Consider the following 104,218-nt stretch of genomic DNA (forward strand, 5'->3'; position numbering starts at 1 on the left):
GTATGGTCAAACATATTTTGATCACTTTAGCATCCTTGGGGGCGTCGATGTCGTCCCGCATCAGGAAAAGTGCTTGCCTCTGGTGGGATTTCCGGTCCCACCTGTGCTCCAATCAAACGCGGGACGAAGTGGGATCGTCCCGTCCCGTCCCACTTTGTCCTTTCAACCAAACGCACCCTAAGTCACAGACAGTAAGGACAAAGCCAGAGAATCCAAGGCACCAGAGATCAAGGATGGGTGGCCCCTGGCTCCACAAATTCTGAAGTGGCAATCAACGATCCAGACATGAGGTTTCAGTAGAAGCTACTAGAGGCTGCAACACGCAATCTTCCTAAATATAAAACATAAGGCGTAAACCGACAACCTAGCCCCAAATTAAAGTATCCTCCTGAATTCACTGGCTCCTCCTTGAATTGCACAGGTTGCACTCAAAAGTCAAAATGGCACAAAATTGCACTAAATTTGGGCAAGGACTCAAGGTGGCGTCTGATCATCCACTGGTAGAGCAGCAGTAAGTGGAAGTAGCGGAAGTAACTGGAGTAACCATTTATAGCAACTGCTTTTCACTTTCGAGTGGTAGCACGCAATTCGAATTGATTGCTTCCCATAACGAATAATTGAAATTCGAAGCAGGATCGCGAGGAATTAGATTGCGCGGGGTGAGGTCAGGTGTCCGGCACATCACCTGGATCTTGGCGACGTACTCCTTCTGGAACCGGATCCTCATCCCGAGCTCCGGGTCGACGAAGAGGAACTTGCGGAGTCCGTACATGGCCATCTTCCTGGACACGCAGCCGAGCGCGACGGCCGCGGCGGCGGCCTGCGACAGCAGCACGCAGACCTCGAACGCCTCGACCTCGAACTCGTCGCAGGCGAGGCGGCGCCCGCCGCGGCACGGGGAGAGCGCGACGGCCGCGGCGGGCAGCGCGAGGCCCAGGACCGCGAGCGCGGAGGCCGCGGCGGCCACGCCGAGGCGGGTCGACGCCGCCAGCCCCGCCGCGGTCAGGAACGCCTCGAGGCGCCGCAGCCACCGGGACAGCGGCGCGTCCGCGTCGGCCGCGGACTGCAGCAGCGGCGACGAGATCGCCGCGTGGTTGTGGCTCTGGTGGTTGTGGTTTGGGTTCCCCGCCGGGGGAGGCGGCGGCGGGCGAGGCGGGGGGAGCGGGGGAGGCGAAGACGACGGCGCTCCGGCGAGGCCGTCGCCGGCGGAGGCCATGGGAGCGGCCGGGGCCTCGCCGGAGGGTCAGAGTTGTAAATTACCGGCGGTTGAAGGGTCGACTGGTGGGCACCAGGAAGTGTGGGCCTTTTAACACTTGTTTTGTGTGGGCCCACGGTGCTCGGTCCCACATGCCAGTTGTGGGTCCGCGGTGGAGTGCCAGGTGGGTCGAGGGATCTGTGCTTGCCGCGATGGCGGGGAAGCCAGGAAGGGAACCTTTTCAAAAAAAAAAGGCCAGGAAGGGGAGGGGAGGACACGTGGCGGGATCGCAGGCGTGTGATGAGGCGGGCTCGGCGCCACTGCACTGGAGAGCGCGCGTGATGCAGCGAGAAGAGAAGCCGAGAAGGATTCCACGTGGTTGGCTGAGGTGTGAGTAGCTGCCGCCTGCCGGAGGGCAGGCGCAAAGCCAGTGAAAGCAAAAGTAACTTTATTGATGGAGGAATGGATATCCGTGAAGAAAGAAGAAAACCCATGTGTTATATAATTTTATTTTATTTTTAAGGAGAAAAGAATTGTCATGAACGAAGAGTGCTCATGGTTTCTGTTGCATTGCAGTACCGGGTGACAAGGCAACAAAGTTGATACTCTCAGTCCTACCGGTTAGTGTACATGCGAGTGATGGATACATGTACTCGTATCGTATACGGAGAGCTCGGTCAGACAAGTACGTGTACTTGTCTTTTCATGGGCTTCTGAGAAACGGCATAGCTGCGTTTACAAATACTCCTACTTAACAACTTTAACTATATTTTTTAATACTAACTGTTAAATGTTTTATTTAGCACATCCATAAGTAAGAAAACACTACATGACATGACATTTTTGTAAATAAGATTTTAAATGGTGCCAGTGTTAGTCAACGTGAAAAAAGGTTAGACCAAATTTATCAGGTAGTAGGTATCATTCTCTCCCGTGGCTTTGGTCGTTATACCCTAATTAGAATAATGCAATCTGCTTAGTCAAAGTCACACAAGCAACCTCCGGGAGTCCGGAATTCCAGATAGGATAAAAACTAGAGCACCAAAGCCTAGGTTTAGCTGGCATCCGGAGTGCTGCAAATATCGTGTCATGCCTCGTTCTTGCGTGTCTGGAGAGCCACCTGCAGTCAAAGTCGATGACGACGATGTCGATCACACACAGAAAATGCAAGAGAATTATTAGCAAAACGTCAAACATCCAGCAGGTTTACAGACGCCCTCATCAAGCTGGGAGGGCCTCAAGCAGTGGATGCACTGCCAGAGAACAACAGCATGGTTTAGAATGTTACAGTCTCTGCAATCCGAGCGCGACATGTTCGCCATGTATCTTCTTTTAGCGTTGCATTTCATCAGCACTCCACATCAGTGCGGCCCTCTGCGCAGGGCGTTCAATAGCACTAGACAGTACCCCCAGTTGCGTTTCGTTCGTCTTTCAGGCTTAAGCTTCGAACTATTGGTTGCTTCACTTGCATGTTAATTGTTACTCCTGCCTTCTGCGCAAGGACAGGACGTCTGAGACTCACTGCTGTTTTTTCATGACAAGCAACAACCTAGACATCATATGCTGGAACGTCAGGGGACTAAATTCGGAAGCGCGTCGATCGACTGTGCAAGAAACGTTTTCCTCATCTTCCTGCCACATCGTTTGCCTCCAGGAAACGAAGATGTCGACGATCAACTGGTTCTATACCTTGGAGGTTTCAAGCTTCGCAGCTTTGCATTCTTGCCGGCGGGAGGGATTTCAGGAAAACGGGGTGGCATACTTCTACTCTGGAATGACGATGTGGTGGATTTAAACAATATTACACGGCGCAATTTCTCTCTCACCGCCACAGTCACATTAAAAGCGACCGCAATGTCATTCATCCTAACGACAGTCTACGGCCCAACAAGAGACTCCGAAAAAAACAAAGTTTCTACATGAAATTCGAAACACGGCACCACAACCGGATGTAAAATGGCTCATTCTTGAGACTTTAATCTCATCTATAGAGTCCGAGATAAGAACAACTCCAACTTAAACCTTCGGTGTATGCACAATTTCGGGACACCCTAAATAGTTGCAAACTCAAAGAAATCCACCTGCAGAACATGAAGTTCACTTAGAGCAACGAATGTCGCAATCCAACCCTAGTACGTCTCGATCGAGTTTTTTACAACGAAGCCTGGGACTTAACCTTTTCGAGTCACGTCCTGCCAGCCCTTTCCACTTCTCTATTAGATCACTGCCCTTTGCTCCTCTCCAACCAAGAGAGTCCACCGCGGCCGCGCTATTTCAAATTCGAGAATGTTTGGATTTCAATGCAGGGTTTCAAACAGGTGTTACAGGAGGTATGGTCCACTACAAACACCCATACAAACCCTGTCCATCGCCTAAACTTCAGACTCGCTCGGACTGCCCTCCCTTTAAGAAAATGGAGCAAGAACCTTTTTTCAGAAGCTCGGCCCATATGGTGCAATCGGTCATCCTCCAGCTAGACATTGCGCAAGAGTCACGATCACTATCCGATGATGAGTTATCTTTGCGCTCCAAACTAAAGAAGAAGGTTATTGGTCTTGCGATCCTAGAAAGGCTACGAAAATGACAATGCTCGAGAATAACAAACCTCAGACTAGGCGACACGAACACACGCTACTTCCATCTAAAAGTTAATTTCAGGAGAAGGAAAAATTTCATCACCAAACTCCGAAGAGAAAAACGGCTGGGCAACCACACATTAGGAAAAAGATGACGTCACCCAAGCCCACTTCTCCAACGTCCTAGAAAAACCACAGGAAAGGGATATTGATTTCAATTGGGATCTTTTTTCTCTTGGCCATCGCACAACCTACCCTCTCTTGATGTTGAATTCATAGAAGAAGAAGTAAAACGAGCTCTCAAACTTATGCCCAAAGATAAAGCTCCGAGACCCGATGGCTTTACAATCAATTTCTTTCACAAGTGTTGGGAGACAATTAAAGCGGAACTGATGAGCCTAATCAATGCCTTCCACAGCCAGCGCCATGAATTCTTCGACATTCTAAACTCGGCCAACATAGTCCTCATCCCAAAAAGGGAGGAAGGCGACTCCATCGCAGATTTCCACCCCATAAGCCTCATCCATGCAATCGCAAAAATCATAATAAAGATGATGGCCCTAAGACTGCAGCCCTTCATGAACACGTTGATTTTAGAAAGCCAAAGTGCATTCATTAAAACAAGAGCAATACACGACAACTTCATGTATGTAAGAAGCCTTGCTCGTCGGTTTCACTCGTCCAAACCCCATCTCTCATGCTAAAGCTAGACATATCTAAGGCTTTCGACTCGGTGCGCTAGGATTACCTTTTAGACCTCCTCCATCGCCAGGGTTTCCCTCCGAAATGGAGAAGCTGGGTCACAACTCTACTAAGCATTGCGACTTCCAAGATCCTCATGAACGATGCCCCGGGAGAGGACATTCAACACAGCCGAGGGCTTCGACAGGGAGACCCGTTGTCCCCTCTTATGTTTGTTCTAGCAATTGACCCACTACAGAAACTACTCCACCTTGCGACCGAAAAGAAGGCACTATCAAAACTAAGAGGCAAAGATGCACGGCTCTGCCTCTCTCTATACGCGGATGACGTAGCAATTTTCATCAACCCGACGACCGCAAATGTTTGTAACATCAAAGCTTTACTGGACAAATTTGGTCGCATCACGGGCTTAAGTACAAACATTTAGAAGAGCTCAGTAGCACCGATCCGATGCAACATAATAGACTTGGACTCTATCATAGCACCCTTTCCGGCGGCCAGAACATCATTCCCAATAAAATACCTAGGTTTACCTCTCTCCCTAGGCTGGGTAGACTGAAAAAGGATGACTTCCTACCTCTCTCCAACAAAGCGAATGGTAGGCTAGCTAACTGGGTCGGCAAGCTTCTCACCATAGCAAGCAGAAGAATCCTAGTCAGAGCAGTCCTCTCCTCACAACCGATTTACTACTATCCGCCCTTAATGCTCCAGTTGCGGTTCTCGAAGAAATCGACAGACGACGGAAACGATTCATATGGACGGGCACAGACCAGATCGTGGGAGGGAAATGTAAGGTTGCGTGGCCCAAAGCCTGCAAACCAACTCAACTAGGCGGCCTAGGAATCTTACATTTTAAGAAGTTTGCGCGAGCTCCACAAATCCGTTGGCTGTGGCAGGAATGGAAGGAGCCACACAAACCTTGGGTAGGTATGCCAATACCATGCAATGAGAAAGACCGAAGCTTGTCTGTTTCCGCTACGGCCATCACACTAGGAGATGGGGAAACACCCACAAGGATGCTTTAACAAACAACAGGTGGATTTCAGACATAAACATAGCGATCATATCATCAAGTACACAACTATCAGAATTTACTCAACTATGGGCCAGAACCATATTGATACAGCTCACTCAAGGCACACCCGATTCTATTGCTTGGAATCTGACCAAGCATAGGGAGTACACAATGACTTCTACGTACAAGGGCCAATTCGTAGGATCAGCCCCCTCTGACATGGAGCACCTCATGTGGCGAACTTGGGCACCGCCCAAGTGTAAATTGTTGTCCTAGCTAGCCTATCAAAACTGGCTGTGGACAGCGGATCAACTTATTACCCGAGGATGGCCGAATCAAAAGGTCTGTATGTTATGTCATTCACATGATGAGAACCTTGTCCCCCTGCTAACGCAATGCCCCTGTACCATTCGAGTCTGGGACAAAATCTTTAAGTGGGTGGCTGCACACGTCCCAACTAGAGGAGACTAGACTACCTTCTCATCCATCAGTGAATGGTGGTCAGCGTTAGGATCTACGAATGGAGCTCCCCTAAAAGGGTTGCGGTCTCTAATCATCCTCGTCTGCTGGAAAATATGGAAGGAATGCAACGCAAGAGTATTCCAACGCAAGTTCAAAAGTCTAGACCAACTGCTCTGCAAAATCAAAGAGGAAGCGTGTTGCTGGATCTTGGCGGGAGCTAGACACCTAGGCGCTATCCTCGAAATTGAGGAGTGATCTCATTTCTTTCATGTTTGTACAGCTATAGTTTTTCTTTTATACTTGGCTTAGACCTTGTCACTCTCTCCTCTTTTAATTAATACCAATCCGGCACTCTCTACCGGGTTTTAAGTTTCAACAAAAAAACATCCAGCAGGTTTGATTATTGCTTCTGTCAAATCAGGCCCCGGACCTTGCAAATCATCGCCGGACCTTGAAGAAAATGTCAGCACAAAAATGGAGCGGCGCCGGCCCCATCCATGGCCCACCGATCCCGGGGCAGAGCCATGGCCACAAACGGCTCACCTCACCGCGCACGGCAGCCGGTGTAGGCGTCTAGCTCGACGCCGACTAAAAGTGGCAGCAGCCTGCAGTTCAGGGAAACATTCATTAGGGATGCCGATGCGCATGATGCTATATGATTACGGTGTTGCTTAGAATTTTTCTAGGCTTCATTGCTTCAAGCACCTCAATGGAAAGATTCGTTTTTTGTAAAGGATAAAATGGATAATTGATTCTGCATAGAAGAATTTTCTCTCTTGTTTGTTTTTTTCCTTTTGGAGGAGGAGCTGGCTTGATATGATTTTACCTACATTTGGTCTACCATTTGGGTTGTACTTGGAGACATGTTGAATTATCACATGATACGACAAAGAAAATTAACAATAGACGGGAGATGTTCAACAGAATAGAAGAAATGCAAGATCTAAAAATATGCTTATAAAAGTCTAAAAGGAAAAAGAACCATGGCTGTCATACACAGAACATTTCATGGGACTAGGAGTGCTCTTTTGAATTTTCTGAAGGAAAAAAGAAGCATACCCGTGCATTTTGCGGTGGGAGTTGGTGACCGTGCATCTTGCCTGGAGCCGACAGGGACGCCTCATCGCCGGCCGGTCGTCCATCCGCCACAATAGTCGGCAATTAACGGTGGTGCCGAAAGCTTCAAAACTTACCAGTACTAAGGACGAGGCTAGCCTCACGTGATTAGTCACTGTTAAGCGTGACAGCCCCCTGTAAACGCCGGCAAAGTTTATTTGTGACAGGGGAGAACGTTACCTGAGTCACCATCACCCGGCGTGTCCTCACTCCTCACCCCAACAGCTAATAAATAAAAGTTATCATAACAATTGGCATCCTGAGAAGAAAATGTCATAACAATTATCATCATTTGATCCAGTTATAAATATAGCAGGCAAACTAGTTCTTCATTCTGGGAAAAAAAATTACCAGTTCTATGTTCGTGCGTGCAAGGCGTATTGTTAACACAATTATGTGCCTTACCTGTCATGTCAATTTTTGCCATCAACACATATGATGAGAAGAAGAAAATGCAATAATTGTTAGTGTTTCAATACAATTATATTTCGGATGAACATTTCTATTTCATGACGAATTCAGATAATTGGACAGATATTGTCATGATTACAAAATGATAATACTATACAAACAGATGGCCAACCCAGTTGTAACAGAGGGTATAAATATGATCTGACATTGAATCCTATTTTGTAATGACCCACGAAACTATAAAAGAATGGTGCTTGCTGAATCATCCATTGGTGTACAGGAAAACATCAACAGTTTTGCCAGAGGCATGTTCAGGTCAATTTGTGAGAATACATTCGGAGAAAAATAGAAAAAGGCAAAGGGGAAAAAAACAAGCATCAAATATTTCCATCCTCTCTGCAACAGCTAGAAAAAGAATACATCAGCGTATAGTGTTTCTCCTTTATTCCATTACTTTTCGTTGAATATTTCCAATAAGAATAATCTTTTCCACAAAGTCTGATAGTTGCTTACGTCCATTGGAGGGCAAGATTGCTTTAGAAAGTTCTTCTGGTTGTGTGGAGGCATCTCTGAACTCAGATTCCAGACGTGAGAATCAAAACAAGTAGACAACATCAACAAGAAATCAGGAGACATGTTAGCATTAAAAAAGTGGGATGAACACATCTGTCAGAAAATAGAAAGAGATGTTCTACAGAAAGTGAAACCTCTGTTTTGTTAAGTCAAATCTCTGTTGGAGAAGGCACTTACAAGGTTTTACTATAAGTACTCAGGAGTACTGCAGAAGCAAATATCCTAAACGTTGAAATCTAGTTAAAGCAGCTAATATGAATAGGTAGACAACAAAATACAGGAAAGCACAATTGTCTGAGAGGGTCCTAGCAGTTAGAGTACGAGATACAAATCTACAGTGTACAGAAAACCCCTGTCATAAATTTTAACATCAAAGGTGCAGCTTTGTTCTCCACATACTACCAACAACTTTCTTAGGAGCTGGATTATCAGGCCCTCGATCTCTCTGCCCAGAAGTAAAATAGAGCCACCCCTCCCAATATCCAGCTAAGGCTGTCTTGATTCGGAAAGGCATGCGCCCAATGACAGACCAGGTCTGCAAAAATGGCATAGAATTTTAATTTATTATGATCCTCAAAATACAGAGGAAACTATCATGGACTCAAAAACCTAAAGAAGTCCACAAGCAAAATGGTTTGGAATAACTTACCAATGTTTCCAAATCAAAACGGAAGACTTCACCAACAAGAATCATCTTTTTGGTGATAGGATGCTTCTCTGTAGTTCCACCAACAATTACTATGGAGTTATTAAGGACAACCCATGCAAATTCAATGTGGGAATCTGGCTTTGGCATTGGAGACAGTTGCTTCCACTTGGCTCCATCGTCTAGCATATACACATCGCCATACACAACCTGCCAGAGTGGAATGCTGAATCTGTAAGACTGAAGCTGCAGCAAAAAGTTGGCACAAACAGAACCTGGACACCAGGACTGATATTGAAAGTATAGGTTTGCTTAAGATGTTGAAGCCTTTGCTGTGAAAGTAATATACCAACTCTGGGAATTTGTTTGTGCTAAAGAAGATGGTGAACACAAAAAAAAATAGTGTTAAAGATACCATGTTTTTCATGGTGTAGGTTTGTCTCAAAATGGTCCAATGTAGGTCTTGATGAGAAAACAAACCACAGGTGCATGACTAGGCATTGGGAACCGTATACATACCTCATGCCTCCGTACGCATTTAAAAATAGGTGATCCTGGTTTAGCCATGAAGTCTCCCTCTTGTCCACCAATTACAAATAGTTTATCGTTGGCAACAACACATGCCCTGCAAAAAGTTGAAGTCAGAAATTACAAAGTATTGTTCATTTATGGTACTGACTACTGAGAGAATGACAGTACCACCGCAAAGGATAACCAGTATGAGCGTCTAAGGACTAAATACCAACAACCATTCCTTAAAAGACAAATGACACAAGTACACTCCGACATACCGATGAGGTCCACCACGTGGTATGGGTACTTCAGCTCGCCACTCATTCTCTAGTGCCTTGCCATCCTTGACAGCAAGGCTCCAGTGCTCCAACCCAGGTTCATGACGGTCTTCTTTTCCTCCACCCATAACATGGAGCCGCCCACGCCAAAGCTGAGTAGCCGGTGCATACCTGACGGTTTTACATTTCTTAGTCCTATGTGCCAACAACAGCTAGAGCAATATGGAATGCAAGCAATGCATCATTTCCGCGGAATTTGAAAATACGGATTGATGGTCGATGTAGGGCCTTGAAATATACATGAATTTCATACGTGTCCCCTATCACTCATTTTGTAGGCTTAGGACTATCATGTGATATGCTAAAAGATCAATTTCAGGCACGATACTACAATTTGATTCTTAGGCATCTAAACTGCTCAGATATTAGAACATAAAATTAGAAAAAAAAAACTGAAACAAACAACATAAAGTTAGTAGCATGATTTGCAATGCCAATGGAGTTGGACCAAATTCTAATCTAAGGTGTCTTTAATCATATACTGAATTACAGATAGAAGCAGCAAACAATGACATAGGAAGCACATAAGAATCAATGCTATAACTCTGAACAGGTTATGGTTAGTAAACTGAACCATATATACCTGGGCAATGGTAAAGGGGGCAATTCATGCCACTCTTTTGTCTCCGTGTCTAAAACAAAATTGCGGTTTATTGAGGCACGGCATTGTGGCCCATATTGTCCAGAAACTGCATAAACATGTCTACCATCTGACACCATTCCTAAATGCGAATGTGCCATCTCCTTGGGCATATCAAACCTCTCAGTCCATGTGTTTGAACTGAAATTGTACACATCCACATGAGAATGAACCTGAAAACACAAAGTGCAGGGCAACATATCAGAAAGGGAGGGTAGTGTCACCATAATAATCATGTTTGCTGAGAAAAAAAATGCTTGCTCTTGCTCATGTCAAACACATCGATACAGATCCTACTTGCTGAAATATTGAACACTATGAGCAGCTCCCGGAAAAGTCGAAATCTGGATCAGTGATATATGCAGGATTCATTTCGCAATGACCTATGCTCCAATTCTATGCTACACATGAAAAATTGAAACCAAACAGCTGAAATGAAGCTCATATCACACAAGTTTGTGCAGCTATATAGCGTGATTGATTACTCCTATACTTCGATTATAAGCCTTTATTACCAACACAACCAAATTTAACAGTTCAGCCAGCCCTTTCAGTGAAACATGCATTCAGCTGTGTCGCTGAATGAGTTGATGAAGACATAGCAAAAAGGAAAGGATCCATAATTACGAACAATGCGATTGTTAACTACAGTCAGCTATGGTGAGTTCCTCACATGATCGAGGCTCCCGTACCCAGCGAAGACGTAGAGGAGATCCCCAATCTGCACGGCCGCCCCGTCGAGGCGCGGCACGGGCGCCGCGGGCATCTCCTCCCAGTCCCAGCGCGGCGCCGGAAGGTCTGCGTACGTCGCGTTCAGGTGCCCCATCAAACGCTCGACGTCGTCCTTTGCGCGCTTCCCCTTCTTCACCTGTACTCGCGAAGTCGCGAGAGAAGCAACAATGGTTAGAATGACGAAATTTGCTCAGAAGATGGCGTTCGTGTCAGGGCAATGCGGGCTGCGCGGCGCAGTTACCGTTTTGGTGGAGGATGAGAGGGCGGAGATGCGGCCAGAGAAGGAGGAGGAGGAGGCCCGGAGGAAGTCGGTGACGAGGGCGAGCGCGAGTATGAGGGCGAGGGCGAGCGGCACGGCGAGGCGGAGCGGCAGGGGTCTGGAGGCGGCGGCCATGGCAGGTCCGAATGAGGAGTGGAGGAGGCGTGGGGGGCGAGGAAAAGAGGACGACGCGTCGGCGGCGGCGGCGGCGGCGGCATGGTGGAAGCTTTTCTGGGGGCAGAGAAATGGTGGGCGGCCGCGGGAAACCGCCGCCGCGCCGCGTTTTGGGCTCTCCGGCGTGGACCCACGGGCCGGAGCTCTTTTCATTGTTTCTTTTTCATATATATACCAGTCTATTATATGGTTAATTAATGAAATGTTGTAATGTATTTATGGTTTAATCGCTTTTCGTTTTTTTTATTTTTTCCGAATTTTTTTATCACATATTTTTTCCGACATTGAGTTTTAGATGTTTAGTGGTCTACCTTGGATTGTTCTATTGGTGACAAATCGTTGTTATGCAACATATGCACTTGTTCCTCTAAGTTGGATGAAATGTCCTGTATCCAAGGTGTACGAAATAGCATAGATTAAATTTAGACCGAATTTCTATGGCATGGACACATTTTTATGGTGCGTTCTGATAGATGGAACACGGTGAAGAGAAAGAAAATGGTGATTACAAGAATCCAGAAAAAGCAGTTTTCCAAAGCATATCCAATATTGACGAGCAAAAGATGTGACTTCTGCATCCTCAAGCGGTGGCAGTTGATTTTCAAAACATCATGGTCTGGTCTTTCGCGGTTTTATTGGCCTACCTATTATGACATGCTGTTAGTCTTAGAGCATCTCCAACAGTCTCCTAATAAATATTTTCTAATAATCACTAATAGGGATATCCCAAAATTATTTTCATCGTTATTGGGAGAGTTGCTTTTGCAGTCTCCCAATAATCTCATCCCAATCCAACTATTTTATTGGGGGAGTCACAGCTCCTCTTTTATTTAGGGATTACTGGGTTGTCCTAATAATTATTGAAAAAATGTTAAGTTAAAGGAGACTGGTGGGACACTATTTTCTTATCAAATCTCCCAATATGATAATTGGATTGGGGAAAGGGAGACTGCTGGAGATGCTGTTACTCCGTTAACAATTCATCAACAAAATTGTTTTCGTTGCATGTTTGCTGATGGAATGCACCTATTAATGAATATTCAAAATATGAGATATTTCCCCCTGATGAGCAGAGTATAAGGTGATTGCCGTCAAAGTGTGAACCTACCTATTTTTTTCAAGTAGGAGTACGAGTGAATGCAAACGTGGCTTTTGTGTGAGTTGCATGGGCAACTATTGATTCAACTTCAGAGACTTGGCACACTGTTCTCAATTGTTGCACCCAATGAAAACTGCTCTCGTAAATCGTGTTGACTTTTCTAGACATGATATATATATATATATGTAATTATATGTAGGTACATAATTTTTACTATAAGCTTGGAAAAAAATAAAATAATTTGTAATTTGGTACGGTATGAGTAATTGAGATCTCAATGAAAATCAGATGAGAAGTTTATAACAAAAACGAATATATAATCTTTACAATAAGGAAATAAGGAAGGAGACAGAGACCGGGAAGCAGGAACACATCAATGGGCAAGCGCATAACAAATAGGGTAATATTGTAAGGACAACTAGTTCCCGGTGTTTGCCGCACCTCGACGGCGCTTCAACAGCGGTGGCGCCGTGGCGGCGCCCCCAGGTCAGCAGCCGCCGTTTGAACTCCTTGCTACATTTGCAGGCGACATCGCTCAAATTTGTTAGCACAAGCTCGATCTGAACTTTGGAACGGGATCACGGGAGAGAGGAGCTCTCCTCTGATGCGAGAAGCAAGGGAGGTAGAGGCTCACTTCGCTATCATCTGAAAAGTAGCAGGAGTATAACGCAAATGTACCATGGGGGTGGTGGGAAATGTCCCTAGCAGGCTGTCATCCAGCAGCCCAGATCGCAAGGGAGCCTGTAAAAAAAAAGGTTGGGAGCACAACAATGGACGTGTTTGTTTCGGATTCTGGGGCCGATTCGGTGGAAAAAATCGAACAAGCCCCCCCCCCCGAAACGCTATTATTCTTGGTAGATTCTCGAGCATTCGGATTTTTTTTTCCCGAGCGGGAGTATAACGTGAACCGAGAATCCAGAGAATCAGGCGCCCCCGACGCTTGCGGGAAAATCCCACGGATTCCAGGCGTCGGGCGCCCCGCCGGCCCCTCCATGCCCTACTGCCGGGTCCGCACCCCACCGAAGGCCGCGCCGCCAGCCCCTCCGCCGGAGGATTCTGCGCTAATTAGGATGATAAATTTTGTTCTTGAGCTGCCAGGAGGGAGCGCAAGAGATAAAGCATTAGAACGCCTGCCATACAAGATAATCCGCGCCTGCCATATCTCTTGCACTTCCTCCTGGCAGCTCAAGAATAAAATCTATCATCCTAATTAGCGCGGAACCCTTGTTCCCCATGGGAAGGAAGGCAAATTAAGTATTCAGATGTATCACGAGCCCCATAGTTCTCCAACTGATAGATTAATTCGCCCATAGTTCTCCAACTGATAGATTAATTCAGGATAATCCGCTGGAAGTTCACTTGTTTCCCCATAAGAAGCCGACATTTCCTTGAACACTTAGCTACTATTTGCATGAATGTCACGTACATTCTCAAACGTAAACTCCTGGAGCATGACATCACAAATCCCTCAGACGGAACCGACCATTCCCTGAAATGACAAGTCCTGGAAGCAGCAGTGCTTCTCATGGAAGAAACGAGCCACCAAAGGCAAAGATCTCATAAGACGCAAGATTGTGTCAACAGGAAGAAGCAAACTAGGTTGAACATCACGAATGTCAGGCTCCACACCATGAATGATTTTCCTCCTAACCAGAGACAAAGCTTCCATATACTCTAAAGGGTCATAATTAGCAAGGTATGATGACTCGTCAACACAAACCTCAGGAACGATTGCTGGAAAAGTTTTTAATGTTTTCGCAAAGTCCGGTTCGAGATATCCTGGCGGCCCAGATCTAATCAGAGGGGGCTCATCGTAGAATGGATACTCCCAACCAGGAGGTGGATGAACTTGAGCAGCTGCGCCTCCGGGTCTGCGATCTCTCCAGTGTGCCACCACTGTGAGCCACCCCAGCAGGACCTCCGTCCCTTTTGACGCCACCAACAAAAGGATCGCAATACCACCACAAATCTGCCTACTGAGCTCCACAGCATCATCGTCATGTACTGCTCCAGAGCAAGGTAGCATTTCTACTGCTTCACTTCCACCTCATTAGCAACTGTACAACTCGTTCGTGATCTGTTTACTGGTAGTAGTCTCACTTGCCTCAGTCGCTCCAGTCAGTCACGAAGCTGCACATCTCCATCTTTGATGCTGGCGTCAATGTCGAGGATATCTAGGTGCTACCCGTTTTCCTGTCGCTTGGCAATTTCTGGTACATAATGCTCTTACCGTTTTCCTCGTAGTGTCAAATTGGAATGAAATATAGTTAGTTGTGTTTGTATGTAGATCTCAAGGTCAACCATTCCATAACTTTTCTTTGATGGAATACAGGTCTGACAAGGGCGTAGGTTAGTTCAAACCGTCAAGTCTACTGAGTAATTTGGCAGCAAAAGGACCTCGGGATTTCTGGTAATGCTTTTCCTACTGTTAATTTTCAGTATAATAAACTTTAGCTATGACTTCTAGATTAAGGACTTTTATACTTGTATGCCACTCATGGATGTTTCAGGTCTCATTTGGAACCAGATGCGCATTCTATTCCTTAAACAAGCATTTGCTTGCTCAAGGCTTACAAAGGTCATGCAATATTTTGAGAGACTATGACAAGGTCATGCAGAGTTTATTTTTCTTAAATATAAATAAATTCTTAAGAATATCATGGGAGGACATTGTGTAGAGTTTTTTTTTCTGATGTGAATGGAATGTATTCAAATTGACATGTTTTCATTTCCATCGTAGGAAGAGTCAATAGCAAAAGAAAAATAGTGATGTAAGTCAATAACACGTAAATTTATATGAGCAATGTGATATCTCTAATCATTTTTTGAGCTACATGCTATTGATTTCAGAGGGATTAAAAAAGCAGTAGAGTACAGCAGCATGCTCATCTTTTTGTGTTTAGATAGTTATTCTAATAAAGTTGAACTAATGATGCTACCTTAGTGAGTAAACTGGATTATCAAGAGCTATCACTAGAGACATGTCCTATGTTATTTTATTGTTAGAATTTATCTCACACCATAGCTAAAAGATAAGATTGAATCTATGCACGTCGGCTATTTCTTTGAATTTATCTCGAAACTATAGCAACATTTTAATCATTATCATATCAACATGTAACCTGCGCACGGGCAGGCATTGGATGATGTGTGCTTTCCTCCCTCTCCAATGGTGAGAACCAATGATATGGCATGACCTAGTCCTATATTAAAGGAATAGAAGCCTCTCTAATGGTGAGAACCGGTGATATATATGTGATGATACAGTCCTATATTAAAGGAATAAAAGAAAAAGTATGTGTGCTGAGAGGAGAAAGCAATTAAAATCATAATTAGCATTGTTTTATGTTTACCTAATTTATATGATAAGATAGATTTATTTTAATCAATTGTAGAATTATGCTTCAAGGTTCAGTAGCGAAGAATTCTTTTGAGCTAAGAATATTGCTGTCAGAACTCACATCCGCGATAGCCATTAATATGAGATGATATTATTTTTTCTTGTTGGTATATGAATCTATCAACCTGACACGAGGAGCGGCGGAGGCTGAAATGATATATGAAGTAAATTGAAGCGTTAGTTATTCTGGTTTACCTGCAACTGGAGGAGCAAGAAAAGATAAGGTAACTGGGGAGGGCAGATCTTATTCCTACGGCATAACCATGCCATACTTTGACAGTTCATTTTATCCGAAAAGGTAATCATCATTTTTCTTGATAGAAATAGGCAGCTTTAACCTTGGGATAGTTGACTGAAATTAGTGCTAGATGCTGGATCTGAAATGAGGTTTACAAAGTTGTCAATTCAGAGCCCTTATTGTTAATATCATATTAGGGATATTGCAAGAGGTTAAAATATTTCGCCTATATTTGTGGAAGACATTATTTTGTTATTTTTGGAAGGTGGACTGACATCCACTATATGCATTTCTCTTTTCTGGTTTCCATGTAGAAATGTATAGAGTTGCTGTTTCTGAACATCTAAACCTCCAGCATTATGAACCCTTGACAGTTTAGGCCACTTGTTTCCCGATTTTGCACAACTGAATCCTTGGTCCAAAATTTGTATCCTAACCCTAGCCTTGATTCTCTGTTGTGCAGTTGCAGAAGATGATTAGGAGGTCCTGAAAGCCACAACATCCACAGGATGGATGCTATGGTACAGTATGGAAGCCCACTGACTTCAACTTCACAAAAGCGAAGACATGTCCAGGTGGACATGAGTGATTTTTATCAGTTAACATTAACACTTAGCACTGTGGTTTGGCTTGTAGATTATGGTGTATTTGTGAAGCTGATGTACCTATAATGTTTGATCCTGTATGTATTGCTACTTTGTGTCTAGCATAAAGTGCTTTGTTCCTCTCTGTTCGGGATAATATAATGTACTTGTGACTTCTAAAGTTCTACTTGCCCTCAATTTTGCATCTTCAGAGTTAAGAGTAGCTTCTCTCATTCTTCAGCAGCACACAGTATCTATAATTGGTTCATGTATAGATTCTCTTACATATGAAATGAGAAAAGTTGAACGCATATGATGCGTAGATGCATTGAGTTACTGTCAAATGGTGCGACGAGGTACACAGGCTTCCGCTACAGGCTGTAGCAATGCCTTGTGTTTGTCTTGTTAGAGGATAAAGATAAATGCGCAAAATAATGGGTGTAAGTAACTCGGATATCCTAAACATATGCTAACTACACTTGATTCGGTAGCATTGCCTTTTTTATCAAGAGGAATTTGCTAACTTTTCGAGGAGGATATCCAATGAGCTCCTCAAGCGAGCAAGGTTAGAGCTTTGGGGGTAGGAGTTTCCTAGGGACGCTGGACTTAGAGAGGGATGGTAGCGGCAGGTTGGCTCGGCGGTGGTGGTGGGTGCAGGAGCGGTGAGATAAGGTGGCAGCAGCACCACTGGTCAACGCGGCAGAGGATGTCGATTGGATAGCGTAGGCTCGGGGTAGGCATATCAGGGAAGATTAGCGTGGTGGTGGTAGGGGGGAGCTATGGCGGATTCGATGGTGTCGTCGGAGATGCAGGGAGGAGGGTGGGGCAAGGGCGAACATTAACTTGATGGCGAGTGGAAGACCGAAGGTAGGGTGCGGACGCGAGGGCGAACCGTAGCACCTTCTGGTTACCGTCTAAGTAGTTTATGGCCAGCCCTCGAGCTTGAGGGTCCTGCGAGATGCTACGAGGGTGGTACAGTTCGACAGCCGAGGAATGAGTATGCGTTGAAGGTATGTTATTTGGATCATTATTTTTCTTGTTAATTTATTTTGTAAACTGATTTTCAAAATCACGTGTGGCACTTTACATCTTAAGAACAGCGAAAAAGAATGTGTTAGACTGTGAAAAAGTGAAGAGGATATATCACTGTTACTGTTAAAGTGAAGAGGACCTTGCATGAAGCGAGTGGTGAAATTCTTGCTTGTCACTTGAGCTACAAGAACTTAATTCTCCACTGCTTATCCATTCGCGGACGGCGATGAGGACTTCTTGCTTGGGCTTCCTCTCCTTCGTCGTCTTCTTCTTGTGCTTGATCTTCATGATTTTCACTTGTTGATGATGACGTCCTTCTCTCAAATAAACATTATAGTCGTACATGTTGATTTTCTTCACGTATTTGAAGACCTTTTTGATGTACACATTTACTAAGAATTTGGTTTCTTCATCACTTGAGGAGCTTTCATCATTATCACCATCATCTTATTCTTCACTTGAGCTTCCATGAGTTGCCATCTTCCTCAACTTTTTCTCTGTTGACTTGAAAGAGCAAGGCTTTAAGTTGGAGAAGATGGTTCTTTGGGCTTGTCTTCAAGTTGCACCTTGGACTTGTCCATTAGCCGAAGCTCAAATGCCATGATCTTGTTTAGGATTTGATTTGGAGTACGAGGAAAAAGTTGGATGATTTTACTCCCGGGGGTATTTGAGATGTATATTTCATCTATGGCATTCTAATTTTTTTTCGAATGCCTATATATATGTGGGCGGGCTGTTGGGGCAGCCATCTCTTTGAGCTAGTTGGGAGGTGGGCTACTCATTTGTTTGTGAGAGCCTTTGGTAGAAGTGTGAGGGAAGAGAGGTGAGAGATCTTTATGTTGATCTTTGTTTATGCTTAGGATTAGTTTGTAACTGGACATGGTGATATAATCTAAAGATCAATTTCATGCTCAATTGCTTCTCCTTTTCTAGATCTGCATTTTATCTTTTTTGCTATTTTCGCAGTTATTTTCGAGGATTTTTCGTTCTTCGCATTTGAGTTCAAATCCCGTGAGGTTTGTTGGGGGAAATTATTCCTTGGATCCTTGTGAGTATCTTTGATGTGATCCTCTCAAATCTCTCGTGAATTTGGCTTGAGTTTTGAGTTTTTCCCAAAACTGTGTCCTTGGTAGGTTTCGGTTTTCTCCAAAATCCGCGATGAATACTCGAGCTTTCCGAGATCTTTCTCATGAATCTATTAGCCCTTTAAGGTGGTGCAACTATAGCTCAAGTTTCGTTTTGATCCATGGTGCGTTGAGGGAGGAATTTTTGTTTGAAGTGGGGAGCTTGTTCGAGTGTTCTTGTTTTTCTTCCCACTGTTTGTTCGTGCGCAGGTGCAGGGAGGAGAGGCCAGTCGCGGCCTCGCGGGCAGCACGCAGCGCGCTCACGCGCTGCGCACGCACAGGCGCGGCAGCAGGCCAACGTGGCACTGTGCGTGCACCAGGCGAGCTTGGCTCCGCACGCAAGCCTCAGGCGGAGGCGCTCGCGCAGGAGGCTCGCGGCGTCGGCAGGAGCGTGCGTCACACGCGCAGGCCGGCGGCAGCTGGTCCACCAGTGGACCAGGCCTGCGAGGAGGCAGGCGGGCCAGCGCTCTCGCTCGCTTGCAGCCCAGCTGCCACGCGCGGCCCAAGCGAGGAGCTCGGCTCAGGCAGCAGCTCCAGCTCGCGAAGCCCAGCGCGCAGCAGGCTCTGCAGGCCGGCAGCCCAGCTGCCCGCCCGTGTGGCCACCAGCAGCCCAGGCGGGGCAGCAGGCCGCACGCCCAGCCAGGCCAGCTGAGGCCCAGCGCGCAGGCCACAGGCGAAGGTGGACCTAGCGCACCGTAGCCCAGCAAGGTAAGAAAGCCACAGTTCTACTGTTCAATTATTTGTCTGTTCGTGAATTAATCTCTACAATCACTTGCTAATCAGTGCCACCTTGTAATCTTGCTTAACCTCTTATTAACTCAAGTATGCTTATTCAAGTAATAGTTGAACGGTGGTTTGACTTGTTTCCATCGTGCAAGCTTTTCGGTGCTTTGCTTTGTCTCAATTCGGCTACGCTTTGAGCGGTCCCATTCGTTCCTAGTGTGAGCTTGTCACGAGTTGACTTGTGTCATCTTAACGATTAGATGTGAGGTGCGTTTGGAGTGGCAATCGAGATATAGACCTTATTCTTGGAGAGAATTTTTAAAGATTCCCATTCACCCCCTGCTCACCTGTCCCGAATCCTTCACAAGCCTGTAACTCAATTATAAAGTGCAAGAACCTTACTTATTCTGGGAGAAATAAAATTTCCGAGGGTGGCTGGTATTTGATATTCTTTTCTTGGACACACAAGTGGTGCTTCTTCCCACAGCAGGTCGGTGCTCGGCTGCTTAGCTTAGCTGTGCTCTGTTTCTTTGAGTAAGCTCTAGCTAAATGGCCCGGCTTTTGGTACGTTGTCCACTGGACAAGAGGCATCTGATCTAGCTAGCACAGCTGTACACAGGATATCATGGAGCTAATAGCCTTGCTAGCTAGGGCATATGGGAGTAGTGATCCAAAGATCGAACTCCAAAGATAACACCGGTTTGTGTGTGGTTGTGGTCTGTTATTGCTATGGATGCAATGGTCATTAGGTGATTAGGTCAATCCAAGAAGTTGATAAAAAATCAACTAGAACGACATTCCATATAAATAATTTAGGATGATAAATAAACTAGAGTGGCATGTCATCGTAATTAATCAGGTGATCGAGAAATATTATTGGGTTCATTTTTGCATCCCAGTCATTCCGTCTCGGCGGGAGGGAGGGGGGCAAGAAAGGAGAAGACTGGGAGCAAAGAGGAGTGACACAAATGAATTAAAAGAAGATAGCTTGACCAGATAACACAGGAGAATGAGAATGGGTACGAGCAATATGGATTTGTTGCGAATCCCATCTCGCCTATATCTGTACACACAGAGTTTATGATCGAACACGATCGCAAACTTTAATATCAAGTCCAATTGTTCAACAGCCAACTTAGTTATCTCTTAGCATGTATTCGTGTGCCCTATCCGAAGAAAAGAGAAACAAGGGAAAACAACACATCTATCTTATATTACCATTTGTGAATCTCTTTGTTGCCTATGGGTGTGTTTGGATGGGACGGGACGAGTCATCCACTTTTTACAAGTGTTTGGTTAGGATACGGTGGGACGGGAACAACATCAAATGAGAATATTTTATGAAAAAGAGGGATGGCTCGATTCTACCGAAATTGGCGAACGAGCTCGTCCCTCTTGGACAACGTCTAGGTGCATCTCCTCCCGCACGCCCATGACTCATTCCCCCTCTCCATCTCCTTTCGATCCTGCAGCGTGGACCTGCCCCCAACCGACCTCGGACCTTCCCTCGCCGGAGTGCTGGGCTCGAGGCTAGGACGGTGCAGGGCTAGCGCAGCGGCAACGCCTGGCGCTGAAGATGGGCGAGCTCCCAGCAAGGCAAGGGGCAGCGGCGGTGCTTGGCACTGGAGCTGCGAGCTCCTAGCGCCCCGGGGCAGGGGCAGTAGCCAGTGGTCGGTGCGGGGGCAGGGCGGCGACGGCTCGAGGCCAAGGCAGGGTAGGGGCAATGGCTTGCAAGTTCAACGATGACCATCGTCATGTTTTTTTTTCTAAGAAGCTAATGAATGGACCCCTGTTCTGTGCGGCACACATGATGTTAACAACGTCAAATCATTTATCCCTCATCGCTCCATCCAAACATGGACATTCCCATCCTTTCAACCAAATGTTATGTGGAATCATCCCATAGAATGGTCCCATTCCGTCCCACTACGATTCCCAACTAAACGGGACGACTTTCAAAAACTCCAAAATAATTCAGCTTCAGGTCCAGCTGATCCTTGAGAGTGCAGGAACGCGTCCCCTACGCGGCCGGCCGGGAAACCGGGATCCCCGGTCGGGTTGCGGCTCCTCACACGGGAAACAAACCCCAACCCAGCTCACACTGCTGCCTTGTTTTGTTTCACAGCCTCGTCGCCATCAGCCAAGAAAAGAAAAGGAGCAGCTGGCCAGCTGCAAGACACGCAAGCAAAGGTAAAGGGGAGATGCGGGTGGCACCCGAATCCAACCGCCAACGAGAAAGCTTGGCAGTCAACCAGGTAGCGTGAGTCCTACCCGGCCCAACCGGCGACCGCCGAAAGGCGCCTCACTCTCCTTCACTCACGCGCCAACGGACTTCCCACGCCAACTCGCTCGCCGACGACGGCGACACCGCACTATAAACAGCTAGCTTCGTCTCCCAGCTCTCCCTCGAGCCAAGCTCACAACGACACGCACGCACGCACGCACAGTCTCCTGATCTCCTCTCGCAGGCAACACTTCATCGTCTGACATCTGTTCCGGCCCATGTCCTGCTTCGGCGCCGTGGCGGGGACGATACCTGCCGCCTACTACTACTCGTCGTCGTCGGGGATCAACGGCGGCGGCGCCCGCGGCAGCAGGAGGCCGTGGCGGTGGTGGCGCACCAAGTGCGCCGGCATCGCCGCGGCCGTCGGGTCGAGGATCCGCAAGTCCATCAAGCGGATCGACGGCCGCCGTCGGCGCACGGCGTCGTCGTCCTTGGCGTCCGTGCACGCGCGGCGCGGGTGCTGCCGCCAGCACCGCCGGAGCTTCGCGCCGGTCTACGTCGACGAGCTCTACAGCCACCACCAGCAGCCACCCAAGGCCCTCCGCGTCGTGCGGGCGGAGGACGAGCCGAGCGCCAGCGACGACGCCGCCAAGCCGACAACGGCGGCACCACCACCCGCGCACGCCGCCGGTGCCGCGCGCGTGTGCGCCGCCGACGCCAACCCCCGCCGTGCCAAACCGGCACGCGCGGGCGGCGCCGTCGCGACCGCTGCAGCTGCGGGTGTGCGCGCTACCGGCGGCAAGCTGGCGCAAGCGGCGGCTCACGCCGGCGGCGCGATGAGGAACGTGCTGCTGAGGAGCCCCGGCAGGGGCGGCGGCGGCGTGCTCGGGGTGGTGAAGGGGATGGGGGAGGTGGACCTCAGGGCCGAGCTCTTCATCAGGAAGTTCAAGGAGGACATGCGCCTGCAGAGCCAGCGCTCCGCCGAGGAGTTGCAGGCCATGCTCGCCAGAGGCCTATGACATCTAATTTAATTTGGGCGACATCATCAATTATCTAGCAGATTAGCAGAATAGCATATGTAGGGGATTGTTCATTAATGGTGTTAATGGCTACTAGTTTGGATTTGTGGTTTGGAAAGAAGAAAAAATGAGGATTTGGAGGCTAGAGGATCATGGTGTGCTGAACTCTGTTGTGGCTTTGGTTGGGAGGTTGAATATTTTTTTTTCCATGTTGTAGATAGATCCTGGATGAGGTGTGTGTTGCATATTCATTGGTTGAGTTGCATGTAACTACATAACTCTGTTGGATGTTCACCGCAATTCGAGAAAAAACACAGAAGAATGAAAACGGAAGATGTAAATACATTATATGTATCCATGTCCACAGGTTGATTTGATGGCCAGTTTTGTGAACGGCGCTGCTAACCCCCAGACGTGTTGATGGCCAGTTTTGTGAATGGCGCTGCTAACCCCGACGTCCGATGGGAAATTTTCCATCGGACGTTCCAACGAAACATTAAAAATTATCTAATGCAATATCAGCAATTGTTGTTTTCAACATGACAAATAATGTGTAAAAATGGCTACGTTGTTCGATTCTAGGATAGAAAATTCCCGCCGCAACATGAACACTATGTTTCATGCAACATTCACTGTGAAACATATAGAAATAATAATTACAACATCGATACTTAACTATTGCAACATATGTCAGAGCGTCTGATTTTTTTAAGAGTCTGGACGTCTGCTCTGTAGCATTACCATTTTGCGAATTGTGATGACAGGGAGGCTGTTTAACCTCCCCTCCTGCGCTTCTGATTGTTTGGATGCCAAGAATCCTTGGTAACTTGCCACTTTTTCTTATCAAAGATTCAAACATCAACCAATCTCCAGATGTTTAATCATAACATCAAAGTACAGAACTTAATGCTTCAGTCTCCACAAGGAGCGTTGGTTCATCACTAAAAGAAGAATGCAGAGGCAAAATTTTCTATAAAAGTATTGCATCTGAAACTTTGGTCAGTGCACAAATTATCGGAAAGTAAAACTATAATGACAAAGAAAAGCATCGTTTCATATCAGAAAAACAAGTAAACTCACCATCTCTGGTTTGACATCATCCAAGCCTCGACGATTCAGGAACATTTTTAGTCCTTGACTCATGGGGAGGCGGTCCTCCCTAGTCAGCTCTGATTTTTTCTTTACGCACTAAACTATGCATGATATTCTTCACGCCAAGAATCCTTGGTATCTCGCCAGGTTTAATCCAAGATTCAAACATCAAGCAATCTCCAGATGTTTGATAATAACATCAAATCAAAGTACACAACCTACACGCTTACAATCTCCAGATGAATGATTTCAGCTAGTCTTGTTCTTATCAGCTTGTTCATATGCTTCTTTAGCTTCCTTAACTAAGGAGGCCAATAGTACCCGGTGCTCTGCTCTAGCTTCATGGGCACACACTAATTCACGGTGTATTCTCATGACCGTGCACTTCAAGAACTTGTCAATGTATTCCTGTGCATCATTCCAGAACTTTGATAGCTCGTCAACTCTACTAAACATCTGAAAGAAACACACTCCGGCATTTCTTAACATGAATGACAAGCTTCCATCGAATATGGAAGCATCGGACAGCCAATACCACCCCACAGCCGGCTACCCGCGGCATAACAGAAGGCCCAACCAAAGAAGTTGTCCGACAACATTGTATCTGACAAAACAAAAGATACTAAACAGAAGTTGCCCGAGAAAGCACACAAACTCAACCAATTTTACAAGGACTCGTGGTCAAACAGCTGCAGAGAAGGCAACATTGTACACGTACTCGTGCTATGCACATCTTTTCAGCTGGAGCTCGTATATTCCTTATTCCAAACTTTCAGTAGCTCACAAACAGGCACGCCATGACTTCACATCACTCATCACAGATACCGGGCATTACTGAAACAATGATTCTGATATCCGAAAATTATAACATTATACATTTTCAACACGCAGCATATAAAAAGGCATAGCCAGGTTACATTCTAACTTACAGCGACACCCTGGTTAGGAAAGGCATAGCCAACTTACATTACACAACATCATCGCTGCAAGGCAGGGTGCTACTGGTACATGAGACAGCAGGGTGTACGTTTCACAAGCTTAGCTGAGAAAATCTCTCATAGGATCGTCATGGTGAATCCTCTTCATGCGGTAGGCCTCCATGTCTTCCGCAGTAACCTCATCATTCCACTTCACGTTATACTTCCTCTTCCTTTCATCCTTCTCCTCTTTCCTCCTTGCATTCTCCTGCAAAATTAAAAAAACAAGCTTCAGCGCCTACACTAGGGGGGGGGGGGGGGGGGGGGGCAACGAACAAAGACAAAACACAAAAAGGTCATATGGAAGATGCTAACCTTCTTTAGAGACTCCTCAAGCAGCTTCTTATCAAGAACAAGATCCTGAGGCACATCAGTTCCCCAAGTGGCTAGTCGCTTCTCTTCTTGTTGTACAGGTTCATCTGCATTGAACAATTTTTTAGTTAATGCAATGCATCACCACGTGGGTAATAAAATAGCGTGGCATGCAATCTCATTTAAACAGGTCTATTTGTAAGCAAAAAGATATGGCACCTAGTTATGTTTGCATCTCATTGTCTGTTACAGCTTATACCTTGAAATAAGCCAGCATGAAACTAACATGACCTGAGACCAAAAACTTTAACAGTACAGTCTTCACACGAATAGGTAAATACTTAACTGATGGCACATTGATAGCTTTACAATTGGCATTTAGGTGTGAGCTCATACTTCAGACAACTCGGGCAATATTTTTTTGGGGCATTCTTACATGACATTGGAAACTTTTGCAATAACTTACATGCCATCGATGTGTCAATGACACATGAGGGCCTACACTTAACAGTGGCATTGAAGGGATTTTGATTTTAATATTTTAGCAATGATAGGTGAGAATTTCCTCTTTTTTTTCAACAAGCAATAGTTTTACCCTATGGCACCAGTTATCCTACATACACTTAACAGTGGCATTAAAGGGATTTTGATTTAATATTTTATCAATGATAGGTGAGAATTTCCTTTTTTTTTTCAACAAGCAATAGTTTTACCCTATGGCACCAGTTATCCTACATCCAGTGTAAGTTGTCCAGAATAAATAAGTAGTAAGTATTTTCTCAACAAAGTACCTTCTGCAGCCTCCTTACGGGCCATATTGGCCTTCATCAGGTCTGCTGATGCCTCCGCAGCCTCAATTCCAGCCAACCCTGTGCAGTAACTATTTTTGATAGTCTGCTTGCAGCACTTGTAGCCCCATTGATGGTCTTTCCACCATGAACCCCACACAGTCGTGTGATTATTAATGAAGATATCCTCTTCATATTTGCTCTTGGGAAGAGATACATCCTGTAGATAAGAATTTTTGTTACTCATTAGCACTCAAGTCACGACCATACCAAAACATGGAAATTCATGCAAAAAGTTAAGTGGAATGGTAGCATCCAACATAACAATAACCACTCACTTAAAGTGAAAGAGGACAGTTCTTAGTGTTACAAAAAAACCTCTACAAGCAAACACAAAGCAAACTCCATGTGTCCGAACAATGATCTAGCATATTGTATCCTTTTTAAAATTATTATACTAGTGGCTCGTGTTGGGTTCATTCTCTAGCATCCTAACTTGCTCGAGACAAGGCAGCAAGAATATCAGCCAAGCCCTATAGCACAATCCTAGTTTCAAGTTCAATTGTAAGAACTCCACAAAGTCCATATGCATTTGTGGAGTCCTACTTTCATTGGTTCACATTATTAAGATTGGATACAGGATTTTAGATGTTCACATAGTTTCTTTATATTATATCCAACAAGCTTCATGCCTCTATGAATATGACTCGTTGGAAAGCGCCTTAAGCTTGTCATCATCTCTAATGTTGTAACATGCAGACACAATTAGCTAATAGCTACAAAGGCCCTCCCAGGCCAAAATTATATACAGAACGCAACAAGCAAAAATGAGCAGAAGTGTAGTAAGAAAGCTGCAGTTAACAACGATCATTATTGTGTACCAACCTGTCCTTTGATTATTCGACCAGTACGATCATACTCGATTTCTTTCTCACTTTGTCCAAGAAGCAACTCCCGAGGCATTGTATCTTCTGATGCAGCATTCCCATACTTCTCCATAATTTTATCCTTGTGTTCAGACTTCAACATTTCTTTTTTGATCTTGAAACTCTTGTACAGTAGTTCTGCTTGAGATGGAGCTGCTTGCATATGGATATCCTGCCCCTTATCAAAAGCTTCCCAGGAATGGATGTTTAATTGCTTGAACTCCAGAGCTTGTCCACTAAGTCGATTTTGGTTGTCACCCTGCACCATAATATTACATCAGAATACTGAATCCAAGCGCCAAGAGAACAGAAGGTTTTCACATTTTAACACTGTGTAAAGCTTTTAAGTCATCTGTCACCCGTCACTTACCACATAGAACTTATCATTAGGATCTGCATCCGGCAAGGGATCTTCTCTCATGGAGCGCGTTTTTGGATCATAATATGCAGAGTTTACATCGAGATTCAGAAGATATTTTGCTGTGTCTTCTCTGATACGCAAGTTCCTGGAGAGATTAAAATTTACCATCAGCATTTGAACTGGTTACTGATAAATCTCTTAACACAGGAACCCAGCAGTAGAAGGAACAGAATATGTTTTCTAATTAGTACATACCTAACAGTACCGGTGCTTCCACCACCAGTTGTGCGCACACGCTTCTCTACCTTAGCAAAATCCATTTGGGCACTCTCATCAACTTTGGCCTCATCTATCCTGAGGCCATCTTCTTCATCATCTTCACTTCCCGCATTCTCACCATCCTTCTCACTATCCTTCTCCTCAAGTTTCTTGAGCTGCTGCTCTTTCAGATACTTTTTCCTAGCCTCCTCTCTAGCTTCATAGTCAGCAATAACACGAGTGTAGGTTGATGGGTCGTAACCATTCCAGCGATCGCGCTTTCCATCATAGTCTAGCTCAAACGATTCAACTTTCTCGTCAGGAGCTATGTTGATATTTGTCCATTTAGCACCCACATTTCGAGGCCGCTCCATGCATGACTTCTTGTCATGAGTCATGGCTCCACAGCTGAAACATCAAGAAAAAATGTTTGTTAGAAAATCTACACTGGCAGGCTAAATATTTATGCATACTGACTCTGCAATTTCTAAAACTTGGTTCCCAACTACAAACTAGAACCAATAAGATGACCACGTATCAATAATCAATAACCAATAAATACATGTCGAAATGTGCCGCAAAAGAAATATCGTCAAATAAATACCACACTTACTTTTCGCAGGCACCTTTCCTGTATTTGTTGGCCTGGAAAAGCTTGGCACCCCTATCATACCATGACTTGGTGTAGTTCGGATCTGACTTCCATTTCCGCTGATGCTTCAAACTCTGTGCCGATCAAATCAACAGAGAGTCATACCTCCAACGACCTCCACAACCAGCCAGATCCCAATTCATAACATCGACAAACAGTGCGGAAAATAGAGCTAAGCAATCACTTACTGGCTTCTCGGCATTAAGATACCAAGGGGCCGAGGACATGTATTGGGGGATGTGGGGATTGATCTCGTTCCCATCCTCGTCGACCTCAGCAGGCGCGAGCCCCGCCTTACGCGCCTCCTCGAGCTCGAGCTGCTTCCGGTGATCCTCCCGGGACTTGAAAGTCACTGCCGCGAACGATACAAGACATCATAAGTCGCTAATTCACGACAGGACGATAAAATACTAAAAAAATTGCGGGTCACGAAAAACCACAGAAGCTCCGATCCCCCAAATTAGGCAGCAAAACAGGGTACGGCGCCCCCGAGCAGACCCTAATTCCCGTCGAACCGGAGAGAAATCAACGAGATATGAAGACGCCCTACCGCGGAAACGGATCGAGTTCACGCGGTTTCGTGAGGGTCAATTGGGGCGGACATCGAAGGATCGAACAAGGAGCCCACGCGAGACTAGGGTTAGGGTTACCGGATGGATGCTCAACGCACCTGAAGCGGTCGCCATGGCTTCCGCTCCTCTCCTCCCCGCTTCCCTTCCCTTCGCCTCGCCGGCGCGACTCGACGGCGGCGCGGCGGTTCGACGGCGAGCGGCGGCGAAATAATGAGACGAGGAAGATAAGAGCGAGGCGAATTGCCCTTTTTTGTACCTGGCGGCGAGCCGCCCCACTGGACCCGAGCCCGTGGCGGTTACCGCCTCTTCCATGGGCTCAAAAAGCCCACTTGGGCCCATGAATAACCAGACCCATTCTTTGGCCCATGTATGGCCCAAGAGCACCTTACCCACCCTTTCCACGGCGACCCACCCAGATAGACCTCGCCCTTTGCTCCCATGGCTTCCGGCTTCTCCTCCTCGCCGTCGCGTGAGACTGCTCTAAAACCCTAGGCGTTGAGACCCCAATGGCGACGGCGACCGCCGCGGCGGCCGCGCCCGCATTCGCGCTCACACCATCCCTCTCGCGCCGCGGCTTTCTCCCTCTCCCTCGCCGCGCCGGCCGGCCCATACCCCATTCGCTGCGGTAAATCCTGCCTACTTTTTTTTTTTCTTGTGGAGGAATTTCTTAAGGAGTTCGTGGGTGGATAAGTTTCTGTTTTTCTTTTTTTTTGGCGGGAAGTGAAGGCTGGTCGCGTCGGCCGTGAGGCGGCCCCGCGGCGCGGTCGTGGTTGCGGCGAACGCGGCGGCTGCGGCAGGGAGCGGGGAGTTTGGGGACGAGGAGAACCCGTACGAGGTAGAATCTGACTTAAAATGGGATCAAAGATTCTATCTTTTCGATTCGTGTTGTGATTTTGTGCTGTTTTGGGTGTTTAGCTTCTGGGCATCAGGCCGCTCGACAGCTTCGACCAGATGAAGATGGCCTACAAGAAGAAGCGCAAGGACGCCGAGGAGACTGCAGACGACGAATTTCTGGCCAAGGTTGGGAAGAATGTTCTTGTGTCAGAGTTCTCTGGCTAGCATATGGCATTAGATTAGCACTAATTGTTGAGTTGTTGGGGTTATAGTTGGACAGGGCCTTCGACACCGTCATGATGCAGCAGCTGCAGTATCGGAAGAAGGGAGTCACATACGGGTCTGTTCAGGTCAGTTGCAGTTATGAACTTAGATTACAAAATTAGCCATAGAGGGTTATACTACATAGATTCTTGTCATTCAGTGCTGTAGCATGTGAAATTGGGGCCTGCTAACTAAGTACTGTTGTAGATGGCATCATAAGTTACAGGTATTATGCTTCTATGAAGATAAATATGTAAGAAATCAATGTGTAGATCATCTTGAAGGGCAAAACTTCTTGTTGTTTCTACATTTAACTATGACAGTGAGCTTATGTGTGATTTAAGATGTATGGTTGCTTTTTCAAAAATGTACTGGTCGAAACTATCTAATTCCTTCAGTTACCCTCTTATGGTGATTTTATTCATTCATTGTCCAATCTTGTTCCCACTGTTAGGTGTCCAAGGACATCAAGTATGCTGACAATCAACCAGTAGTGCCCTGGGGACCGAGGTACTTTTTACTCGAGTAAACTTTGAATATTCTATTTCATCAATCAATTCAGAATTTTAGTGGGTATGATTGTGAGGCATTTGATGACTTTCTTTGTGAATGTGAGCGCATAATTGAGTTAAGTTAGCCCTTTTGTTTCATGGAAATGTGATGAAATTGGGTTAGTATGGTTGACAGGCCTGTCCTGCCACTATTTTGCATTTTCCTTTCCTATTTTTCTGTTGATGATTTTGATTTACAAATCTGTGTTTTTATTCTATGTGTGCATGATCTTAGCAGAAATATTTGTCTGCACTGCAGCTAAATCTGAATGCTTATTACTAGTAAACAGAAACCCTGTGATGATGGGTGATCAATTTAACCTGCAGATTCTCCAGATCAACAGTGAAGGACATGCGCATAAATATGGCAATATCAGCAGCATTTGTATGTACTCTTTTCTTAATTCATAACAAAATCCCAGCTATTGCTGACATGATCATTGTTTATGGTTGTTCACTTCTGTATCTAGCATATTGGCTATCCTCTAGGGTTTCACATGATTATTCTTGTAAGAAAATCTATCATTGTTAGTTATCAGCTCAAAGCATATTTGGAAGCCAAATAATAATCATATTTTGATTTCAACGCTTTGCAGTAATGTTTCATCTGTGAAGTCTAAAAAACTACTAACTTGAATAAAAAAATGCGTAAAGGATTTGGGCCATGGCAGTAATTTAACCAAGTGCTTAGCATATATGGGTTTTCCCATAGCTCATTTCAAAAGGGGGGACATGTAAAAGTACCAAGGCATTTATCTGTTTGTCAGTGTGTATAGAGTATGCACAGCTAGAATAATATGTATGATGGACTAGATAGATAGTTTCTTTTTCCCATAGTGTTCTATCCCAAATAATGCTTTGTGCATATCTTTACGACTGTAAATATGTTCTATTCATCCAAAAGATATTTATTTATACTTTCTCCAGGTTGTTTGGATAGCTATAATGGGCAATGCAGACTGGAAGCCTTTGCAGTTCCTGTGTTTTGCTTTCTTCTATAGAATACTACAGAAGCTAAGAGCTACTGAACCACCAATCACTCCAATATACAATGTGAGACTGTTTCCGATTCTTCATGTTTGCCATCTAGTGAGCTTACAGTTTGTACATTTTTACGGTAGTGTTATCTAATGCTGTTGCAGTGTTGCTATCAGTCACATTTTGGTTATCCAAGTCTCTCTTCTTGTTACTGTGCTGTATTGAGGTGGAAAAATAGTATATTCACATAGCTTGTGTGCCACTGATTGGGATGTATTCAGTTTTCTTATGTGTTCTCTTTGTGATTAGCTGATTAGCATGCAAGTATATAGTTCATTTCAACTCAACTTATTAATTTCCTTCTGGCAACTGATTCTGTGACAAACAAAAAACTTAGGCAAATTTACAGGATGGTTCTTAATTACAACATGAGCTGAGCTGTTGTTTAGGTTTTTTGAAATGGTTAATATGATAATTTCTTTGCATCTGGTGTTTTTGACAGGAATATGGTGAGGTTGAAGGACGGGGGATACGAATGGCGAAAAGAGTAGTCCGCGCATTGGGTTTGATATTTGGATGTGTTTTCACTGCGTCCCTGGTCCGTGGATTCTTATCTAATGCACTGCTCAAATTTTTTTCAGTCTATGTCCTCCAGTTTTGTGTGCATGTGATCGTTATATGTTTAATTGTATTTTGATTTAACTGTACTCTCTTAATATTTTCAGGGTTATACAGCAGCTATTAACTTGATTGAGCTTTCATGGCAGTACACTCCCCGTATTGTTTATTACTACCAGGTATGATAACTGTTAGCTTGATTCCCATGTTAAAATCAGAGTGTCTGCAGATCCATCGGTTAGGTTAGAAAATGTGAATACTGACAACTCCAGTACAAAATGTATAACGTGTATAGGTCCATTGGAAACAAAGACATAGTACATAGCAGCAAGTCATTGTATGTGTATGTGGTGTCATGTAGGATATGATTTGCATTGAAAGTGTAGATGCTGGGTTGATATTGTTCATGGAGCTCCTTTGGTCCTTCTGTTATGGCAGGCTTAGCATATACTCTTGATGTATCAAATCCTTATTGTATTCCTGATGTGCTTGCGAGGAGGTAAAACTAATTGGCTGGTGCTTTTCCCAGGAGATGATTGTTACCGCAGCTGCAGCCTTTCTTCTGTATATCACAGCTTCATACTATCGATGAACACGACAAGGAATTTTGTTGAGGCTTAGACGGTCCTGAGATGTTTGGACATGCCAAGTTTCAGTCAGAGGCCAACTTGACTGGTAGTGCCTTGTCCATCGAGGGAAAGTCAAGAATCCACAAATTTTGTAGCATACTTTACCAGCATCTGTCAGGTGTGAGGCAGAGAGTTTTTAGTGCAGGCTTTTATGTGAGCAGTTATGGATTCACCGGCACAATGCTGATGGCTGATGAAAACATTTCGCGTGCATATTTCAACAGCAGTGTAATGTATGGAATTTTTATTAGATGTCCCTATACTCAGATACTTGCAATGCACTTGATCAATTAAGGTGATTCTGTTGTTAGGCTACGGAGCTCCCGTTTGTCAGACATCAGTATTCTCATTTAATTCAGGAAATATTATCACTTTAATTCAGGAAATAATATCACTTCCACAGATGCAGCCCCAAAACTTGTGGCAGTAATGGAGCCCATGTAAGCATCATGGTTACATGTGCTTGCTGCTGAAAGACAACGGTTGAGCTGATCAGGTGATCACCACAGAGAACCATCAGCAGCTTGCAAAGAAATTGCTCTTTTTATGACAATCCAATTCGTTCGCATGAAAAAAATAGATATCACATAAACATTACGCATGTTCAACACTTAGATTCGATGCTGCTGAAAGATGCATTCAGGTTTTGTCCAACGAACAGTGGTGCAAAAGGATTTCCAATGTTGTCTGCTAAAAAGCAAATGAATCAAGAAAAGTTTATGTGCCATAATCTCCTGAAAAGGTTCAGGATGGTATTTGACTTCAAATACTGGGCAAAAAAAATATACAACATATAATTAATCTGTCAATTAGCTACAAAAGAATGAGGTAAACTTTTCTCTCAACAAATTGACAATGGTTTGCAGCAATATTAAATACACCTATACACAACGTATTATCTATCACAAGCTGTCTGAAAACATGTATCCAATTTGGATTCCAAAAGTCCAATGCAAATGTGGATCTGCCAGTCAGGAGAATCAACTACCAAGCCCAGCTATCATCGCCGTAAATGTGGCTACTGCAAATCCAAGCACCCCGCCAGCAAACACCTGGTGAGAGAAATTGGAATCAATAATATGTGACAATGTGACAGATACGAATATCAAATATCCACACACATGGCAGATTTTTCAGTCAAATAATCTGGATAATGGATAGTGTGCACTTATGTAAACATGATTGAATACGGAGCAATTGGTTGGTACAAAATTTATTTCAGTAGCTGTTTCATTGTGAGTCCACATGCAGGACAAGGCATTCCTTGTCATCAGAACATGGGAGCGAAAGATCGAACCTGTGGAGGTGTGTGTCCTAGGAGCTCTCGCAGTGGTCTTGTCTCAGCCAGTGGATGTTCTGATGGAAGTTCATACACAATTTGATTCAAGACCTGGCATTTTTAAATAGTTAGATCTGAACTGCAGCAGATGAGTAAATAAATTCAGGATATACCCAAACAACGCAACTGAGAAATGGACAATGTTTTTACTCATAGAACAAATGAGGTTTGTTATAACCATTGAGCAACTCTACAAGCACAACCAATTGTATCTGCTATTACAAATTGTTGCCATTGGCCAGCTAGGTGTTAACTATTCTGTCTGAAGAGAACAAAGTTGTAGTGGTTGGTTACTACTTGCCACTCAGAAAGTAGCTCACATGTATTTCTTTCAAAGAAAACCATTTTCCATCCTTTACCATTTGACTGACAAATTTTGCCCCTAACAAATTATCATGTGCGTCAGTAACACAAATCATGAACGCTGGTCATACCTCTGCTTGCTTCCCTGCATGTAGCCTGACACCAAAAGCATCATACATCACCTGCAAACAATTGCAAGAGGCAAAAAAGTTAGCCTAGTCAATAATATGAAATCAATGCATAGAGTGCATCTGGAGTGCACAGCGATGTATTTCTTAAAGAGGTGACAAGAAAAGCACAGGAACTCATCAGTATTTCGAGGATATCCACAATGCAACACATGGGAGTATGGGACAAGTGGATGGGAATTAAAGCGCATGATGGCACATGCCTAGGTGCTTTGGTTCTGTATGCCATCATTTTTCATGACTAGTTTTCGGCACACACATATATGTATAGATGAGAAATATGGATATTTTTTCACAGGCTAGCTGCCAGCCTGCCATCCTCTGTTCTGTGGGTTTCATTGAATTTGCAAACAAGGTTAGGTACTAGGTGAGCCCTGAAGGTATGAACTAGGCGCATGAAACAAAGCATTAGTACATCATCTCAGACTATTAATCTGATAGTACATCTTAGCTGTCACATGCTGATAACAACTGAAACTTCAGCAACAAATTTCCACCAATGTCCTACAGTCTCTTTCTCATCTTTACTGTACTTTTGTCCAAAATCTACAGAGAAAAATGCACCTCCCAAAAGTCAGCCCAGACTTCCAAGTGAAGTGAACCAGTGAAGCAATCGAGCAAAAGTGCAAAGGACATTCATTTACTCCCTCCGGATCACCACAACGTAAAAATCACCAAATTGCCAATCAGATCCGCAGCTCATCGGAGTTCGTCAACGCCTTTTTCTTTTTTTTTGGGGGGGGGGGGGGGGGGGGGGGGGGACCAACCACGGAGGCGAAGACGGCAGCGGTGGCGAAGAGCGAGCTCGCGAAGCCCTCCTGCAGCCCGACGGCGACGGCGAGCGCGGTGACGGTGGCGGAGTGCGACGACGGCATCCCGCCGGACCCGATCAGCTGCTTCGCGTCCCACCGGTTCTCCTTGTACCTGCACGGGGCGCGCGCGGCAGCAGCAGATCCCGTCAGTGGGATCTCAGATCCGCCCACCGGCCGAGCCCGCGGGGAGGGAAGGGTGGGCGAGCGTACCAGGTGGTGAAGACCTTGATGGACTGCGCGATGGCGAAGGCCAGCACCGCGGCGACGAGCGGGCAGTTGGAGAACACGGCCAGGTAGGAGAACTGGGGCGCGCCAGGCGACGGCGGCGGGGGAACGGCGGCGGCGGCGGCGGTAACGTCCATGGCTCGCGGCCGGCTCTCAAAGGTTCGGCTCGGGCTCGGTCGCCTGCTGGTGCTGGATCACCGACCGCCCGACCGCGTCGGCTCCAGTCCTCCCACCTGCCCCCGTCTTTTCCTTCTGTTTGGTGTGCAGGGGAGGGGGTTTCGTTTCGTGGCTGTGGGCCGCTCGGAAACCGGCGGGGTGCACTTAGAAACCAGAATTGCTACGGGTACACCCCAGATCCGAGCTGAGGTCCCGTCGACATGCACCAAAGTTGATTTAATAAAATAGTACAATGCCCGTGCTAACGCTCAGCGGATTAGAAACACTATATTCCTTAGATTTAAAATACTTGTGCTAACCCAAAATAATTTGTAATTTTGTACGGAAGGAGTATTCTTAGATTAAAAGAGCACCGGTATTACATGACTAAACTTAAGGGGAAAATTCAAAAAAGAAAGCAATCTATTGTAAAAAAAGCACATGACAATATGTGCACTGTATCCAATATATATTTTGTAATATCTGACCAAATAGTATTCCATGAAAGACTTAACTGGCCACTTCAGCCTTGAATTGTTGAATCTAAAAGAGAGGAGGTCAATCAGGAACTAATCAAATCTTCACGGGCATGCCCTCCACCTCCAAGGAAAGCCAACAAAATCATATGGAAGAATCAGCTATGGATGCATCTTGGATCACTTTGAATCGTAAAGGAGAAGATCACAGTCATGGATGCATCTTGGATCACTCTAAAACATAGGGATGGATGCCAATGTCAGGCAGCATGATGAGCACGCTAGTAATCCAAGGCCTTGCATTTCATCAAACATCCAAAGGTAACACGAACGTAATTTTTGCAGCTAGCAACATTTCATCAAACATCCAAAGGTAACACGAACGTAATTTTTGCAGCTAGCTATATTTGTCAGGAATATATATAGCCAACAATAGATGAAATTGACCATGAGAAGGTGAAAAAAATAAGGGAATCATTTTTATCTAGCTACACTATTTTTTATGGTTGTAGCTAAGAGCAAGGAATAAAATCTATAATGGCAAGCATCAAAGCGAACCTGTGAAACCTACCATTGGAACCAAAGTGCTAAGACTGTTGTCCCATAGAAGTCAATAAAATTTGACGAATGGTATGTTACAAAAAAAAACTTTTCAATAAAATCAACAGTTCATAATGTGGCACATCATGATGAATCATGCCTTGGATTATTAAAAATAATGACAGATTCTCTTTGCAAAATTCTTATGTGTTACTCATTATTGCATAAAAGAGACTGTAGAAGCTTATGTTATTTCAAACAATTGATGATTACGATTTGCTTATACTACTGTCATACTGTTCTGGGAGGGGAAAAAGTTATCACAGTTCAGATTTACGCTATAAACTTCTAGCAGATATAGTGAAGAAAATTTCTTCAAACAATAGGATTACTGCTGGAGCATACAGAGGCAGTCAAGTTGTAGAAAGTAGAAGTAGACTAATACCTCATATGTGACAAGATCATTTTGAAAAAAGTAGCGCCGTGCCATGATAATAGGATAACCGGCCTCCATCATAAATATCACTGCACATAAAACCGCAGCCTACGAGCAGGTCATTTACTGATAGTGAAATGATCTGCAAGAAAAAAAAACAATAGCTTATTCAATGGACCAAGAATGCCAGTTTAAAACAATGTGACAAATATTCATGTTGGTTAGATTCAAGCACCATGTTTATATAAATGCTAAAGCAATCCTGGAGGCACTCCACAGCAACAAATGCTCAACCGGAGCCACAATGACCCTGTCATCATCCACCAAAGACAAAAATGATCTTAGAACATCTTGTATCATTCCATAAGATTTTTCTACAACAGTCTATAGAGGCTTCAAGTTTGGCCACATATGTACCAAGTATTTATGAAAGAAAGAGGGATTCGAAGTTGTATTTGGATTCTCTTGCTAGGCCTGACAACGAATACACAAAATAAATCTGTACTTTAATTTTTTTTACTTGTTGACGCCAGATTTTGACACATGTGTAATCGGCGTCAGGGAAGGAAGAAATCAGAAGGAGCGGCCGGACACAGGGGTGGCGGTTGGTAATCAGCCGATTGGTGCTACAGTCATGGATCGGCCGATTGACCTTTGGACTTCCGCCTCGCCGGACCACTGAGGCCTGGGATCGGATGCGCCCGACCCTCCGAGGGAGGATCTCCGCCTCGCCCGACTCCTGAGGTCCCAGGGTCGAAGTAGTCAGAGCCCCCGACATGTGGGTCCTAATCGGTTGTCCCTTGCCGATGAGGTGAATAGAAATCGGCCGATTAGGAGGCTGGAACAATTGGGCCGGTGTGGGCCTAAAGAGGATTATGAGGATGAAGAGGGAATCAACCCATAAAGAGAGCGATAATCGATCTAGTACGAATCGTACTTGTAAATATTCGTTATCTGTTTAAATTTAGGGATAGAGTTCTAATCGGATAAGAAGTCGTTTTGTGACAGGCTATAAATAGCCACCCTTGTAGATCTGTAATCATCATCAACTCAATACAACAAACTACTATTCCCTCGTACTTACTTTCAAGCCGGCGACTTCGCCAATACTTTTCTCCTTTTTCACGAGTTCGTACGGGTTGGCGGGGCTGCATCAACTTGACCCCCGGCCGATCTTGTAAGTTCCGCTTATCGAGTAAATTCTAAGCTTTAACTTCGGGCGCATCGCTGTCGTTTCGTTTAGATTTATTCACCAGTTATCGATATTTACTAGAATTCTAGGTTCTACCTGTCGTTCTGGTTTTATCACCAGTTATCCAGCTAGGAATCGGCAATTTCGGCTTTTCTTGTACTTCGTCATTTAATCTATTTATTTTACGCATAGCCGATTAGATCTGTTTCTAGTGTTGTTACTGTAGCGTTGTTTAGATTACTTCAGTGGTTTTCTTTATCGACGTTGCTTGGTAATCGGTCGCATTGTAGCCGATTCCCTCATTATAGCAAATCGGCCGATTCGCTGATAAGCTTTCTCGAGATCGGAACCTTAGCAGATCGCAACCTCTGGGATTTGACACGTTTCTTTCCTTGCCAATCAACAGGTCAGATTGGCTGGCACGCCGCGCGAACCGCACCAGGGCGATCACCCGAACAGGAGCTAAGCAGATTCTCCCGGGTCGTGTGTCCGACGCTGGAGATTCGATCAGCCGATTTCTAGCGCCAACACACTTTTGGCATGCCTGGTGGGACGAATACAACCGCCACTATGTCGAAAGCTGCCGAAGTCTCGGAAGATAACGTCATCGAAGTGACAGAAGCAGACCATAGGGACGACCAGAGGGAAGAATTGGAGAAGCAGACGGCATACTACCGGAAGACATGTCTGCAATCCTTCAGTCGCACCAGGAGCGGAGAAACTGTCAAAAAGACTCCGTTTCCAACTCCCCGCCAGATCACAATCACCGAGGACTCAGACAAGATGTCTGAGATGGTTCAACAATCTGTCTATCAAGCTTTCATTGATCAATCCCCGGTGATTTCTAATACGGTGTACAATACCGTCATCAGCTCCTTGGCTAGCGGCGTATCTCAAGGGTACCAGGGGCCGGCATATGCTCCACAAATTACGACTCCGAACAGGAGTTATTCAAATGCACCTTATTCGGCTTCTCAGCCGACCCAAATTCCAGTTGGAGGTCCTGGCGCTTCCTCATCATCGATCCCTATGGGGTCTAATGGCGCGCAATATCTCCAGCCGCGTCCCATTCAGTTGTCCTCCGCGCAGTTTCCTCCTTTGAATTCAGCGCCTTAGGGGGCACCATCAGTGACGGCCGCCCAGGATCAACCGGCCAGCCATGGCAGTCCTCAACTCCAAGCATCTTTCCAGACGGCCGTTAGGCCAACCATGCCACAGTATCAGCCTGTCACGCCGGAGATGAGCAGGGCGGCAGAAACAACGGAAGTACTTCGGGGCGTTGCGCCGCTTGTGCTGTATGACGAAGCGGGCGGCTCATTCAGACAGCCGACCCTGACTACGCAGCCGGCTATGACACATCAGACGCCGCACGCTTTCACTCATCACCAAGTCATCCCGCCGCCAGTGTACCAGCACGTACCAGTTCCCCAGCCGATAGTCCACCAGCAATAGCCAGACTGGACGGTGCACATAGCAGAGGTGATTCAAGAGCAATTCGGCTTAAAACCGAAGGTGCAGACCTACACATACAAGATACCATACCCGTCTACATACGACTCACTGCCCGTTTCCCCATCGGTATAAAGTTCCCGATTTCACTAAGTTTTCGGGACTGGACGACACCTCAACTGTGGAACACGTGAACAGATTCATCATCCAATGCGGGGAAGCGGCGGCGCAGGATGCTCTACGGGTGCGCCTTTTCTCGTCATCCCTGTCTGGGTCAGCCTTTCAGTGGTTCACTACATTACCGCCCAACTCGATAATTACGTGGGCTAATCTAGAAAGGCAGTTTCACAAATACTTCTACGCCGGGATACATGAAATGAAGCTGTCCGATTTAACCAGCCTCAGGCAGAGAAGCGATGAGCCGATATCCTCATATGTGCAGAGGTTCAGGGAGATCAGGAATAAGTGCTACTCCCTGGCCCTGACTGATGCACAATTGGCCGATATAGCCTTCCAGGGTCTCCTACCTCATATCAAAGAAAAATACGCCTCGCAGGAGTTTGAGAGCTTAAGCCAAATCGTCCACCGATTGTCTGGTCAAAAAGTACGCCCTTTCGATCCACGGAAGAACTTCCAGAAGAAGGTGGCATACTTAGAAGAGGTTGAAACCGAAGAAGACACAGAGATCGGCCTTGCGGAATGGGTTAAAGGGAAGAAGCCGATATCGTGTCTGTTCGGAAAGAAGGAGCCGGAAACGTTCGGATTCGACACATCAAAGGCCGATAAAATTTTCGACCTCCTCCTCCAGGAAGGACAGATCAAGCTCTCGCCGTACCATACGATTCCGTCTTCCGAACAGCTGAAGAAGATGAAATATTGCAAGTGGCATAACGCCACCTCCATGATACAAATGAATGCAAAATCTTCCGGCAGCAGATACAGTCGGCCATCGAGCAAGGCAGACTCAAATTTGAAGTTCCAACGAAACCGGCCAAGCCGATGAAGATCGACCAGCACCCCTTCCCCACCAACATGGTTGATGCGGGGAGAAATTCGCTCCAAACCAAGGTACTAACGTCCGAATCGGCTAAGCAAAGCGGCGCCATGGACCCCAGAAATCAAGCAACACCCGAAGACGTCAAGGGAAAACGGCGGATGGAGGATGATGACGACGGATTGGGAGAACCACGCAAGCCCATTACTTCCCAATTTCTGCTCAATAAATATCAACGGCAACATGAACGCTCAAGATCCCAGGAAGAGGCGATGTGGCGACATGAAGATCATTAGCGATGTCCGTTCTTCATCCACTGTTGGGAAAGCAACCTCAGGTTGCCATCGGCCGATAATTGCCCTGAGTGCAACGGCCCGTATCGTAACAATCGGCCGTTCAGAAGGTCTCGCTCCAGAGATGGAAAGCCAGAGCCGATCAACAGGAACTAGCGCGACCAAGAAGACCGGCGCCCTCCAGTACGTGATCGGCTGGGGGGCAGAAGTGACCGATATGACCGGTCGGAAGGCAGGCGCGAGCGGAACGATGGGCCGGGGGGCAGATTTGATCAACATGACCAGCCAGAAAACAAGGTTAGCGTTCACGATCGACTTGAGGAGATGGCCGATGCTCGGGTATCAGACGAGAATCCTTTAGGACGCGAACCAAGATGGGAACGCGCTAGGCCACGCACCAAACCAGTGAACCCCATGTGGTGTCCCGATGGGTTGACCAAATCTCAAAAACGAAGAATCCAGCGTCTCCGCCAGTGGGAGCAGCAAGAAGAAGAGCAACAACATACGGCGGACGCGAAAAACGGCAGGTCTCAGGTCTGGCGCCCCAAAAGAGACGACAGGCGAGACAACGAATCGGCAGCCGACATCGGCATGGTTTTCATACTGCCGATGGAGTTCATGACTCCTGCTGACCGACGGAACATGTCGGCAATGGAAGAGCAGATGGCACAATTGGCTTTGGAGCCAATGACAGCCACGTTCGAAAAGCTCGAAGATGACAAACGACAACACCTGAAGGCATTATTCCTTAAAGGGCATGTCAACGGCCGACCCATCACCAGATTACTAGTAGACGGAGGAGCTGCAGTTAACATCATGCCGTACGCCATGTTCCAAAAGCTAGGGAAGAGTGATGACGACCTGACCAGGATGGATATGATGCTCAAGGACTTCGAAGGCAACGTGTCCCCTGCTCGCGGCGCACTCTGCGTTGACCTCACCATCGGTAGTAAGACCCTTCCTACTACTTTCTTTATTATTAATGGCAAAGGGTCCTACAACATGCTACTCGGCCGAGACTGGATAGATGCAAATTGCTGCATCCCGTCTACAATGCACCAATGCCTCGTGCAATGGGTCGGTGACAATATCGAGGTGGTCACCGCCGATTCCGCATACAGCGTCGCGGCGGCCGACACGCAGCAGTGGAGCTGCGAGAACGTCAAGTGCATATCCGGGAGAATATGGGACACTGATTTCTTAAAGGTGTTCGATTTTGGCCTGCAGCCGATCCGAGCAGTCGGCTCCGAAGATTCGGACTAGATGGATCAGTTCGCCCGAGAAGATGGGAAGCTGGGACACGGGTTCACGTCGGCCAATTCATTAGAAATGATAGACTTAGGCGATGGCACCAAACCAAGGCCGACATATATTAGTGCAAATTTGGATCCGGAATATAAATGTAAATTGACAAATTTATTAAGAGAATTTAAGGATTGCTTTGCTTGGGAATACCATGAGATGCCCGGATTAGACCGATCTATTGTCGAGCATCGGTTACCCATAAAGCCGGGGTATCGGCCATATCAACAGCCTGCACGGCGGTGTAATCCTAAAATCCTACCAGACATAAAGGCCGAAATAACATGGCTAATCGAAGCTAAATTTATTCGGCAATACCGTTATGCTGAATGGATCTCCAACATTGTACCAGTATACAAGAAGAATGGAAAGCTACGCGTATGCGTCAATTTCAGGAACCTCAATCAGGCCACACCAATGGACGGATACCCCATGCCGACAGCCGATGTGCTGATAGACGCCGCTGCAGGACACAAGGTTATTAGTTTCATGGATGGAAACGCTGGGTACAATCAGATACTAATGGCCGAAGAGGACATATCCAAAATGGCCTTCAGATGCCCGGGTCACCTTGGTTTATTCAAGTGGGTGGTAATGACTTTCGGTTTGAAGAACGCCGACGCTACATATTAGCGAGCCATGAATTACATATTTCACAAACTTATCGGCATACTGGTAGAAATTTACATCGACGACGTCGTAGTCAAGTCAAAAGGACACCAGGAGCACCTGGCCGATTTGCGACAAGTACTGGAATGCACGAAGAAACATGGGCTGAAGATGAACCCGAATAAGTGTGCCTTCGGTGTATCCGCCGGACAATTCTTAGGATTCATGGTTCATGAGCGGGGGATAGAAATCAACCGGAAGACCATAGCGGCCATCAATAAGGTCGTGGCCCCGCAGAATAAAACTGAGTTGCAATCTCTAATCGGCAAGGTGAATTTCATCAGAAGATTCATATCTAATCTGTCTGGGCGTATCCAAGCCTTCACACCATTATTAAAGTTGAAGCCCGACCAGGAGTTCATATGGGGAGAAGAGAAACGCAAGGCATTAGAAGATATCAAGCAGTACTTGGTCTCACCACCAGTATTGGTCCCACCTCAAACTAGTAAGCCATTTAAACTATATTTATCAGTCGATGAACGAGCTATCGGGTCGGCTCTGGTCCAGGAGTTCGAGGGAAAGGAACGGGTAATTTAGTATATCAGTAGAAGACTTCTGGACGCCGAAACAAGATATCCTCCAGTAGAGCGGCTGTGCCTATGCCTTTACTTCTTATGCACCAAACTCAGGCACTATTTGCTATCGGTAGAGTGTGTGGTCGTATGCAAAGACGACGTGGTAAAATACATGCTGTCATTGCCGATTTTGAAAGAACGAATTGGAAAGTGGATCTTAGCTTTGTCGGAATTTGATCTTCGATATGAATCGGCAAAGGCCGTCAAGGGTCAGGTCATGGCCGATTTCGTTGCCCAGCACTGCGGACCAGAGGCTACCTTCGTGGAACCAATACCTTGGACCTTATACTTTGATGGATCGTCATGTGGGGCCGGATCAGGAATCGGCATCGTCCTCATATCGCCTCGGGGGGCAAGCTATGATTTCTCTCTGCCGATAGAAGCATCCGCCACTAACAATCAAGCAGAGTACCGAGCTGTGTTGAAGGGGTTACAATTATTAAGGGAAGTCAAGGCTAATGCTGTCGAAATTTTTGGGGATTCCATGCTTATCGTGGATCAATTAACAGGGAGGTCCGAATGCAAGGACGATGTGTTAAGGATTTATTACGAGGATTGCCTGCAGCTTCTGAAAGAATTCAAGTCTGCGGTTATTGAGCACATCCCAAGGAATCACAACGAGGATGCCAACAAGCTCGCCAAACATACATCTGGGTATCGGCCGATTCAAGGCGCTATGGCTCTAGAGCTCGCGACCGATGACTGGCGAAAAGAGATCGCCGATTACCTGAAAGATCCATCTAAGAAAGTGGATTGGCGGGTACGATTTCATGCTACCAAATATGTGTTACTAGAAGACGACTTGTTCTACCGAACAATTGATGGCGTCCTACTCAAGTGTCTAGGAACGGAGGAGGCGAAGACTCTAATGGGAGAAATTCACGAAGGAGTGTGTGGAGCCCACCAGTCAGCACATAAGATGAAATGGATGATTAGGAATAATGGGTACTACTGGCCGACGATCCTCGAAGATAGCTTCAAATATTATAAAGGATGCCAGGATTGTCAGAAATACGGGAATGTCCAACGTGCGCCCGCATCAGCCATGAATCCCATTATCAAACCATGGTCGTTCAGAGGTTGGGGAATAGACCTCATCGGCCAAATCTATCCTCCGTCAAGCAAAGGGCACAAGTTCATTCTGGTAGCCACAGATTATTTCACCAAATGGGTGGAGGCGATTCCGCTAAAGGCCGTAACATCGGCCGCTATGGTTGACTTTGTAAGGGACCATATCGTCTACCGTTTCGACATTCCCCAGACTATTACGACCGATCAAGGAACGATGTTTACATCAGGAGAATTCGAAGAGTTCACGGCCGATATGGGAATCAAATTGTTAAACTCCTCTCCGTACTATGCCCAAGCTAATGGCCAGGCCGAATCTTCCAACAAAGGGATAATTAAGTTAATCAAGAGGAAGATAGAAGAACAGCCGAAAAAATGGCATTTATATCTGACCGAAGCCCTATGGGCATACAGGATGGCTTGCCACGGGGCCACCAAGATGTCCCCTTATCAGTTGGTGTACGGTCACGAAGCGGTACTACCATGGGAAGTGAGGATAGGGTCGAGACGCACTTCACTCCAGGATCAGTTGGCGGCCGATGACTACTCCTCACTCATGAAAAGGGAACTTGATGACTTGGCTGGCCAACGATTGAGAGCTTTAATAAGTATTGAAGAAAACAAGAAGAAAGAGGCCAGATGGTATGATAAGAAGGTCAAAGTCAAGCAGTTCTCTCCGGGAGACCTGGTATGGAAGTTAGTGCTGCCGATCGGGTCAAAAGATCCTAAATTCGGTAAGTGGTCCCCTACGTGGAAAGGGCCATATAAAATCAGCAGATGTGCTCCAGGAAACGCTTATATTTTGGAAACGATCGAAGGAGAAGAGTTTACTAGGGCTTTGAACGGAAGGTACTTGAAAAGGTACTACCCTAGTATATGGGTCGGGGCATAAGGATCAACCATGATGAACAAACACACAGCCGATACAAAAAGAATCGCCTAAAGAGAGAACATAATCGTCCAAATCGGCCGATATATTATTCGGTACGGATGATGGGTTACACGGCCGACGCGGTACAAGTCGCCCTTAAAACAAAAAATAATTAACCACGCCTCTTCTTAAGCTCTCTCTCAACCCGACCTAGTTCTATCAGAAGACGGATGTGCCGTTCTTCTATCTCTTTCATCGCGGCTTCCGCTTCAACTTGACGGGGAAGAGGATGACTCCGGTCCATTGCCAAACATGATGTTCCTGCCGCTGCATCTTCAAGAACGACTTGACGAGGAAGCGTGAGACTTTTGTCGGCTTGAGGTCGCCTGTGGTCGTTGCTGTCAAGGAAGTCCCAGATCTGTCGGACATCGGCAGGGACGTGCTCCTTGAGTTCATCACGATGAGCCCTGATTAGATCCTTGTCTTCTTGTGACAATGGTTCGTCGGAGTACACGAGCCCGATGACTCGTTCGAGCTCAGGACTAAGGCGCCGCGGCTGGGAAAAGCAACAATATATACGGCCGCCGAAGATGTGATTCTTTTCAGAGGAATTAAACTGAGAAAGAGGACGAGGGCAAATCTTTTACCTGATTAATAGAGGAAAAGGAAGAGGATGAAGAAGACATGACTGCAAAGCGCGCCGACGAAAACAAGTTAGGGAAGATAAAGTCGAGTTAAACGGGTGCTCTCAAAAGGGGAACCTAGGCCGGTATTTATAAGCGAAGAGGGCGTGGATGTTTGGTAAGACGCGTCCCATCGGAAGTAAAAAGGGTAATAAATAAGGGGGCGCCGCGAAGGACGGTCAAAGGAGGTATTAATGTTCGTACAAGACTACCAGTGCTTTTACAGGTCGCCCAGAAGGGCGTTGATAGCCGTAATCGCTCGACGCCGGATCTGATCGGCCGAATCCAGGACCCGTTGGTCATCCTCCGCCGATCCCGGGACTTCTGACATGTGGCGGTGGAGTTTGAGAGCTTCGTGAGCCAGGTGCTGCCTCTCCCGCTTCAGATCGGCGATGACGGAAGGAAGTTCCTGAAGCCTCTTCTCTTCGGCGGTTATTTCTTTGGTCACTTGCTCCATCTCCTTGGCAAGTTCTGCTCTTCGGCGTTTGAGGCGATCTATCGTGCCGACGATTCCAGGGCGAGAATCTTCCAGAAAGTGAATCCGTTGATGCACCTCTTGAGCTTGACACTTGTACAGATCTTCTTCTTCACGAATCTTGGTCAGCTTGGCGCGATCGGCCATGTGACGCAGGGCCCTAAAGACCGGAATCCGCATTGACTCGATATACGCGGCCGGCGCCAAGGCTTCTTCCGCCTCTTTTGGTACTCGCCCGCTGACGTCACCAAAAAGCTGCCGAATCGGCGAGGCATCTTCTACCAATCGGCCGATGTCCTCTTGAAGAAGGGATCGTATGCCTTCAAGCTTGGCACGGACGTCATCAGGAACGGAGCTCAAAGTGACCTGACGGGAGGCGACTTCCTCGTCGTCGGAGAGGGCGACCGCGAACGAGAAAAGGCTGTTATTGGGGGTGTCCTGTTCCTGGAAAATAGTAAATCAAAAAGAAAACAAGTCAGTCGATGGTAGCAAATCAGCCGATTAAGGGTGGGAAATCTCTTACCTCCTTAAAACGGATTTCTTCAAGCTGCGTTTGTGAGACCGTCACCCTCAACTCAGGGGCTGGTACCATTGGCTCGTCAAAAGAAGAAGACTCCACAATAATTGGCGCTCTGCTCGGGCCAACTTCTCGAAGGATGACCAATGGTTGATTAGGCGGGGCGCTTAGCGTCCCGGTGACCTGTGTCAAATTTAATAAGAGCATCATCCAAATACTAGAAGAACGGGTTGAAGGGTAGTATACCTCGGCGGATGGAAGCGCCGGCGTTTCATCGACCGCTTGGGCTACTGCCGATTGCTGGGGGTCCACGAGGGTGATCTGTGCAGTCTAATATAAGAGGAGTCAGTATAGAGATAGCGATCGGGAAGATCGGACAACAAGTTTACCTGCATGGCCTCCACCAGTAATGACGCAGCAGCTGCTCCGGCTTCCGTGGCAACTTGAATGTCTACTTCCCCAGCAGTTTGAAGGGGCGGCGCGGCCGAAGTTTCTGCTGATGTAATCATAGAAGGATCGGCCGATTCTATAAGAGCACGTACTCGGCGACTGGTCTTTTTGACAACCTTCTTCTGCGCCTGCTTCGCTCGACCGGCAATAACGTCCACGGAAGGGGCATGATAGCCGATAAGGGGGAAGGTGGTATATGGATAACGGTCCTCTATCGGCCGGCCACTCCGGCTGCGTCTTGGGGGAACGCGGTTTTCAGACTGAGTCAACAGCAAGAGTCAGCATATATGTTTAACAACATTGAAGAGGGAACGAAAATCGGCCAGGGGAAGGAAGAATACCTCAGCATTCGGATTGATGTTGGCTGGATCCAGGAGGTTGCAGTATGTCGATGCAGAAGTGCAGAACAGATACTGTTTCCATTCGGACTACCATAGCTTGAATGGCTGAACGACGAAGGGGGCTACTATCCATTCATTCAGGTCTATGGTATTGGAGTCTGAGATCCGATCTCGCAGCCGATTATAGTCAAGGCCCTTGGTGAGTTCATCTCTGAACTTTGCTCGACCGAGGAAGTATGCCTGAATTGGTAATTGACCCATGCCGAACTGTCGTGCTGCAACGGAGGGGTTGTAGAACTCATACGTATGAGCATCCTTTCCCGAGAAGAAGTTGGCCGGTAAGATTCCCGGTTTAATTAATTCGTCTGTGAGGTCTTCGTCGAATCGGCCAGTAGTCGAGTCAAAGCAAGAAGGGAGCTCAAAGATTGGGTCATCCCTCTGATAAGGGAACCAGACGGTTGCGTCTTCACTAAAGCCATTATAAAAGCACCGGAAATATTCGGTCACCTTGGTAGCAGAGTACGAGCAACCGAAGAAGGCCGATGCCGCTTCGCCGAAGGATGTACATCAGCGTCGGACAGTGGGATTCTCTGCCAATTCAATGTTGGGGAACGTCATGTGCTCCACTCGCTGCTGAGAAATCTTGCTCATGTACAGGTTAAGCCATAAGTTGATAAACCACCAGGGCCCACCGGGATTTCCAATCGGCTCCCCTTGGGATAATTTAACGCCGATTTGGTAAAGCATGTGATAGGTTGCTCCCAGTAGGTGCTTTCCAAGAGGAACGGAAGTCCCTGTCGATAATGCCTCAGCCAGAGCTTGAGTGTTGGTGGACGGACCGGCTGCTCTCCCACAGAAGAAATGTTTCTCTAGCCACATCATCAGGAAGGCCGTGTGCTCTCTGTTCTCGACTGATCCGGCCCTTTTGTTGCATCTGATGAACCCCTTCCATCCGCCGATTCCCCTTATGTCCAGCCGATGAGATGTCGTGGCTAAAAGGCGAAAAGGGGTGTCCGGGGAGGAAATGTCCAGGCCGGTCAGCAAGACTACATCGGCCAAGGTGGGGGTCATGGGTCCGTGTCCAAAAAGGAATGCATTGAGAGCATCGGACCAGAAGTAAGAGGCTGCCATCACTAATGGCTCGTTCCTTTCCATTTGGGATAAAGATAGATCGATGCACTGGCCGATTTTGCGCTCATCCCATTGGACCCTCTTAGAGGCGGCTATCCGCTGGTACCATTCCCTCCAGCCGGGGGTTTCATTCGGCCATGACCTGAAGGTACCCGACCAATGATCTAGGTCCATAGTTGATTGCTTGAAAGGGATCCTATGGGTTTCCAAATTGATTAGGTCGGTTGGATTTGGGTTTCCCATGGGACCAAGGCAGATAAGGCCGAAAGTTTCTGTGAGGCGAATGGTAATGTGATGCCTAACCGCCTAAAAAAGGAAAAAGGGGGTGCAGGAGTAAGAATAGATCTAAAGTAAATGCATTACTGTTAAGGAAAGTTTCGGTAATAACCTCCGGGATAAAGCTCATCGTAATCGGCGGGATCGCCGGTGGAGCTGCAGATGATGAAGCCGTCAGTGGGATTTCGGTTGAAGCCCCAACTTCCACTGACGGAGTTCCTTCTCCCGTCGATAGAGCCACCGCCGTTGCTGCTGGAACCTCCGCCGGAGGCGCCATCTCCGGAGCTTCGGGCGTTGGTGAAGTGCCTAAAGGTGCCGCCATTAGAGAAGTAGGGAGGAATGTGGATGGAAGGAGACACCGGAGAAAACTGGAGGACTAAGGAAGGCGCCGGAGGAAGAAGAAGACCCGTGCGCTAAAGAAGGAAGACGTGAGCTCGTACGGGAAGTACAGGATGTGCTAATATTTAAAGGTGGTCTGAGAAGGGGTAAAAGTGGAATTTTTACCACGCCGACGTTTCGATTTTTTCGGGAGGAGTGGTTGTCGTGGGCGCCCGTTTCGAAAAAATTGCAATCATCAGGCTAGAGACCGCGAAACAGAAGGATATTTTCAATGCGTTCGTTTTGGAAGGGAAGTTGAAAAGAATTTCGAAGTAAAAGACTATGTTTTACTCCAAAACTGGGGGGCATGTGTTGACGCCAGATTTTGACACGTGTGTAATCGGCATCAGGGAAGGAAGAAATCAGAAGGAGCGGCGAGACACAGGGGTGGCGGTTGGGAATCGGCAGATTGGTGCTACAGTCATGGATCAGCCGATTGACCTTTGGAGTTCCGCCTCGCCCGACCCCTGAGTCCGGGGGAGGATCTCTGCCTCGCCTGACCCCTAAGGTCCCAGGGTCGAAGTAGTCAGAGCCCCCGACATGTGGGTCCTAATCGGTTGTCCCTTGCCGATGAGGTGAATAGAAATCGGCCGATTAGGAGGCTGGAACAATTGGGCCGGTGTGGGCCTAAAGAGGATTATGAGGATGAAGAGGGAATCAACCCATAAAGAGAGCGATAATCGATCTAGTACGAATCGTACTTGTAAATATTCATTTTCTGTTTAAATTTAGGGATAGAGTTCTAATCGGATAAGAAGTCGTTTTGTGACAGGCTATAAATAGCCACCCTTGTAGATCTGTAATCATCATCAACTCAATACAACAAACTACTATTCCCTCGTACTTACTTTCAAGCCGGCGACTTCGCCAATACTTTTCTCCTTTTTCACGAGTTCGTACGGGTTGGCGGGGCTGCATCAACTTGACCCCCGGCCGATCTTGTAAGTTCCGCTTATCGAGTAAATTCTAAGCTTTAACTTCGGGCGCATCGCTGTCGTTTCGTTTAGATTTATTCACCAGTTATCGATATTTACTAGAATTCTAGGTTCTACCTGTCGTTCTGGTTTTATCACCAGTTATCCAGCTAGGAATCGGCAATTTCGGCTTTTCTTGTACTTCGTCATTTAATCTATTTATTTTACGCATAGCCGATTAGATCTGTTCCTAGTGTTGTTACTGTAGCGTTGTTTAGATTACTTCAGTGGTTTTCTTTATCGACGTTGCTTGGTAATCGGTCGCATTGTAGCCGATTCCCTCATTATAGCAAATCGGCCGATTCGCTGATAAGCTTTCTCGAGATCGGAACCTTAGCCGATCGCAACCTCTGGGATTTGACACGTTTCTCTCCTTGCCAATCAACAGGTCAGATTGGCTGGCACGCCGCGCGAACCGCACCAGGGCGATCACCCGAACAGGAGCTAAGCAGATTCTCCCGGGTCGTGTGTCCGACGCTGGAGATTCGATCAGCCGATTTCTAGCACCAACAGTACTTTAATCCAATTAGGGAATTTTTCTTCTTACCCTAACAAAAATGGTTAGTTATGACAAATGTTTTAACTTTGGGGTGCGGAAATACAAACAATACTTACATCCTTATTGGCCTGGTTATTAAAAGAGGATTGATTTATCAACATTCTTGCGCCAAAAGATGACAATACCTCCTTATCAATTGAAAAGATCCTTATTTTTATTGTACATTTATTAATGTTTGTTCAAGCTATGAAGCTCAATCTCGAGCTTTTGGAAGATTTGATAGCTACTGTACATTTATTTATTAAAACTATGGAGCTCAGCTTTGAACTTTTGGAAGATTTGATAGCAAAGAACAAGCTATTTTGAATTGCAACATACATGAGCTCTTTTTTGAACAGCTACATGCAACACTAACTTTAGCAGGCAATAGTGGACTTTAATAGGCCATATTTTGATTCAGTATTATGTTACTACTCCAAAATAACATATAGAAAAATATGATGCCACATATTGAAATTTAAGATGAGAGACTAACTATTGCTAATAGATAAAAAAAAAGATTTGCCGCCAAGAATGATTTGACAGGAATCAGATAATTATAGAAGAAAAAGGGTATTCGATAGTTTTTCTTACTTGGAGCTCAAATAACCGGAGCTAGGACTGATTCTGAAGGAGCAGATCTACGCTAGGAGGAAGGGAGGTGGTTGAAGTTCCATGCAGGACAACAAGAGGAGGTGGCCAAGAACCTAAGCTGGAGTCGTCCGTCCGCAGATCTACACGACCACAGGACATGCGCCTTCTCCATGCGCGGCACCACAGCTCCACCACGTCAAGGTCCACGGGGCATGCGTTAGCATCGGAGATTCACCACCCCAATGAGCGGATCGGGCAGCAGCAACGAAGACAACTTACTCACAAGACGAACATGGCATCGTGAGCATCCCGGCTGTTGATGGTGAGGATGACGGCAGGCGGTGCAGGCGTCTGGCCATGGGCGGCGGCAGCATCCTCGTAGGCGTTGATGAAGAGGGAGATGATGAGTCGAGGAGTTGGGGGAGAGGAGGGCGCGCGCGAGGAGTGAAGTGGGGAGTGCAGCCCTCGTCTTCCACAATGGCGACATCACCTGCGCGTCGTCAGTGGCGGTGATTAAAGAGGAGATGAGCAGTCAGATGAGAAAGCTGATGGGTGAATAGGAGCAAAGACTGGATCTCGGGTCAATTGTAGTAAACTTTGGAGATCTTTTTGCAAAATCATCAAGACATATTCCAAGGACTGCAGGTTGATTACGAAAAAGTTGAGGAACTTTTTTGCAAAATAACCACGATGGTTGAAAGAAACAACCGCACTTTAGTATTAGGTATAGATATAGATTTGATATGTTTCGGTCAAACTGGTTAAAAGACCAAGAACATCAACGATTTGAACTAACTCTCTTCATTCATGAGTAGGTGATGTTTTTATGTTGTTTTAATAAATCAGTCGTTCTAGACTTAGATGTATATTTTTTTTGTATTTGTGAGTTTGGATATTTGGAAATAATACAAATGTTTTTTCTCGTAAGTTTTAAAGACCATGTAGATGTCCAACTTTGCTGCTTACAATTTGGTTTATCCAATTTTTGCTATCAAACATATAAATCCGTTAAGACATTGGCATAATATCTAATGTGACACTTTGACTAGCAATATCTCTAAAGAAACATATTATATTAAACGGACCGTTACTAGCACATATCATCAAACTGTTATTGTAATAGAATAATACCATAGTAACCTAGATAGTTTTTTTTCTTTTTTTATAGACATCAGACCATCAGTATGCATTGCATATTGGTCCATTTATATACAGTTGTACTGTGCGGTGAACAACGGATCTCAACGAAGAAAATTGGCTCACAACCCCCTTACAACACTTTCTCAAACCTCACCGCTAGGGCACCCAACGCCCCTCGTATGCACCCTAAAGAACCTTACATGTGTTGTCAAACTGTCGGAAGACTCTAGCAGCTGCTCTCCAGCAGCTGTCCTTTGCTTCACCACTATGCATTTATGTTCTATTTGGTAATCTTCTCTCCCATCTTCAGCAGACAAAGGTTAATAACGTGAGCTTTGAGCTCTCCCCTCCTCTCTTTCTTTATTTACTTAAAAATCTCATGCACATCTTCTTTTTGCATTTTATGATATTTGGGCATTGCCTCAGGACACCTGTTGTAATATACATCACATGCTTCATGATCTTAATATCTCCCTCCCTAAGTAATTAGCTAAACATTGTCTCATGGATGGTTTGATTATTGTGTCTATCTACAATTTGTTCTTATTGTGTTAGTGTGACCTATGCTCTTCCACGAATACATATGAACATAATAAACATGAATTAAGCATATACTTCCAATAGGAACTCCATTATCATATATATTTTCAGTCTTGTCTAAGCTAAACTTCTCTAACTTTAGCTCATTTTAGAGAAAAATGCATAAAAGGTCTACATCATCAAATTAGTTCTATTAGGAAATCATCACAAAATATTTCTTTATAATGTATTTATTTAGTGTTATTACTCTCTTCGTTTATGTTTATAAGACGTACACGCATATCGATATTCAAACTTTGCTATTTTTGACCAATAGTTTAACCAATAATTTTTTATTTTTATGATGTAAAATTGAAATGGTTGGATTTGTAATCAAATGTACTCTCTAATGAGATCATAAATTTATAAACATAAACAATATAATAAGATAAATTAATGATCAAAGGATAATTTGGGAGACCGTGCCATGTCATATCACGCTTATAAAAATAAACAGAGGGAGTAATAATTAATTAAAACTAGAGAAATTCAGTTACGACCTAGCATTATGGTGGGAGAACCATTTATAGAAAGCATCTTCATATTTTTAGCATATAAAAGCATAAAGCATATGGATAGGGCATGCCACTGAATCTATCGATCCACCACTGATTCTCTTGAACTAGTGCATCTTTCTTTTTGCCCCCAAACTGGAATGCAACTGTTGTGTTAGAATCCGCACGTGCTTCTAACAGATGAAGCCCTAGCCCCTCTGGACACGCAACCGCCGCTATGGCCGTCCGTTCCAAAAACCCAACGGCCCCGATCTCCCCTCCCGAGTCCCAGCCGGTCACGCCCGCCGCGTCTCGCTCCCTGCTCGGTGGGGCCGGAGCTCAAAGGGTCCCACAGGCCAGTCACGGGCTCAACCCCACTTACAGGCGGGCCCCGCCCAGCGATTCCCCAAAGGCTCGCGAGCGGCACGACAGCGAGGCAGCGAGAGAGAGAAGCCGCGAGGAGAGAGAAAGAGAGAGAGAGAGAGGCGGAGGAGAGAGAAACCCCTAGTCTCCAGCCGCCTCGCCTCCTCCCCCTCGCCGCCTCCGCTCCTGCGCCGCGCGCCGCCGCTCGAGAAGGAGGGAAGCCCCCAGGGGGTTCGCGCCGCGGACGGCGGCGCCGGCGCCGGTGCCTGCGGAAGGCCTCGAGATCTCGCGGCGGCGCCGCCGGCTGGTGTTTTCGGGTGGGGGGCGGCGGCCGGTGGCGGTGGTGGTGGTGCCCGGTGAGTTCGCTTGATCCCCCCTCGCCGCGGAAGCGCCCAATCGAGCTGCTCCCCCCCTCGAATCGAGGGTTCTGGTGGTCGCCCCCTGCTCCCCCAGGCGACCGCGGAATAAGCTAGCCCTCTCGCTTCGAGGGGGTTAGGGTTAGGTTTTCCGGAATTGCGGTGGAATTCCGCGGCCAAGTCGGCGCATTGGTGCTGCGAGGAGGTGGCGCTGCGTGCCCCCGCGCCAGCAATGATGGGGAAGACGCATAGGTTCTCCAAGGGCCACCTGCTCGGCTTCGTGCCGGATTATCGGCACGGGGTGGAGACAGTGGGGGAGTCCAAGGGGCTCGGAAGCCCCTCCAGGATTGACTCGGGGAGCTCCTGCGCTCCGCCCAAGAGGAAATGCGTCAGCGTGAATTCGGAGGAGGGGGAAGGGGCCTCGGGGTTCAATGTGCGCCGGGAGGTGTTCTCGCTGGCGAGGATGACGGCTCTGGATAAGAAGGACCTGGAGATGAAGCTCCGTGATGAGCTTGCGCAGGTGAGGGCCCTCCAGAATAGACTGTTTCCAAGAGGGCCTGCGGTTAACATGAATGGTGGGGTGGTGTTGGCACCTGGAGGTGGTGATGTGCACCCCAAGAAGAAGGTCGAGAAGCTCAAGAGGAGCAATTCGGTGCAGTCGGACAGGGGAGCGCTGCCACCAGTGGTCGCCGCACCACCTGTAGCCAGCACTATTAACTACGCAACGTCGTTCAAACAATGTGGCAACCTTCTGAAGTCCCTTATGAGCCATGCCTGGGCAGGCCCGTTTCTTGTCCCGGTTGACGTTGTAAAGCTGAACATCCCTGATTATTTTGATATAGTCAAGCAGCCCATGGATTTGGGTACCATCCAGAAAAAGATGAATGCAGGCATGTACTCTACACCTCGGGAATTTGCTGCAGATGTGAGGCTTACTTTCAGCAATGCTATGAATTACAACCCGGTCAATAATGACGTTCATCTAATGGCCAAAACTCTGAACAAGACCTTTGAAACACGATGGAGGCTTATTGAGAAGAAGCTTCCTCAACCAGGCGAGAAGCCTCCTCAACCAGACGAGAAGCCTCCTCAACCAGATGAGAAGCCTCCAATGAGGGAGCCCTCGAAAAAGAACAAAACTAAGAGAGATGCCATTGAGAAAGAAGATCCCATCAAGAAAAAACCCTCAAAGAAAAGCACACCTAAGCAAGACATCTTTCAGGAAGAAGATTTGCTGGACAATCCAGTTTTGCAACCAAAGAAGAGGAAAACCTCTCCTTTGGTTTCCTCTCCTTTGCTACAAGATGCTCCATTGGTAGAGGCCGTTGTTCCAACTGGAAAGAGAATAATGTCGAGTGAGGAAAAATATGAATTAAGTGCAAGACTGCAATCATATGGTGCATTGATTCCAGATCATGTAGTTGAGTTCATAAGGAGTCATGCTGATGATTGCGGTGCTGATGAAGAAGAATTAGAGCTTGATATGGATGCTCTTGGTGATGATACACTTTTTGAATTACAGAAGCTACTTGATGACTATGACAGGGTTAATCCCTCAAGAAACCTTACAGAAGAGGACCCTCACGAGGTTGAGGTGGGTGCTGTTGTATTAGAGGTTGCTATTTCATTGGTTATTTTGGTAAATAATTGTTTTATGTTCTGTTCAACAGTCTCGGAGTCAACATGAGCTCATCAATCCATCAGTATGTAACGAAGAAGGTCTGTTATCCTCACCCATTGCTCATTTATGATACTGATTGTTCACGTAAGTTATAAAATTTTATATGCATGTTAACAGGCAATGAGCTCATTGATGAGGATATTGACATTGGGGAGAATGACCCTCCAGTTTCGACACTTCCTCCTGTTGTATTTGAAGTTGAAACAGCAGACAGAAGCAGCAAGCGTAGTACATCTAGCAGCTCAAGTAGTGACTCAGAATCATCCTCTAGTGGTATGTATTATGTAATTTGACAAGCTACACCCTAATTTCCTTTTCTGATTGCTATGATACTGGAACCAACAAAGTATGTCACAAATTATTGCTAGCTTTCTGCCCACTTTTTTTATGCATATTGCACGATGCAGTTGGTGATCTTATTGACCTTGTCATCCTTAAAGCAATAAAGCTAGTTAAATAAGCAATCATAGTTGGGAAAGGGACAGATCGATCTTTGATATATTGAATTGACACTGGCACCATTACTCTTATTTTTTTCTCGGCTGTGGTCACTTTTGTAGTTCTGCAGTAGTATTTGGTAAATGCTATATGTTATTGGTGGTAACTCCATGTTAGCCTTTGGACTTTATTAGCATGCCCACAGAAAGAGCCAATATGTTTGTGTGTTTGTGCTTCTAGCAGTTGAGCTTAGGGAAGGATCTATCGTACTTGTTCCATAAGGAACATCGCGCTCACCAGCTCAATTGAATGTAAAGATATAAGCCAACATGATCATGCCTCACTTTCTTCTATGGTCTGCACCTTTTCTAGTATTGTGCACTTTTCACCTTGCTTAGTGAAGTCAGCATAGAACAACAGGCAACACATATCATGATCACACAACACTATATAGTATAGTGCAAGCGTGCAACATTTAGTTTTGTCTCTTCATGATGTTACTTATATTTTATTTAAAATATGTTGTGAGATTTTGAGCTACTTTGGACCTAGACCCATTTCATAAGTCCAGGGAAATAAGATAACAGAAAACCGGGGGTGAGGGGTGCTTCTTTTTTATGGTCTACGCTAGTATGCATGACAGCAGTAATTTTATAGAGACCTGTTTAGCACCTCTTGTACTATGAATGGACCCAATTATGCTGAATTCCATGAAGAACCATTTTCACCAAGTATTTCACTGAATGATGGGATCTGGCTTCAGCTATTGATAAGTGTTTATGAATCATTTGTGTATTAGAAAGGTCAATTGATTAATTAGCACATGATTATCTTTCTGTATTTCTGGACTGGCTGTTTGTGCATGCTACAGCAGCAATTCTGGGAAATCCTTTGGTTGTAGTTCAGAAAGATGAAACCTTTTTTAAGCTTTCAAGTAAATTATACCATTGAAAAGACCAGTGTGCTTTTAAAAGATTCTCGCGTGAGCTTTACAATAAATTATGGGTCCCTTACTATTCGTCTTTGAAAAGTGTCATTTTATCTGCAAATGGGATGATCTTGATGGGGTATATTATGATTAAATGATGTAGTTCCATTTAAATTACAAATCTAAAAGTTCACATTCTATTTGGCCAACCAACTGCACTTTTCTAAAAGAATGTCTCAGAGCCAAGCCATAAAAATGCAGAACATATATATAACTTGGAGGTATACTTCCTTTTACGGTCTTGCCTACTATTAGTAGTAGAGCAAGAAGGGAGAGAACCTGCTAGCTTCTCCTGCTGCATTACTGTTTCTCTTTATTGTGTCCTTAGCTTGTCTAGGTTGCCATGTCCAACACAATGCTAATATTTCTGTTTTGACCTCTCAAGACTCAGATTCAAGTAGCTCTTCTGGAAGTGATACGGATGCCAAAGCTCTTCCACAAAACAGCGGGTTAAAGGTTCTTATACATATCTCTCTTTATCTGAATGTTTTTTTGGAATTGCATAAGTCCCAGCCAAACTAATTTCTTTCTGTTGATGCAAAGGATGTTTTATGGCACGTTTCAATGGTGGTTGTCTTTTTTTTTTTGACATGCAGGAAAGTGTTCTACCTGTGGATTGCTTGGACCAGGAAAAGGGTAAGAAGGTTCACTTGATTGGCCTATCAGTATTTTGAATCTCAACGAAGCCCTCTTATTTCCTGTCTACTATTATAACCTCATGGAACCTACCCAAAACCAACCAGAGTAATGACGCAATGACAATCAAGTCTATAGTTCATACCTTTTACAAGTATCTTACACATATTCGTCTGGATGAGACTATTGGCACATATTATGTTTCGCAATGGATCAAACCCTATAGTTTTAGATCTAGATAATGATACGAGCTACACTTGATCCAAGATAAACCACGGGGGTTGAGCTGCCCATCCAAATTTTATTTGTTTTAATCTGCTGATGAATTGCTATCTGGTAGCAGTCAGATCCAGGGTTTATTTTCATATGGTCAATTATTGAGTGTTACCTTCAGAATTCAACAATTGGACATGTTTTTCACTTTTTTGTTTTACTAGAATCATTCCCTTATTCCCTTTGAACCATTATACTGGAAATTTTCTATATATATCAGCTTTTTTTTTGGAAAAGAAAGGACAAATGATACTTCACCTCTAAATGCTTGTAGATATCATTAGCTGAACTTTGCAACTCAGAATAGCTGCTTGTATCTTACACTCTCTTTTATTCTATTTGCAGGTTCACTTAACACATCAAATCTACCAGAGCAAAGTACAGAACCTGTATCTGTCACTGCTGATGGTGAGGGTAAGCATGAATTTTCATGATGGCCTGTGAATACCCAAAACTTCTGTGGTAGAAAAAATGGGTTGCCTTACAGGTCTATATATGGAACTTTTAGGGGAAAATGTGTCTGAGAAGCAGGTCTCCCCTGAAAAGCAAATCCGAGCTGCCCTTCTGAGAAGCCGCTTTGCTGATACAATTCTCAAGGCTCACGAAAAGGCACTTGACCAGGTGTGTATGTGCAAAAATGGTTTGTTGAGGGCATTGTTTTCTAGGCTTGGTTGGCGTTATTCTCTGTAAGCTTACCTGACTGTTAATATCAAGGTTACAAAAAAGGATCCTGAGAAGCTTCGGCGTGAGAGGGAGGAGCTTGAGAGGTTACAAAGAGAAGGTGAGATGCAATAGAATCCTTTTAAGCTGGCAGCAGCTGTATGACATCATTTCTATTACAGAGAGAGCCCGGTTGCAAGCTGAGGCTAAAGCTGCAGAGGATGCTCGCAAGAAGGCTGAAGCAGCAGCGGCTGCCGAGGCTGCTGCAGAAGCTAAGCGGCAAAGGGAGCTTGAGAGAGAAGCAGCTCGTAAGGCTTTGCAAGAGGTAATATCTGCTATATGTTTCCCACCTGCAACATCCTGCTCTGCTGTTACCATACGATGGAGTCTAAATACTGTTGGCTTGCAGATGGAGAAAACTGTTGACATCAATGAAGGTAGCCTCTTTCTGAAAGATCTTGAAATGCTCGGAAGTGTCACAGGTGAACAGATGCCCAACTCAGTTGGTGAAATGAGTCCAGCTGATATGCCAGAGGCTCTAGGGTTTCAACTGGGTGGCAACCCCCTAGAAAAGCTCGGATTGTACATGAAAAATGATGAAGAGGATGATGATGGTGATTTCACAGATGAACCTGCGGTTGATGTCGAAGAGGGCGAAATAGATTAACTGCTTCTGGACCATTTTTGACACTTTACAGGTGGCCTGTTGGCATGACTGATCTGCATAGCTGTTCTTTTGATATCTTTGATACACAAAGTGGCCTGACGAAAGATCGAGTCGCATCAAAACCTGATGGTCCTGCATTCACTTTTGTAACTGCCCAAGTTTTGGAGGCAAGTTGGCATATGTAGCAAGCCTCAAATGTGTTGGAAGTCACGTCGTGGTGCATGTGAGGAGTTGCATGGAGCGTACTCATCGTTTCGATTGAGAATATCTCTGTACTTTCCATATCCACGGAATGGTTTGGTGATTTTATTGGACATTTGATGAGGCCACATAAGAAAATGAAAAAGGGGGAAAGGATTGAGGGAAAGCATAAGGAATGATGGTTCTTGGCTCTTGAACACGTTATGTGTGAGCCATTTTTGAGGGGTAGTTTTAGAACCATTTTCCTGTTGTGAATGTAATATCGGAAACTGTACAAAAGTTAGGCTGATAGATGGAAAACATTGTCTTTAATTTATGCAGTGCCCGTTCGTCATTGATGACTCAATCTTTTCCTGAATCCTGTACTAGCTTTCATGAGATCCTGATGTTACATATAGCTTTGGGATCCTGTTGCTTATTCACAAGTTTTGAGATGTAGATTGCCATGCTCATGCAGGCTGTTGGTAACACGATCCTTGGTCCATCTAGAGTCGCTCTTGGTATTTAGAAGCAAGCTATCTGTATGTTTTGATCGTTTGTTCAAACAAAATTGTTTGAAGAACGTCAGATTGTCAGAACACAGAACACCTTGTGTACATTCATAGTATCTCAAGAAAGAAGGGAACACTGAAGGCAATTGCACCGCCTAATGTGAGTTTTGGTCGTGGCGAAGTAAAGGAGTTCCATTTGAAACTTGAGAGACGTCCAGCGTCAGTTGAGTATGGCTTCAACCGCGGATATGGTTTGTGTTGAATTGGTCATATTTACTGGTAGAATTTGTATGTCCTGGCTTTCAGAATGATCTGCCGAAGTCCTCCAATAGGCGACAGTACCATCAGCAGCACCCCAAGAACAATGCAGATCTGAAGAGCACGGAAAATACACGGAGAAAATCACAGGACAGGTTAAGCAGAGGCATTTTATTGAATATAGTCTGGTTCTTGACCATTTGGTAAGCCATGAGAGGCTGAAACCTTCTGTGCTTGTAGATTGTGAGCCACATGATGCAGGGAAGCTGGCAGAAACAAGAGAGAATTGTGGTCATCCCTCAGGTTACAATTCTGGACCTGATTATGTATCTTAATGATTCATGGTACTTGAGATTGCAAGAAACAATTCAACTGAAGCAACATGGTTGAAAGTTGAAACTAATATGAATCAGTGAGCTATTACGAAATAAGTTGTAGGTGTGAAGGCAAATCCACCAAAGAAACTGAGCAATGCACTGAAGAAAGGGAAGGCGATGGCTATGAACATTGTGAAAACTGCACAGATCGCATCTCGTCAGTCTTGTTTGTCCAATGTGATTTGTGAGCTACAGACCTTGAGAGTTTACACTGAAGAGTTCAATCCAGACTTCAGACAAGGCATTACCAACATAGACAGTCCAGGCTATCAGACGGCGCGTCAGGCCTGGACGGAACCGAAACTTCCTGCCATGTGGAACTTGCAGGAACACATGGGAAGAGCCACGCCATGGCAGTCCGCGGTCGCCGCGCTCCCTGGGTCTGGGCACCGCGACCTCTCGACGCGCCGCCGCCGCCGCCGCAAAGGCTGAACCCACCCACCCCGCGCTCACGCACTAGCACCCTTTGAAGCTGGAAGAAATGAGAACGGCGGAGGCGCGCCCAGTTCGACGAATCCGAGACGAACGAGCTCGCATGGCCGGCAATGGCGGCTTACTTGGTTGGTACCCAGCGGCGAGCGCTCCTCCCGGTCAGCCGCCGGCAAGACCGCAACCGCGGCTCTGAGAATACGGCGAAGACTGGCTCCGTCGTGGGAAGGTGAGGTGAGGTAGAGACCCTTTGGCATCACATTTCGTCAGGATTGGCTTGCCGTTGCTCCTGTCCTGCTCTTGCAAGAGGTCACCTGCAATCAGAGTTTGATCTTGTTTTCTTCCACAAATCTTCGTACGAAGGCGTTTGGTTTCTCGAGCTAAAATTAGTCCATGTCACATCGAATATTCGAAGACTAATTAGGAGAACTACATATGAGTTAATTATAAACTAATTGCACGGATGGAGGCTAAACGGCGAGACGAATCTATTAAAGGGGTGTTTGGGAGGAGGGGGCTAAATTTTAGCCCCCGTCACATCGAATGTTTGACACTAATTAGGAGTATTAAACCTAGACTAATTACAAAACTAATTACACAACCCCTAGGCTAAATCGCGAGACGAATCTATTAAGCCTAATTAGTCCATGATTTGACAATGTGGTGCTACAGTAACCATTCACTAATGATGGATTAATTAGGCTTAATAGATTCATCTCGCGATTTAGCCTAGGGGTTCTGCAATTAGTTTTATAATTATCTTATGTTTAGTCCTCCTAATTAGTATCCGAACATCCGATGTGACAGGGCTAAAGGTTAGCCCCCTCTTCCCAAACACCCCCTAAGCCTAATTAATCCATCGTTAGCAAATGGCTACTGTAGCAGCACATTGTTAAATCATGGACTAATTAGGCTTAATAGATTCGTCTCGCCGTTTAGCCTCCATCTGTGTAATGGATTTTATAAATAGTCTATGTTTAATACTCCTAATTAGTATCCTAATTAGTATATAAACGATGTGATAGGTGCTAAAAATAAAATAACAAAAGGGAACCAAACGCCAAGGATGTTTGGTTTGTAAAAATCAATTTTTTTAAAAAAATAGAAACGATTTGTAACAATTGATATTTGACTTGGCTTCGTTCCAAGCTAGGTGTCTTGTTGAAATTGACACTGTCCTATGCCGTTCTTTCGAAAGGGGGAAAAAACATGAACATGCAAGAGTGGACGAAGAAGACGCCGACATGGCTGGGGAAGCAGGATCAAGAAATTGAACCTGGCAACCTGCCTTCGCCGGAGCACAGTTGTCGAGTGGTTGCATCTCCATGGCCAGAACTGAACCTTGTCATGTTTACAGGCACGAATGATCCAGCGGTGGTCAATTTCTAATCCAATTCAGTCTAGGAAATTTGGTGTCGGAGCAGTAGTTTTACTTTGACAATTAAATTCCACAGAGCTTTCATGGGATAAACACGAGTAAAATTTGGAAATAGGAGAAAAATAAATTTTTGGTGCTCAGAGCGCGATGAACCGGTCAAAGTGTCAAACATCACGTTGCACCCCGAAATATCAAACATGTCTTCTTCATGATGTTTCGTACATGCTAATATGTGTGCTCTAGAAAAAAAAGAAATGTGTGCAACTACTCTATCTAAATTTGTCAAACGGAAATTTGTCTCGGAATTTCACCTGGTAGCTCTCCATATGGCCAAGATCCAAATCCAGTCTCTTATGTTAGATTGGGTAGATTCCCTGTAAATCTTGTTCCCAGTCCTTCATTTTCTTTTGGTTTTGGTTCCTGATTTTTTCTATTTTTTGGATCTTTCGGCCATGTTTTGTATTTGAACCTTTTTGTTGTTTAACTCTTTAATAAATTCAGTAGGGGATCCCTTCCTGTTTCTTTTAAAAAAAAAACTACTCTACCTAATTTCCTCGTTTTACTTGTTCATCATCAGGCTCAATTGTAACTTTGGTTTGGTCATGCAGAACGTGCTTATTTGGCACGCGACTTTGCGAGGAGACTTCCGGCCGGCTGCAGACAAGTCAGAAGTCTTGCTCGGTTGCTCCACGGCGACTTGACTTACTGTAGATGACAGATCGAATAGTTCACATGACCGATCGGCCTACTACCGCGAATTTGCAGCACGTGTAAGTTTTCTGGGTAAGTGGTAGTTCCAAAGATTAACAAAAAGTACAATTTTTTTCGAAACACACAACAGGCGTAATATATGTACGCACGCACACTCATCCTTACCTAAATAAAGTTATTCTTAAGGAAGACACAACGATGTCAAACGATCACAATTGTTCGAGAAAGGACTAATACATGAGAAGACACAACAGCCCTCTCTTCATCATATCCACTACTCTCATCATCGACCACCTCGTCATCATCTTTGTCTCACTATTGCTATCAAAATCCATGTTGGAATCCTCCTAGTTCTCGTCCTTCGCCTCTTCCTTGAATATCCACCTAAATGTAGGTGGCTGCCAAGTCAAAATCCAACAACAACAACAGTGCAAATGTCATCGTTATTGTCATATGTTTTTGGAGACATTTTTTCGCTTGGCCCCCGCGTCGCCCCCGGGTGACTTGGGGCGGCGCCACCCCCTCACCTCAAGCGCCACCCCTTCCTCCTCACCGCCGCTGGAGCTTGCTGGCAGAAGTCTGTCCGACTGTGATGAGGGCGGCGGCGGGCGCACTCATTCCCCACGAACCCCCTCTTCCACCTCCACATCTCCCCCACCTTCTCATCTCCTGATGCTACTGTGGTGGCTGCTGGCGGTGGCCAACGCCCGGGATGCCCAGATCCGGCGCCAGCAAACCCAAATCCAATGCTGCCCTGGCCGCTGGGACCCCTTGGTAGATCCATGGAGGGTGCTAGTGGGGGCCGGATGCCCAAATCCGTGGCGGTGGCGGCCCAAGGTAGCGACTGCCCGCGGCGGAGCTGACCTCTCCTGGGCTGAGCTCCAGGTGGAGGGCGTCTTCTTCACCTTCGGTGACCGCCACCGTGGGGAGCCCCTGGGATGGCTACCTACGGTAGGTCCTAGTGGGAGCTCTTGGCAGATCTCTTGGGTGAAAGCTCTTCTCGATCCTGTATTGATCGACGACGGTGGTGGTTGTGCATCGCTCCCTTCTTGAAAGCGTCGTTGAAAGGATCTTGCTGTCTTCTTCTCCAGGTGAAAACCTATGAACTACTAGGTTGGTTCTGGTGGCGGCGGCAGCGGTGGCAGTATTGACGTCGCTTACGCCATGGGGACGTCACCATGGAGGTGTTGAGCCCTGCGATGCTGTGGTCGAGATCGCGATTATTGTACCAGTAACAATCCCATCATCTCCTGTCCCTAAGGAGGAGAGAGGTGAAAAATAGTTGCTGAGTGTGGGCAATACAAGTTGGAAGCAAGATATGGAAGAAGATCGAAGCTTAGTCTTTGTTTTCTCACTTAGTCTTTAGCTTTTTTTTCTTGTTGTTTGAGTTCCTCAGTGTTGAGGGTTGGAGTCTAAGTACTCAATGTATTTTGTTTGGTTGCATATATCCAACTATGGATATAGAGGCCGGATTCTTATCCATAATCTAAAAAATTTTTGCACTTTCAAGATACGTATAGTTCTTGGTGCCATTATTTTTGCTAACATTAGTTCTTGTACACATTTTACCCTAATTTTTACACTTTCGTGATCTACCTTGCGATACATTAAATATAACATGGTGTGTAGATCATGAACTAATCACAATCCTTGGGTCAACCTAGAGTGTTTAATCATCCATTACAAAGAATCATTCTCTAGCCGCTCTTTCATTTGCCCAACTATAGATCATTCTCTCAGAAGTCCAATCTAAACACAATGAACTATATGTGGATGAAGGAAATACAAACCACCAACATTTTTTCTCCCTTACACACAAATACACCAACTTTTCCCTAAAATATTGACAAACATGACATATACATGCATATATGATAACTCAAAACCGTCTTGTGGTTAGTCACATAATTAATGGAATTGTGAAATGTATGTCATGGATCATCATCAGCTAGAATCTTGAATTGGATATGTGACATTCCCATATCTTTTGGCATGGCAAGTTCAAATTAGGTGTTGGTAATCGGTTCGCAAAGGATCCGACTAACTTCACTGCCTAGTGTGATTTTCTTTTGTCGTGGAAAAAACAAAATGGAATTTCACAAAACCTGTTTTAGCTGATGATGGTCCGAGGCATATGTCTGAGGGTCTGTTAACTATGGCTTGGGTTTGTGTTGAATTAATCATTTCTGGGGGTAATCTTGGTAGAATTTGTACGTCTTGATTTTCAAAATGATCTGACGGAGTCCTCCAATTGGTGATAGTACCATCAGCAGCACTCCGATAACAATACACGCCTGGAGAACATGTAGAGCATAGAGGAAAATGATATTTGCGTTAAAAAATGGAGAAAAAGGGAAAGCCTAAACATAAACATTTTAATGAAGAGAAAAACCAAAAATAGTATGTATAGTTCAGTCTTACCCAGTTGGTGAACCATGAGAGGCTGAACCTTTTGGGTTTGTAGACTGTGAGCCACATGATGCAAGGAAGCTGGCAGAAATAAGTTTGATTTGGTCAGCTCTAATTAAATTCTTGACCTGATTATATATATTGATGAATAATAGTCATTACTAGAAGAATGTAGCAGAAACAAAATGTGTAAATGGATCAGTAGCTATAGGGGCTTACGAAATAAGTTGTCGGTGCAAAGGCGAATCCACCGAAGAAACTGAGCAATTCATTGAAGAAGGGGAAGGTGATGGCTACGAACATCGTGAACGCTGCACATGTTGCATCTCATTAGTCTTGTTTGTCCAGTGTGATTGGTGAGCAGGCCTTCATATCAGACTAGACTGAAGAGTTCAGCTCAGAGTTGGGCATTACCAACATAGGCAGTCCGGGCAATCAGACGCAACATTAGGCCTGGGGGAAACCAAAACTTCCTCACCAGCACCGTTTCTAGCATGTCGAACACCGGCATTGCGTAAATCTGCAACACCAGCATTTAGTCAACAGAGATAGTGCCGATCCTTACTGCTAGAGTATATCTCAAGGATTACAATAGTTAGGATGATACGAATTGTTAGCATTACGAACCCTTTCCATCTTATCTCTAGGGGGCTTATTGCACTTTGTATCCCTTTCCATCTTATCCAAGCCTGGCAAACACGGTGCAGTTCCTCAACAGAGATGGTGCATTCTTGCTTGATGCATCCTCATTTTCATGGTGTTTTCTTGCGCTTGTGGCTACATGTGCAACTACCTGGACTAAAACTACCCTAGCTCCGGCTAAATGAACCATGGCTTCCCCAACCATATTTTCACCATGCCTCGCTCTGTACTACCTCTACTTTGCATGGGCAACTTGTCGGCTTCCTCTATAGCCATCACATCAGAGGAGGTTTTTTTTTGTGGTGCTGTGTGTGGGGGGTGGGGAGTTTGTAACTCTTCTACATGGCAGAGAGTTGTTAGAGTTTGTTTTGGGAATAACAGCAACAAAAATATAACAAGAACATATACTCGCTCTCAAGGCTCAATACAATCGTCATTCAACGCATTATCTAGCACTCTCATTTATACTTATCGCTAATTAATAAGATGTGTGAAGACATGTGTATGTACCTGGTAACCGCCAAGGAGATGGACAACGACCATCATGTTTGCGAGGGCAATGAGCCACTTTGGTTTGTTGAGGGTTATGAGGATGTTATCATTGACTTGGTTGCCAAAGGCCCAGTAACCAACGAGCGAGGCGGGGAAGTAGCATATCGCGATGATGATGTAGGCGACGACAACACCCTTCCACATGGGCTTCTTAGACGGCTTCCCCGGTGTCGATGGAATGGTCGCCTGGATCTCTAGCACCACGTTGTGCCCTGCGTACGCGAAGGCCACATCACCAAGTGCACCGAAGAAGCCGAACACCTTCCCTGGTGTCGTCGTCGCACGAAGGTGGTAGTCCACCTCCGCCGACTTCCCCTTGGCTGCTGACGCGATCCATGCGATCGTCGAGTAACTGCCACATGAGTATTTGTATCACCGATCATTCAAGCTATATATAATATAGTCATGTAGCTTTCAGAAATTTGCCGGACAAGCTACAGTAGTTACTGGACTAGCTGAGGAAAAGAAGGGCATCAAGTGAAACCGTACCAAAGCGACATGACAGCGGCAGCAAGGGAGACGCCAGAGATGGAGTGGAAGTTGGGGAGCTGGGAGAGCACCAAGTGGGCGGAGGCGAAGATCATGATGAAATACGTGAGCTTGATGTGCTTGCAGTCGGGGCAGACCACGTCGTGGAACTTCTGCAGGGACTGGCCGCCGGTGACCATGTACACGATGTTCAAGCCCACCTCCACCACCAGCTGCTGCGGCACGACGATCCAGAGCCCCAGCTTCTCGCCGAAGGCGTGCTGCCCCAGCTCGTGGTACCGGTCGAACCGCTTGCCCGGCACCATCTCGTGCATCTCCACCATCTGCCACAAGGTGTACAGCGTGATGATCCATGACAGGATCAGCACCGTGATGCCAGCCTCCCTGAGAATCGTGATCGACCGGGAGATTGAAAGAAAAGAACCAACAAAAATGTGTTCATGAGAAATATCACAGATGACTGAACTGATGAGCATGTTATGGCGATCGCCATGGAAGACGGGCAGATGTTTTTCTTTTAAAAAAATTAATGAGGAAGATGGTTTAATGGTACGGACCAGCCGAGCTCGGACATTGCGTAGGGAAGGCTTAGCACGCCCGCGCCGACCATGGCGGTGACATTGTGGAAGGCGGCGTACCACCACTTGGCGTTCCTCTTGGCGTTGATCGGAAGCCAGTCATCGATGGACTTCTCCTGCGCTCTCCAGCGGCCTTCCTGAGAGTCTGTGCGGCCTTTGGGCGCAAGAGCGAGGCTGGCAAACTGCAGAGAGTTCGATTGGTCATCACAGACAAGCAAATCTCGACCTAATTTTATCGTCTTTAATTTCTCCCACAAATCTTTGTAATAAGGATATTTGCTTTAATTTTTAACAATCTAAATTCGACATGACTTCCAAATCCAAGCTAGATATGACGCACCTTGTCTGGAGAATATTCGTTGTCGAGTTGTTGAATCTCCATGGCCGGCCGGCGGGATCGGAGCTCCTCAGCTCGACGATGGATGGCACTGAGCCTTCATTCAGCAATGGAGAAGGATCAGAGCAGAGGCGGCAGAGAAGTCGTCTTCTATAGAGCGCAAGTGAAAGGGAGGTGACAGCCTGACAGGTGACTCAAGATTAGCTGATGCGTTTGTGGAGGGCGACCCGTGGATAGGAGTCAACTCGGCGACGTGGCTCTATGCTAGGCGTCCGATCCCCATCGGATGGTCCGGCTGACAGCGGCCGTGGCTATCATTTATGGCTACCATTATCAGGTGGCCAGTTTAATTATCTTTTGTTTGAATCTAGTACTTCGAGCAGCACTACGTTTTACTTTCTTTTGACATGTTTTCTAGAGCTTAAACGCAAATACGATTAGAATTTAGAAAAAAAACATATAGGACAAGAATTTGTGCGGTTGAGTTCGCGACGATTTGGTCAGACGTAACGTTTGCACCCCGGAGAATCATAACATGATCATGCAGTGCCTGCTGGTGAAAGCGACCTGACTATTTTAGCTCGTTTTTTTACTTCTTCATTCAAGTTGCTTGTAGTTCAACTGGATGAGATGGTGACAGTTTGTTTTAATTTGATCAGATCCAGAGTACGTTTGCGTGAGAATTTGCAACGAGACTTCCTGTCGCTGACAATTCTGCACCAACCCTCGTTGACTTGACTCTCGCTGATAATATTGTTAACTAACTCCAAAATTCCATTGCCCTTTTTAAACCATCTTATGAAAATGAAGTGTTCTGCTCTCGGTTGGTCTATAACACCCATTTTTAAAAATACAACGTCGAAGACAAGCTAATTAATTAAAAGAAAAAAAAAGTTTGTGTCATATATATTAAAAAAAGGAAATAATTTATAACCCAACACATGGACCAGAACACATGTGAGAATTTCACTGGATGATCATGAGCTCGAACGAGCCCTGAATTTGACCATCATTAGTGATACTACCACAATTTTTTGGCACGGCAGAAAACTCACGCATTGGGCGCTGTCGGTTCCACATATGCAAGAGCAAACTACGCCGCATAATGTCAATTTTCCTTGTCATGCCAAAATAAAAAAAATGGGAATTCTATGGTACAAAATTCAGAACTTGTTTTAGCTAACGATGGCCTGAGATATGCTGAGCGTCTGGCTGGTAGTCTTGGTAGAATTTGTATGTCTTGACTTTTAGAATGATCTGCCGGAGACCTCCAATCGGTGCCAGTATCATCAGCGGCACTCCAATAAAAATGCACGTCTGAAGAACATGTAGAACACAGAGAAAAAGGAAAAGGTTAAACAGACTAGCAGAGACATTCTATTGAAGAAAGAAAACTAGTTTGGCTTGTTAGTTCAATCTTACCCAGTTGGCGAACCATGACAGGCTGAACCTTTTGGGCTTGCAGATTATGAGCCAGATGATGCAGGGAAGCTGGCCATAGCAAGTACGATTTGGTCAGTTCAGATGTTAAAATTCTGAACGTGATTATATATGACAGCCATTGCAGAGAACTATTGCACATTATGTAGAAGAAATTTTTTTGGGTAAATGGATCTAAATCACAGGAGCTTACGAAATAAGTTGTTGGTGCGTAGGCGAATCCACCGAAGAAACTGAGCAATTCACTGAAGAAGGGGAAGGTCATGGCTATGAACATTGTGAACGCTGCACAAGTCGCATCTCAATATCAGTCTTGTTAGTCCTCAGTAGATTGGTGAGAAGACCTTCAGAGTTTTCAGTTCAGACTGAGGCATTACCAACATAGACAGTCCGGGCAATCAGACGGAGCCTCAGGTTTGGAGTGAACCAAAACTTCTTCACCAGCACCGTCTCTATCATGTCGAATACCGGCATTGCATAGACCTGCGCCACCAACCACACTCAGTACAGAGCTACTCCCTCCATCCCAAATTATAGGTGTTTTTAACTTTTCTAAAATCTATGTATCTAGAAAGCCAAAACGACCTATAATTTGAAACGAAGAGAGTAGTTCTGATTCTGACCTTACCGCGCACAGTCCAGAGGTGATAGTACTATATAGCACTGATATACATGTACATATGTATGTATGTACCTGGTAGCTGCCAACAACATGGACGACGACCATCATGTTGGCGAGGGCGATGAGCCACTTTGGTTTGTTTAGGGTGATGAGGATGTTCTCATCAACTTGGTTGCCAAAGGCCCAATATCCGACGAGCGCAACGGGAAAGTAGCATGCGGCGATGATGATGTAGGCGACGACAACACCCTTCCACATGGGCTTCTTGGATGGCTTGTCCGGTGTCGACGGGATGGTGGCCTGGATCTCAAGCACAACGTTGTGCCCCGCATATGTGAACGCAACATCCCCCAGTCCCCCCAAGAAGTCGAACACCTTCCCGGGTGTCGTCGTAGCACGCAGGTTGTAGTCCACCTCTGCTGAATTTTTCTTGTGATGATCTGCTGACGCGATCCACGCAATCGCCGAGTAACTGCCACAGGTAGTGTCCAAGAAGTCAGTGATCTTATTTCGATCAATTACTCATATAGATTTAGTTCTGGGAATTTTTGCCGGATATGCTACAGTACAATGGGGGTGAAAGACTGAAAGTGTGAAATTGTACCTGACTGACATGACGGCCGCGACGAGGGAGATGCTGGAGATGGAGTGGAAGTTTGGGAGCTGGGAGAGCACGAACTGGACGGAGGCGAAGATCATGATGAAATAGGGGAGCTTGATGCTCTTGCACCTGTCATGGCAGACCATGTCGTGGAACTTCTTCAGGGACTGGCCGCCGGTGACCATGTACACGATGTTCAGGCCCACCTCCACCACCAGCTGCTGCGGCACCACGATCCAGAGCCCCAGCTTCTCGCCGAACGCGTACTGCCCGAGCTCGTGGTACCGGTCGAAACGCTTCCCTGGCACCATCTCGTGCATCTCCACCATTTGCCACAGCGTGTACACCGTGATGATCCATGACAGGACCAGCACCGTGATGCCAACTCCCCTGCGAACAAGGTGGAAAAAAGAAAGACGAACCAATAAACTTAGATTCATGAGAAACTCTATCTTCACAGATGGCTGAACTTGATTTCCATGGAAGATTGTACTCATGGCACGGACCAGCCGAGCTCGGACATGGCGAAGGGAAGGCTAAGCACGCCGGCGCCGACCATGGCGGTGACATTGTGGAAGGCGGCGTACCACCACTTGGCGTTCCTCCTCGAGTTGATCGCACGCCAGTCCTCAACGACCGGCTTCTCCGGCGGTCTCCACCGGCCTTCCTGCGAGTCCGTACGGCCTTCGCTGGGTGCAAGAGCAAGGCTGGCAAGCTGCAGAGTTTGATTCATGCATGAGCACAGGCACAAGCAACAAAAAGGGTGCTGATATGGCCGGAAAAATAAAACATAGTAGGAAATTGAAGCGAAGATGGCCGTGCCTTGGCCGGAGAGTAGTCGTCGTCGAGATGTTGCATCTCCATGGCCGCCGGCTGGAGTGCCTTGATCGACCTCGACAATGGATGGATGCCACTGAGCTTTCAGCAATGGGGAAGGAGCAGAGGCGGCAGAGAATGCCGGCTCGTCTTCTTTATAGAGCTCATGAAATGAGTCAAGCTCCAGCTCAGCTGATGCGTTCGCCGATACCGAACCGGGACCGGGGTCCGGGGAACCAGCTTGGGCGTCCTGCGTGGCGCCATGACAAGCGTCCGATCGCCATCAGACGGTTTGGGTGAGAGCGGCTATCACTATCAGGTGGTCAATTTCACCTTTTGTTTGAATTTAGGCAGTTGCAATTCTTGCTGTTTTTTCTACTTGCTATCAGGTGATGGAGCTTTCATGTATCAGTAAAATTTAGAAATAGGACTAGAAATTTGTGTGGTTCAGTGCGAGCTGATCTGGTTAGAGGTTACCTTGTACCCTGAAAAGTCATACACGTCTTATTCACGAAATACGCGTCAGTATGTGCCCTGGTGCGGTGCTTCTTCAACAGTGAGACTATGCCCGTCAACAATGAGACGTCGGTGGTGACCTATCAATCTTAATTCATATTTGCTGGTCCATTCTCTCAGAACTATTCATAGGGACAGGATGTGCCTACACATGTTCATAGAGGTGCGCGCACTCCACGTCTCGTTAGAAAAGTCTTATGCGTGCCACAGATCCTTTTCAGTTTTGATCTTTTGTAACTTAAAATTCCGATTTTCTTGCTGCTGAAAGCGACCTGGTCTTAGTCTAGTTTCCTAGCACCTTCAATTGTTCAACCTTGTCATTCAGCTGAATGGAACAGTGACAGCTGATTTGTATATCGCCAGATGATCCAAGTTTCTGCACGCGAATTTGCAAGGGGACTTTCGGTTGCAGGTATATATGGTCCGGGCTTAGCTTGCATTGCTCCAATCATGGACGACTTGGACTCTCATTTCTCCTCATCTTGCAATTGTCTTGTAAGAATTGTTAACAATGACGACTGGACTGCCTGCAGCTACCTAACTTATACCTCATGCAATTAATCCCTTTCATGCGTCGACCACGCAGGTCTTCGTAAACGGTGGGAGGGAGTCTGGTTCTATTAACCATTTTCCACGAAAATGACACGTTTGATTCATAAAATTTTGGACTTTTCACCCCTGATCAGATTTTAACAGTGCCAATCAGCTTCATTACCCTAGCATAACTTTGATGTAAAACTGGTCATCTGTGTAGGAGACGAGCATACGCGTGTGGTGGTGTGAACATGGTGCGTGTTGACTGTGTGACATCTTTAATATACTTCTCTAAGAACAAACTGGCCACAAGGGGATAGAAATAACTATGGACCAGCCTGTTGAGCCCCCTAATGGACGTTGTGTTGACACTAGGCGCACGAACGTGTACCGCCAGCCCGGTCATGGGCGACTGGATGTTGACAATCATGGATATCAAATGCCTTTCTTCTCGCGAAACATAATACAAATACAGACGATCTCACGTAATACATGCATACTCATCCCTATGAGCACAAGCATACATATCCTATCCTTAATTATGAGTACCTTTGAGAGTATGAACCGATATATCTTAAGATTAATTAACTCACCTTAGGCGCCTTACTAAGTTACTATTGATGGATACTCGGCTATCATTGAGAGAATAGTTAGTCAAAGATGTGAGCACCTATTGTAAGTCAACGATTTGAACCCAAGTGGATAGCACTACAAGGAACCTAACCAACTGAGCTGCACCTGGAACCTAACCAACTGAGCTGCACCTGGAACCTAACCAACTGAGCTGCACCTGTTTCACATCAGGTGCCTTCTTTGCATGAAACCCTCAGATGAACTGTAACATCCCGCTTTTTAGAGCATTTAAAAATACGGACTTTTTAAATTTTTTCTTTAAATTAAACACACTCTTTTCCCGAACATTCAAAACTCTCTTTACAAACAAATCATGGATAAATTATGAGCATATGTGCTGCACTTGATTGCTTTAGGAATTCCTTGACAATCTTTTCTCTCAATCAATAAACCTTCCTATTAAAATCCCTAGAATTAATATTTGAATTTGAATATTAATCCTACTCAAATCCTATTCAAATCTTCAATCTTATCTATATCAAAACCCCTCACCACCACACCCTTGAGATCTCTAAAATCTTAGGAAAATAACCCTTCCAAAATAATTCCTAAACTAAAAATCTAAGAATTAATATTCAAATCTAATTTGAATATTAATTCAAACCTCTAGAAGATTAACACCTTATCCAAACATTTCCCAATCTCAAACCCCACCAAAAAGCCTCAAATTTATGTTCAATTAAAGCCCTCACTTCAAACCCCCTTCAAATTCTAAAAACTCTTCTAAACAAATGGAAATCCCTCCTAAACACTCGCGGGCCGCCAACCTAACATCTACCCCACTCCAGCTTCCAGCTTGGCCTCTTCCGCTCCTCTCCGCACTCGCTGGGCTAGCCTCTCTGGCCCAACACACACCGCAGCCCAGCAGGCTGACCACGGCCCAGTTCGCCTTGCGGCCCACTTTGCCCGCTCGGCCCAGCTTGGCCGGCCTGCCCCGCTCGACGCGCTGCACCGCAGTCGCTCCGGCTAGTGAGGAGGAATTTCCCTCGCCGCCGCTGCACTGCGCCACCGCGGGAAAAAAATCACGCGCCACTGCTGCTCCGACCAAGACTTTGCCATGCCGTACACCACCAGATCCACCTTCCCGCGCCATCGTCCTCCATCGCGAGCCGCCATCCTTCGCCACGCCACCGCCGGCGCCATGCTATTTTTACTGCGCCGCCGTGCCCTTTCTACCGCGCTAGATGCCGCCGCAGGTACACCTCCCCTCCCTTCCCTTATCCTCCAGCACAAGCTCACGAACGCCACCTCAACCTGCGCCACTGTTCCCCGCCACGCCACTATTCCCTTCTACTATTTCTGGCTGGCATAGTACCTCCCCCCTCTCCTTGCTTCACCTATTACCTGTAATCCTATAAGTCAAATAAGCTGGCCCGTGTTGAGGCTGAGCGAGTCTGTTGGAGCCCAGCGCACGGATGCATGTGGAGCGTGTCTTCAGGAGCTGCGTGGAGTGGATGCTGGACGTGGGATGGCACGGCCAAAAGGAGCAGCACGCCATGCTTGTAGGGCAACACGCTGCCACGATCAGGAAGTTTGTTGGGTGTTTTGTTTTCCTTTATATTCAAGTAAGTAATACAGAAAACGTGGCTGGTTATAGCAGCACAAAACTCTCTTGCGTTCGTGTGTTTGTGAGTGTCACTGTGTGATGACCGGCGACGGGAGCTCACCGAGATTTACAACATCACCGCTACGGAAACCGCTGTCTTCATGTCCTCCCCGACGCGATGTGGCAGCCTCTTGTTCTCTCCCGGTGACTATAAAAGGCGCCCACCCCCTCCTTGGCACACCACAGTCCACTGAGCCAAGCTTGAGCTCTCGGTCCTCCGCGGACACGCCGCTCCTTTCTCCCCCACAACCCCTCAAATGAACTGCCCTTGAGCTCCTCTTCCTATCCGTGCCCTCCACTTGAGGCGTAAAGGGTTGGGGCACTACCCCTCGAGCTCTAGCCACCCCCTACCTCCTCCCATGGCGGCTTGGGAGGGAGGTTGAAGAAGGCCGGGGTGCCGTTACCCCAGCACCGTTTCCGTCTGCCCCTCTTTCTCTTTTCTTTAGCTGACAGGAGGGCTCGACCGTGACACCGTCCCCCCGCCCGTCTAACCCCTCGATCCCACCTCTCATGCACCTGGTCCATTAGACCAAGGGCACACCTTGCGCCGGTCCACGGAGTCCACGGCCACGGTGCACAACACAGTGCACCAGCCCTCGCCTCCGTCAGCCACTACAAAACTGCTAGGTGCACCCAGTAACTACACCCCAAATCCTACTTAGAGCAGTTCCCCTATTCCAAAAATTCTCCAAAAATTCCCAAAAATACTACATAATATCCTAAGCCTATCCATGCCTTTCTTTTCCATTTTTCATCTCATATGAGCCCAATTCTATATTTTTACAAAGATCTTAGAGTCCCAACCTTTTTAGAAAGATGCCGCACCGCCTCCGCCCACCGTCGTGCCCTATCCCCTAGGTGTCAGGCCAGGTCGAAGTCAAGTGCACCGTGCGGCCTCTAGCCAGCCACTTTACCTGCATCGTTAACAGCATCCAGCGAGCTGTTCCTCGCTACCCTATTGTCGCGGCTAACCCCTATTGCTACCGCACATCCGCCGGAACTTGTCAGAGCTCCACCCGCCATAGGGCAGGGCCCCAGGATAAAACCGAGCTCATTATGCAAGTTTCCTGGCCCCGAAGTACATTCACATCACCTAGCCCCCACATCATACCTAGAATCCATTCCAAAACCCAGCTGTTATGCTGCCCAATCCAAATCTCATATATCAACCAAACCTAGACATTATAATGCCCAACCAAAACCCTAAACCTTAACCTTAAGCCATAGTGCCGCCCATCCAAAACCTCAAATTATCTTCCAAACCCAGCCGTTATGCTGCCAAATTCAACCACATATATCAACCCAATCTAGCCTTTATGCCGCCCAACTAGAAAACCCCAAATACCATCCAAATCCTAGCCGAAATGCTGCCCAATTAAAACCCTAGATATCATTAAAATCTAGCCGTTATGCTACTCGTCCAGAACTAGGAAACCCATTAGTAAATTTACTAAAAATTCTTTTAAAAATCCATTCTTAATTCTCTTAGAAATTCAACAATTCTATCCATTAATTATTTAGAAACTTATTTCTAAGTAATTAATAAACCATTCAATTCATTAATTACTTAGAAACTATTTCGAAATAATTAATGAATTATTCTTCTTATTCGGGAATTATTCATTAGATATCGGATAATTCCCAAAACCTCCAAAGTCTATTCTCTTTAATTAAACTAAATATTGATTACTAGAATTGTTTGCATGCTTGTGTGAGCTGAGGATGCGACCAAGACCTGACCGGAAGCCAACAATCCAGAAAATGTGAAGCCGAAGGTTCGGCCGTCAAGAAGACGAGTAGAAGAGCTAGCCTGACCAGGCTCTTACATGAAGCTGAGGATCCAGAAGGCAAGAAGTCGAGGCCCTGGTCAATCTAGGAAACGTTGATGAAGGCAAGTCCTAGCACCCACCCCTTGATCACATTTTTATCCTATATTTACATACATATTAAAATTTACCAAGATAACAATTTGACTTGTATCTTCTTAAAAAACCTATAGGAGCAACCCACATGTGTATTCTTTCTTACCTTGACTTGAAGCCATTTCTAGCTAGAAATCCTATTAATGACCCCGGTCACGCCAAGATCGATGATTGAGCGCCATTTAGAAATAGAATTCCTTAGGAATATCACAATCATTATGTTTTTATGGAAAACCCTAGAATGTGTGCTAAAGAGCTAGAAACCCCTAATGATAGAACATGGGAATAAGGGGTAGCCTCATTGGAGGATTTTGTCCTAATTCTTAGTTCGATCATATAAGGGCCGGTTTGTGGGAAAGTCTTTGTAGTGATATGTACATCCATACGTGCCAAAAAGGTACAACCTTCGGGAGTGCCTAATCATGTGAGGCCTTGATTCACACCCCACCAGTAGAACCTAGTAAACCATCCCAAGGGGCTATGGTGGGCAATAGGTATGCTGGAGCAGGACCTTCGCAGAGTCCCAGGTCTGGTTGGCACGGGTCATAGGTTGAGGTCAAGGGACCTGGTGGCATTGTATGCCACATTATGATGCATATGTTTTTCCCGGGATAGTGTCCCTGTGTAGACGTAGTATGGCCCCCTATTTAGACCGCAACCGTACTTGTGGATGAAGCTAGGGAATGTTGTCTAGAGATAGACACTGGTAGGTACGGGTCTCGTAGGTTAGTACCGCCTGAAGCTGAGGCATAGGCTGATCGAACGTACGGGTAAAGTGTACACCTCTGCACAGAGTCATAAATCTATCTGGATAGTCGAGGCTCACGGTTACGAGCCCACATAGTTAAAGCTCCCGTTGATTAGCATCATAAATTGAGTGTGGTAAGATGGGCCTGTCGGGGATAGATCTCTAATGCCCTCAAGGAGGGAAGAAGGCAGAATTCCCCTGTTGTTGGATTTAGTAGCCCGACAGTTCTCTAGGGGGTTACTCAAGTGGTAGATTTTAAGGTAGGAAGGATTGCGAGACTAAGAACTCAAAGGTAATCACAAGAACACGAAGGTTTAGACAGGTTCGGACCTCTGGAGAGTAATACCCTACATCCTGTGTTTTGCTGGATTGTGTTGCTGGTATGGCATGCGAAAGTTGGGATGGGATGCTCTCGGGATGACCTAGGGTTACAATTCGGTTTGAATCTAATCCTAGTCGGTTGTTACATGGAAAGTAATCTGAGTCAGATTACAACAAGTATCCCGCAATATCCGGGCTAATTTGCAACACTTGGACTCCTTGACTTGCGCTCCAAGTATCTTCACGTCCTTAGCCCACATGTTTTGGTCGGGCGAGCCCACTTGCCAGGGCCGACCAGTATCCTGGTCGGTGGGGACCCATGGGGTACCCATATCCGTCAAGCCCGTGAGCGATGTGTAGGCGAACAGGAACCTGAGGAGATCGCAGCAAAGCTTGGAATATGGTCGGCTGAAGCTGCGATGGCGTCATAGTGATGGAGAGGCTGCACATGCTCAAAAAGAAGAAAATTTGAGCGAATGCAGAGCCATACGCGCAGAGCGAAGTTGAGCGCCAAGCTGATGGATATCGAGCATCCAGTAGATCGAAGCGAAGGACATGGAGGGTGTCGCAAGATGCACTCCATATGGAGTAGCCCTCGAGCATTGAAGCAATTAGTATAATTCGTCCAATGGTCAAAAAGGAAAAGAAAATTGATCCCAGAAGCAGGTCCTATTGCCCAAGCACAAGGATAGGTGAAGCCATGGAGGCACGCCAACCTGAAATAGGCGCTCAACCCCTTAGTACGAGGACTGGCAAAATCACGGAGGCACGCCGACTTGAGATAGGCACCCAGCCCCCGAGTACGAGGACTGGTGGAGCTGCGGGGGCACGCAAACCTGAAATAGGTGCCCAGCTGCCAAATATGAGGACTGGCGGAGCCATGGAGTCTCGCCAACCTAAAATAGGCACCCAGCCCCCGAGTACGAGGACTAGCGGAGCCACAGAGGCACGCCGACCCAAAGTAGGTGCCCAGCCCCCGAGCATGAGCGCGAGGACTGGCGGAGCCACGGAGGCACACCGACCTGAAATAGGTGCCCAACCCCCGAGTATGAGGACTGGCAGAGCCATGGAGGCACACCGACTTGAAGGAGGCGCCCAGCTCCCGAGCGCAAGGATTGGCAGAGCTGTAGAGGCGCGCTGACCTGAAATAGGCACCAGCCCCCGAGCGTGAGCGCGAGGACTGATGGAGCCGTGGAGGCACGCCGACCTGAAGTAGGCACCCAGCCCTCGAGCATGAGCGTGAGGACTGGCGGAGCCACGCCGTGAAAAACATAATGGAAAACCCGCAGACTCCTTCCAGCGCGTGCGCTGCAATAACGGAAAACCCACAAATTTCATCGCTAGGGTTACGCTGTTAGTGTCTTCAAGAGCCTAAGGGGCACGGTTCCATTTTCATTTCCATTCGCCACACTTGCATCACTGCCAACACAGTCCACATAGCACACCGCCATCACACCCGTGAACCCTAGACCGCACCGCTGTACTTTCCAATCTGCTTGCACGTATTCCTCCGCCGTCACCCAAGTCAGCCACCGCGCCGTCATATGTGAATCAAGAGCCTCGCGGTTATTAGATCAAAATCACAAGGGATAGAAACTGAGGAGATGGCCCAAGCACAGGCACCAGATCCATCCTCAGTCTGGGTAAAGTCCGTGATGATAGAGGAGTGCATCCAAGCACTCGTCGACTGGGGTCTCCTAGGACCCAAGGCGTTGCTCAAATAGAAGGCGACCGCCGGGCAGGAATTCCCCAGTGAGGACAAGATGGATACGGTGGTCTTCGCATCCCTCTTTGAGTATGGATTTGGGATCCCTTGTGGGGACTTCTTCCGCGGATTGCTGAACTACTACAAGATCAAGCTAGTACACTTGAACCCCAACTCTATTCTTGATATCACAGTTTTTATCCATCTTTGTGAGGCGTAATTGGGCATTCCCCTCCATTTCGATCTGTGGAAATATCTATATCAATTGAAGACTGCATCAACCAAGGGGAAGCCATGAGTGATCGGGGGATGTGGATTTTCACTGTGGCCAAAGAGGGTGCAGGAGTACTTCGACCTCAAGTTGAAGGAATCCAACAAGGGCTGGCACAAGGAGTGGTTTAATGTCATCAATCAGAAGCTCGAGCTCCCGCCATGTACCGGATATGCCCAGTTACTATGCTCGAGTGGTCGAACCAGCCAATCTCGGAGGAGATGGTGTAGGTGAAGCAGCTCTTGGAGGAAATCGCCCACCTGAAAAGGCGTGGGCTCACAGCTGAGGCTGTGAGCATCAACTTCTGTCGGAGGTTAACGCAGCCAATCAAGAACAGGGTCCATCTGGCATATGAATACACAGGACCACTGGATCCAACCCAAGAGGTGTAGTGAAAGGTAGCCAAAGAAGAAGTCGCCAACACGGTATGCAAGTTCTTTGGTCGTGTCATCAAGAAGAAGTGCCGCCCGAAAGCGTATTCCTTGAAGAGGTCGGTCAACCTGGTATGATCTTAACTACATGGATTTGGCGTTCCCGTTTTGCTTTTGTGTTGTCTCTGACTAATCTTCTTGATTGACCAGAGCCGTGAGTTTAAGTTCTTTTGCCTAGCTCCACTTCCTGGAGGGGCCAAGCAACAACGACCCAAGGTCCGCCCGACCACCGAGTCCGACCAGCCGTATGCCGCCCTTGATTGGGAGTCGGACTTCTCCATTGGGTCGGATGAGGATATGTCAGATGAGGTCGGCTAAGCTGAGGACTCTACACCAGTTGGACGCCAAACGCGACAGACCGTGAAGAAGCTTCCCGCCTCCAAATCTCAGAAGCCGAGCGGCAAGAGGAAGAAGCAGCCGGTAAGAAAGAGAAGGCTGCCCCGAGCACAGCCTCCACGGGCAGGTCGGCCAGTGAAGCGGGCAAGGAGTCGGGCAACCGAGCCTAGTTATCAAGAAGAAGAAGGCCAAGCTCCTTGAGATGACTGTGGCCAACGTGAAGCGGATCAAGGAGACGCTGAAGGCAAAGATCCGCAGGAGGCCGAGCGAACATGTGTTGTCGCCACCACCGTCCTTGCGTCCCAAATTCCGTGTGAAGCAGAGCACCATGTAAGTGCAATCTGGTTATATTATCTATCTTGTGGTTCTTTTTCTGCCTTTCTTGCTTATGTTGCCTGTCGCGCCGACGATACAGGAAGGCCGTGCTAGATGATGAATCCGATACGCAACTGACTATTGGCTCATCCCATGTCGAAGGGGCAAGCAGCCGCATCCCTAAGTAGTATTCACCTCTGGAGGCCGGGGGGGGGGGAGGGGGATCAAGATAGTCATGCTAGAGCAAAAGTTGTACCAAATCCGGTGCTGCAACAACGCGTAGTTGGGGATATTGCTTTTTTGAGTGCAGTTGCTGCGAACGCTGCTATGGTCAGCTCTAGGGCTGAGCAGGTGTTTGGTGAGAGAGCTGGAGCCGAGCCTCGCCTAGAAGAGTTGCCCAGGGATGATTTGCTATCGGAGAGGTCCACTGGGGATGCTAGCGTGGATATGTGAGGGGGAGATGATCACGATACCCTGGACTTTCCCAGGAATAACCTTGCTGGGGACGTGGCGGAGGACAAAAAAGATCTTACCATGCTGCGATAGTCATCCTCGAGGATTTTCGAGTTATTATTTGTAAGTATGCCGACCAACCTAGAGAACCTATATATTAAATCCTGTTTCTTTGCAGTGCTTTGATTATAGAGTGTAAATAGAATCTGACCGCGCATGCTCATAAGAGGGTAGACGCAACTCAGCAAGTTGAGGAGTATCGCCTATAGGCACAACAACTTGAGGCCGACCTCAAGAAGGCCAAAGAGGACGCCGCGGAGAACCTCAGGCAAAAAGACCTGGAGCATGCCGAGTAGAAACAGACCCTTGCTGCACAGTTGAATGCTACGTTGTGCCGACCTATCGACTGGATTCTGTTCTTGAAGTCTTGGTGTTGATGTGTGCTGGTTCGAATGAGCAGATGCCGGAGCGAGGGAGCAGAGGCTAAAGCAAGACCTCAAAGAATGCGAGGCTGCAAATGCTTGTCTCCAGCAAGAGCACGATGTAGCGGTTCACCGTGAGTATGCTGTGTCATAGAAGCTAGCTTACGAGGCTAGTTGCGCAAAGATACTGATCGCTGCTTTGAAGCTACACTACAAAGTCTTCAGAATGACCAATTGGTGATTGCAGGGCTGGAGGTGGAGCTGGAAGATCTGCACAGGGTGGCTAGCTATGTGATGGACATGGTCCAACCGGAAGCCGACCCAACTGCACTGATGCCACTTCTCGATCGCCTTAAGAGCGTGCCTAGTCGGCTGAAGGAGTTGCTGAAGGACACCGAAGTGGAGTGCATCAAGAATGTCTTGGCAGTGTTAAAGACGCACCTCCCATGGATTCCATTAGAGCGTGCTGGTGCAGGGGTCGTGTTGGACTTCGACGTAGAGAAGCTTCCAAAACTGCCTGAGCAATTTAATGGTGTAGCAGAAAATATCGTTAAGGAGCTGGAGCTGTAAAATAAAACTTGTAGTGTATCAAACTGTATGATAAGATAAGTGATGTAATTGATTTAACGTATGCGGAAAAAAAGGGCTCCATCCCTTCCTTGGTGTATACGATGGGGCAGCGTGTAGCTAAGGCTTTTAGGCGCTAAGCGCCCAGCCTTGCCTGACCAACATTCTGCTGAGAACGGATCTCGAGCTTGTAGAAGGGGTGAACACAAGGTTGTTTGAGTTTCGCGAGCTAGGACATCGACCACTCGAGTTAGTCGTATTGCTTTGAGAGGGGGAGGAGGAGGATGAGAGACCCAGAGGTCGGCGCCTAGGGGAAGCCCGAAGCTTGAAGGCGAGTGGATTGTCGAACAGGTCAAACAGCCCTGAGCATTAGGAACAACTTGGGCAAGGGAGTAGAAGGAAGTAGGTATGCAAAGAACCTTGGAGGTTTTATTCATTCAATAAAAAGGGAAAAAAGAATACATAGATTTTAAGCCCTAAGGGTAGAAGCACTGCAGGTGTTCGATGTTCCACGGATTGGGGATGCCTGACCAATCCAGCCTATTGGAGTTGATAGGTGCCTGGCTGGATGACTTCTTCGATGATGAAGGGGTCCTCCCAGGGGGCTGCCAACTTATGCATGTCCTTGGTGGACAGGATCCGGTGAAGCACCAAATTACCAACGTTGAAGGAGCATTCTTCAACATTCTAATCGTGGTAGCACCGTATCTGTTGCTCGTTGCGTGCATGCTGGATGAGAGCTACCACTCGGTGCTCCTCGAGGCTGTCAATGTTGACTCGCCTTCCTTCTAGTACTAGGTGTATGGGGTGCCAAAGGCTACGTTAGACAGCAAGATGCCCTTTGAGCTGTACACCATGAAGAAAGGAGTGTAGCTGGTAGCTTAGCTTTTCTGGGTCTGTAGGCCCTAGATAACTTGGGGTAGCTCGCGTAGCCACTTGGTGGCGTACTTGGACGCGTCATCAAAGATGCAACACTTGAGGGACTGGAGGACCATCCTATTCGCACGTTCAACCTGTCCGTTGCAGTGCGGGTGCGCTAATGAGGAGTAGGACACATTGATGAGGTTGTACTAGAAAAAGTCCGAGAACTCGGAGCTTGTGAACAGCTTGCAAAGGTTGGTGATGATCTTGTTTGGGAACTCCAAAGCGGTGTGTGATCTCCTCCATGAACTGGGCAGCTTAGCCGACTCGATGCTGGTGACAACGTTAAGCTCTATCTATGTGGTGAATTTGTCAACAGCCACAAAGATATGAGTGTAGCCGCTCGGGGCGGTCTTGAAGGGTCCGACCATATCCAGGCCCCAGCATGTGAAATGCTAGGATAGTGCGCAGGGCTTGGGCTGGTAGGTGTTGTTGCTTGGAGAAGAACTGAAACCCTTTACACCTTTGGACAAGCTCGATTACATCGGCTACCGCTGTTGGCCAATAGAAGCTAGAACAAAATGCCTTGCCGACCAAAGTGCTTGAAGCGGCGTGGTTCCCGCATGTGCCCGTGTGGATCTCGTGAAGGAGGTCAATGCCCTCGCTGCGTAAAATGCACCTCATCAATATGCCTGTGGATGTGGCCTTTTTGTAGAGCTTCTTCCCAATGACGACGTAGTTTGCACAGTGCCTTGCTAGTTTCTTGTGTTCTAACTTGCCCGCTGGCACCAGCTGCACAGTGATTAGGGCTATGAACGGAGCATGCCAGTCTTCTTCTTCCTCAATCATCATGATGCCAGTAGGAGTTGGGTCGGCTGGAGCTGGAGTGCTAGCGTCATCCTGGTCCGGGTCCAGAATCTTGATGTAAGGTTTCCAGAGATCTTGTACGAAAACACTGACCGGGACTTGTGCACACTTGGAGCTAAGCTTGGGCAGGACATCGGCGGTGACGTTATGCTCCCTGGGGAGATGGTGGAACTCGAGACCATCGAAGTGTGCTCAAGTTTGTAGATTTCCGCACAGTAAGCATCCATGGTTTCCTTAGTGCAGTCACAGTTCTTGTTGACCTACTCTATGATGACCTTGGAGTCGCCGTACGCAAGGATGCGCTTGATCCCGAGGGAGACATCAATGCGGAGGCTATGGATGATTGCCTCATACTCGGATCTATTGTTGGTGACCTTGTAGTGGATCAGGAGGACGTATTTGAGCTGCTCGCTTTTGGGGGATATGAAGAGGATCCCCGTGCCGGCTCCTTCGAGGTTGAGGGGGCTATCAAAGTACATTGTCCAGTGTTCCAGCCTCTCCATGGAGGGCGGCTTCTGGATCTTTGTCCACTAGGCCACGACGTTGGCTAGGATCTACCACTTGATCGCATGACGTGGGCAGAAATCGAGGTCGAACTCGCCGAGCTCCATGGGCCACTTGACAACTCGGCCGTTGACATCCCTGTTGCTGTGGATTTCACCGATTGGGTACGAGGATACTACCCAGATCTTGTACACCTTGAAATAATGATGCAACTTTCTAGACAAGATCAGGATTGCATAGAGCAATTTCTGAACCTGTGTGTAATGAACTTTAGAGTCACGGAGGACCTCGCTAACATAGTAGATCGGTCATTGCACCATGTGTGCATGGCCGGGCTCTTCGCGTTCCGCAACTAGCACAGTGCTGACATCGTGCGTCATTGCAGAGATGTATAGTTGTAGCATTTCTTGATCAGCTAGGGCTGTCATGACGGAAGGAGTGGTAAGGAAGGCTTTGAGTTCTTTGAGTGCATTGCTAGCTTCATCATCCCACTCGAACTTGTCCACCTTTTTGAGTAGCTTGAAGAAGGGCAGTCCCTTTTTGCCGAGTTTGCTGATGAAGCGGCTGAGGGCCGCCATCATGCCGGTGAGCTTCATGACATCTTTCTTGCTAGCTGGCTTCACCATGTTTCTAATTGCGTCAACCTTGGTGGGATTGGCTTCAATGCCGCGCTAGCTAACCATGAAGCTCAGGAGCTTTTCAGATGGGACACCAAAGACACATTTGCCCGGATTGAGTTTCCAGCGATAGGCTCGGAGGCTGTCGAAGGTTTCTACGAGGTCGGCTATAAAGTTCTCCTCATCCTTAGTCTTGACAACCACATCATCGACGTAGGTCTCAACATTCTTGTGTAGCTGCTTCGTGAGGCAACCCTGGATTGCCTTCTGGTAGGTGGCGCCGACATTTTGTATCCCAAAGGTCATAGTGTTATAGTAGTAGATGCCAAAGGGTGTTATGAACACCGTTGTCTTGGTTGACAGGATTGAGGACGATCTAGTGATAGCCCGAGTAATAGTCGAGGAAGCACAGCAGGGTGTTTCCAGCCGTAGAGTCTACAACCCGGTAGATGCGTGGAAGAGGAAAGTGGTCCTTAGGGTAGTGCCTATTGAGGTCGATGTAGTCGATATACATTTTTCATTCACCGGTTTTCTTTTTTACATGGACTGGATTTGCTAACCAGTCGGAGTACCTACATTCACAGATGAAACCAACAGCTAAGAGCTTGTTGAGTTCTACCCAAATGGCCTTCTTGCGATCTTGGGTGAAACGGTGAAGCTTTTGCTTAACCGGTCTTGTTGTCTTGCTCAAGTCCAAGGAGTGCTAAGCTAGCTCCCGCTGGACACCAGGCATATCAGATGGCTTCCATTCAAATATGTCCGGGTTGTTTCGAAGGAAACTGGTAAGCGTGAGTTCCTATTTGGGGGAGAGGTCGGACCCAATGAGGGCTGTCTTGGAGGGGTCTTCCAGGCCGAGGTAGATCTTCTTGACATTTGGATCGGGCTGCAGCGCTATGGGCGTCGGCTCCATCTTTGGGATCATGAGCTGGTTCTGGTCCACCTTCTGGGCCTTGGCGAGCATGTCGATGGCTTTGGCCGAGTACTCCAGGGTTTCAACGAGCTGTACCGCCTCCATGTCGCACTTGTATGATGTATCAATGATGCCGTAGATGGAGAGGACACTGTTTGGAGCTGGCATCTTGAGGACGAGGTAGGTGTGATGCAGAATTGCCATGAACCTCGCGAGCATAGGCCTGCCAAAGATGGCATGTTTGGAAGTTTTGAAGTTGGCCACCTCGAAGGTGAGGTGCTCCATATGGTAGCTGTCGAGCGTGCCAAAGGTGACTGGCAAAACAACTCGGCCAATAGGATAGGATCCTTTACCGGGCATGATGCCGTAGAAGGGGTCTTCACAGGGCTGGAAGCGATCATAATTGAAGTCCATGCGCTTCAGGATTTCAGTGAAGATGATGTTAAGCCTAGTGCCACCGTCAATTAGCACTTTGGGAAGGAGAGCCCGGTCTATGGTCGGGCAGACCACCAATGTGTAGGACCTGGGATCTGGAATGTGTACCCAGTGATCTTCCCTGGAGAAGGTTATGTGCATCTCTGACCAGCGCAGATACTGGACGGGTCATATGGAGACGACGTGCACCTCTCGCTGGTGTAGCTTGTGTTTACGGTTGCTGCAGAACACCTTGGGGTCACCCATGATGATGTTGACTTGATGGTTCGATCACTGGAACCCCCTGTTCTGGTCAGTGTCAGCCCGGTTGGCATTTGGGTTTGGCTGGTTACGGTGCTCCTCTCTATGCTAATCATTGCAGTTGTTGCGTCAGTGGTTGTCGCGGTCATCGTGGCGGCGGTCACGATCGTCGCGATCATCACGGTGGTGGTCACGATCGTTGCGGTGGTGATCGTCGTGGTGACGATTGTCGCGGTCATCACGGTCATTGTGGCGGCGGTTGTCACGACGAATGCCATCCCTACGGTAGTCGTTGTGGTGAGGTCGCTTGTACTCCACCGAGGCGTTGAGCTCTTTCTTGAGGACTGTGCAGTCTCGGAGATTGTGATGTGCATCCTTGTGGAAGGGGCACGGAGCATTCAGGGTGTCATCGAACTCTTCTTGGAGGAAGGTGGTTGGTCCGACGGGGTCGGCTTCAGCAGTGAGGATCTCGGGGGGCCCTTTTTCGAGGTTGGGAGGATTCCAGTTGTGCTTGGTGTTCCTCATAGGTTGGTAGTTCATGGTCATCGTTCTGGCGGTGCTTGCCACCCTGAAGGTTGACGATCTGCATCATCTGCCCGATCATCTTTGGGGCAGCCTCATACAGCTTGCATAACATGTTGCGGTTCATCAGGCCGGAACGAAAGTACTAGATGACATCATGGTCCTCGATGTCGGCCAGCCTATTGTGGTTCTCGAAGAAGCGGTTCACGTACTCTCGGAGAGTTTCATTCTTTCGTTGGCGGACTTGCCCAAGATTCTCTGTGTTTCCAGGTCAGATGTAGGTAGCCTAGTAGTTCTGGGTGAAATCCCTAGTGAGCTGACCCCAGGTGTTGATGCTACTTGGTGGGAGGTTCTCTAGCCATAGGAGGGGTGGGACCCATCACCATCGGGAAGTAGGTGGCCATCTGGTCGTAGGTGCCATTGGAGGCTTTCACCATGGTGCTGTACTTGTTGAGCCATATAGTGGGGTCCGAGCAGCCATCGTACTTTTTGTTGATAGCCGGCTTGAACGAGGCAGGCCACTCAACGGCCCTGAGGCAAGGAGTGAAGGTGGCGAAATCATCAATCGCCATGTCATCGTCATCCTCGAAGTTGTATTTGACGGGTGGTGCCCTAGGGCGTCCATCGTTGTTGCACTTGGGTGGGACATAGGCATCTTCAGGGGCATCGTATATGCGGTCGTAGTCAGCACGGCGACACATTTTGTCTCCTTGGCGTCAGCGGTCCTCCCATTCCGTGTCGCGCTCTAGCCTGCCAGGAGCGCCATAGTCGTGGTCATACTCAGCACAGTGGTGGAGCTTGGCCTCTTCCCGCTCTTGGTGGCGGTTGTTGAGGTCAGCGCGGAGGTCGCAACGGTTGCGTAACTGTTCGCAGAGGTCATGTTGCCGATCTTGTCTGCCATGGTTCTCACCATCACCTCTCCTACCACGACGGTGGTTGTCGTGGTTGTTGAGTTGATGGGCATTGTTGGCGGGTTGTTACTGTGGTCGCCTCAGTGGTGACCAGATCTACTATAAGCAGATTGGCTTCGAGAGTGCCTGGTAGATGTGGATCGGGAGTGTGTTGAACGGCTCTGGGCCCACTCTTCAATGTGGGTGTTGGCGACGCGTATACGTGCCTGGATCTGTCGGAGTGGCTCCAAGTCTGGAAGGTTTTCCATGTCAGCGAAGGCAGCCTCCAGGTTAGCCTAGGGTGTGGTGAAGATGTTGTGGCTGGCCTCCTCGAGGTCAGCATGGAGATTGTGGGTGTGCATAGGGCGCCTGCATCTGCCCAGGGCATCATCCTATGTGGCGTTGTCACCATCGTTGGCGTGCGATGGGTCGGCGTTGGCGGTGGGCGGTGGTCGGCGCTGGTCGCCTGCTGCCTCGGCTCCCATGTTAGCAGCAGGTTGTTGGTGTTGCGGGGTGTCGGCTTGCTCCCGTTGGCGCCGTACTGCATGGTCTCGGTTCTTGACGTTGCGGCCTTCTTCCTAAGAAGAGGTTTCACCATCCACGGGTGGATAATCGGCGGAGACCATGAAGGCTTCGCGATCTGGCGTGGTGGAGTTGCTCTCGACATCATCTCCATAAGGGTACGGAGTCAAGACGATATGGGGGATATGGAACTTGCCACAGTCCGGAAACTGGGTGGGTCCAGGTGGGCCTTTAGATCGAATCTGAAGAGACTGCGCGAGTTTCACGGAAAACACGGTAGTCGAGTTTCTTAGACCAAAGGGGGCACGGGAAGGACCCTGCGCCGACCTTGTTGGGCATAGCACCGACTCGGAGAGGTTGATGCACTTGGCAATGGTGTTGCTGATGCGATCTAGCCCTGCGACCATGTCGAAGGGTGTGGGTGGGTGGGTTCCCACGAGGATGTGTGAGACCCTCTCTGAGAGAGATTGCCGACCTACTGGGCAAGCGGTGTGATGATCCTCGAGTGGAGGTCTTGTTCTGCTGCTGCAGATCTCACGGACGTCGAGCTGGCGATGAACACTGAGCTAGCGATGGAGGCCGAGTCGACGAAAGAAGCGGCGGAATCGAAATCCGCCGGTATGGCCCTGAAGCGAAGTTGGATTGTGTTGGCAAGGATGTCCTTCATGCTCTCGAGGAAGATGACATCAGGGCGAGATGCCATCAAGCTCGTTGGGGAGGATCTCACAATCGTCCCTACCTGGCGCGTCCGCCAAGGGGTTACCCAAGTGGTAGATTTGTAGGCAAGGAGGATTGGGAGACCAAGAACTTGAAGGTAATCACAAGAACATGAAGATTTAGATAGATTCGGACCTCCAGAGAGTAATACCCTACGTCTTGTGTTTTGCTAGATTGTATTGCTGGTATGGTATGCGGGGAGTGGGATGGGATGCCCTCGGGAGGTGTCCTTGGCCGCCTTATATAGGCCGACGATGTAGGGTTACAAGTTGGTTTGAATATAATCCTAGTCAATTGTTATATGGAAAGCAATCTGAGTCGAATTACAACAAGTATCCCGCAATATCCGGGCTGATTTGAATCAGCCGACCTCCTTGACTTGCGCTCCAAGTATCTTCATGTCCTTGGCCTGCACGTTCTAGTCGGGTAGACCCACTTGCTAGGGCCAGCCAGTATCTTAGTCAGTGGGGATCCATGGGTTACCCATATCCCTCACCTGTAATCCTACTAGGACTCATACCATGTAATCCTACTAGGACTCCTTGTAACCGACTAGTAATCCCGCCCCTGGAGTATATAAAGGAGGCTAGGGATCCCTAGATTGGTAGGTGAAGACCTCAAGGAACCACCACAGAGGATCAAATCCTCAATACCAAACAACACCCAAGCGCAAGGCGCAATATACAACACCCCAAACAGGATGTAGGGTATTATGCTACTTTGGCGGCCCAAACGTGTATAAATCTATGTCTTGTGTCCTAACTTTTATCTTCGAGTTCTAGGTCCGGCGATCCACCACCAACCAATCTACTACCTTGGGATACCCCTCGGTAGGTTGACGGGTATAAAACACCAACATCTAGCACGCCAGGTAGGGGTGATCGTCGAGATCATCGCAAGCTTGACGAACCTCATCATCAAAATCAATCTATTCCACATCATGGCGTGGTTGTTGTTAGGCAATGACTAATCAACAACTTGTTGTGTCTCTGCGTCAAGATCCAAGATATAGGCAATGACTAATCAACAACTTGTCATGTCTCTGCGTCAAGATCCAAGATAGAGTTCAAGACTTAATTGATTTCTTGTGTTGCACCAGACGATCAAGATTGTTGTCGTGGGAGCATAGGAGATCAAGGCTGCTGCATATGGCTCGTAGATCAAAGAGGAGGTAGTTGGATTCGACTTCAAGATGCTCTCCATCGCCAACCTGCTATCGGATTAGAGCAAGCAACAACTATTGTTAACCGGCATAGGAGTCCAAAGTCGAGTTGCACTCGTTCGTCGAACCAATCTACAAAAAGTACACACGTAGCTGTTGTCCAAGAGAAGGATGAGCTACCAGCTTCTTGCGTGCGGATCGAGGCAGGGTAGAGTCACACTCTGTTCATGAGAAGCAAATATGGTGGATCATTGCAACATGCACATGAAAGGCCACCATAAAACTACAAGATGTTCACCTAACGTACGCAGAAGATGTACGTGAGCACTACTACACTGACGTCTAGCCACATCAACTCGCTGACGACTACTTTGACTACTCGTCTCAACTAGAAAACTAGTCAGGGCAGACTTTTCACCGTCTACGACTAGTCGGAATCAACTCCAACTACTCGGCTTCATCAACAACCGTCATGGCTTCACAACGACCGCCATGGCTTCATCGACAATCATCCACGAATCAAGCTAAGTCATTTTTTAATTATTTTATAAAATTTTTCTAGCTTGTTTTCCGCATGCAGGCCAACACGCCGACTACTTATTTGTGTACGTCTCTCGACGAAAATTACCCTCCAGAGCTACACTTTGCCAATATTCCTAGGGCATGTTAACCGACAGCCATGAGCTTGGTGCACCAAATTATGGAGGTTATAGACATGGGTTTTGTGCACTGAGTTCCGGAAGCTCTGCCAATAGGCTTGGTACATCAAATTTCGAAGGCTATGGCCACGGGTTTGGTGCACTGAGTGCTGGAGGCTCGCAGCGGCTACACCCTAAGGTGGCACAAATCCTATGCACGGCAACACGCGCTCTCCTCACCAAAAAGGTAGAAAAGTCTCAATGACTACTTTATGCGCAATTGCGCAGTCTTTTTATCGCAATGCCGACTACTTATTTTAAATGCCTTCTCTTAGCGGTTGTTAATCTACTCGAGCAGAACACGCCTCAATTTGTGAAAGTCTCAGATCTTTTGTCATGCCTAAACACGATGTGAGACAAAGATCTCCGTAGCAGCAGTGCTAGTACGCGTACACGAGACAAAGATCTCACACGCAGTGGTAACGACTAAACAGGAACTGGGAGCCTAAACATAATAGGCTAACTACTCGGGAAAAATATAGCTGAAACAATAGCATGACACACAACATTTATATTAAATTCAGCCGAATAAATTTTAGTAGTTTCAATATTCCACAATATGCTACATAATGTATGCAATCTTTTTTTCAGGTCAAGCTTCGATGATGACTCTCCAGGATGTTCAGTGTACCTCCAATGGCTCCGCTAGCTCCCAGGCTCGGGGGCTAAGCGTCAATTACTATTCAGAATATCTCCAATGGGTCAGCTAGCTTCCAAGCTCGGGGGCAAAGCGCCAAATAACTACTCAATGTGGCTTCTATGGTTCACCTGGCACATAAGCTCGGGGGCTGGATACCGCAATACAACTCGGATTATGACTTGCGTGAAGAGTAAAGATCCTTAGATTGATTATTTAATCATTGCAATGCTCGGGGGCTGATAAGCTACACCCAACGGTTGATTTTTTCAAGATGAAGAAAAAAGATTCAAGATTTTATTGACCCTCAACCTAACTCTTAGATTCAACCTAAGGCTCAGGGGCTACTCCATTTCGAGTGCGACTTTCGCCACCCTTCATATCACAATCCGAAGATGAAGATTAAAAAATCAAGACTATCAAGGCTTGAGCACACCATAGCCTCATGGCAGCTTTGAGGAGCTTTGAAGATTTAGCCAAACAAAGTACTCGAAGAGCACCAAAACTTCTCGACGAGGATCTGAAAAGTATTCGAAGGCTGCTACACTCGATTATGAAGCGCTCGGGAGCTTGTCGGGGATAGATCCCCAGTACCCGCAAGGAAGGAAGAAGGCAGAATCCTACTAGAATTCCACTGTAATCCTACTAGGACTCATACCATGTAATCCTACTAGGACTCCTTGTAATCGACTAGTAATCCCGCCCCCAAAGTATATAAAGGAGGGCAGGGGTCCCTAGATCGGTAGGCGAAGACCTCATAGAACCACAACAGAGGACCAAATCCTCAATACCAAACAAAACCCAAGCGCAGGGTGCAATATACAACACCCCAAACAGGACATAGGGTATTATGTTACTCTAGCGGCCCGAACATGTATAAATCTATGTCTTGTGTCCTCACTTTTACCTTTGAGTTCCAAGTCCGACGATCCTCCACCAACCAATCTACTACCTCGGGATACCCCTCGGTAGGTTGCCGGGTATAAAACACCGACAGGGCCCGAGGTCCAAAGAGAGTAATTTGGAACAAGGCATAAGCCGGCCCAGAAGGACCCTGGCGGTCTCTGGTGCTCCTTAAAACTTGGGAACTTGTAGGGGAGGTAAGATTCCCTCTCGAGGGCCAACAATATAATAAATTAGCCTTCTTTCTCCTCTTTTCCAAAACTCACCTCACCCTGCATAAAATGAGTTTCTTTTGATAAAACGAAACCTCAAAACCTTTCCTTGATCATCCATGCATATAATATAATTTCAACGCTAGGATTTGTTGAGTACCATTCATAAGTGTACTCAAACTTACTTTCATTTATACAGGATTAGACTTATCTGGTGCCCTATCTTCATTCTGCTTGTGGAATGGGTAACTGCATCGCTCTCCGCCACTTAAGGGGAAAACCCTATGTTCCATAATTTTATGCGTCTTTTATTGCTTTGACACTAATCTGTAGTGAGGACTGTATCAGCTACTGATCCAGAGACTGATACAGGTGATCAACAGGTTTTCTGGAAGGAAGACCCTACATGAACTGTGTGACATATTCCATTGCTCCAATATGTGATGAGTTATCAAATCGGTTTGATAGTTTTTGGAGCTTGACCGTGGTTACATAATGACGTGCATGTTTATGATTTGAGACCAGCTGGAGGTGGTAAAGGTGTTGCGATGGAGTTAGAAATGTGTCACTTATCTAATGACGCATAGGTCAATGGAGTTGATAGGCGGTCTATGGCAACCGAAAAAAAGTGAGGTCTAAGCCGAGAAGAAGGTGAGGCTGAAGGACAAAAGGCTAGATGAAGTATGATCCACACTGAACACATGGAGCAGGGGCGGAGCTGGGCCGGCCCATCACCTAGGGCCACTCCATGGGCCAAACAGGCTAACTTATATTGAGCCCCTTTGCTACACTGTTCTACATGTGGAGAAATTCAGCCCACGCCTAGGGCCTTCCTCATCCACTGACATGGAGTAGAGGCTAGAGAACAACAAACATGAAAGGGTGATGAAGACGGAGAGTTGACCAACTCAAGCAAAAAAGATGATGCTGGTGCAAGTGAATTTGCCGGTGGCCAATTTTGCAAGATGTGGTAACCCTGTCAGTCAGCAGTATAGAAATGGCTTATATAGTCGGTTCAAAAATAACAACACAGTCGGTTTAAGGCTAAGTACCATGCATGCTAAATTTAGAACACGGTTGATTGCAATTTAATTAAGAACCTCTAGTGTAGTTTGATGCTCCAAAACCGATTGTGGAAATACATTTACGCACTTGATTCTTAATTACAAACTGATTATAAAAATAGTATTTTCACTACCGGTCAAATACAAGAATTGACTGTGTAAATCACGTTATCATAGGTTGTTCTAGCCACAAACTGACTGCGATAATTGCTTACTGTTGGATCTTGCCTAAAAACCATCATTTCAATTAGATTTAATCCAAATTTGTAGCTCTACTTGGAAATAGAACCATTTTTTATATAAAAATTTTAGCCATCGATGAGATCTACAACGTGATCCATTTTTTATTTATTGTCATTTTAGTATAAAATTTGGTTCACAGCCAATTTTGTATCCTTAACTTGTCGATCTGACTTTACTTTGTCTTGGTAAACTCATGGGAGCACCAAGAACCTCAAAGTTATATGAAATAATAAAACATGTCAACAAAAAATGGAATACTAATAATAATAATATATACAACATATCATGAAAATGAATGATTAACGTATTTTTATATAAAGTAAAATGTCTTTGTTACATTTATATGGGACTATTTCAGTTCAAAGTTGGATCTAATATGAATGGTCCGAACGAATTGTTGATACATATAAATTGATCAACTCTAATGCTAGTACTTCAAAATGTTAAAATTACAATGTGTGTGTCTATATATACATATAGTTGACAATCTTTTATTTAAAGTCATTTTAATATCACAATAAGCACCTAATGTCTCCGTCAACAAGGGCCAAAAGGACAAGATACCATATTCTTGTCACAAATGAAGCATATGTGAATTGGTTAAATTGGTATTGCACGCGAGCTTGTGTTGAGGGGAAGATAATTATAAAGGACCAACGGATGTTTAATAACTAATAGAATATGAAAGTATTGACCAATATGCCTTTGGGGGTATTTGGCTATGTATAATAAGAAGTGCATATGTATCAGGTGCAAATGCATCTGACTATGGTGCAAATCTACCACAAAACTGATTTACCAAAATTCTAAAAAAATTGAAACTTTTGCATGCCATCGTATGATGCTATTTCCAACATTGAGCACAAAAATTTCAGGTGCATTTGCGCTATAGGACAATTTTTTATGTCATGTAGTTTAAATGCACCTGAAATTTTCCATCTTTTTATATGTTAAACATGATCGATTTTGAACCTCAAACGTTGCACATACGTAGAACATAGCATCCTTCATAGGTGTGCAAGTTTTAATTTGTTGAGAATTTCTAGAGTGGTTTTGTGGTGGACTTGCACTGGATATGCACCCTTTTTGTGTGCTAGTGCTGTGTACTCCCTCGGTCCAAAATTATAGGTTATTTTTGCTTTTACTAGGAAAGTCAAAACAACTTATAATTTAGAATGGAGTGTATTATTGGCGTTTGGTTGGAGAGGAATCGAGCTTCTAGAGATTATGTACGCCGCCACTTGCATGTGTTGCTACGAGTGTCTAAAGTGTAGGAGAGGAAAAAGAGGAGAGGTTTGAGATTTTCTTCTCCGTTTGTCACCAAGCTAGAGTGGGGGATGAGTGTGACTCCTAAATAAAGAAATTTTCTTAGAGACTCCTATTCACCACCTTCTAGTTGTTGTTTTGGTCCTACACATTTATTTTAGCTGTTGGATTTCACTTGTATATGTTTGTCTCATGCCTGCAACATGTCACATGTATGAGACATTCGTTTCTGCCGAGACAACAAACATTGAAGTATTCTTCCTGTTTGATTATTGTATAGACGGTTGGCAAGACCTTTAAACCTGATGAATATGGAGATGATCATTGAAGCCAGGAGAGACTTTAATTCAAAGATTTTTAGAGAAATTGTCATGGTGGCTTGCTGGGCTATTTGGACTCACCGTAATGAAGTTATCTTTGATGGTGTGCCATTATCCCTAGGGAGGTGGAAATCAATTTTCAGGGAGGAATTTGGACTCATCTTGCATAGAGCCAAGCCATCCCTGAAAATGGAGTTGACAAACTGGTTATGTAATTTTCGTTAAGCTGCTCTCCCTCTTTTTTTCTTGGGCCTGAGGCCTTGTAAAATGTAAATATCTCCCTTTTTATTAATGAAAAATATCTGTAGGGGCATCCCCTGCTGTCCGCCTAAGAAAAAAAAGACCTTTGTTGCTAAAAGAAAGTTTTATTCTGAGAATGCACGTGTGTTCCATGTATTCTGCAAATCCAGTTTGGATTTGGATAGTGATGTTTATTGGATATAAGAATACCAAAAAAGAGGGAGCGTGGACCAAAAAAAAATGCATGTATGATTAAGGACTTCTGGTTCCGGGCTCCTGGACACCCATCGGGCCAGCTGTTTTTTAGGGCTAGTGTTACGAATCATTTTGCTATGTTTTTTTATTATTTTGCGGGTAAGAGTCATTTTCCTGTTGTGAATGCAATATCAGAGGTTGTACAAAAATGGTAGCTTGATAGATGGAAAACGGTGTCTTTAATTTATGTTGTAGCAGATTCATATCAGTGCTCTAAACAAACATGTACTGTGTTGTAGGAGGAAAGGAATGAAATGGAAAGGCCAACTTTGAAGTCCCAAACAACATAATATTATAGCCACTACTTCAAAGTCCCAACTCCAAACATCAGTGAACTTTGGATGAAAGAAAAACAAACCATCAGCAACTGTTCTCCCTACTTAAAAGCTAACTTTGCCCAAGAATATAGAGAAACCCGACATGTATATGCTTAACTCAACACAAATTCCTTGTTTAAGACTTAATTAGCAGAACCATGACATGTCAAGAGGCATCATTGTCACACCTGGTTTTAAAACAAAACCAAGTGCTACCTATATGTATGCCAGGATCAAGTTTCATACGTATAGTGACATCATTAGTGAATAATAGTAACATTATCACGTAAATAAATATAAATAATAACTTACGAGTCTATCAGAGATATACAGTTTAATCCTGGAAACGGAGGTTCCAAACTTCATAAGCAATCGATTGGGGGCTGCGTACCCCTAGAACTCAGAATCATCTTCAGAAAACTCACACACCTTCCTTTTCCGAGCAGCAGTAAGCAAGGGTGAGTACACTTATGGTTGATACTCAGCAATACCACAAGAAATAACCAGCATAACAATTTAAATCCATCTTCAAGTTTATTAATCATGTGAGGGTCCAGACCACTCTTGACCGTGAGCACGGCTGATGTATCCGTTTTACACTCTGCAGAGATTGTACACTTTCACCACAAGTCACGTAAAAAGTTCAGAAGAACTTTAGACCTAACCATGCTATGCAAAAGTAGGCACTTTATCACACTAACGAGGTGTGATTGCATAGGGACGCTATGAGGCCTTTACAAAGATTCCCTAGTAAGTAGTAACCCGCTAAGGTTTCAGGTCGACGTAGAGCATAAACCTCTCTCAATACTGCGAAGTTACCATAGAGCATATCTGCCTGAGGGCCAGGCTATACCCCATCAAAGCCTCCCCCTCTTGCCCTTATAAGATTACCCCAGACTAGAGTCTCTAATTAATTAGCCAAGATCAGAACCATATAGTTCTTGTGGTTGCACTATTTTCCTGGGTGGTCGCTCCATGTTCCAATTAATGCATGCATGGTATTCGTGTAAATAAGTATAGACAGAAGGATGTTTAGGGACACTTGCCTTTCTCCAACGAAAAGTTGCTATTACTACTCTTCATCTCTTGCTCTCTTGAACTCTTATTGAAAACATATTCACGTTGGTATTAATCAAGTTAATTTATTTATAAAAAACGATGTAAAAACCTAGTCAACTTTTATTTAGAAAAGTTGATTCAATACTGAGCATTAATCAAATTAATATTAGTTTATGGAAAACCGATATATAATCTAATTAGCTTTTATTTAGAAAAGCATATGAAGTAAGCATTAATCAAATTATCATATATTATGGAAGCGGTGTATAACACTAAACAACTTTTAATTAAAGAAGGCATGTTTAAGAGACATAAAAATATGCACATGGAAAACATTACCACTATCATGTAGTTTATGTTATTATGAACCTAACACACTTGAATGGATCTAATCGGAGCCAAAACAAAGGTTGGATGGCTAAAACAAGGTTCTACGAACCTTTACAGAATTAACCATAGATCTAAAGGACTAGTAGGTAAGATTAATAAGACACTGTAAATAGTGCTTGCAAAAGGATAAAAGATCAGGGTTAGATCTATAAAAGATAGGGGATGAATCTATAAAAGATCTCGGGTTGGATTTGTTTGTGAAAAGTGAGAACACCTAGGGGGTTGTCTGAGAGAATTGCAAGACACAGGAGATAAGCTAAAGATTACAAGATTATGCAGGGGCCTAATTGCAAAAGCTCAAAGAGCTTCCATGGCTCGCGGACGGAGCTCCTGGCTGGCAAAATCGCCAGTGCTCCAGCGAGGTAGGGGCTCCGGCGGGTGGCGCAGGAGATAGAGGAGGTGGAGGGCTTCGTGCGGAGGTTCTCACCAGTGTCGGAAGAGGACAGCGGCGCTCGGTGGCGGATGATGAAGAAGGTCGGCTTGGGTTCCGTGCGGGAGGAGTTCCTCGGTGATGGAAGGGCAGTGAGGACCAGCGTTAGTTCTTCATCTCAGCGCAGGGATGCTCTAGGCGGTGTTGGCATGCTCCGGTTCGAACGTCAACGGCGGCGAAACGGGCTGCCAACTCTTGTGGCACTTCGGCTTGCCCCGGCTCGGACGGTGCCGGGCGCCGGGTGGCGCTCTGGCGATCGATTGGGCGGTGGCGGCCGGTGGAGGACACGGGGCTAGATGTTGCTAAGCTCCTGGTGGTGTCTTCTTGCTCCGGCGGGCAATGGGTGCAGAGAATCGAGCGGCCAAGCTCGGCAGCGGCGCTCGGTTCTGACAATCGACGGCGCACGGCACTGCGCGAGCAAGAAAGGTGAGGCGCGGGGCGAGTGAGGCAGCAGGGGTGCACGGGGGCTCAGGTCCTTGCCTTTTATAGATGTGCGGGATCACGCCTGCCTTGGCACGCACGCCCAGGTTCGGCGGTGGCGCCTAGGCATGCTGCGCTGGGAGGCAGCATCTACTTGCAGGCTGGCCCGGGTAGGACTGTGGGTTCAACCTGTTAGGCGGCTGCGGGGCCACCAACAGGGGAAGAGGGGAGAGCCGGGTAGGGTTAGGGTCTAGAGGGTTGGGTAGGGTTTGGTTGGATTTGGCCCGATAAGGATTTAGGGTTTTCCTTATTTTCCGGAATAGATTTTCCAATGCGAAAACAAATCCAGGATATTCTAGATAATGTTTTTAAAGCACGAAAAATATCCTAAAAATCCCAAAAATTCTAGAAAAAATCCTAGAGATAGTTTGGGACACGAGGAGTCCAAATAAAACACTTGGAGCTTGTGAAAAGGGTTCTAGAGCCTTCTAATAAATAGATTTAGCTCTAGAAAAATGAGAATAATTCCTGAAAAAATTGGAAAATTCTCAGAAGAACCTGATCGTCATTTGAACACACTTTTAAACCTTTCACTCAAGAAACACCAAGATGCATCACTATGAAAGCAACACACACTAAACAACACTATTTTTTGGCATGACAAAAAACTCATATTAGACGCTGTAGTCGGTTCCTTACACCACCTAATGCGATTTTTTGTCGTGCCAAAAAGAATGTAATGTCACACTGTGCCAAATCCAGAACTTGTTTCAGCTGATGATGATCTGAGACATTTTGCGGGTCTGTTAATTGTTGGTTGAAACAAGGGGTTTATGTTGGCTAATCATGTTTACTGGTAGAATTTGTATGTCTTTGCATTCAAAATGATATTCCGGAGTCCTCCAATCGGTGCCAGTACCATCAGAAGCACACCAAGAACAATGCAGATCTGAAGAACATGGAGAATACAATAACAGTTAGATGAGGGACAGGTTAACCTGAGACATGCATGAGAGGCTGGACTGTCAGTAGTTCTTACCCAGTTGGTGAACCATGAAAGGCTAAACCTTCTGGGTTTGTAGATTGCAAGCCACATAACGCAGGGAAGCTGGTAGAAACAAAAAAGATTTGATCAGCTCTCAGGTTACAATTCTGAAACCAAAACACGCCATTATTGCAGCAGAAACAATGGATAATTGAGCAACGGGAGCTTACGAAATAAGTAGTCGGCGCGAAGGCAAATCCACCAAAGAAACTGAGCAGCCCATCGAAGAAAGGGAAGGTGATGGCTACGAACATTGTGAATGCTGCACAGAACAGTTGGCATCTCATCATCAGTCTTATTTGTTCAGGTTAAAACGCCCATTTGGGTGAGCAGGCCTTCAGATTTCAGAGTTCAGACTGAAGAGCTCATCAGTTCAGACAGAGGCATTACCAACATAGACAGTCCGAGCGATCAAGCGGAGCGTCAAGCCTGGAGGGAACTTTAACCTCTTCACTAGCACAGTCTCTATCATGTCAAACACCGGCATCGCGTAAATCTGTGGCGCCGATAGACAACATTCAGTTCAGAGATGATAGAATTACATAGCACTGATACTGTGATACATGTACCTATGAACATATATGTACCTGATAGCTGCCAATGACATGGATGACGACCATCATGTTGGCGAGGGCGATGAGCCACTTTGGCCTGGAGAGTGTGATGAGGATGTCGCTGTCGACTCTGTTGCCGAAGGCCCAGTACCCAACCAGTGAGACAGGGAAGTAGCACACCGCGACGACAATGTAGGCGACGACGACGCCCCTCCACATGGGCTTCTTGGACGGCTTCTCCGGCGTGGACGGGATGGTAGCCTGAATCTCCAGCACCACGTTGTGACCTGCGTATGCGAACGCCACAGTCCCTAGCGCACCCAAGAAGCCGAACACCTTCCCGGGCGTCGTCGTCGCACGCAGGCTGTAGTCCACATCTTCCAACTTCCCCTTGTCCACCGAGGCGCCCCACGCGATTGTTGAATAACTGCCATGAGTGTTCATGTCAGTGTTCACTGATCACTTGAGCTATGTGCAGTTTTCATAGACTTGCCGGATATGCTACAGTACACTGGACTAGTAGTTTTGAGCCATGGAAGGCCATGAAGTGAAACTGTACCTGAGCGACATGACCGCGGCGGCAAGGGAGACACCGGAGATGGAGTTGAAGTTTGGGAGCTGGGAGAGCACGAAGTGGACGGAGGCGAAGATCATGATGAAATATGTGAGCTTGATTTGCTTGCAGCTCTCGCAGACGGTGTCGTGGAACTTCTTCAGCGAGGTGCCTCCGGTGACCATGTACACGATGTTCACGCCCACCTCGACCACGAGCTGCTGCGGCACGACGATCCAGAGGCCCAGCTTCTCGCCGAAGGCGTACTGCCCCAGCTCGTGGTACCGGTCGAAGCGCCGGCCAGGCACCATCTCGTGCATCTCCACCATCTGCCATAAGGTGTAGAGCGTGATGATCCATGACAGGACCAGCACCGTGACGCCGGCGCCCCAGCCGAGCTCGGACATGGCGTAGGGGAGGCCGAGCACGCCGGCGCCGACCATGGCCGTGACATTGTGGAAGGCCGAGTACCACCACTTGGCGTTCCTCGACGCGTTGATCGGGAGCCAGTTCTCGACGGCCTTCTCGTGGTCGCTCCTGCCATCCTGCGAGAGATCGAGTTCTTGCCATTAAATTAGTCGCTTGCGAGCTGCAGAGTTTGATTGATCACAGACACAAGTAAGGCTCGAGTTTGATTTTTGTGACAAAACCGTCGATCTTCTTTTGTCACAAAAATCAAAGAACAAGAAGAAAAAGATGGCAGCAGCATGGTCGTGCAGACATCATCAAGAAGAAATTGAAAGTGAAAACATGCTGTTGGCGTACCTTGGGTGGAGAATAGTTCTCGGGCGCTTGCGTCTCCATGGATGGCTGGACTGCCATCACAATGGATGCCGTGCCGCGGATCCTTGATCAATGGTGACTTGGAGAGTGAGGCAGAGGCGAGAGAGAGAGATGGAGGGGATAGGAGAGGGAGCGGTGGCGCGAGGCAGTCTCGCCTTCTTTATAGGGCGCAACAAATGGAAGAGAAGGGGCATAGCTTGGGCGCCATGTGGCTCCATCCAGGCCGTCCGATCTCCATCTGACAGCTCGGGTGAGTTAGTTCAGTGACAGTTTGCAGTTGCTGCTCTGCGCTGAATTATTCAGTCGAATCACTTACAATGGCATTTTGCTTTCGCTGACGTCGTGGAACAGCTTACATGTAACTTGTATGAACAAAATGGGAGAAAACAAATACCCTGCTGCAGCTCTCAGTGTGTACTCATCTGGTCAAAGGTCACGTTGCCATCTGATAACGTGATAAGTCATAGTACGTGTCTTCTTCTTCTTCATAAAATACGCGGTAATTTTTGTCTTCTAGAGAGAATAAAAGTCAAGCGTGCCATGGGCCGTCGTCAAGCTTCGTCGTTGAACTTCTTGCAAACCCCAATCTACTTGATGCTGAAAGTGACGCCCTGTCTAATCTTACTTCTTGCAGTTTAGCTGGATGAAACGTCGATGAAACGCCGTTGTGGAAAACAGTAGCTGTTTGTTTGATCAGAAGTCTCTGCTTGGTACATCATCGACTTGACCTATCAAGTGTTTTGGTTGCTGTTCTCTGAAAGTTAGGGAGTCACGTACGCTAAAGAATACTCGCGCCAGGCACACGGATCTTGAAAAATCTTTGAGGTTCATCAAGCCCTGGTTCCATATGATTTTGTTTAATTTCCACTGAATTTGTTTAATTTCTGTGAATATTATTAATAGAACAGTTTTGGATTTTTTTTTCTTTGCCCCGGAATCTCTACCATGCATGCTTCCTACAATAACGGAAATAAAGCTGTGCGCGGTAGTCCTTAAACCCTTTCACTCAACTTTATTGAACATTGATAGCGTGTTCAATATGGCTTTGTTTTATTTTCCACTGATTGTTGTTCCTTTTTTATGTGAAACATTGTCCTTTGATCATAATAAAGCAGACTCAGACTTTTCTTCCCGTGGAATTGCTAGCATGGTTCCAACAATAATCGGCCTCCCGTGAAACTGGTCAATTTGCTGACAAAATGCGAAGCTAAACTGAGATTGGACACACCAAAATAAGATGAGGTTAAATTTTCTTTTGTTATTTATTCCTTTGTTTTTAATTTTATACCTAATCTTTTTATTGATTTTCTCTTGTCTTTCTCATTTTTATTTCTTCTTAATTTT

The 104,218-nt window shown here is 46.4% G+C and overlaps 12 protein-coding genes across 14 annotated transcripts in view; 3 read left to right on the top strand and 9 right to left on the bottom strand.

Annotated features, from left to right (window-relative positions):
• Window positions 1–1,283, bottom strand: part of LOC101777358 — a 4,639-nt gene extending 3,356 nt beyond the window's left edge. The window contains exon 1 of the mRNA XM_012847092.2: window positions 686–1,283. Within this exon, the coding sequence (XP_012702546.1) occupies window positions 686–1,216 (531 nt within the window). The 5' untranslated portion in view covers window positions 1,217–1,283. The remainder of the gene's footprint in view (window positions 1–685) is intronic.
• Window positions 1,284–8,173: 6,890 nt separating this feature from the next.
• On the bottom strand, window positions 8,174–11,445 carry LOC101777769 (kelch repeat-containing protein At3g27220). The gene is made up of 7 exons (XM_012847001.3): window positions 11,161–11,445; window positions 10,861–11,055; window positions 10,131–10,360; window positions 9,488–9,658; window positions 9,216–9,321; window positions 8,700–8,906; window positions 8,174–8,585 (listed from the first exon to the last, which is right to left on the bottom strand). Exons 1-7 carry the CDS (start codon window positions 11,311–11,313, stop codon window positions 8,421–8,423), a joined length of 1,227 nt encoding a protein of 408 aa, XP_012702455.2. The 5' UTR covers window positions 11,314–11,445; the 3' UTR covers window positions 8,174–8,420.
• Window positions 11,446–21,707: 10,262 nt separating this feature from the next.
• LOC101762609 lies at window positions 21,708–23,149 on the top strand. Its single transcript, XM_022827411.1, has one exon. The coding sequence runs from the start codon at window positions 22,055–22,057 to the stop codon at window positions 22,793–22,795; it is 741 nt and encodes a 246-aa protein (XP_022683146.1). The 5' UTR covers window positions 21,708–22,054; the 3' UTR covers window positions 22,796–23,149.
• Window positions 23,150–24,621: 1,472 nt separating this feature from the next.
• Window positions 24,622–28,988, bottom strand: LOC101763020 (pre-mRNA-splicing factor SLU7). Its single transcript, XM_004972901.3, has 9 exons — window positions 28,832–28,988; window positions 28,350–28,513; window positions 28,123–28,235; window positions 27,507–27,917; window positions 27,261–27,396; window positions 26,850–27,149; window positions 25,968–26,184; window positions 25,180–25,283; window positions 24,622–25,072 (listed from the first exon to the last, which is right to left on the bottom strand). The coding sequence occupies exons 1-9, from the start codon at window positions 28,845–28,847 to the stop codon at window positions 24,926–24,928; spliced, it is 1,608 nt and encodes a 535-aa protein (XP_004972958.1). The 5' UTR covers window positions 28,848–28,988; the 3' UTR covers window positions 24,622–24,925.
• A 160-nt stretch (window positions 28,989–29,148) lies between these two features.
• LOC101763428 lies at window positions 29,149–32,922 on the top strand. Its single transcript, XM_004972902.2, has 10 exons — window positions 29,149–29,358; window positions 29,460–29,568; window positions 29,649–29,753; window positions 29,840–29,917; window positions 30,286–30,341; window positions 30,710–30,767; window positions 31,310–31,435; window positions 31,863–31,958; window positions 32,086–32,157; window positions 32,508–32,922. The coding sequence occupies exons 1-10, from the start codon at window positions 29,240–29,242 to the stop codon at window positions 32,568–32,570; spliced, it is 882 nt and encodes a 293-aa protein (XP_004972959.1). The 5' UTR covers window positions 29,149–29,239; the 3' UTR covers window positions 32,571–32,922.
• Window positions 32,923–33,271: 349 nt separating this feature from the next.
• LOC101763832 (uncharacterized membrane protein YuiD) lies at window positions 33,272–35,743 on the bottom strand. Its single transcript, XM_004972903.2, has 5 exons — window positions 35,460–35,743; window positions 35,205–35,361; window positions 34,381–34,431; window positions 33,905–33,997; window positions 33,272–33,659 (listed from the first exon to the last, which is right to left on the bottom strand). Exons 1-5 carry the CDS (start codon window positions 35,609–35,611, stop codon window positions 33,588–33,590), a joined length of 525 nt encoding a protein of 174 aa, XP_004972960.1. The 5' UTR covers window positions 35,612–35,743; the 3' UTR covers window positions 33,272–33,587.
• Window positions 35,744–54,517: 18,774 nt separating this feature from the next.
• LOC101764641 (transcription factor GTE9) lies at window positions 54,518–60,674 on the top strand. 2 transcript variants are annotated; one of them, XM_004972904.4, is made up of 10 exons: window positions 54,518–56,378; window positions 56,455–56,503; window positions 56,583–56,738; window positions 58,277–58,347; window positions 58,488–58,527; window positions 59,146–59,214; window positions 59,309–59,421; window positions 59,515–59,581; window positions 59,643–59,785; window positions 59,870–60,674. In XM_004972904.4, the coding sequence occupies exons 1-10, from the start codon at window positions 55,017–55,019 to the stop codon at window positions 60,125–60,127; spliced, it is 2,328 nt and encodes a 775-aa protein (XP_004972961.1). In that variant the 5' UTR covers window positions 54,518–55,016; the 3' UTR covers window positions 60,128–60,674. The 2 variants fall into 2 exon arrangements, with proteins under 2 accessions (XP_004972961.1, XP_004972962.1); XM_004972905.3 differs by having other exon boundaries at window positions 58,283–58,347.
• A 3,497-nt stretch (window positions 60,675–64,171) lies between these two features.
• LOC101765312 (lysine histidine transporter 2) lies at window positions 64,172–69,115 on the bottom strand. The gene is made up of 8 exons (XM_004972906.4): window positions 68,983–69,115; window positions 68,622–68,824; window positions 68,065–68,448; window positions 67,534–67,927; window positions 66,796–66,901; window positions 66,601–66,692; window positions 66,394–66,462; window positions 64,172–66,266 (listed from the first exon to the last, which is right to left on the bottom strand). Exons 1-8 carry the CDS (start codon window positions 69,022–69,024, stop codon window positions 66,153–66,155), a joined length of 1,404 nt encoding a protein of 467 aa, XP_004972963.1. The 5' UTR covers window positions 69,025–69,115; the 3' UTR covers window positions 64,172–66,152.
• A 769-nt stretch (window positions 69,116–69,884) lies between these two features.
• On the bottom strand, window positions 69,885–72,600 carry LOC101765999 (lysine histidine transporter 2). Of its 2 annotated transcripts, XM_004972909.4 has the most exons (8): window positions 72,465–72,600; window positions 72,149–72,357; window positions 71,646–72,032; window positions 71,114–71,513; window positions 70,797–70,902; window positions 70,613–70,704; window positions 70,402–70,470; window positions 69,885–70,296 (listed from the first exon to the last, which is right to left on the bottom strand). In XM_004972909.4, exons 1-8 carry the CDS (start codon window positions 72,504–72,506, stop codon window positions 70,159–70,161), a joined length of 1,443 nt encoding a protein of 480 aa, XP_004972966.1. In that variant the 5' UTR covers window positions 72,507–72,600; the 3' UTR covers window positions 69,885–70,158. The 2 variants fall into 2 exon arrangements, with proteins under 2 accessions (XP_004972966.1, XP_004972965.1); XM_004972908.3 differs by having other exon boundaries at window positions 70,402–70,704.
• A 14,283-nt stretch (window positions 72,601–86,883) lies between these two features.
• LOC105914549 lies at window positions 86,884–87,282 on the bottom strand. Its single transcript, XM_012846775.1, has one exon. It carries the CDS (start codon window positions 87,280–87,282, stop codon window positions 86,884–86,886), a length of 399 nt encoding a protein of 132 aa, XP_012702229.1.
• A 519-nt stretch (window positions 87,283–87,801) lies between these two features.
• LOC101778582 (splicing factor U2af large subunit A-like) lies at window positions 87,802–88,218 on the bottom strand. The gene has a single exon (XM_004974425.1). It carries the CDS (start codon window positions 88,216–88,218, stop codon window positions 87,802–87,804), a length of 417 nt encoding a protein of 138 aa, XP_004974482.1.
• A 12,286-nt stretch (window positions 88,219–100,504) lies between these two features.
• Window positions 100,505–102,988, bottom strand: LOC101766686 (lysine histidine transporter 1). The gene is made up of 7 exons (XM_004972910.3): window positions 102,857–102,988; window positions 102,098–102,636; window positions 101,572–101,965; window positions 101,375–101,480; window positions 101,155–101,246; window positions 100,979–101,047; window positions 100,505–100,888 (listed from the first exon to the last, which is right to left on the bottom strand). The coding sequence occupies exons 1-7, from the start codon at window positions 102,911–102,913 to the stop codon at window positions 100,790–100,792; spliced, it is 1,356 nt and encodes a 451-aa protein (XP_004972967.1). The 5' UTR covers window positions 102,914–102,988; the 3' UTR covers window positions 100,505–100,789.
• Between the last annotated feature and the right edge of the window lie 1,230 nt (window positions 102,989–104,218).

Source organism: Setaria italica, chromosome VI, assembly GCF_000263155.2.
Source record: "Setaria italica strain Yugu1 chromosome VI, Setaria_italica_v2.0, whole genome shotgun sequence".
In the NCBI taxonomy this organism is placed as follows: Eukaryota; Viridiplantae; Streptophyta; class Magnoliopsida; order Poales; family Poaceae; genus Setaria; species Setaria italica.

Excerpts from the sequence above, each read along its gene's own strand:
- LOC101763832 (XM_004972903.2), bottom strand. The coding sequence starts at position 35,611 with ATGGACGTTACCGCCGCCGCCGCCGCCGTTCCCCCGCCGCCGTCGCCT. Across the intron at positions 35,362-35,459 it reads ATCAAGGTCTTCACCACCTG|GTACAAGGAGAACCGGTGGG; the intron begins GTACGCTCGCCC and ends CGCCCCGTGCAG. Across the intron at positions 33,660-33,904 it reads TAGGACACACACCTCCACAG|GTGTTTGCTGGCGGGGTGCT; the intron begins GTTCGATCTTTC and ends TTCTCTCACCAG.
- LOC101766686 (XM_004972910.3), bottom strand. The coding sequence starts at position 102,913 with ATGGCAGTCCAGCCATCCATGGAGACGCAAGCGCCCGAGAACTATTCT. Across the intron at positions 101,247-101,374 it reads CGCTCGGACTGTCTATGTTG|CATTCACAATGTTCGTAGCC; the intron begins GTAATGCCTCTG and ends TGTTCTGTGCAG. Across the intron at positions 101,048-101,154 it reads TCGCGCCGACTACTTATTTC|CTTCCCTGCGTTATGTGGCT; the intron begins GTAAGCTCCCGT and ends TGTTTCTACCAG.
- LOC101763020 (XM_004972901.3), bottom strand. Across the intron at positions 28,236-28,349 it reads ATCTTAATGCCGAGAAGCCA|AGTTTGAAGCATCAGCGGAA; the intron begins GTAAGTGATTGC and ends TGATCGGCACAG. Across the intron at positions 27,150-27,260 it reads CTAATGATAAGTTCTATGTG|GGTGACAACCAAAATCGACT; the intron begins GTAAGTGACGGG and ends ATTATGGTGCAG.
- LOC101778582 (XM_004974425.1), bottom strand. The coding sequence starts at position 88,218 with ATGACCATGAACTACCAACCTATGAGGAACACCAAGCACAACTGGAAT.
- LOC101765999 (XM_004972908.3), bottom strand. The coding sequence starts at position 72,506 with ATGGAGATGCAACATCTCGACGACGACTACTCTCCGGCCAAG. Across the intron at positions 72,033-72,148 it reads GCCATGTCCGAGCTCGGCTG|GGGAGTTGGCATCACGGTGC; the intron begins GTCCGTGCCATG and ends CCTTGTTCGCAG. Across the intron at positions 70,903-71,113 it reads ATGTTGTTGGCAGCTACCAG|GTCTATGCAATGCCGGTATT; the intron begins GTACATACATAC and ends TTGGTGGCGCAG.
- LOC101763428 (XM_004972902.2), top strand. The coding sequence starts at position 29,240 with ATGGCGACGGCGACCGCCGCGGCGGCCGCGCCCGCATTCGCGCTCACA. Across the intron at positions 29,918-30,285 it reads TCACATACGGGTCTGTTCAG|GTGTCCAAGGACATCAAGTA; the intron begins GTCAGTTGCAGT and ends TCCCACTGTTAG. Across the intron at positions 31,436-31,862 it reads CAATCACTCCAATATACAAT|GAATATGGTGAGGTTGAAGG; the intron begins GTGAGACTGTTT and ends TGTTTTTGACAG.
- LOC101777769 (XM_012847001.3), bottom strand. The coding sequence starts at position 11,313 with ATGGCCGCCGCCTCCAGACCCCTGCCGCTCCGCCTCGCCGTGCCGCTC. Across the intron at positions 11,056-11,160 it reads TCTCATCCTCCACCAAAACG|GTGAAGAAGGGGAAGCGCGC; the intron begins GTAACTGCGCCG and ends TCGCGAGTACAG. Across the intron at positions 8,907-9,215 it reads AATGCGTACGGAGGCATGAG|GTTGTGTATGGCGATGTGTA; the intron begins GTATGTATACGG and ends CCACTCTGGCAG.
- LOC105914549 (XM_012846775.1), bottom strand. The coding sequence starts at position 87,282 with ATGGAGCACCTCACCTTCGAGGTGGCCAACTTCAAAACTTCCAAACAT.
- LOC101765312 (XM_004972906.4), bottom strand. The coding sequence starts at position 69,024 with ATGGAGATTCAACAACTCGACAACGAATATTCTCCAGACAAG. Across the intron at positions 68,449-68,621 it reads GCAATGTCCGAGCTCGGCTG|GGAGGCTGGCATCACGGTGC; the intron begins GTCCGTACCATT and ends CACGATTCTCAG. Across the intron at positions 67,928-68,064 it reads GCCGCTGTCATGTCGCTTTG|TTACTCGACGATCGCATGGA; the intron begins GTACGGTTTCAC and ends CTCATGTGGCAG.
- LOC101764641 (XM_004972904.4), top strand. The coding sequence starts at position 55,017 with ATGATGGGGAAGACGCATAGGTTCTCCAAGGGCCACCTGCTCGGCTTC. Across the intron at positions 56,379-56,454 it reads AGGACCCTCACGAGGTTGAG|TCTCGGAGTCAACATGAGCT; the intron begins GTGGGTGCTGTT and ends TCTGTTCAACAG. Across the intron at positions 59,786-59,869 it reads CTCGTAAGGCTTTGCAAGAG|ATGGAGAAAACTGTTGACAT; the intron begins GTAATATCTGCT and ends GTTGGCTTGCAG.
- LOC101762609 (XM_022827411.1), top strand. The coding sequence starts at position 22,055 with ATGTCCTGCTTCGGCGCCGTGGCGGGGACGATACCTGCCGCCTACTAC.